Here is a 137129-nt window from a genome sequence, read left to right on the forward strand (position 1 = left end):
CCAAAGGACAGTGTCAGAAAACAAAGATGGTGGGAACACTCCAACAAGGCCCATCTGGCTCAGTCCTGGGCTCTGCCTCTTGGTTGGGCTCCTGTGTCCAGGCTCAACACGCAGGTCCTGAGCTGGGAAACCCCCCCAGCACCCCTCGAGCTGCCCTGGTTGGTGCAGCACTCCAGGGGCTGCTGGGACACTCCACGAAGATCCTCCATCCTCCACTCCAACCATTTGTGGCCCAGCTCTGAGGGGAGCTGCCATTCCAGCCCCTCAGAGGTGCAGTGGGACCTTGACCCGAGTGTTTCTGAAGTGCCCAGAGGGTCAAGCAGGGGGAGCAGCAGCAGCAGCCCCTCCTCAGGCCCTGCCCTGCTCTCCTGGGCAGGTGAGGCCAGCCCAGCTGAGGGCTCAGCCCCTGCAACACACACACGGATCACACCAGCTTTCTTTGCGCTTTTATCCAAACTACAAGGACATCACAGAGACCTGTGCCCACCCTGGAGCCTTCTTTACACATGGCTAAAAAAAGACCAGGCAGGCAGAGGGGAGAGGGGACAAGTCCTTCCAGTGGAGTTCATGCTGACAGGTCACTGTTATCAAACCTCTCCTGGTCATACACCTCTGCCACCACCTTCCTGCCTGCGAACCAGCGCCCATTCAGGGCCTGGATGGCTTTGTGAGTCTCTGAGGCCATGGAGAACTCCACAAAGATCTTGACAATGATCTCAGCATCCTCCTCCTCTCCCTGCTTCTCCTGGTAGATGATGACCCTGTTGACAGCCCCAAATTTGCCACATTCTTCTGTCACTTCTCCCTCCAAGTCGTCATCAATGTCCTTTGGGTCCACCATGTTGCGAAGCACCATCACAGTGGACTGCAGGGAGAAGGGAAAGGCAGTTAACACCCCTGAGAGACACTGACATCAGATGTGCACCTGAGCACCACCAGACACTCCAGGGCTCTGCTGCTACAAGCATATTCATCCCATCCCAGACTGGTTGGGTTGGAAGGACCTCAAAGCCCACCCAGTGCCACCCCTGCATGGGCAGGGACACCTCCCAGCAGCCCAGGCTGCTCCAAGCCCCATCCAACCTGCCCTTCAACACTGCCAGGGATGGGGCAGCCACAGCTTCCCTGGGCAACCTGGGCCAGGCTCTCCCCACCCTCACAGCCCAGAATTTCTCCCTCCCATCTCAGCTCCAGCTCCCTCTGCCAGCTGGAAACCCTTCCCCCTGCTCCCAGCCCTCCCTGCCCTTGTCCCAAGCCCCTCCCCAGCTTTCCTGGAGCCCCTTCAGGCACTGGAAGGTGCTCTCAGGTCTCCTTGGAGCCTTCTCTTCTCCAGGCTGTCCAAATGACTTGTGAATGTCTCTAAGGAGGGAGACTCCACCACCCCTCTGGGCAGCCTCTGTGCATCACACCCAGCTCCTCCTCCCAGCTCTGGCCCTGCTGAGCACCACGGGCCCTGGAGGCTCAGGATCATCTTTACACTTGTTCCAGGTTCTCACTCCCCTCTCTGGTAACTGTCCCCGAGGGCTACTGGGGGAACAGCAGAAGCAGAAGGGTGCCTGGGGATGAGGATGCTGAGCAGCTTCCAGAATGATGCAGTTTAAGACTCTTGTTTGACACTGCTGAGCTTTTCTCAAGCAACTCTGCCACACTCTTTGGGAAAGGTACTTGTGGCAGAGGAAAAGTGGCTGCCAGGCCAGCAGCTCAAAGATGTATTTTGAACTCTGTGCCCTTGGAGAGGAGAGGACACTCACTAGCTAACTCCTCTGTGTCACCCTGATGAAGTGCATGTCAGCATCATCCCTGTTCAGCAAAGAGATGATTCAGTGTCCATCGAGTGCCAAGGCCCAGGAGATCCCAGCCATGCCCAGGAGCAGACCTCTGGCCATGTCCACACAAGAGCCTGATGAGATCATCAATACCCTTCCAAGACCCTCCTTAACTGTGAATCTATTGTTCTCTTTCATGTTCTGACTGTTCCCAGCAGTCATTCTTGTCCTCTTTCTCATATCATAAACACCTCAGAGTTTCACCCTGCAGTGAAAAGGCTGTGGGGAAAAGGTGGACTCCACAGCTGGGAAGAGATTTGCCCTGATCAGGAGCCAGTCTCAATTCTTGGATTATAAGCCCAAAGGCCATTATGGTTTGCTTTAATGATGCCAAGCAAACACAGCTCACCCAGAGACACCTCTTGGTCAAGCCTCCCCTGGCCTAGTGATGGCCTGAACCCTCAGAGAAGCTCCAAGATGATCCTGAAGGCAGGAGAACATCCCAGGCAGCACACAGCAGGCAGCTGCTGTGGTCCCACCAGAGTTTGGGGGTAGCCCTGGGGTGTGCTGCAGGAAGCCCACCCCACACACACCCAGCCCAGCAGGCCCTGGGGCAGCCCCCCCAGGCTCACCTCCTGCTTCCTCAGCAGCTTCTGCATCACCATGTGCCGGGCACTGCTCCCAGAGATGCTCATGTGCTCCTGCTCACTCAGCATCTCCGGCCGCTCCGACTCCTGGAAAACCTCCTCCTCCTCCTTCTCCTTCTTGACCTCCACCAGGCCCAGCGCTGGGGGACTGGCCAGGATGGGATTCACAACTCCCACTTGTGGAATAGTGACAGGAATGGGAGGCCGGGCAGGGGTCACACCTGTAAGAGGACAGACTCTGTAGCAGAAAGAGAAGGGATGTTCTGCAGCACCTGGGCTCAGACCAGCCAGGCAGGAGGAGGTCACAGAATCCAGGTGGGTTCACTTGCTCTGCACCAGCAATGACCAGGGAGACTGAAGCAGCAACTTGGTCACCATAATGGAACCCCAGACTGGTTTGGGTTGGAAGGGACCTTAAAGCCCATCCACTCACACCCTGCATGGGCAGGGACACCTCCCAGCAGCCCAGGCTGATCCAAGCCCCATCCAACCTGCCCTTCAACACTGCCAAGGATGGGGCAGCCACAGCTTCCCTGGGCAACCTGGGCCAGGCTCTCCCCACCCTCACAGCCCAGAATTTCTCCCTCCCATCTCAGCTCCAGCTCCCTCTGCCAGCTGGAAACCCTTCCCCCTGCTCCCATCCCTCCCTGCCCTTGTCCCAAGCCCCTCCCCAGCTTTCCTGGAGCCCCTTCAGGCACTGGAAGGTGCTCTCAGGTCTCCCTGGAGCCTTCTCTTCTCCAGGCTGAACACCCCAGCTCTCCCAGCCTGGCTCCAGAGCAGAGCTGCTCCAGCCCTCCCAGCATCTCCGGGGCCTCCTCTGGCCTCTCCAACAGCTCCGTGTCCTTCCTGTGCTGGGGACCCCAGCCTGGCCCCAGCCCTGCAGGGGGGGCTCAGCAGAGCAGGGGGAGCAGTCAGGACACCAATGCTCAGTCCAGCCATCACACACTTGCCCAGGAAGGAGAGGAAGGGCAGGATCTTGCACAGAGCAACAATTACCCAGATTCTCACTCCCCGTGCCCTGCCCAGCCTGTTGCGAAGTTCATCTCCCTGTCCTCTCAATTTTACTCCAAAGTAAATTCCTGCTGTGCTGCAGGAATAAAAACATGAAAAGCTCTTGATGAAGCAGAGGAGGCAGGGTTTCAGCATCAAGTTCTCTTCAGCTATGTCCCCAGCTACAGAGAGCAGTGCCCTGCAGGGGTCCCCAGAGAAGCAGGAAATGTACCTGTGATGACTCCTGGTGCTTGTGCTGCCATCACAGCCTGTGGCAACGCCCCCAGGGGCTGGGCCAGGGTCAGTGCTGGGGACACCAGCCCAGGGGTTGCCAGAGTACCAAGGACTGCAGCTCCTGCCACTGCTTCCTGCAAGAGAGAAGGAAAAAAGAACAGAACCCCCCCCCAGGTGTTAATGCTGCACCACCAGTTCACAGTGTGGGTGTGCTCAGCTGAGGCTCAGCTCTGTCACACCTAAAAATACCAGATCTATGGATTCTGGGGATGGCAGCTCTCCAGGGCTACTGCTCAAGGGAATGCCAGCCAGCCCACCAGAGAGACACAGAAGCTAGGAGACACCAAGCTTGGGAAGAAACACGTTCTCTGGCAACCCAAATTTCACCCACCCTCTCTCCAGCTGCTGGGTCAGTTACTGCAGGAAAGACACCAGGGGATTCAGTGCATGGTCTGAAAGATGCAGGCAATCCCAGAGCCACAGGAATCTCTACCTCCTTCCACCTTCTACACAAATAAAGCTTTTCACAGCTGCTAAGGAATGTGATCCACTTAGAAGGAGAGATGGGGGCTTGCATCCCACCCCTCTGGTGGCAGCACCAGGGCTCTGGGGCCCTGCCACAAACCACTGGGGGGACTCTTAGAGCTCCAGTTGTTCCTAAGTCATCTGGCAGAAGGTTAATTCCTGGCTGATGCAGGGAACACTGGAGTCAAAACCACCACTGCAAGGACAAGGGACAGGGCAAGGAGGAGCACAACACCTCTGTGTTCAAAAGCTGCACAATTTTAGATCAGTTGAAACCAAAAATCATCGAATCCCAGACTGGTTTGGGTGGGAAAGGACCTCAAAGCCCACCCAGTGCCACCCTGCATGGGCAGGGACACCTCCCAGCAGCCCAGGCTGCTCCAAGCCCCATCCAACCTGCCCTTCAACACTGCCAGGGATGGGGCAGCCACAGCTTCCCTGGGCAACCTGGGCCAGGCTCTCCCCACCCTCACAGCCCAGAATTTCTCCCTCACATCTCAGCTCCAGCTCCCTCTGCCAGCTGGAAACCCTTCCCCCTGCTCCCATCCCTCCCTGCCCTTGTCCCAAGCCCCTCCCCAGCTTTCCTGGAGCCCCTTCAGGCACTGGAAGCTGCTCTCAGGTCTCCCTGGAGCCTTCTCTTCTCCAAGCTCAACACCCCAGCTCTCCCAGCCTGTGTTCAATCTAATCTCTCTTGTCTTCACCACCCAGCTCTGAAATTGGCCTCCACCATCTCAGCAACTGCAAACAACTCTCGCCTCAGTAAACGTCCCAGTGAGACAATCCCATCACCAACTTTTGACCCTGTTTTCAGTGGTAAGGCCCTACTGAACTTCACCACTTTTGATGACCAGAAACTGTCTCCAAACCTCCAGCCTTGAGAAGTGAACACCTGATCACCACTCCCTTCGTCCCTGCTGCCTGCACCTCCTCTCCCCTCCCACTGCCTACTTTTCCCCACACAGTCTGAACTTCAGCTAAAACCTGATGCCCCTTCCAGCATTTTTCTCAATTACACCAAACCAAGCTTCTCCAGCTCCCTCCTGCACAGCAGGTTTTCCAGTTTTCCCAGTAATTGCAGCACTTCCCTACAATCCAAATAAACATCCTGACTCCAGATGACCAGAATGCAAACAACACTTGCAATGAACACCTTGTTAAATGATAAAACATTTCCATAAACCTCCTGAAAATAACCTAAAACACACCCCAGGATCCCAGTTTTGCTGTTGCTGCTTTCCAGACTAAGATGGGCTGGGTGAGGGTGTCCAGGAGAGAGGGAAGGTTCAGATTGGATAGTAGGAGCAATTTCTTTACTGAAAGGGTTGTCAGGCCCTGGCCCAGGCTGCCCAGGGAGGTGGTAGAGTCCCCATCCCTGGAGGGGTTCAGAAAACCTGTGGACATGGCCCTTCAGGACATGTTTTAGGGGCCATGGGGGTTTGGGTTGATGGTTGGACTTGAAATTCGAGGTCTTTTCCCAGATGTAATGATTCTGTGACTCAGTTACCCAGATCCTTCTCCTCCTTGTTTCCATGGGGCTCCTATAAGCCTAACACCATGGAGCTAAAAATTCTCAGGTCTTGTTCCTTCAGTGCAGCCTCTTGTACTTCATGAAAAGCTGCTCACATTTCTTACAACCTGTGCTGTTCCCTTTCTCCTCTACACTCACAACGCCTCTGGTGTCTGTGCTGCCAACTAATCCCACCAGGTCTCTTCTCCTGCAGCATAGAACACCAGGATTTTGGTTGGAGTTGAAGCAGGATCCATCTGTAAGTAATTCAGGAGCAGAGGGAAGAGTCCAGGATTCCAGCCCAGCTCATTCCATCCCTTTCTCTCCCTTCCTCACATATCTCAGAATTCCTTGTGACTGTCTCAGCCTTGTCCAACAGCTCCTCATGGGATCTCCTCCAGCTCCTTTTAATTGCTTGTCCTAATGAAGTACAACACTGCTCTTATCCAAGAAGGGTGGGTTCATCTAGCAGGGGGTATTGCCCTGAAACACCCCAACATTTTGCTTCTCTCGTTCTTTTGAAAATTTTGTCTTTCCACCACAGCGTGAGGACAAACCCTGCAGCTCCCACTTTTCCACACTGCCTTAAATGCAAGTGTCACCTTTGCAGTTCTCTTCAGCCCTGAGATGACAGATTATTACAAAAAAAGCCCCAAACTATGAAACCTGCATCTGCACATGACAAACTCTGAGCTCTGCACTATCCAAGATGCAGGGACCCCACGTGCATCATTAGCCTGATGCTGCTAAAGGGGAGAATGAAGCAGCCAGTGCTGGAATAAAACCTGCCACATTTTTGACGACACTGCTCTTTAGCTGCCCAACTTTTTACTGACATGGCTAAAACTTTTCCCAAGATGTTTAATTCCTGAACTTCTTTTCCCAGACTGACTTTTTTTACTGTCACTGTCAAGACATTAACTAGCTTTGCTACTCAATCCCTCCTCATAGTTTCATCTCAGGGCAGAAAAACCTCCTTCCCTGGCTGCCATTCCAGACTGAAGATGCAGCTCCAGCTGCAGATCCAAGTTTCTGCCTCTCTCTTCAGTCCCTCCTGTCCATGATTTCTTTAGTTCTGCGGAGCTTATCAATGAGCTTGTGTTTAAAAAAGCTGTGAAGTTAAAGCCCTTGCAGACCATGACACCCATGTTCTTTCTTAAAATAAACGGTTCCATACAAAAATATGCTAGGAATATAAATAAGAGAGAACTCCTTCAGTAGCTGATCTTACTCTTATCCCTACAACCATCCACATGGAAAATCAGAGGTTACCTACACCTGCCCCATGGCTGAGTGAAGGCACCAAGACTGCTGACATCTCTGAGGGCCTTCAGAGAAACCCAGACTGGTTTGGGTTGGGAGGGACCTCAAAGCCCACCCAGTGCCACCCCTGCATGGGCAGGGACACCTCCCAGCAGCACAGGCTGCTTCAAGCCCCATCCAACCTGCCCTTCAACACTGCCAGGGATGGGGCAGCCACAGCTTCCCTGGGCAACCTGGGCCAGGCTCTCCCCACCCTCACAGCCCAGAATTTCTCCCTCCCATCTCAGCTCCAGCTCCCTCTGCCAGCTGGAAACCCTTCCCCCTGCTCCCAGCCCTCCCTGGCCTTGTCCCAAGCCCCTCCCCAGCTTTCCTGGAGCCCCTTCAGGCACGGGAAGGTGCTCTCAGGTCTCCCTGGAGCCTTCTCTTCTCCAGGCTGAACACCCCAGCTCTCCCAGCCTGGCTCCAGAGCAGAGCTGCTCCAGCCCTCCCAGCATCTCCAGGGCCTCCTCTGGCCTCTCCAACAGCTCCGTGTCCTTCCTGTGCTGGGGACCCCAGCCTGGCCCCAGCCCTGCAGGGGGGTCTCAGCAGAGGGGACAATCCCCTCCTAGCCCTGCTGGTCACACTGCTGGGGACAGGTCAGGATATCTATCTTCCATTTCCCCCCCTACTGCACAGGCAGTTTTCAACTACAGCTGCTCCTCAGATGACTATTCCTGCCCTCATTAGTCTGCCCCTTTCACCTGCTCTCATTAATTCTTTCAGCCCCCCATGATCATTTCCCCAGGCTTTGCTTTGCCTGTCCAGACAAGGAATCCCCTCTCATCTCCTCCCACCATTTAAAAAAATTCTTTTCTGACCTCTGTGCCAGGCTCCATCCCAAGCTGCTGGTGTGTCAGAACCTCCCAGGGTCAGGGCAAGCTCGTGCAGGTGAAGTCCTGGGGATGGAACATGTTCCAGGCCAAGGACTTTCACTGAAAGCAGTGAGCAGGGCTGGGTGGACAGTCTGAAGGCTCCTTGCTAGCAGGTCACAACCACACTCCCCCCCCCCCCCAGCTGTGTGGTACATCCCACACCTCACCTGAGCTGTGATCTTGGCTGTGGCAGCAGCAGCAGCCACTGCAGCAGCTGGGGGGAGCCCTCCTGGCGTGGCTGGGGTCAGGAGGGGCATTGGGGGTGTCACAGCCTTCCCCACCCGCAGGTACTGACCCCCCAGGTCAAAGAGGTTCATGGAGGAAACAGCATCCTGGGAAGACTGTGCCTTCTCATACTCTGCAGTGAAAAAGGGGAATGGTTACACATAATTGAATGAGTTGGGTTGGAGGGACCTTAAAGCCCACCCAGTGCCACCCCTGCATGGGCAGGGACACCTCCCAGCAGCCCAAGCTGCTCCAAGCCCCATCCAACCTGCCCTTCAACACTGCCAGGGATGGGGCAGCCACAGCTTCCCTGGGCAACCTGGGCCAGGCTCTCCCCACCCTCACAGCCCAGAATTTCTCCCTCACATCTCAGCTCCAGCTCTCTCTGCCAGCTGGAAACCCTTCCCCCTGCTCCCATCCCTCCCTGCCCTTTTTCAAGGTCCCTCCCCACCTTTCCTGCAGCCTCTTCAGAGACTTTTCACTCCCAAACTCAGCCACTTTCATCACTCAATTGTGATCTGTATTTGTAAAACACTCCAGTGCTGGAAGCTCTGGAGAGGACACCCTCAAGCTCAGCTCACTCATCCCACCCCTCTGACCACACAAGCACTGCTGAGGACCATCAGCAGAGCAAGGTCTCTCAACCCACATATCAGTGAGGAAGACCACATGGGTATGCATCATATTTCTGAGTTCAGGCACAGATCTGCTCCAAATTTCTATCCCACTGCTTAACGTAATTCTTCCACCAGGTCACAAAACCAGAGGGGGATGCTCCCCAGGGCTTTCCCTTCCCCCAAGACACCAGGCAGCCACTTTACCAATGAAGCCATAGCCTTTGTGTTTCCCTGTGGTGGGATCCCTGGCCAGTGTGCAGGATTTGATCTTCCCAAAGGCCTCGAAGACGCTCTTGATGTCATCATCTGACAGGTCCTGGTGCACAGAGGCCACATAGATGCGGTTGAAGGCCCGGGCCTCTTCTGCCAGCTGGTCTATGATGGGCTGGGCCTGCCCGATGTTGCTGGGCCTGCCCACCTGCAGGGAGCACAGGAGAGACCATCAGCAGCCTGGGGAGCTCCAGCCTGACCCTCCCCCAGAGCTGCAGCAGAGCAGCACTCAGCCTTCCTAGATCAGGTAACCTCTCCAGGCCATAAGGAGCAAAGGCAACAGCTGACTGAGCTCTGGGGCACAACCTGCACCAGGAGGGACCCCCGAGGCACAGAGAGCCTGGGCAGACTCTGCTCTGTCCCCTCCCAACATTATTTCCCCTGTCAATGTTCCCTGACCTGCCAGAGACCAACCTGCAGGAATTGCAAACAGTCCTGAGAGCTAAACACAGTACTTCCCTGTCCTTCTTTTGGAGGTTCCTAAAAACCCCTCAGAAACCAGACACTGCAGATATGCAGAGTCTATCAGACAGAAATTCAAAAACCTGGCAGAAAACCCCAGTTTCCCCCCCCCTGCCCCACCCAGTTTCAAACCCATAAGTTTCACCTTTGCAATATCACTCTTTCTGCCAGAAAAGACACCTGGCTACACTCCTTTATTCCCTCTGCTGGTGCCAAATGCCTCCTTTTCATATGGCATGAGATGACCTCTACTTGAAGCCCCTCATGCTGCTGACAGGCACAACAGAAGCCTGACACACCCTATCTACCATCCACAGGGGAACAGTATAAGAAGGCAGCATTAAAATATCAAGCATCTCTTTGTTTTGTTCTCAAGAGACTTCCATCCAATGTGTGGGCTGAAAAACCTGAGCCAGCAGAATGAGTTTCTAGGTTTTATTAAGCATGCTGAGGGTTTCTCCTCAGAGAGAAGGGGACCCAGAACCTCTGATTCTAAACAGGTTGGACATCAATGTCCATCAGAGAACAGTCCTGAGGTTATTCTCCACATGACAGTGCTGGGGAAACATTTCTGGGCATAAAACTCACAGTAATGAGAACTGAGAATTTTCAGAGCATGCCTGCTACTCACCTTTATATTTCTTCCCCCCAGCATGACAGAATTCATCTGCTCCAAGGCCAGCTGAGCAGCTTCAGGTACCTCATATTCCACAAAAGCAAAACCCTAAGACAGAAGCATACAGGTTGAATAACACCAGCTGCCTCCTTGCCTCAAATCCAGTGCCAAGCTAAAGGCAGCCAACACTTCCCACCTACCAGATCCCAACTATTGCAGCCTGAAATGTTGTTTCCTTAAAGCTTGTTATTAAAGCAGAAAATTCCATGTAGGAGCCATGATACGTGGGCTACCTGCTTGCAGAGCCTCTCCCACTTAGAGGCCTGATGGCAAAAGGCCACTGCACGCTGGACTGCTGCTTGGCAGCTTCCATGCCCCCCCCAGCACCTCCATGCACAGCTGGCTCCCACTGCAGAAGCCTGCAGAGCTCAGAGGAGCAGGCAGCTCCCAAAGAGCAGCCTGGTCTCTACCAGGACAAAGGCTCCTCCTTCTCCTGGACGCCTCCAGGAAGGCCTAGAAAGAGCAAAAGGCACTGGAGGGCTGTTGACCCACCTTGTGTTTCATGGTAACAGAGTCCCAGGACATATCAATGCTTTTGATGGGTCCGAAGGGGGCAAAGGCCTGGCGGATGGTGTCCTCTCCCAGCTCGTAGTAGATGGAGCCCACATAGACTCGGCACATGATGGCCAGGGCGCGCTGCCGCTGAGCTGCCATCTGTAGCGGAAAGAAGGACTGCCTGGTTAGACCAGGGGGTGGCCGTGGATCTCAGGACCTCTTTTCCCTTCCTCCTTCCCTCCCCGGAGCAGATAGCTCCTCACTGGGCTGCAGCACAGCCTGGCACACGTGGCAATAAAGAAGTCTTTTCCTGCTCGATGCACAGACTGCTGGAGCGGACAAGCAGTACGGCTCGCTCCCGGGGCAGTCACACCTTGGAAGGGCTCTGCCACCTCAGGAGCCTGAACTCCACTGGTAAGGTCCAGCCCTCCCCAGCCTGATCACATCTCCAGCAACACTTGCAGGAGGAGGAAATAACTTCATTCTAGGGCAGCTTCCCCCTCCAGGCAGCAAAGGTCTCCATCCTAGGCACTATCCACAATCCCTCCCGCTCCCTCCCACAAGGGACAGCCAGAGACCCAATGTGGGCACCACCTGGCCAACTCCCTCCCCCCCACCCCATCCTCCCAGGCAGCAAAGGATCTGGAATTGGGAACCTCCTCCCCACTCCCTCAGGCATCACACACCACCTCCCCCCGCCCCGGCAGTAGGAGATCCAGTACTAGGCACCACTTCCACCGCACAGATCAAAAGCAAAGCAAAACAAAAACATAAAGAAATTAAATGGTCAAATGAAGGTTCTTAGCTGAGTGTGTGGTGCTAGTACTTATCACTGCCTGTGGTTACTGGCTCAGATAGTGGTGCAGCCCCCTGTGACTCCGCCCTTATCAGTTTCGGTGCAGAGAAGGTCTCTGTGCTATTGTCTCCTAAGTATGCCTGAAAACCTGTTTGCAAGACAAATCCAGACATTTCTTACATCAGGTATCCAAAAAAAAAAATAGCAGTATATCCTTCAATTGTTTTTTTGTCACCCTTCTTGCAATTCTGGAATGGCTACTGCTAAGGATGGTTGCTCTAGGAAGACTCTGTCTGTGAAAACTCCCAGGCTGGGCCAGCACATCCTGGCAGCACCTCTGGGCACCAGAGCACAACTGGGGTGTCAGTTGAGGCAGGTCCCTGTGATCAGCAGGACTGAGTCAGGGAGCATTGGAGACAGGGCTCCACTCCTGTTCTGGCTGGAGCAGAGGGAATGATGTCAAGCAGGAAGGGAAGAGCTTGCTGCAGGGCAGCTGGTGCCTCTCCCACTCCAGCTCCAGAGCTGGGCAGTGGAGCAGGGAGCTCTGCACAACCACCTGGTCCCCCTCTCCTTCAGCCAAGGCCTTTCCCAGAGGCCACTTTCCCAAGGAGCACCGTGAGCTCGGACGTGTCCAGGGATGCTGCAGCTCAAGTTCTACACACTGAAGGGACAGCATTTTATTTCCCTGTGCTTGTCACAGAAGTGTGGACACAAACTGTACCTGGTGACATCCTGCTCCCCCACAGCACCCGCATGCGAGTGACACTGCCCAAGGGAGGACACAGCCTGTCAAGGTTCAACTCCTATTATTCCATCCAGCAGGGATACTAGAAACAGGAATTGTTCTCACCCCATCCTGCTGCTCCTGAAGTGACATTAAGCTTGCCTCTTGACTGGGTTTAAGTATTTCACACAGTTACAAACAAGCTGCTTTTCAATTTACTCTGCCATGCTGTGACTAGGAGGACTATGGCATGGGCACATGCAGGACAGCTGACGTGTTGTCTCCCAGGTTCTCCAACACGTTCCCAGCTTTGGTGCAGGAAAGCCAGTGACCAGGAGGCCCTCAGTCTGTGCAGTGTGTCCATTTATGGGTTCAGAGCCATCACCATCCTACCCCCAAGTGTCTCAGCTGCAGTGCCTCACCCAGGATGCCACAGAAGGTGACAAAAACCTAGTGCTTTACTAGGAGTGCTTCTGGACCAGACCCTGCAGCCTGGCACCAGGCAGAGGGAGCTGCCACCTCCTGAAGGGTCTTTACACACCAAGAGGACACTCCATTTCAGTGAGCAATGCAACAGATGAAAAGAAAATGGCATTTGTCCTCTTCCATGGCAGCAAGGAGGAAATCCACATCTTACCCTCCTGCAGAGATCCTAACAAAAGAGGTGGGTGGAGCTGGGAGGACTCTGCTGCCCCAGCAACATCTCAGCAGTGTGGGGACTAAGGGCACCTGGGGGTCACTAACAGGGCTCTGAGGCAGCAGCCTGAGGGGAAGGTTGCAGTGGGCACCTGTGGGCTGAGCACATGAAGTGTCAGACACTCACCACTAGAAACATCACTGTTCTCACCAGCTACACTAGGTGGGTTTTACTGGGGACTGACTCTTTCTCCACCTATAAAATGGGAGTCTGAAGTATCTGCTCCTTCATAAAGGCAGCAGCCAACAGTTGTATCTACTTAATGTTCCCTTCAGTGCTTATGAAGGTTGTTTTAAGGACAAGCCAACACAGCATCTTGGAGTGTTCCCTTGAGCCAAGGAGGTGATGCAAAAACATCAGTTTTAAGACAGCAGGTCAGGAAATAGGGCTCATCTTGCTGAGCTGACATGGAAATTTTGAGCTGTGATACTTGGGGGATTAAGTGGACAGGAAGCTCTAATCTCAGGCACTGAGAAAGGGCAACAGGAAGCTCAGGCTGCACTTCCTTTGTGTAGGAATCCATCAGCCTTGTCAATGGGAAAAGGTGTTGGACAGAGGATCTGCCTGCACTTGCTACATTTCTGATGGGATCTGGGATACAGCACTTGCTGAGGACAGGGTATCCCAACTGCACAGAGCTGTGCCACAGCACAGTGGCTCAGAGCAGACTCTGCCTGGAGGCTCTGTCCCCCCAGCAGCAGCCCCTGGCTCCCCAGAGTGGGAGGAACATCCTAGGAGAAGGACTCTGCCCTTGAGAAATTAATTAATGAGAGATTAAACATTTCCTGTTACATTATCAGAACACACTTTCATCTGTTGCCCAACTGCAAATAATTAGCCAAAAAAATTCAAGCATAAAGGATGGAGTTATGCTATCATCTACACTGATAAAGGTTCTTTGGGTGTGAGGGCTCAGGAACCAGCTGTGCCCAACTCCAATGGAAGTGTGTGCTTCTGTTCCATTCCAAAGTTACAGACCCCCTTAAAATTCCTTTTGGCTCCCCTGCTGACACCCTGCCTGCTGTGGCAGTGTTAAAGGAGGGAAAATAGGTCATTTTAGCTCTCGTGCACCTTTTGGTTTAGAGTATGAGGCTCCAGCTGCATTTTACTCCAAGCAGAAATACTCTGTTCCAGCAAGATGGAAAAATCTTTACAAATGAATTTACAAATGAACCTTTGGATGCAGAGTGGAGCTTACAGGACACTTTCTGCAGTGGCCATTGTCCAACACATCTAGGGGAATGGAGGGGATGGCTAATCCCAGGTCATTAAGCTCTTTGTGGCATCTAATTAGAAACTCCAGCACTAAAGGACTGCACAGGTTCTCTGAATAGTCCTGCACTTCTGTGACTTCCATCCTGGTTTTTTTTCTTTACTGGAAACATGCCATATTCACCTAGTCTGGAAACATGCACAGGTAAGAGCAGTCTTACATCTGGGCTACGTCATGTTCTGCAAACCTAGAGTGCCCCAGTGCTCCCAGCACCTCAGCTGCCAGCTCTTCAGTGCTGGGAGTATGCTCCATAACAAGTTGCCCATGTGTGAGTTACCTTGGCAGTTAGTTTTGGGTCAGGACCTCAGAACTGTAGCATCCCTAGAAATGCAGCTCCCACAATTTCACAGGTGTGTTCAGAACTGTCCGAAATCTAAAGCTTTCTTTGCCAACTGACTCCAGGACCCCGACTGCCAGTGTCACAGCAGACTGCACCCAGCCTAGGGTCTTCCTCTGGGGAGTTTACACTTTGCCTCTGCTTGTTGTGCTTGTCCATAACAGGTGGGGATGTGGGAGGGTTGTGCTGGGTTGAGTTAAGAGCATTGTATCACCACTAGGTACTTCCCCACTCTAGGCCCTGACTAAGTGCCCCAGAAGAAGTGAACATGTCTATTGACCGATTGTAAAGGTGAGAGAGGATCTCCAAAGCCCATTGTCACTGCTGCCATCTGAAAGACAGTAAAGACAGAGTTCAGTCTGTTGGAGCTGAGCATACTACGGCTGTTTGTACAAACTCAAGCAGAGCGGCGGCACAGGGAACTGCCAGAGGGGCCTCTCCTTCCTGCCCCTCCTGCCTGGTCCCAAGGACTGTCCAGCGCTGGGACCCCGCAGATTCCAGTCCCACCAGGCCAGGGTGGAAGTTGTGCTGCTGCCACTGCCTCAGGAAGCAGGGTCTTCTCCCAGGGGGGGACTCAAGGCAATAGTAACCTCTGCAACCACTGTCGTTGATTCTCCCCCAGCATTTAAAAAAGAGCCCCTCAGCTAGGTCAGGCACTCAGAAACAGGCACAGCCCTGATGGCCACAGCTGCCCCAGGCAGCCAGCACATCCACAGGGATTGGCATCAAAAACAACCAGCATCCCAAAGGCATTGTTCTGGGCTTCCCAAATTTGAGCTGAAGGCAGTGAGATGTGTTCCAGACACCTCTGGAGTGAGGGAGATTTAAATGCCAGTGAATCATGGAATGATTTGGGTTGGAAGGGACTTTACAGATCATCTAGATCCAACCCCCTGATGGGCAGGAACACCTCCCACCAAACCAGGGTGCTGAAGGGCTCTCCCAGAACACAGGCATTCCAGCTTTAGCAGGAACAGCCCACAGAGCTTCTCTGGAATTGAGGAAGCACCTGGGGGAAGGGGAGGGAAATGGAGCAGCAGGGCAGTAACACAGCAGAGAGGTGCCCTCCCTTTAAGAGCTGGTGGGAAGACACTGCTCCCAGTCATCCTGGACCACCACCAGAATGGAAGGGGAACATGAAACCCACATCAAATTATTTGGCTCTGGCATTTCAAGAAGCATTTGCCTGGCCAAAAGGAGAGAACTCTTCAAAATTTACTCTTTTGAGTGAGTTGAATTTGGGGACAATTTGTGCAAGTAAGTAAAGGGGGTTTCTTTAGGGGGCTGAAGACAGTTTACTTTTCACTTCACTGTGGCAGCACAACCACATGTGCCTGGCTCCAGGCAGGCCTCAGGGCTGTGCTCTGGTTCTAAGTGCAAAAAGAACTCCACCTTGTTGGGGAGAGTAAGAGACAGAAGGAGCACCTCAGAGGGCCTCTCACCTGAAGGTTGGTGAGCTGCTGTTGCTGGTGGGCGATGGTTTGCTTCACCAGCACACTCTTGATGCTCTGCTCCATCGCATACTTCTTTGCCTGGAAAGAAACACAGGCTGTAGTCACAGGACACCACCACAGAGCAGGGAACGGGGTGTGGCTTTACACCCCAGCTCCCCAGAGCCACACACTTGGCTGCCAGTGGAACTCCTCAGCACTCCAGCCCTGAGCACTAAGGCACTCTGTCCATCAGCCCAGCAGCTCCCTAGCACCTTGATCTGCATCTCAGAGTCCTGAGCCCTGGAACAGCAGGATCTGCCTCCAGGGGAGGCCTGGGTGGGCTCGGTGTCAGGGAAGCAGCATGCACTACACACTGGGCATCTCCCCTCTTCCGCCCCTCAGAGCCCACCAGAGCACCTTACCTGCTGGGACGAGGGCAGGACAGAGCCTCCTTCAAGTCCTTTCCACTCAGAGAACATCTGGACAAAGAGGTTCTACAAACGGGAAGGGGGCTCCAAATCCCCACGTTCAGTCTCTTAACCAGGCACTCCTTGTCTAATCACATCTGGCCTACCCTGGTCTAGAGAACCCTCTGCTTTTCCTCACTAAACTGCTCCAGCTCTCCTTCTCTGGCTCCTAGCCTGCAGACACAGACTGACTGGTCTTTTTCTTTCAGTCTTCTACAAATCTGACAAAGCGTTTTGCACCCAGTGGTGTTGACACGGAGGCTCTTTGCCAAGAGAAACCTGACACCCACAGCTGCGCCTATTCCCAGGGGATGGTACCAGCACATTCAGCCAAACCCTCAGGCACCTGCTTTCCATGGCTGTTTGGGAGGTGCCAGGGAACGACAGGCTCTAAACCGTGGATTTGAGACGTGTGCTTCGGAAACCTGGAAACGGACAAGGGGATTTACAGCTGTCAGCTCCGGAGAAGCCAGAGGAAAGAGGCCGTTCCACACTGAGCCACACACACACACGCTGCGACGCGGGAACACTCACACGCAGCCTGCCTGGAGCAAGGCTGCAGCTGCCTCCCCAGAGCACACCTAGCCCACAGCTCCCACCTTCCCTGCAGTGGGTTCCTTCCCCTCTTTTCCCAACTCTGCTCTCCTCTCAGGAAGCCAGGCACTTCTTGCTCCCATTGGGAACGGAAAGCCAGAAGTGACCCCCCCACTCCACCAGCTGTGTGAGACAGGACCAAGAACCAGAGCTGGACTGGAATGTCACCTAGAGCAACAGGTTGGCTCCAAGGGGTTGGAAACCCTTGCTGCGTGCTGCTGGGTCTCCTGACAACAAGATGGGAAGGAGCATAAGGGAACAATTGAGATATTTTGTGATGTGCTCTTGCGTAGATGGAACAAAAGACCAGCTGGAGCATGAGAGACCTTTTCCTCGTGGAGTACAGACTGCCCTTGACGTTGGGGCAGCCCCATATTATCTTGCAATTACAATGTGACCTTAAGATGGTATTTACTTATGATTGTAGGTTTGCTTTTTATTTAAAAACACTCTCCCCACCCCAACAGCAAATTCCACATCATGCTCCCCGAAAAGCATCTATATACTCTAAACCTAAACAAATAATTCTTGGGCACAAACTGGAAGGTGTGAATGCACAGGCAGCACAGCCATGACCCCAGATGTGTTCACGATGAATGAGCTCCCTTTTATAACATCAGAATCAGATGTTCATTTAAAAAAAAAAAAAAAAATCAAACAAAACAATCAACAACCCTCCCCCCAAACAAATAACCAAGAGGGCCAAGAAGCAAATTCACATGAGGTTTACTCACTTTCTGGAGAGCTTCCTGCTGTTCTGGTGTGAGGGGAGGAAGCCCCAGCTTAGCTGCTGTGCTTTGTCCATTTTCCATCTTAATGGACTCTGTACCCTGAAAAAAAACAGAAAATATTAATGGAAAACCTGTTTTCACCAAAGCGACTGATTCTTCACTCCCAGAAACCCAAAGCACTCGATGTCAGAATGTCAGAGTTGGCTAAAAGGTCTTCACAAACTCATTAGCAGCTCATGAAAACCTGTCAACACTCCAGCCACTCCCTCTGGGAGAGCTCTCCCATCAGCTGAACACATGGATGAACACACTGGATTCCCCAACCACCAGGTTTTCAGTCACAAGAAAATGAAGGGATCCTCAGTCTTCACTCATCACCTGATGATCTTTAAGGTCCCTTCCAACCGTGACCGGTCTATGATTCTATGAACAGACCCACTGCGATGGCAAAACAAAACAAGCTCTCCTGCCCCAGGAGCAGAGCTGACACTTTGAAATGATACAATCTAACATCAAAGCAACTGGCACTTCAGCAGAGGGACCAGAGAGTATTCTCAGGGATTTGGTTCCCATTCATTCCCAATACTCACTTGCTCAAGGCATCTGTGGTACTGGCTAACAAAGGCTAACAAACAGCTAAGCTGTCTCCTGTGGGCACAAAGGTTTCTGAAAGACCGATCTCCTCCTCCAGGAAAAAATAATCTCACAGGTACACCAAGACCTTACAAATATAATACGAAAACAGGGAACAGCAAAAAGTTTGGTTTGGGTTGGAGGGACCTCAAAGCCCATCCAGTGCCACCCCTGCATGGGCAGGGACACCTCCCAGCAGCCCAGGCTGCTCCAAGCCCCATCCAACCTGCCCTTCAACACTGCCAGGGATGGGGCAGCCACAGCTTCCCTGGGCAACCTGGGCCAGGCTCTCCCCACCCTCACAGCCCAGAATTTCTCCCTCCCATCTCAGCTCCAGCTCCCTCTGCCAGCTGGAAACCCTTCCCCCTGCTCCCATCCCTCCCTGCCCTTGTCCCAAGTCCCTCCCCAGCTTTCCTGCAGCTCCTTTTCATTGCCTTCTCTTTATCATACCACAGGCCAAGGGGAACACACACGGATGAAGAGACCAACTGCAGGGACAAAGAGAGAACTCTCAACAAGACACAGCAGAAGTGCACATGCCCCTGGTGACAGCAGACCCAGGTGGAAGCACACAGGCATTGCCCCCATCCTCCATGTCTGGCTGCTCAGGAGAACCCCAGCCCAGCTCCTGCTGCAGCAACACCCAGTACAAGTCATCCAGTTCCTCTAGAATCCCAGCCTCCCTGACAGCCCAGTTTTTCACTCCTGGTGCTTTCATATTTCTTTCCATATATTGATCTGTAGAATGTTCTGTTTGTGACAGGGAGGAAAAGTGCAAAACAGTTAAGATGCTTCCATGACATGAAACTATAGATTCCACCTAAATATAAATGAAGCTGAAGCACATTCACATGGTATTCCCAATTTAGGGCAACAATTTAGAGTTTTAAAGTCACTATGGAAGCAATTGCCAAGTTCAAGGGGTAGACAGCAGCTGAGAGAGGAGAAAAGCAGCAGCTTCTCACATATCCTCAGAAGGCGTCGTGGCACCAGCACAGGCCAAGGTGACAACCCCCAAGTCCTCTCCCCCAGGAGAGGAGTGGGGCACAGAGCACAGGAGCCCCAAACCTAAAGGCTCTGCTTCATCTTCAGGAATCCCATGAGGCTCCAGTGCAAAGGCCCTTTACCATCAGGACCCCCAAGCACCTTCCCTGGAGGCTGTAGCCCCAGGGTGGACCTGCTGGCCCATGTGCTCTCCTTGCCTGGGCACAGGACTAAGACATGACAGAGCTCCTCAGCTGACACCCAAGCTGACCCAGAGGGCCATGGCACCCCCTTCCCTCCAGGCAGGGCTGCCACCAACCCTTCCCCCCAACTAACCAGGGGGGATTGATGCTAAAAGCTGCTCAGTCAGCTCATTAACCACATTTATATTTCCCTCACTGGGTACAAAGCACAGGCACGTTCCTTTTAAGCAGATAAACCCCAATTAGTGCATGCAGGAAAACAAGGCTCCTTCATAACCTGTCACAATGCACACACAATCAGATTATTTTCCAAGCCGTACACACAGCACTTTAGATATTCTATTAAGTGCAACCTTTGCCATCACATCGCTCAGCCACTCGTTACCTCAAGATCCTCTGGCAATTAATTCAACCTGAGGGATGGTGACTTGGAATAGAAACTTCTCCTGAGGCAAATTGTGTTCATTTTCCCAACAGAACCTTGCCCTTTCCTCCAGAGCAGGACTGCTCTGATTGACCCACACACTGCACAGGGGGGAAACTCTATTTTCCTACCAAAACAATGCAACAGAGGGAGAAGTGGGAGTGTGATCACAGCACGATGGAGTCATCCTCTTCACCACCTCATCACCTTCTTGACCTGAAGCAGCAGGGTCTGGACCTGCCTTTGTTGTTCACCTTAAGTTCTGCCTCTATCAAAAGCAAACCTCATCTCTTAATGTTTTCTGTCAACCAGTTCAAACATCAAGATGGAAAACGCCCTGATCTGTTCAGCAGCACACACGGGTGAAGCTGAACAGACGTTTCTGCCAACACTCCTGCTCTCAGGGTAAAAGTGATCACAGGAAGCCCCTAAGTTAACAGCAGAAAACCAGGGGGTTTAAGCACTTCCTGTACCTGATGCAGTTCATCCCATATCAGCCCACTCGTCTCAGTCTCCTGGTGACTGCTCCTCCCACCAGGCTACAAGGCCTCCTTGGTCCTCAGTCACACCTTAGAGGCTGAGGAGCAGGAGCTCACCTACCTTGGAAGCAGAGAGAGCTGCAGGAGTTCACTAATGGTCAGAAACGTGTCCTAGATTGTTCTTACACTTTTACAGCAACAGCTGAGAAGTCTGCGTTTGTGCATTGTCTCAATTCCCCCAAAGGGCTTTGTGAGCACTTTCTGGGATCAATGAACACGGAGCAGATGCAAAACAAACCCTCTTGACATAAGAACACACTCTGCAACATGCTAGAGTTGCAGCTACTCCACTGGTCCCTCTGAGGGAAGTTCACAGCTACACTGAGCAACACACAGGGACCCAAGGGGAATAAAGTGCAACAAAAGGAAGCTGACATAGGAGTAAGAACAAAGACAGCTGGAGCCACTTAATGGCTGCAAACTGGGACGCCCAAGTGCACCTCACTGATCACAGGTTACTGCTGCACTGTCCACATGCAAACTGAGCAGAGGAGTCAGCAAAGAGGTGTAGGTAATGGTGACCTCTTTGGCACAGGAAGGATGCATCATCTCCAAGATTCATTTTGATTGTGGAACATTCAAAAAATAATTGTAAAAAAAATTATTAACAAAAAATAAATTCATTTGCCCCCTCCCTGGAGGTGTTCAAGGCCAGGTTGGATGAGACTTGTGCAGCCTGGTCTGGTGGAAGGTGTCCCTGCCCATGGCAGGGGGGCTGGAACCTGATGATCTTTAAGATCCCTTCCAACCTCAACCGTTCTATGACTCTATGATTCTTGTTCTTAGCCAACTGTCTGAAATGTTTTTCACCCAGCTGTCCTGCCTCCCCTTCCCATTTGTTTATGTATCTGCTATTGTACCATCAACTCCACAGACTTCCTTAGCTTTCTGCTGACAATTTTCAAAGCCCACTGTGGCATAATTGCTGGAGGTGACTTAGAAATTAAATGCATATTCCCATTTTAACCACTGAAGCAGGGTGGAATGCAGTGAGGTTGTCCCACAGGCATTCCCTAGGCAACCCCAGATGATGGAAACACCAGGGGAACTTGGGGGTGCTGACTCCAAGAGAAACTGCAGGGAGGGTGGAGCGGAGCCACCATGGCCATGCTGTGATAACACCAGGATCTACAGGTACACAATATACTTCATAGAATTGATAAGATGCACATTTGATGCCCTGAGCCAACTTTTGATGAGATGCTGTACTCCGAGTGAACTCTGCTCATTATCATGTCATTATAATACCAAAACACACCTCTGCCCCACAAGCTATCTGCCTCCCAAGGTGCGACTACCCCTCACTGAGTCTGTGCACTGAATTTTCTCTAGTCTGTACCTTTAAACCCAAAGTGAGAGAGTTTTGCACCAACCATGATAAAGGTCTGTATGACCAGAGCCACTCCAGCTCCACCTGTAAAGTAAAACATTATAAAATAGCCTGGGAGGGGACGGATGTCAGGGAAGATCCCATTGCAGGGATGACACCATTCCCCAGACTTTGGGACCAGTCAAGGGGCTGAGTCTCTTCCCCCCACAGGGTCACCTCTGGCTAAGATTCCAACACTGGGTTGTCCTGAGTGCATCCTGGGAAACTCAGGAATCTCCATAGAGTTGTTTTGGTTCCACATGTGTGTAACCCAGCTGCAAGGATCAATCTGCACGTGCTTTGCAGTCAGTGAATTTACCACTCGCTATCCAGAAGAACTGGTGCATCTGTTACTTCAACAAATGACACTGTTCATCTGCCTGGCCAGGAGAGTTCTTGGACATGACCAAACTCCCGAGTGTGGCCATCAGAGTTCCCGGGACAGACAGGGCAGTGTTGGTACCTCCAGAATCCTGAAAGTCCAACAGAGGTCTTGGGTCTGACCAGACCATTAACGCCCAACTGGGAATCACTCAGTCCCAGCCCAGCAGCCCCAACCCCTCTCACATGTGAAGCTGGAACACACAGGGGTTTATTTTCTGCCAAATTACCTTAATCCTTAAGGCAGCACCCTCACCTCTTCCTATTGCTGTTTTCATTTTGTCTCAGCTTTTTAAGATCAAATTACTGCAATTCAGGAGTTATGAGACTCAGGAGAAGAAAACCATACTGGAAGGAATATCAAATGCAACCATCCACAGTAAAAAAAGTGACTCCATTGAATATAATTTGTTGTGATTCATTACAAATAAAGATTATTATGTATCTACATCTAAAGTAATTTAGACATTTGAACTCATTAATCATATAATCATAGAATGGTTTGGGTTGGAAGGGATCTTAAAGATCAAATTAAGTAGTACAGCTTCCAAAAACTGGTAGATAACATCCAATCTTCAGCATGGAGAGTAAAATCAAAAGCGAGGGTGATGAAGTGATCTGGAAGTGACCAAGAGTATCCAAGAAGGCAGATCCTGGCACTGCTGGTTCCAAGCTCTTTGCCACCACACATCCCTCTGGACAGAAGCCTCTGCTGAACACTGCTACAGCTGGAACCATCTTGCACCCTTTAACACAAGAGCTTCTTCAAGAAGACCACCAGCTTCTGCTACTCTGCCTATATGAAGAGCTCCAGACTATGTGAAAGAAACCCAATCTTGAGCTATCACCACTCACAGAACAGAGAGATTACTGCTCCTCTCTTTCCTGACCCAAGGGTAACACCACTGCCAAGAAAAGGCTCAGCGTAATTAACTGAGTCTGCTGAAAAGCAGTCAGGGCTTCACACCAAGCTTGGCCACCTTGAGAACTGCTTGATTTAAACACCTTGTAACCTTGGGAGAGAACAAGAAAAATGGGAGAGAAGGTGACAAGAGAAGCAGGAGAACAGGAGCTTCTTTTAAAGAGAAATAAACGGAAAGTGGATACCTGTTGCTATGAGCATTGCTTCTGAGCGCTGCTGGGCCCTTTAGGGTGGTTTGAACTCCAAGAGTTCAGGAACACTCGTTGGAAATTTATTACATGGCTGAGAATTGCTCTGAAGTATAAACACACACAAGAGAAAGAAAAACACAGAATCTTGTTTATTTCAGGAACCATAACAAGCAAACAACACCAAGATTAAGTAAAGCAGAGGTGGGAAAAGGACTGATGAAGTACCTGGCCAGTACCCTCAGTTTAATCCTTGTTCTACCACCTGCATCCCTGCTTGTGAACCGGGATTCATCCCAATATTTTCATGCTACAACACTCCATGTTATTTCCACCATCCTACCAGATCTGTCCCCCAGACAATGGGCAGGGATGAAAACCTTTCAAAACGTGTCATTTTTCCAGCATCTCATGACAGAACTCCTGACATGGCTGTGTATTTGACCAGTAACATCTACTAACATGAACAAATTTCACTGGTGGCATCCAGCACCGTAAGGTACTTCTTTCAGAGACCGAATTTTATGAAACCCAACACCTGAACATATGAGATGTCTGAAACAGAGGCACATAAGTGATCTATGCCTCCATGAAACAATTCCTTGGGATGCACTTCCACAGCATTTGACAGAGCTCCCCTCTGCTGGATCAGCAGTGAGAAATGTGCCAGGGGAGGTTGAGGTTGGATCTGGGGAACAATTCCTTCCTGGCAAGGGTTGTCAGGGCCTGGCCCAGGCTGCCCAGGGCAGGGGGGGAGTCCCCATCCCTGGAGGGGTTTCCAAGCCCTGGAGATGGTGCTGAGGGACATGGGGCAGGGGTGGCCTTGGCAGGGCTGGGGGAATGGGTGGATTGGAGGATCTTAAAGCTCTTTTCCAAGCAAACGGATTCTGTGATTCTATGAAATACAAGCCTTCCAGGTGTCACCTCTACACGCAGCATGCTCTGCTTTATCACCCGCCACAGAACCCAGACATCACATGCACCTTGATTTTCAACTCTCAAAGGAAGGAAATTGCTGTTCCTAATGAGCTGTAGTACAGTCCAGTCACACAGTCTTCTCTCTTGATTACAAACTGAAAAGAGGGACACCAGGAAACATATTTGTCCCTCTTTCCCCCACCATCTCCTCACTGAGAAATCCTTCAGCCAACACCTCTCCATGTAAAGCAGCTGCAGACACCACCCCAAGTGCAGCAGGAGAGGTCTCTGTAACTCCAGTGTCCATGCTGGGTTCCTCTAAACCACCAGGTCTCTCCACCCCCTGCTCTCATCTCAGTAGCAGACAGTTCCCTCGCTCTTACTTGACTGTCCAGCTCCAAAATCATGTTTGCCAATGTGAAACATGACTGAGATTCCCAACATGCTGATGACACAGGAAAAATAACTTTCCTGCCAAGAAAAGGCTTATGATAAGCAAGAACCTCCTCAGGCAGCCTGACTTGGGCTGCTCCTGGCTCCCAGGGAAAGCTGGAGCACTGCCAGCACCTGCAGACACTTCACTGCTTCCCTCCCAAAATGAGTCCTCAGCTCTGTGTAAAAATTAACAGTGATTTCACCTCAGCCTGATTAGAACACAGACACACTCAGCAGACAGATCTCCCTGAAGGAGTGAAGGGAATCCTGTGGTGACATCAGTGTCCCAGAGCTGCACAAACAGCCTCCTGACCTCAATTCTGGGTGAGAAAACTCGTCACTGAAGTGACCAACAGAGAACACACGTTCCTCCTGCAGGAGATGACAAACCACCTAAGCTGTGATTTCAGGAAACGCAGTCAAGTCATCAGACATGGGTGTGTTAAGTGATGGCCAAAAGGGCTAATAATAATATTCCTGAGTGCACAGAAATAACACAGGAGTGTTTTTTTTTCCTTGGAAAAGGAACTGATGAGACAAACAGAGACATCCTGTGTCCAGCCCTGGTGTATGTATGCTTTTTAAAGGATGCCAAGAGTCTGGAAAGAGTGTAAGAAAAACACTGAATTGATGCAAAGAAGTTCACAAGACCAAGAAATCTGTTCTCACATCCCTGCTTATTGTAGGGGGGTTGGACTAGATGACCTTTGGAGGTGCCTTCCAACCCAAGACATTCTGTAATTCTATGAAATCAGGTAGATATCAAAAGAAGAAGCACTGCATATGGTTCTGCAGCACCACCGAGGCCACCACACAACAAAGGAGGGTTTATGGTGGAGGTTTATCGAGGCCCAGGGACATACTCAGCTGTGACAACAGCACTGATACCAATAGCAGTGGTACCAAATGCCTCAGACCCTTTAATTAGTTTTTAAAAATACAAGTTTCTTCAGCAAGACATTAATGATTCAATCAGTTGTAAGAGAAGATTACATTTCTACCACTAAAAGGTACCAATCAAGTTACTGAGAAATTTCACTGGATCTACATTAATTATTAAACTCCACATTAATTATTAAACTCCTCTTTTATAAATAAGAGTTTCATATTGTTGCCCACTCTGTCACCACAAGCAGCCAACAGAAACAGACCACCGCATGTGCAGACAGATCTTGCTCCTGGCAGCAGCACAGGAACTACATGAGCTATTTCAAACGTGCCAAAGAGACCGTTTCTCAAGAGCTCCTTCCGGTGAACAGAAGAGCAGAAACAGGAGAGACTCCAGGCAACTGCACTGGGCCTCACGCTCCACAGGGAGCTTCATTACATGTTTCAGGCAAAGAAAATGAATCCCAACAGTACAATATTGGAATTTGAGACCTGAAACGGAGATTCAGCTGAAATGGAGATACGACTGCCTCCTGTACCACATGACTTTACAGTCAAAACTAGCAACAGTTAAACTCTTAGTTACAAGTATTTGAGGAGGACCTATGGCTGCCAACATCTCTGCTGGCAACTCCCTTCCTGCTGAAGGATGAAACTGGTGATCGTCACAAAACCATCCAGATTCACATGTGATTAGTAAACTGCAAATTGGTTAATCTGCAAAACGTCCAGTACTGGAAACACCTGTGCAGGACTGCCCAGGTGGCTGGTGGCTCTCAGCACCACTGCAGAAAACAACCCTGCAGGTGTCTCCATAAACTGCTTGTGTGTTGACTGCAGGGTGCAGGGTGCATGGTCCTTATCCCAAAGCAATCCAACAGTGCCAGGAAGAGGGGATTTCAGGAATGTCAGGGGAAGGAAAAAGCTGAAGCTGATCTCTACCTGGTTTGGTTTTAACCCAGAAGGATCAGAGATTTGTAGGCAGAGAGGAAAACAATTTAATAATGGAAATAGCAATAATGGATGCAGCAATAAATGAAATACTAATTTAATAATTATACAACCAAACCAAGTGATGCTCAGTGCAACTGCTCACCCCCCGCTGACCAAAGCCCAGCCTGTTCCTGACTGGAGATCCCAGAGGAGAGAAGATCCCCAAACTGCAACCCAGACAGACAGCAACTTTTCCAGCCAGCTCCATCTATCCAGAGCCTGACATTCCACACTCTGGAATATCCCATGGGCCAGGCCAGACCCATCGCCCCAGCCGTGCTCACCCCTCAACACCAAAGCCTAGGAAGTGGAAAATTCGGTGTTATCAGCAACAACTGAACCCATCAGTGCGTGATCAGCATTCCTCCCATGCCACACCCCATAATAAAAGCAAACCATGGTGCTGCCCTGCTACTAAGAGGAAAATCAGCTCTATCCCAGGCTAAGCTGGGACACTGCCCAGTCAGATCCTCTCCCAGACAGTCTCCATCTTCTCTTAAAGCTCCCTCAGTCCCTAAATTAAACTCCAAGGTCTGTCCCAGAAGAACATCCCCACGGAACTGATTCCCAGGGCTGCTGCTGACAGTCAGGTAAAACACTTCTTTGTTGGGAAGAGAAACCTCACACCACGAACAGCATATGGCAGTCCTCTCTGGAACAGGGCCAGGGGAGGTTAATTCCTTTGCCTTGGGACTTAACCCACAAGTCCCCACCAACAGCTGGGCAGCCCTGAGTGAATTAAAACCAAAACATCCCAGGAAACAGAACAAAACACAGACTCCAGGAATTACTGCATCTGTCTGGGTCTCCAAAAGGTAAACTTTACCATCATCATCCCAGTTTCAGGCCTGTGCTGGGAAAAAAGAGGATGAGGAGATGCCACTGCAGGTTCCTGGCCTGACACCTTCCACACACATGTGGCTGGTGATTGTTTAGGTCTGGGGGCAGGAGACACCCTCAGGAATCAGCACTGTCCCACAGAGCTTTCCATGAGCAGCAGCTGCACGTCCAGTCTGGAGCTGTTGTCAGGGACAACAGAGCCAGAATCAGGAACTGGCTCAGCAACTTGATCCTCTTCCTCCACACCTTCTTTTGAGTAAATCCACCACAAACACTACATCAGAGAGGTGGGGTTGGTAGGGAGTTCTGGAGATCACCCATCCAAGCCCCCAGAGCAGGGTCACCCCCAGCAGGGCCCACAGGAACCTCCAGAGGGGCTGGGGTGTCTCCAGAGAAGGAGCCTCCTCAGCCTCTCTGGGCAGCCTGGCCCAGGGCTCTGCCACCCTCACAGGCAACAAGTTCCTCCTCATGGGGAGCTTGACCCTCCTGTGCTCCAGCTTGTGCCCGTGGCCCCTTGTCCTGTCCCTGGGCAGCCCTGAGCAGAGTCTGGTCCCCCCTGCTGACCCCCTGCAGATACTGCTCAGCCTTGAGGAGACCCCCCCTCAGGCTCCTCCTCTCCAGCTGAACAGCCCCAGCTCCCTCAGCCTTTCCTCCCAGGCCAGCCAGGCAGGGTGCCCCAACACTGACAGCCTGGGTACCAAACACAGTGGCACAGACCTGTTATTGTCACCAACAGCTTTTGGCAAAAAAATACAGCTGCAAAAGTACTTCAATATAAAGTCAAATTCTACCTAAAATTCCAACGAGGAGTAGGGATGCTTCTCAACAGCAGCAGGAGGACTAGAACAGGACACACTAGGTACACAACTGATGATTCCCATCTTGTATCCTACCCAAGCTGCAGGGCTTTCAGGAGCTGCATTCCACAAAAGTTTACTGGTGGGCTCAAGGTACAGCAGATCCACCACATCTGATCCGCACACCCTACAGGTGAGAAGTATCCAACATTGTGAAACTTTGAGTTATAATTCATAAGACCCAATTCAGTCCCCTTAAGAGATGCACAAACAACCCCCAACCTTTCTGCTTTACCTGTTTTTCCCACCACACTGTTTCCAGCATAACAGCAGAGCCTGAGCTGCAGTTCTGCTTGCTGAGAGCCAAGTCTGGGCCTACCAACTTCCTCTTCATTGAGGTTAGTTTGTCCTTAATTCTCAAGCATCTCCAGCCAGCCTTCATTATTTGACTTGTTGCAGAACAAAGGAAACGTTGCAGCTGTTCTGGAAAGGCTGCAGAAGCACCAGACCTTCTTCAGGTCAATTTCCTGGTCACTTCAGAGAGCAGCCCACTTACTTTCCAGTATTGAAAGGAGATTTAAAACAGAGTCACCATCCATGTTAAACTTGGAAAGAAAGAAGCCACAGATCATGTAAAAGGTGCTTGTGGGGACACTGGAAGTGGGACTTCATTTTAAGGACCATTAACAGCACACACAACAAGGTAAGAGGCAAAAATACTGGTGAATGAACACCTGACACTGGATGGTCAGTCACCTTATTCCCAGCAAGATGAGAACCAATCTCACATGAAGGACACCCCGTTTATGAAAGATCCTACTTGAAAAGAGATGTTTGAACTCGCTGTGTGAAGCTGGCAAGAACGAGTGCTCTATTCAAGATGTTTAACAGTCCTGAAGTTCTACATAAATCTCCTCCAGTCACACTACAAAAGCACACAGTGAGTATCAGCAGACAATGCTCGGCCAGGCTGTTCCTGGAAGGCTGTCACTCACACTGGGGCATTCTTTACTCAGCTGAGGCAACAGCCAGACTGGGAGCAAGGGAAAGAACACCACCAAAACACACTTCCTTCCATCTCAAGGCTCATATTCTAGCACAACTGTTCATCTAATTAATCATTTTAATTTTCTTTGCTCCTGGTACCTACTGTCTCCTGTGAAAACACGACATGAGACACTCAGGCCCAGGCAACACGGATATTAGGAAAAATTTCTTCTCAAAGAGAGTGACAAGGCCTTGGAACAGGCTGCCCAGGGAGCGGGTGGAGGCACCATCCCAGGACATGTTAAAAAACAGGGGTAGATGTGGTGTTTCAGGAGATGGTTTAGTGGTTGGGGGTTGTAGGGCGAGTGGTTAGACTTGATGATCTTAAAGGTCTTTTGCAACCTTGATAATTCTATTCTTCTATGAACCAACAGAGCCACAGCTTACACACAACCATGGACTGGTTTGGGTTGGAGGGACCTCGAAGCTCATCTAGATCCAACCCCCTGCATGGGCAGGGACAATTCCCAGTAGCCCAGGCTGCTCCAAGCCCCATCCAACCTGCCCTTCAACACTGCCAGGGATGGGGCAGCCACAGCTTCCCTGGGCAACCTGGGCCAGGCTCTCCCCACCCTCACACTGATGACTCTCTGCTCAGCTCCTCCTACTCAATCCAAACTCCAGACTTGCAGGAAAGTAACACAATAGCTTCTTTCAAAGGTTTGATTAGATTTGTTGCCAAGAGCTGATGGGTCCAGGTCAACAGAAACTCTGAAGCAAGGTCTTTCATCCTCTGCTCATGTGAGAAGCCCCTGGCTGGAGCAGCACCCTGTGACACCCAGGCCAGGCACCACCTCAGCCTTGAGGAACAGCAGAGTCTGATCTCCTCCCACGTCCTAAGGAACGGAACATTCCCTGGGTTTCCAACACCTTTGGAATGACACTTAACCTCACACGCTCAAGACTCCAACACTCGTTCCCAGCATTAACCTGGCAAACCTCCAAACCTAATGAAGTCCTAATTAAGCACAGATGAGATGGGAAACTCAGCAAGAGCTCTTTGTGTTGCTCCCAATCATTAGCACCAGTATTTGTGAATCCAAAAAAGGGATACCATGAAAGACAAGTCCTTCAGGGAGCACAGGCAGACCCTTACAGCACCCCAGAGCAGCTCTAAAATTAAGTTTATTCTTGAGAGAAACCCAGTATTTTCTATTAAAATAATGAGAGAAAAAAAGAAAAGCAGAAACCGAACTCAATGTCCTGCTGTGTCCCACCAACAGTCTGTCCAACCTGGGACTCCATCAGCACCTGATGGCACCAGGAGGGTGCAGAAGAACCTGCCTACCCTCCTGACACCTCCCCAGCATCCATAATTATACAAGAGGCTACATCCCCTGTGGCTTGGTAACTAAGAGAGTTCATATTTCCATTTTACACAGTTCCATAGTTGGCCAAAAATATAAAGGACTGGTCCAAAGAAGGCTGAATAGAGTCCCAGTAAAGTACCTCGAGTTCTTTCAGGGCTAACTCAGAGAACATCAACAAGCCTCTGAAATGAGTGCTCTGCCTTCTCAAAACAGCAGCAGTCCATCCAGGAAAGCTCCAAAGAATGTTCCCGAGAACAGAAAAAAACCCTCTTACAAACATCAATACTGCTGGGATCCTTTCCTGAATGCATAAGAGCAGAAATAGGAAATATAAAAGCCACCATCACCCGCTGGGCACCAAGCCTGTTTTGTCAGGAATGGTGACCAGCAGCTCGCAGACTAACGTCAGGCCACAAGGCGTTGGGAGGGAAACCCCTCGGCTAAATACTTGTTTTAAAAAGCCCCAGGACTGAGAGAGAGGTCTTTTTCTGTGTGTTTGCAACCTAACAAACAACCCGAAGGAAGTGAGGTGCGCGGATCCCGGCAGACGGAAACGCGTTCCCTACGGACACAGAGGTGGGATAAATCCCCCGCCAGACACCGGCGGCACCGGGAAGACCCCGCACCCCCCACCCCGGGGACCCCGACAAGCTGCGACCGGGGGAAGGAACGACTGAGGCGGAGCAAAACCTCGGCTGCCGAGGACGGAAAACAGAGACACCCCCCTTCGCTCACGGGCCCCGGGAACAGCCGGCACAGGCAGGACGGCCTCCCGGGGCGGGCGGAGACCCCGCAGCCCCCTGAGCCCCCCGCCCGCTCGCAGGCCCGAGCGGCGGCCGCGCTGCTCACCAGGGAGATGGTGGTTGTCGCCGCCATCTTGTCCACCCCGCCGGAGGGGTCGGGGCTCTCGCGAGACTTCCCCGTTCCGCCCCGCCTGGGCGGAACGGGGAAGTCTCGCGAGAGCCCCGACCGCTGCGGCGGGAAGAAGGTCTCGCGAGAACTGAGCCGTCCTGGGGGGCTGAGGCGGCTTGATGGGGACGGGGCGAGATGGGGCTGGGGGGGACCTGGGATCCCCCAGGGCAGGAGCACCCCCAGCAGGGCCCACAGGAACCTCCAGAGGGGCTGGGGTGTCTCCAGAGAAGGAGCCTCCTCAGCCTCTCTGGGCAGCCTGGCCCAGGGCTCTGCCACCCTCACAGGCAACAAGTTCCTCCTCATGGGGAGCTTGACCCTCCTGTGCTCCAGCTTGTGCCCGTGGCCCCTTGTCCTGTCCCTGGGCAGCCCTGAGCAGAGTCTGGTCCCCCCTGCTGACCCCCTGCAGATACTGCTCAGCCTTGAGGAGACCCCCCCTCAGGCTCCTCCTCTCCAGCTGAACAGCCCCAGCTCCCTCAGCCTTTCCTCCCAGGCAGATGCTCCAGCCCCTCAGCATCTTGGGGGCCCTGCCCTGGACTCTCCCAAGAGTGGGGGGACACTCCTGGCAGGGGAGAAGCTGTTGCTGCTGCCAGACTGACCAATCCTGCGGGGAAGGGCTGTGCTGGAACGTGCCAGGGGGGCTAAAAGTGAGGCTCTCAGGGGGGTCCTTGGTCCTTACATGGGCACCCAGAGCTGAGACCTTCCATCACCTGCTGTGCAAACCTGGAGAGGCAAATCCCGGACACGTCAGCTGAGACCTGCTGATGTGGAACCTCTTCCCAGGTCTGAATTTGTCCCTAGTCTGTCCCTTTGACACTTCATTCTTTTCCAAGGTGTCCAAACTCTTCAGTCCAAATGTAAATGCAAAGGGAGGGTCCAACAGCCCAGCAGGGCTAAGCTCTGCCATGGGGGTGGGGAGACCACTGAGAGAAGGCCCCAAAAAGGCAGCACTTCCCAGGGGGTGGTTCTGCTAGGGAGGAAATGCCTTTGGAATCATGGAATCCCAGATGGTTTGGGTTGGAGGGACCTCAAAGCCCACCCAGTGCCACCCCTGCATGGGCAGGGACACCTCCCAGCAGCCCAGGCTGCTCCAAGCCCCATCCAACCTGCCCTTCAACACTGCCAGGGATGGGGCAGCCACAGCTTCCCTGGGCAACCTGGGCCAGGCTCTCCCCACCCTCACAGCCCAGAATTTCTCCCTCCCATCTCAGCTCCAGCTCCCTCTTCCAGCTGGAAACCCTTCCCCCCACTCCCAGCCCTCCCTGCCCTTGTCCCAAGCCCCTCCCCAGCTTTTCTGGAGCCCCTTCAGGCACTGGAAGGTGCTCTCAGGTCTCCCTGGAGCCTTCTCTTCTCCAGGCTGAACACCCCAGCTCTCCCAGCCTGGCTCCAGCCATGATGATTCTGTGCTCCTGGGATTCTGCCTCGTACTTCGACTGGAAGAGGGACCAAGAAACTCGCAAGCGCTTCGCTCAGCGGAGCCCCCCAGGAGCCGGGAGCTGCTCTCAGGGGCTTTATTGATTTGTCACTCGCACGGTTGGCACAGCAGAGCACGGCCGGGCAGGGCACAGGCTGACGGCTCAGCACGGCCCGCCCGGCACCACGCAAGCACCACAGAGCACAGGCAGCAGAACCGGGCAGCAGCGCGGGGAGAGCCCGGGACAGGGCGGGACTGAGCAGAGCACACGCAGCTGGTTCCACACGGCACAACTGAAGAGCCCGCAGCAGCACGGCACAGAGTTCAGCACACACGTCATTCCTGTTTGCACCTTTCCCCAACTGAACCCAACTCGGATGAGTCGACCCTTTCTCCAGGCTGATGAGTGAAGTTCCAGCCGTCCCAGGAGAAAGAGGGAAGGAAGAGCCACCAGGGTCTTTCCCCTGAACGGTGCAGTTGGTTTTGGAAGGCTGTAGGACAGGCTGGGGGAGAAGAAGGCTTCTTGTTCAGCACCAGTCAGGGTTCTGCTGATCCACACGTTGGGATCCAGCTGGTGAGTTTGGAGTTCTGGGATTTCTTCTCACAAAGTCCCCTCCTCAGCTTGCACCAAGAGGTGCAGTTCCAGTTTCAAGGCATCCCCCTGCTCCAGCTCTGCTGGGGACACCTTCACAAACCAGGAGAAGCTGGGTGTGAAGTCTGGGATGTGGCAGGTGGGAAACTGCACCAGAGCTTCCCAAGCCTGCTCCTCTCCTCCCCTCTGCCAGGATCACCAGCTGGCAAAGAGGGAAAAAACAGCTCTGGGATCTGCAGGGGAAAAAAAAGCTTCTCATTCCCAGAGGGAACCTGTATCAGTCTGGGGGATTCCTGCAGCAGCTTCACACCTTCCCAGACTCAGGAATGGGGTGGAGGGGGCACAGCCCACCCCTCCCAGCTCCTCCAGGAGCAGGACACGATTCCCGCTGGGAGCACGTGGCATCTCTCCTGGCTGCTGGTGACCCCCCTAGCTCTGGACACCACAGACACCTCTCCAGGGCTGCAGAGGTTCTGCTGGTCCTGCTGGAGCCCGGTGGCTCCGGAGCTGCTCAGCTCCTCCCAGTCCATCCCCATCCCTGCGGAGCCGCGGGTCCTCCTGCTGCCAGGGGACTCACACGGGAGGGGAGCGGTGCTTGTGGAAGGCATTCTCCAGGAAGTTGGCCAGCTTCTCACAGTCGTCCTACAAGAAAGAACACCAGGGGATCACTCGGGATTGGCGGCCTCGGGCACGTCCTTCCTCAGATGACTTCGCCCCGAGCCACCGGTTTCACCTCTGGGGTTTTGATAGGATAAGAGAGCACGAGCACCCCCACAACGTGCCAATAATGATCATGTTTGCTGAGTAACACCAGGTGGCCCTTCAGGAACTGAGCCTTGTTTCACAGAACCATGGTGATGGGTTGGGTGGGAGGGACCTTAAAGCCCATCCAGTCCCACCCCTGCATGGGCAGGGACACCCCCCACCATTCCAGGCTGCTCCAAGCCCCATCCAACCTGGGTATGTTTTGTCTCAGATGCAATAGAAAGACAAAAGAGCAGGCAGCTCAATCTGAAGGAACACAACAGGTCTGGCTTCACATCTAATTAACTTAATTAACTGAGCACTGGAGCTAAGGTTATTTTCCACAGCCATCAGTTTTCTAACACCCTCCCTGCTAACAGAGACAAAAACCATCCATCTTGGCTTGGCAGTTACTTGGCACCTAAATCTCTTTCCTGACACATTCAGGTGTAGGTGGTTTCAAATATAATTGGGATGTTTTACTTCTTAAAGTGGGATATTACTGAAATAGCCAATGATTTGTAAAGGATGCAAAACAAACACCCCCACCTTGTATCATGGGGGAGTTCTGGGATTGCTGGAAACAAACTCAAAATTCTCACTCAAATGGAAAATGTACAATTAGCTCTTGCTGCTCAGAGCTGCCCCAGTGTCACCACTGCTGCTAAATGGCAGCTTCTCAGGGAAAAAAAATGTAGATTTTGAAGGCTTTGTCAGGCAGAGGTGGTATCTTTTGTTAGGTATTTTTAGACAAATATTCCAACAACAGCTGGAAAACCAGATGGGAACACAAGTGCTGCAGGTCAGAGATGAGCAGGGACCCTCCCAGCTGAATCCAGGCCAAGGATGTGTGAGAACACGTGTGAAAAGGAGGTTTTCTCCCAGGAGCAGGGAAGGGAAAAGGGGAAAGGGAAAGCACAGCCCCTGGAACACAGGCCTGTGGGAGGTGAGCCCTGCAGCCCAAGGCTGCCCCAATTCCAGGGGTTTTCCAGAGCACAGCAGAACCCCCCCCCCAGGGTGTGAGTGTCCAGCTGCTCATCATCACACAGATGAAAACAGGAGAAAAGCTCAATGTGCTTTTTCCCAGGAGAACCCAGATCAATGTGTCACCCAGTGAAGCTGACCCCTTCCTTGTCTAATGTCAGCATCCAGGATGAGGAATTCTCCAACATTCCTGGAGCCTGCAGCCTCAGAATTCCTAACTTGTGCAAAAGAAAAGGAAATATATTTTTAATTCTCTCTGTGCTGCCTTTGCTGGAGCTTTGGCTGCTGAGCAGTCTGAGTGACTGGGCTGCTCCAGATTCCTTCTTGGGAATGTCTGCAAACACCTCAGGAGAGCCTGGCAGCTCCATGTGGGAGGAGGCAGAAATCATGGAATCATGGACTGGTTTGGGTTGGAGGGACCTTAAAGCCCACCCAGTGCCACCCCTGCATGGGCAGGGACACCTCCCAGCAGCCCAGGCTGCTCCAAGCCCCATCCAACCTGCCCTTCAACACTGCCAGGGATGGGGCAGCCACAGCTTCCCTGGGCAACCTGGGCCAGGCTCTCCCCACCCTCACAGCCCAGAATTTCTCCCTCCCATCTCAGCTCCAGCTCCCTCTGCCAGCTGGAAACCCTTCCCCCTGCTCCCATCCCTCCCTGCCCTTGTCCCAAGCCCCTCCCCAGCTTTCCTGGAGCCCCTTCAGGCACTGGAAGGTGCTCTCAGGTCTCCCTGGAGCCTTCTCTTCTCCAGGCTGAACACCCCAGCTCTCCCAGCCTGGCTCCAGAGCAGAGCTGCTCCAGCCCTCCCAGCATCTCCGGGGCCTCCTCTGGCCTCTCCAGCAGCTCCTCTGCGAGGTGGGAGGTGGCCTCAACCTCCTGCCCTTAGCACTCTGGGCTCTCACCTTCAGAATCACAACCAGGATGGTGTCATTAGTTCTGTCAGCACAACAATGATTTTCCCCTGAGAAAAGCCACCTGGAGTCAGGCATGGAGTTACCTGCTCCATCCCTGGAAGTGCTCCAGGCCAGGTTGGATGGGGCTTGGAGCAGCCTGGGCTGCTGGGAGGTGTCCCTGCCCATGCAGGGGTGGGACTGGGTGGGCTTTGAGGTCCCTCCAACCCATTCCATTCCATGATTCCATGATCCTGTGAGTGAAATGTGGAGGGAGGACAAGCCACCACAAAGGCTGGGTGGTCCCTCACTGCAGAGCCTCTGTGCCTGCCCGCCGGCTTCAGGGGGGATGGAGGAGCCCCCTCTGCTCCATGAGGAGTTCCAGGGGTTTGGGTGCACACAGGACTGAAAGGAGGGGTGGCAGCAGGATTACCTCATGGATGAAGCCATAGTGCACCAGCTCTGTGGCCAAGTCCTTGGAGTTATCAGCTGCAGAGACAAAGTGGGGAGATGAAAGATCACATATCTCTGGTTGCTCCTCCAGCAAAGCACCTTCCCCCCATCACACCCATGGTTAGTGGAATTGCTAATTAACCCTGGGGCAAACAGGACCCAGAGGGGGCAGGAGGGGCAGGTGAGGGAGGCAGGAGGGGCAGGTGAGGGAGGCAGGGGGCAGGGATGAGCCCCAGGCCCATGGTACAGAGCACACAGTCCTGACCAAGGGTCACACTGAGACCTTTTGCTTGTTTTGGCCCAGCATGGAAACCTGGAGGCAGAAAACCACAGGAGCTGGTGGAGCAGCAACCCCCAAGCTCGGGTTTCCAAGCTTTTTGGGTGTCAGGCAGGGGGGGGCTCCAGCTGCACAGCCTCCAGAAGGGAGGGAAGAACCCACTGGTGTTCCCCCAGGAATTGCACATGCCCCAGGGTGGACTGCCTGATCCTGAGGGCCACCCTCTGGGCTCCCAACGCTCCTTTCAGAGGGCAGGTCACTGCCACGGGCAGGAGCCCTGGGTGCTGCTGAGGGGCTGGGTGGGCAAGAAAGGGCACCAGGCAGACACGGGGGAGTTTCTTCTGCTCTCCCAGGAGGAGCAGGAAAGAGGAGCTGGCTGCAAACACAGCCAGTCCCACACAAGCTGAGCCTGCCCCCCGGCACAACCGCTGCCTTCTCACACACACGGGACCTGCGGGTGAACCTACTGGGCAGCAGGTCGTAGCTGAGCTGTCGGTGCAGTTTGTCCTCCAGGATCAGCAGCAGAGTGAGCTGCAGAGAGAAGAGAGGGCTCTGTACCAGCACCAGGGGCTCGGGGAGAGAAGCTGCTGACAGCTCCAGCAGCTGCTGGCAGCTCTGAGCAGGAGGGATCAATAGTCTCCTGGGGTGCATCAGGTCCAGGGAGGTTTCTGCTCCCCCTCTGCTCTGCCCTGGTGAGACCACATCTGGAGTGTTGTGTCCAGTTCTGGGGTCCCCAGTTCCAGAGGGACAGGGAGATGATGGGAAGAGTCCAAGGGAGGCTACAAGGATGATGAAGGGACTGGAACATCTGTCATAGGGGGAAAGGCTGAGAGACCTGGGGCTGTTGAGTGTGGAGAAGAGAAGGCTGAGAGGGGACCTGATCAATGTCTCTCAATATCTGCAGGGTGGGTGTCAGGAATGGGCCAGTCTCTGCTCAGTGGTGCCTGTGACAGGACAAGGGGAAATGGCACCAAGTGACAACACAGGAGGTTCCACCTCAACAGGAGGAGAAACTTCTGCACTGTGAGGGTGGCAGAGCCCTGGGCCAGGCTGCCCAGAGAGGCTGAGGAGGCTCCTTCTCTGGAGACACCCCAGCCCCTCTGGAGGTTCCTGTGGGACCTGCCCTGGGTGCTCCTGCTGCAGCAGGGGGGTTGGACCCAAGGACCTTCAGAGGTCCCTTCCAACCCCTGTGGTTCTATGATTCTGTGAACTGCTGGAGGTCTCTGGTGGATAGAGTCTTAGAGGAGTGTCCTCCCAGCAGCTGCAGCTAACCTGCAATGGGTACACTAGAAAGCAGTCAAGAGGAGTCCTGATAAAGATGTCAGGGTCCTCCTGTCCTGCAGCCATAGGGGGCTGATGACTTTGCTCTTCCCCGGGCTTCTTTTATTGCCAAGGGACAAGGCAAGGCAGCTGGGATCAGACTCCTCAAGGTGGGCACTGGGAGAGGTCTTGGCCCAGCACCTTGTGTGGGACAGGAGCTCAATACTCACGTGCCACTGGGTCTTGTCCTCGTTCAGCTCCATGTTACACTGCATCTGCACCACCTGGAGGAGCCCAAATGCACCATCAGGATGGACACAGCCCCCAGGCTCCCCCAAGCCTGCTTTACTTCTGCTCTCCAAGCATCACCCTCAAATTCCTACTGAAGACCCCTGCATTCCAACGCCAGCCTGACCTTCCCCGCCACCCACGCTCCTGGGAACTGTCCCTGTGGAGCAGCTGAGGGTTCATTTTGTCCAGGATCCAGCTCCAAGCCGTGGCCATCCTCAGCTGGCTGAGAGGTGGGTAGGGGAGCACTGCACAAGGTGCAGCCCTGGGAAAATCTTCCAACCAGGATGAATCCTTCAGCTCCATTTGCCAGGGGTGGGATCCCCCAAAAACTCTCAGTTACATCTCAATATTGTTCATGTACTTGTGGGATGAAGGATCCTTAAATCAAAGAGCCAGACTGAAATCTTGGATACCTCTTTTGGGAGCCCTCCATTGCACCACAGAACATTCCATGGTGTTGGGGAAACAGGGCATCTTATTCACATGTCAGCTTCAAGTTCCACTGAAGGAACCAGCTCAGCTTCAAGGTCCCATGAAAATGGTTCACACCAGAATCGTGTTGTATGGGCAGAGGAGAGCCAGGGGCAGCGTGGACCTGGCCAGCCCAAGGAGGGGGAGCCCTAGGGAGATGAAGCCCAAGGGAAAGAGAGCCCAAGGGAGAGGAAGCCCAAGGGAGAAGGAGCCCAAGGGAGAGGGAGCCTAAGAGAGAGGGAGCCCAAGGGAGAGGGAGCCCAAGGAGAAGGAGCCCAAGGGAGAGGGAGCCCAAGGGAGAAGGAGCCCAAGGCCCAGTGAGGAGCCCTCAGCCCTGCTCCACCAAGGGTTTAACAGGATTCCATAAATTTTCCTCCATTCTATGCTCATCCTCAGAGGTGGGTTCTATGCATGGTCCTTCCTCTGACCCCATGTCCCTCTACCACAGCTCCTCCCTGTGACAAACATCCCTGGGTGTTCTGCTCAGTCAGGAAACTCGTTGTCCTCTGACCTCTGTCCTCTCCAGGCCACCCACTTCTCCAAGAAGAGCTGGGCAGCGTGGCTGCCTGCCTCAGGTGGGTGCTCCCTCCTTTCCCCTGATTCACACTGAGCTGCACCTTGCAGAGGTCACCAGAGAGAAGCCTGATGACACGAGACCATCACTACCCCCAGCCCCCCACCCTCTCTACCCCATGCCCATGATGGAAGAACCATTTAGGTGTGAAGGGACATCAGAAGGTCTCTAGTCCAAGCCCCTGCCCAAAACAAGACCAACACTGAGATCAGATCAGGCTGTTTGCAACTCTGCCCATTGGGTTTTGAAAACCTCCAAGGAGCTCCCATAACCTCTCCTGGCCCCTGGTCCATGCAAACCATCCTCAGCATGAAAAATAATTCCTTGGATCCATCCAGCATCCACGTGCTGGTGCCTCCCAGAACAAAGAGCCTGCATTGCAGCTACTCTCATCTGGGACTTGCAGGCTTGTCCAGCTACAGGTTTCCAAGAAACCTGCAGAAACTCGAGGCTTTGGGGATGTCCTTTGTCAAACTGGGTGGCAAAGAGTATTGGGCACGTTGGGCAGACAGACCAGGCACTTTCCTTGGGGCAATGGGTGGAAAAGCAGCACAGAACCAACCCAGAGGAGACATTTGTCCAAGGGGAGTGACTGCTCAGCACAGCAGTGGCACAGAAAGCAAGCTCTGAGCAGCAGGAACCCAGCAGAAGTGAAGTGCCCTGACAGCTGATGCTCAGCCAGAGCCTCAGCAAACACCACGGGTGTGATTCTGCAGGGAGGCATCCCATGGGATCTTGCAGGAATCACGGGGGGGGGGTTAACATTAACTCATGCAAGTAGGAAACTGCACTTGTCTGACCTGTGGTGACACACCATGGGTGACCCAGGGTGTCACTGCAGGGAACACCCACACAAGGAAAGAGCAGGAACAGGATGAGATTTGAAGAGGGAGGAGCCCAGAGCACTGGGAGCTCCCCTGGCTGCTCTGCAGGGGACAGGGTGATGAGAGAACTGCCTGAGCTGTGCCCTGCTGCTGGTGGCCAACCCCAGCTCCCACCCTGGGAAGGAAAAATCCCTGGCAAGGACAGAGCCTGGGACAGCCTGGCTGGAAGGATTTGGGTGTCATGGTGGGCAGCAGGCAGGTCCTGAGCTGCAAAGAATCATGGAATGGTTTGGGTTGGAGAGAACTTAAAAGATCATCCAGTTCCAACCCCTGCCATGGGCAGGGACACCTCCCAAGCAGTGGTGGGTGCTCTGGAGCCCCCCAGCACAAGAAGGACACGGAGCTGCTGGAGGCCAGAGGAGGCCCCGGAGATGCTGGGAGGGCTGGAGCAGCTCTGCTCTGGAGCCAGGCTGGGAGAGCTGGGGTGTTCAGCCTGGAGAAGAGAAGGCTCCAGGGAGACCTGAAAGCACCTTCCAGTGCCTGAAGGGGCTCCAGGAAAGCTGGGGAGGGGCTTGGGACAAGGGCAGGGAGGGATGGGAGCAGGGGGAAGGGTTTCCAGCTGGCAGAGGGAGCTGGAGCTGAGATGGGAGGGAGAAATTCTGGGCTGTGAGGGTGGGGAGAGCCTGGCCCAGGTTGCCCAGGGAAGCTGTGGCTGCCCCATCCCTGGCAGTGTTGAAGGGCAGGTTGGATGGGGCTTGGAGCAGCCTGGGCTGCTGGGAGGTGTCCCTGCCCATGCAGGGCTGGCACTGGGTGGGCTTTGAGGTCCCTCCAACCCAAACCTGTCTGGGACTGGATGACTTCAAGCCTCCAGCCCAGCACCAAGCTCAGGTCAGGCCGTGCTCCAGAGCTGCCTGTGGACGTGTGGAGAGGGAAGGCAGAGCCAAAGGATGGGAAGCAAGGTGGCTGCTCCAGAAGGTCTCAGGTTAAATGGACCTCACTGGCTCCAGCCAAGGGAACTGCTGCAGTCCTGGAGCAACCAGAAAGCCAGGAGAACAGCTCCCACCTGCCTGGGATTCAGTGCCTGGCTGCAGAGAAGGCATTCCTGCCCCTGGCAGTGGAGAACCTGTCCCCACCTGGTTCTGCCCTTACCTTCCTGGTCTCCACATCAAAGGGCTCTGGGGTGGGAGTCTTGGCTTTCTGAGGGTCCTCTGGGGGCTGGGAGAGGGCACGTGGGAGGGCGTGAGGTCTGGAAACGGCGAAGTTCATCAGGGGATAAATCCCATTCCTGGCACAGACACAGAGGGAGGACAAATAGCTGAGCCCTGTCCCACCACTGCCCCAGCAGGGTCAGCTGGGGAGGCCACAGCTCCCCAGGGATCTGCACCCCGGGATCTGCACCCCGGGAGTGGCAGCACCAACAGGCAGCAATCCCAGGGGAACTGCAGAAGGGGTGACCCGTCCCCAGGGACATCTGGGTGAGGGGACACTGGCCACAGGCTGCAGCACAGGGAGAGGCTGGGGACAGGAGCTGGGCAGAGCCTGGTCAACCTGCACCTCACCCACCTGACATCTTCTAAGAACTTGTCGAGTTCAAGGAAGGAAACCTCTGAGTACCTGGGAGAAAAACGGGACAGGAAGGTTATTGGGAGAGAACCATGGAATCACAGGATTGTTCTGGCTGGAAAAGCCCTTTAGGATCCCCCAGTCCCACCCGTTCCCCCAGCCCTGCCAAGGCCACCACTGCCCCATGTCCCTCAGCACCATCTCCAGGGCTTGGAAACCCCTCCAGGGATGGGGACTCCCCCCTGCCCTGGGCAGCCTGGGCCAGGCCCTGACAACCCTTGCCAGGAAGGAATTGTTCCCCAGATCCAACCTCAGCCTCCCCTGGCACAACTTGAGGCTGTTCCCTCTTGTCCCAGGGCTTGTTCCTGGGGAGCAGAGCCCGACCCCCCTGGCTCCAACCTCCTCTCAGGCAGCTGCAGAGCCAGCAGGTCTCCCCTCAGCCTCCTTTGCTCCAGGCTCAACACCCCCAGCTCCCTCAGCTGCCCCTCACAAGTTCTTCAGACCCTTCTCCTTCTGCTCCAGCCCCTTCCCCAGCTCCGGGGCCCTTCCCTGGACACACTCCAGCCCCTCCATGTCCCTTTCCTCACCCAAACCTGACCCCAGGATTTGAGGAGTCCCCAGTGCCCAGCACAGGGGGACAATCCCTGCCCTGCTCCTGCTGGCCACCCCAGTGCTGACACGAGCCAGGATGCTGGTGGCCAAGCTGGGCACACACTGGCTCCTCTCCAGACCCTGTTGACCACCACCCCCAGGTCCTTCTCCCTCAGGCACTTCCCAGCTGCTCTTCCCCAAGCCTGGAGTGCTGGAGGGGGATTGGTGTGACCCAGGGGCAGGACCCAGCAGGACAGAAGAGCAGTTTGAAGGACAACAGTGTCCCAGCACCAGGATCACCAGGCTGGAGGCCAGTCCTGGTGTCACAGCTGATCCCTCACACTGCTCCTCACCTCCACTGTGCTCCAGGCTGGCCCCCTCTCCGTATCTCTGCCATCACCATGTTCAGGTCCAGCTCCTTTATCTTCTCTTCCACCACATTCTCTGGCATCAGATCTAAGGGAAGGGCAGGAGGGGCTGTCAGGGCTCCTGTGACACACCCTGCAGCCCCGAGCCCGGGGAGGTCTGTGAGGACTTTCTCCCCAGGCTCTTCCCCACAGCCCGGGGCCTCACACTGGTGGTTGATGAAGCAGTGTGCTGCCAGCAGCTTGAGGGAGTGGACCTCAAACAGCACCCGGTGGAAGAGCAGGTTGTTGGCCGTGGGTCGCTTGTCCGGGTTGAGGGTCAAGCAGGACAGGATGAACTCCTGAGGGCCAAAGGGGAGGCACAAGCTGCAGGCAAGGCAGGACCTGCAATCCCCTGCTCCATCCACCGCTGCCTCCCTCTCCTGCTCCCCAGGTCTCAGGGGCTGCTGCCACCAGCGGGCAGAGCACCCGAGGTCCAGCCCTGCTGGGCACCCACCAGCAGCCCCCCCAAGTTCCTCTGCTCCCAGCCTGCCCTCATCCAGGGAGGAGGACACCACGTGTGCCCAGCAAGGGCAGGACCACGGGCAGGGGGGTATCCTGGCAGGTAGGACCAGCTCTGGGAGCAGCAGCCCAGCAGGAAAGGTGGTGGTAGGACTGGAACAGGGCAGGCTGAGCCAGGGATTCCCGAGGGAGGCAGGATGGGAGGGATGGACCTGCCCCTTCCTGCTCACTGGGGGCTACAGGCAGGTTCCTCTGCAGCTCCTGCAGGCTCTGGGATGTTCTCCCAACTGCTGGGAGCAATTTCTGGACAGGAGACTGCCTGGGGTGTCCAGAGGAGACAAAAAAAATTTCTCAGAGGGAAGATGATGGGGGGGGGGGGAGGGCAGCACAGAACCCGACCCCTCCAACCAGCACCAGGTGCTGGGGGCCCAGCAGAAAGCCCCTCTGGGACACCAAAGAAGGGAACAACTCTGCATCCAAGGGGGGAGGACTTAGCAGGGGATGCCTGAGGGGGAATTCTGAGATCAAACAAGGGAATTTGGGGGGTGGGGGTGGGGATGTATTATGGGATGTTTTGGGGACTGGCCAAGAAGAAGGGAGGGGATGAGGTGGGTCAGGGGAGGAAGAAGGAGAGGGATTCAGGGGTGAGGAGCAGCCTCTCCCCTGGAGCAGCCCAGGATGAGGGGATCCCCAGGTCCTGCAGCTGCTCCCGAGGCTGGGCCGGCCGCTCTCACCCGCATGTTGGGATCATCCAGGGAATGTCGTGCCCTCATGATCGCCTCCTCCGAGACCCGCGTGTCCCCGTTGGTCTGGATCTCCAGCACGGCCATCTGGGGAGGGATGCATGGAGAAGGATCTGCAGGGCACCCGGGCCAGGCACAGGGACACCCCCCAGAGGTGGCAGCTGTTGGGGCTCAGGATCCAGACTCTGGACCTCCTGGGCTCCCCAGGGATCCCCAGTCGCTGCCCCCCCTGCACTTGGGGTTGTTTCTTGCCTGCTGCAGCACCCCAGAGTGCTCACAGGGTCCCAGGAGTGCAGGCATGGGAACCACGGAATGGTTTGTGATGGAGGGACGTCAAAGCCCACCCAGTGCCCCCCCTGCACGGGCAGGGACACCTCCCAGCAGCCCAGGCTGCTCCAAGCCCCATCCAACCTGCCCTTCAACACTGCCAGGGATGGGGCAGCCACAGCTTCCCTGGGCAACCCGTTCAGCCTAGGGAAGCTCCTGGGGAAGCTCCCCAAGGGCCACCAGGACCCCGGGCAGGCTCAGCCAGGCCCTGTGAGCAGGGCTCTCTGCAGGTACCCAGGGGCTGCAGAAATCCTGCTCCCTACCTCCAGCGCACACATCCCGAAGGAGAAGATGTCCACAGCTGTCCCGTCAGCCCGCTCTGCCAAACACAGCCAGGAGCACCTCAGCCCAGGGGCTCAGCACCCCCTGCCCTGGGAACAGCTCCTGCACCCTCATCCCACCAGACCCCTCTGCCCACACCCCCCTGACCTCCCTCTGCCCACTCCCCTGCCCGGCCCGCTGCCCACAGCTCCCTGCACAAGTGCTTCCCATTTACTCCCCTCAAATTCACCCCCAAAGCACCAAGATGGGGATCACATCGTCAGTTTTCATGCTGCACAAAGATTCTTTACTCCTTTTTCCCCAAATTGCTGTAACATTTTACAATTTGAGTGTTCCTGAGGAACAAGCTGAGCTTCCCAAGGCAGTTTGTGGTCATGCTGAGATCTCATCCCTAACCAGTAACTAGAAGCCCAGAATTCCAGATTGGTTTGGGTTGGGGGGACTTCAAAGCCCACCCAGTGCCACCCCTGCACGGGCAGGGACACCTCCCAGCAGCCCAGGCTGCTCCAAGCCCCATCCAACCTGCCCTTCAACACTGCCAGGGATGGGGCAGCCACAGCTTCCCTGGGCAACCTGGGCCAGGCTCTCCCCACCCTCACAGCCCAGAATTTCTCCCTCCCATCTCAGCTCCAGCTCCCTCTGCCAGCTGGAAACCCTTCCCCCTGCTCCCAGCCCTCCCTGCCCTTGTCCCAAGCCCCTCCCCAGCTTTCCTGGAGCCCCTTCAGGCACTGGAAGGTGCTCTCAGGTCTCCCTGGAGCCTTCTCTTCTCCAGGCTGAACACCCCAACTCCCAGCCTGGCTCCAGAGCTGCTCCAGGCTCTGAATTCAGCCCAAGCTGCTCCTGCCTGGTACCTTCCCAGATGTTCCCAGCTGCTCTCCCCCGTGCTCATCTCTCCACCTCTACCTCATCCCTCCCAGTTTGTCCCAGTCTCTCCTTATCACAAGTTCTCCAGCAGCTCCACTTGAACGAACTTCACAGATCGATTCTGTGTTGCTGCAAACACACCGTGCATCCCTCCTAACCCCCCCGGGGCTCCTTCTTGGGGTCCCCCCCCAGCCTCCCCAGGGTCTCCCCCAGCTCCCCAGCCCCCAGCCCCCCCCCAGCCCCCCACTCACGGCCATACTCCGGGGGGAAGAAGTGCAGGTTGCGCTGCTCCTCCCTCTCGATCCTGATGGGGCTGCGCAGGTCGTCGGGCAGGGCTGGGGGGGGAACCTTCAGCACCGCGGCCCCCCCGGCACAGGGGGGCACCCCAAGGTTGGGGGGGGGGATTCGGGGTGTGCTCCTGCCCAACAGACCCCCCGTGGGGCACCCGCTGCCCCCGAGACCCCCCTGCTCCCACCTCTGGGGCAGCAATTCCATGAGGGACACTGATGTGGGGAGGGGTGGCAGAGGGACATGGATGGGGTGGCAGGGGGACATTAATGGGGTGGCAGAGGGACATGGATGGGGTGGCAGGGGGACACTGATGGGGTGGCAGGGGGACATTAATGGGGTGGCAGGGGGACACTCACCATTTGCAAACACCCTGTGCCAAACTGGGGGTCAGCGCCGATCCAGAAGGGGCCGAGGAAGAGCCCATGGAGCAGGGGACACAGAGAGGAGAGCAGGGGACACAGAGAGGAGAGCAGGTGACTCCAGCCTTGCCCAGGTGACCCCCGGGGGCCCTGCAGCCACCCTGCCCAGCTGGGTCCCCCGGGGTCCCCAGCCCTGGTCCCCCAGCTCTACCTGAGCCGATCTTGATGAGCCCGTTGTGCTGGATGAAGATGGTGTCACTGGTGAGGTTGCCGTGGATGATGGGGGGCTGGCAGGAGTGCAGGAAGCTGGGGGGGCAGGGGCTGCCCTCAGCACCCCCCGGAGCAGCGGGGGGCTGGGGCAGGGGGTGCTGAGCTTACCTGAGAGCAGAGAGGATCTGGGTACACCAGCGTTTCCAGGCCTGGGGGGCAGAAGAAGAGCTCAGGCTCAGATGGGGCGAGCAGGACCTTCCCACCTGCTGCCCCAGGGCTGGGGACACCTGCCCTCTGCCACCTGCAGAGAGGGGACATGGGCTGTCCCAGCAACAGCCTCCTGCCCAGCCCCTGCTGAACCACCAGCACAGCTGAGAACCATGGAATGAGTTGGGTTGGAGGGACCTCAAAGCCCACCCAGTGCCACCCTGCATGGGCAGGGACACCTCCCAGCAGCCCAGGCTGCTCCAAGCCCCATCCAACCTGCCCTTCAACACTGCCAGGGATGGGGCAGCCACAGCTTCCCTGGGCAACCTGGGCCAGGCTCTCCCCACCCTCACAGCCCAGAATTTCTCCCTCCCATCTCAGCTCCAGCTCCCTCTGCCAGCTGGAAACCCTTCCCCCTGCTCCCATCCCTCCCTGCCCTTGTCCCAAGCCCCTCCCCAGCTTTCCTGGAGCCCCTTCAGGCACTGGAAGCTGCTCTCAGGTCTCCCTGGAGCCTTCTCTTCTCCAGGCTGAACACCCCAGCTCTCCCAGCCTGGCTCCAGAGCAGATGTACTTGCTGTCCCTCACAAGCTGCTGTCAGAGGGCCTCCCACTCCACCTGGGACACCCTGTGCCTGCTCCCTGGAACCTACCCTTGCATTCATGGCCTTGTGGTTTTTCTTTGTTTTCTTCAGGAACTGCTTCAGGCTCCCTGAGGACACGTACTCTGTGATGAAGATGACCTGGGGGGCAGGAGGGGCGTCAGCTCCCGGCCAGCGCCGGGACGGAGGGGGCAGCAGTGTCCCCGGGAAGGAAGGGGAGTCTCGTGGAGAAGGGTGGGGAGCAGAGCTGGAACCCCCCCAAAAACCCCTGAACCCCCCCTCAGCTCCCCCTGCCATCCCCTGCCTGGGGACCCCTCCCCAGACTCCCCTGAGTCCTCCCTACCCGTGCCTTCATGTCCTTCACATCCAGCCAGTACTTGTGGAGCTTGACGATGTTGGGGTGATCCACCAGCACCAGCTGCTCAAACATGGTCTTGATCTTCTCCTGTGGGCAGAGGGAGGACAGGTGAGGTGGCAGGTCCTGGGACCTCTGGGCAGGACACCTCTGGGAGCAAGGAAACCTGGGGCTGGGCAGCAGGCTGTACCTGGTTTGGGGTACAGAGGACACATGGAACTGGCTCTGGGACAGCAACCAAGGGAAGGTGCAGAGCCACCAGGACAGAAGCACAGGGGGACAGGCTGGCCAAGCTGTGCTGCCACCCAGGGAGGTCAGGGGGTGGTCTCGGGGGGTCCCTGCCAAGAGGGGCTGGCTCACCTCATGTGCTTTGAAGGCCTTCTTGTCGGTGAAGAGCAGCTCGTTCCACACCACCTCCACGCCCTCCTCCGTGTCCATGGCCAGGAAGGTGCTCTGGATGCCTGGCATGTTCCCCTGGTTCACCTGGGGGGCACGGGAGGTGTCACCCAGCCCCCTGCCCTGGCCCCTCTGCCAACACTCCAACCTCATCCCAACTCCATCTCCCCTATCCCTGCATGAACCATTTCCTCCCATCCCCCTGCAAATCACTCCGGTCCAACATCTGAACCTTTCTTTGGAGCAGTTCCCATCCCAGCTTCTCCTGACCCCCACATGGACCCCTCACCCTGCAGCCACGGGGGAGCAGCCCAGGCCCAGGGTGATGGTCACACAGGGCAAATTGGAAGGTCCAGACAAACCAAAGCCACAACACCACCTCTCTTAACATCCCGAGGGGACTCGGGGCAACCCCCAATGCCCCAGGGTCTGTCTGATGAGTTCCCATCCCTGAGGTCACGGAGCTGCATCCCAGGACCTGGTGGAGAGGGGACAGCACCTGGACATCCCCTCTGCAGGCCACGTCCACCATGGAACCAGTGGCTGCAGCCCTGTCCCTGTGCTGGGTCTGTGCCCACCCCGGGCAGCATCGGATTGTCCATCCCAGGCTGCCGGGTCCCGGCTCCAGCCCAGGCAGAGCCTGCTCACAAGGAACCCTGTTCCGAGAGGGGCTCAACAGCCCAGAGACCCCCAAGCCCCCAGGAGCTGGAGGTTCCTGCCTGCTGGGATTGGTGCCTCCTGCATCCCGTTCTGCCACAGAACCGTGGAATGGTTTTGGATGGAAAAGCCCTTTGAGATCCCCCAGTCCCACCCGTTCCCCCAGCCCTGCCAAGGCCACCCCTGCCCCATGTCCCTCAGCACCATCTCCAGGGCTTGGAAACCCCTCCAGGGATGGGGACTCCCCCCTGCCCTGGGCAGCCTGGGCCAGGCCCTGACAACCCTTGCCAGGAAGGAATTGTTCCCCAGATCCCACCTCAGCCTCCCCTGGCACAACTTGGGGCCGTTCCCTCTCACCCTGTCCCACCAGCACACCAGAGCAGCTCTGCAGCCCCAACCTGCCCCTTCCCTCCCCCCACAGGCCCGGGGGGCAGCCATGGGGGGCCAGGGCCGTGTCCCCCCCTCAGCCCTGGATGCCTGGGCAGGGGCAGCTGCTCCTTGTCCTCTCCAGGGCTGGGACTGTCTGGCTGTTGGAGGGATGAGACGTGTCACAGAATCACAGAATCACCAAGGCTGGAAAAGACCTTTAAGGTCATCAAGTCCGTCTATGACCTGACACCACCACATCCCCAGACCTTGGCACCAAGTGCCACCTCCAGCCTTTCCTGGAGCACCTGCAGGGATGGTGCCTCCACCACTTCCCTGGGCAGCCCATCCCAATGTCTGATCACCCTCTCCGTGAGGAGGTGCTTCCTGATATCCAACCTAAACCTCCTCTGGAGCAGCTTCAGGCTGTGTCCTCTTGTCTTGTTGCCTGGAAAAAGAGCCCAGTCCAGGGCAGTGTCCCCCGCAGTGGTGGCACCAGGGCTGGCAGGGGGACAGCTGGATGAGCTGGGCCCGGTTCCTGGACAGGACACAAAGCTCCTCTGTTCCCATCCTCTCCACCCACAGGCTCCTCCTGCTGCTCCAGCTGCCGGTGGGGAATGGCCAAGCCACAGGAGCTGCTGCTTGGGAAGGGGCTTTGGGACCACCCAGTCCCACCCAGCACTGCCCACCACTGACCCCGTGTCCCTCAGGGCATTCTTCTCCATCAGGGTGGGGAGAGCCTGGCCCAGGTTGCCCAGGGAAGCTGTGGCTGCCCCATCCCTGGCAGTGTTGAAGGGCAGGTTGGATGGGGCTTGGAGCAGCCTGGGCTGCTGGGAGGTGTCCCTGCCCATGCAGGGGGGGCACTGGGTGGGCTTTGAGGTCCCTCCAACCCAACCCGGTCTGTGAGTCAAATGGAGAGGACAGACCCAAACAGCCCCCTGTTTGCCACAAGGACACGTGGGAGCCCTGCAGGGAGGTGACTGATGCTCTAAGGCACAGCTGGGTCTGAAAACCTCAGGTGTCACCTCATCATCATCATCACATCAGAGCCACAACGTTCCTGCAGGCAGGCACTGGGCCTGCAGCAGGACCCACCTCACAGGACCATCACAGCCCATGCCTCCCGTCCCCACACCTGGATGAAACGGGTCCCTGAAGGTCTCCCCTGTCCCTGGGCAGGCAAAGCCACCTCCTGCTGCTCAGAGCTTGAGGCAACGAGAGCCAGGCTGGGCTGGACCATCCACCTGTCTGAGAGAGACCCAGCACAGGGGGTCTGGGGTTGTCCCTCCACCACAGCCTCCCAGCTCTGAGCAACCTGCTCACTAAGCCCAGACTGGAATCCTGGTGCTGAAGGCTCTGGATACTGGACCTGTTGGTATCTGGGAGGCTCTGGGCCCCGGTGAGGAGCATCAGACAGGCCCAGAGGGGAGGAGACGTTTCCTGTTCCGTGCAGACGTGCTCAGACTTGAGCTGAATGACAATAAGTGACACGGAGCAGCTGCCACCAGATCCAGGCTGCACAAACAAATAAATGCTGCTGCATGAGCAGAGGTCATGGAATCACAGAACAGTTTGTGTTGGGAGGGACCTTCCAAGCCCATCTCACCCAACCCCCTCCATGGGCAGGGACAACTTCAACCAGACCAGGTTGCTCCAAGTTCCGTCCAACCCAATCCTGAACGTCTCCAGGGATGAGGCATCTCTCTCCTCTCTGGCCAATCTGGGCCAGGGTCTCACCACCCCCAGTGTCAAAAATGTCTTCCTTCTCTCTAAATCTCCCTTCCTTGACCTTAAAACCATCCCCCCTGGTTCTGCCACAACGGGCCCCCAGCTGACTGGGGACCAAAGGAACCGGACACAGGTCACCTTGACTGTCTGACCACCTTGATTATCACACCACCTTGATTATCACACCACCCTGCCTGTCTCACACCTCCTTGCCTGTCTCAGCCCAGGCCCTTCAGGGGGTGCTGCTGGTGCTGGACACCACCTGGAACAGAGAAACTTCCAGAGCAGGACTGGACAAGCTCCCTGCTCAAGCTGCTTCCAGCAAGTCCTTGGCAGGAGCTGAGGCCAGGCTGGAGAGACCACTGGGGACAAGTAAGTGCAGCTTCACAGAAGATCAGGCTGCATCTTACCAGAAGTCGCTCCCTTCTGGGCTTTTCAGGTCGAGAAGGTCTGAAACAGCCCAAGGAACCAGGTGAGTGATGGGATGGGGGGCTGTGGGGGTGAGTCGGGGGGCTCGGGGCTGGAGAGCCAGGGACGGGCACTGCTGCTGCCCCTGGCAATCCCACCCCTTTGGAGAAGGGCACAAGGACAAGGTGGGTCCTCTGGGAGGGTGGGGAGGAGGCAGGGCTGGGGAGGACAGCGCGCGACCAGCCCCTGCTGCCCCCATCCCTGCAGAGGGACCCCCCGCTGCCCTCCTGTGCACCCAGAGCACCCCCCCGATGCCATCAGGACCACCGAGGCCCAGCCACCCATGGGCACTGAGCACAGAGCAGTCCCAGAGCCCACCTCTGCTGGTGGCCCCACTCCCAGGACCTGGGCACGGGAGCAGCAGGTCCAGGGGTGGCCGGGGGACAGTGGTCCTGACCCCCAGGAGAAGGAACTTCTTCCCCCAGCCCTGCCAAGGCCACCCCTGCCCCATGTCCCTCAGCACCATCTCCAGGGCTTGGAAACCCCTCCAGGGATGGGGACTCCCCCCTGCCCTGGGCAGCCTGGGCCAGGCCCTGACAACCCTTGCCAGGAGGGAATTGTTCCCCAGATCCAACCTCAACCTCCCCTGGCACAACTTCAGGCCGTTCCCTCGTCCCAGGGCTTGTTCCTGGGGAGCAGAGCCCGACCCCCCTGGCTCCAACCTCCTCTCAGGCAGCTGCAGATCAAGGAACCCAAGGTCCATGAAGGTGACCAAGGCAGCTGCCAGGACCCTGCACACTGATCCTGTCCTTCCTGGAGCAGGGACAGGTCCCATCTGGGATGGAACCTCCTCCCCACCCCCTGCCCCTCCAGAGCCCCTGGCTGGTGGTGACCAGGACACCAGGATTGTGATGCTCTCCATGTGCACAGGGCACCCGAGTCCTCATGACACGGGGACACATTATCCCTCCTGGCAGGATTTGCTGGGGCCACGAGGCCGAGCAGGGAACACGATGCGCCCAGGAGGGCACTGGGACAGAGCAAAACCCAACCTGACCCTGCGCTCCCGTATCTCATCAGCCTGGGGACAGTAAGGGCTGTGTCTGAGCTCCTCAAGGGACTTCTGCTCAGGTTGCAGTTGGCAAGGAGGTGGGGACACACCTTGGGCAGCAGAGACTGTCCCCTCAGAGCCAGGTGTGACCAGCGGGGGAGCAGGACGTTCCTGTGCTGGGACTCCCTTTCCAGCCCACAGCATGAAGATGGGATCCTCCTGTCCCCCAGCTCTGGGGTACCCAGCACAGGAAGGACATGGAGATGCTGGAAAGATTCCAGAGGAGGCCCCGGAGATGCTGGGAGGGCTGGAGCAGCTCTGCTCTGGAGCCAGGCTGGGAGAGCTGGGGTGTTCAGCCTGGAGAAGAGAAGGCTCCAGGGAGACCTGAGAGCACCTTCCAGGGCCTGAAGGGGCTCCAGGAAAGCTGGGGAGGGGCTTGGGACAAGGGCAGGGAGAGATGGGAGCAGGGGGAAGGGTTTCCAGCTGGCAGAGGGAGCTGGAGCTGAGATGGGAGGGAGAAATTCTGGGCTGTGAGGGTGGGGAGAGCCTGGCCCAGGTTGCCCAGGGAAGCTGTGGCTGCCCCATCCCTGGCAGTGTTGAAGGGCAGGTTGGATGGGGCTTGGAGCAGCCTGGGCTGCTGGGAGGTGTCCCTGCCCATGCAGGGGTGGGAGTGGATGGGCTCTGAGGTCCCTCCAACCCAACCCATTCCATGATTCCATGATTCTCCAGACCTCTGTTCCCTGGCCCGGGCAGAGGTTGCCCCCCTCTCTCCACTTCCCTGTTCAACATCCAGGGCAGAAGTTGCTGCTGCTGCTGCTACACAGAAATAATTTCTTAAACATATAAAAGGAAACACGTGTCCTGTGGCCGTGCAGGGGCAGGAGCAGAATGAGGGTGCCAGAGAAACCTGTTCTCTCTGGTGATCCTGTTACACAACGAGCAGGTGAAGGGACAGGTGAGACGGAAAATATTTTCATGCCAGTGAAGCATTTGATCCTCCCGCTCCCAAAAACATGTTGTCAGCTCTGAGAGGATGCAGGGATGGAGAGACCTGGCCCAGCTGGGAGGGTGGATGAGATGGGAGGGTGGCTCAGCATGGGTCAGGGCAAGTTCTGCTGCAGTTTGAGGCCAGTGCAGCCATGGAGAGCAGGGAGGCTGGTAGAGGAGAAATTCATTGGTCCTGCATGGGGAGCCTCGAGGGGAGAGAGGAGCAGAGCTGGGCCAGGAAGCAGAGGGGGCACATGGAGCAGGAGGAGCCCCAGGTCCCACTGCAGGAGGGTGAGCAGGGCCTGGCCAAGGCAGCAGGATGTGCAGCACAGAGCTCTCCCAGCCCAGGACATGAGGGGCACCTGCTCCATCCTGCCCTTCCCATAAACTCTCCCCATCCATCCACGGGAGATCCACTGCCAGCAGCAGCAGGGGGTGACTCTTCCTACCTAGAGGCAGGGATGGGAAGGCTCTCCCAGCACCTGGAGGCAGGGATGGGAAGGCTCTCCCAGCACCTGGAGGCAGGGATGGGAAGGCTCTCCCAGCCTGGCCCCTCAGCCCAGCAGGGAGGGTTGGGAGCCTTTCCCCTGGCTCCACACCCACGGCTGCCCTTCCCTTCTGCCCAGCAGCAAACACTGGGATCCCTGTTCTCCTTCCACTGCTGAGAGAAAAGGGACAGAAGAGTAATTTTCCACTGCCCAGATAAGAGCCAGAAGGGTCCTGGGGCTGCAGGCAATGAAACTGTTGTTATTTCCTGGAGAGAAGCTGCACCAGGGCCCATCTGCAGAGGGGCCGGGCAGGAAGCTGCAGCACAGGGACCTGTTTGTTTGTTTGTTTTACCCCCAGGGCATCAGACACCCCCGGGAAGAGGGAACCAGGCTGACCCAAGCCCTGCTCTGCTCCCTGGGGAAGTCACGGGCAGCCTCACTGAGCCCAGGCCCACGGAGCAGCCCACGGGGCTGCAGAGGCTGCTCCTGAAAGGGGCATTTCTGGAGGAGAAGGATCTGCAGCATCCAGCAGGGAAGGGGCAGGATCCCCATCACCAGCCTGCACCAGCCAGGGGAGTAGAGCACAGAGGGGCTGGGGTGAGAGCAGGAGATCAGAGAATCATGGAATGAGTTGAGTTGGAGTGACCTCAAAGCCCACCCAGGGCCACCCCTGCATGGGCAGGGACACCTCCCAGCAGCCCAGGCTGCTCCAAGCCCCATCCAACCTGCCCTTCAACACTGCCGGGGATGGGGCAGCCACAGCTTCCCTGGGCAACCTGGGCCAGGCTCTCCCCACCCTCACAGCCCAGAATTTCTCCCTCCCATCTCAGCTCCAGCTCCCTCTGCCAGCTGGAAACCCTTCCCCCTGCTCCCATCCCTCCCTGCCCTTGTCCCAAGCCCCTCCCCAGCTTTCCTGGAGCCCCCCTGAGGGGGCAAAGGCCCTTTGGTTTTCCCCAACATGGAACACTTCTCAGGTTCAGCTGGACATGGTGCTGGGCCATCTTATCCAGACGGTGCTTTTGCCAAGGTTGGACCAGATGACACTTGAGGTCCCTTCCAACCTGTATCCTGTGACTGCAACCAGCTGGGTCTGCAGTACCCACCCCACTGCAGCCCCCAGTGCCCACCAGTCTGCACTGGGAACAGATGCCCAGGGCTTTGCAGTGCTCCCCCGTGAAGCAAAGGTCCAGGCTTGCTGGTCATGCTGGAGAGCACCAAGCAGAAGCCCTTCCCAAGCCAGGCAGGAGAGCAGCAGGAATGAGCCCAGTGACCAGTGGTTTGGTGCCACCTCCCCCAGGGGCTTTTCCCTCCTGCTGCCTCGGCACAGGGTGACCTCATGAGAGGTGACAAAACACCCTTCAGTCCCTGGTTGCCACGGGGGAACGTTGAACACCCTCACATTCTCCTTGTCAGATGGAGGAGCCAACCAACCAACCAGCAGCTGATTGTCTTCTCATCCATTTTGTAACACAACCCGGGACACCTCCCCTGTCCCGGAGGTGAAAGACAAAAGCAAAAGCCTCCTGTGCTTGTTCTCTGGTTACATCAGAGGAGAAGGAGACTGCAGACCAGGGACACAGGAGGTGCACACGCCTGCAGGGCTCATGGACAACCTCTGGCCACCACCACCAAAAACACCCGTGTGGGAAAACCAAGGGAAGGGCGAACAAAGCTTGGTGAAATCCAGGAATGAAAGGTGGGGAATGCTGCTCCTGGCGACCCTGCTCCTGGGTGGCTGGTTTGGAGGGGGCCCAGAGGAGCTGTGTGTCCTGGGGACAGGGTGGAGGAGCTGGAGCCTCAGGAGCTCCCCGAGGAGCACCAGCTGCCAGCAGAGAGGTGTCTTCTGGAGAGCTTGGGCGGGACTCAAGGAGCGTGTCAGGGCACAAAAAAGGACACGTTTCTGCACCAACTTCCCCGGGCAGGTGACGTCTCCCCCCTCCCTGCCCAGCAGAGAGAACAAGGCCCAGGACTGTCACCCCCCGGGGGGATCAGGCAGGATTAAAGGCTCCTGGACACGGGAGGAGAAGCAGGGAGCAAAGGGCAGAGAGGTCCTCACACACCACCCAGGCAGCTGGGAGGGGAAGGACACTCAGCCCAGCACACAGAGTCCTGTTTGCTGCCAGACCCACAGAACACAAGCTGAGAAGAAGACTTGTCTGTTTGCTTCCAGCCACGTTTACCCACTGGCATGTGATGCCACCTTGGCTCAAACAATTCCATCCTGCTTCCACAAACCAGTCTGGGATTCTATGAAACACCCTCCCTTAAGCCCCCTGGGCTGCTCCACCTCCTGCCTGGGGCCCAGAGCAAAGCCCGACCACACCGACCTCGCTGCTCAGCTGAGGTCAGCAGGTTCACCAGCAAACCCCCCCTGGAAAGTGAGGCAGCAGCAAATAAAAGCCATGAAACCAGTAAGGGGGAAGAGAAATAAATAGATGGCATGAAAGGAACGAGCTAAGTCCTTCAGCTGATCCCCTCTGCTCTGGAAAAGCTCCTGACAACAAAACACACTTGACGTCCCCGTCTCCCGGGAGGGCTGGCAACAAAGCTGCTTTTAAAAATAACTCTGGTGGCAAATATTAAATAGTTGGGTGCTTTCCAAGTAATCTGCCACTAGGACTGGTTATCCTCGCTGCAGACTGCAAACCTAATTAGCACCTGGGAAAAGGGAACCCTCTTGCACCTCAGTGTGGGCAAATCCTTGGGTCATTTCCCCCTGTCTTGGCTCCGTTTCCCGGGCTGTGGGGCAGGCAGAGACGCCCCAGACTCTCCTGCAGACACCTCAGCCTCGCCTCTGTCTTCTCTAAATTCTGCTCCAGCATTTCTTCCCTGTCTTGCTGTTACCATTTCCCTTTTCCCTTCCTTCCATCCTGCCGGATTTCAAAGTGAAAAGCTCATAGTCCAAGGGCCCTGTATGACCACACGTCCAGTCATTAACCCTTTCATTGCACCAGCGACCAGAAGAGGAGCGACGGGCTGTGCCAAGTGAGCAGGGGCCCAGCCCTGTCCCCGCCACCAGCACTGAGAAGCAGAACATCTGCCAGAGTGACAGGGGGAGAAGCAACCCTAAAATCTGGTCCTACGGCTGGGAGAGATGCTGGAGAGGTTGAAATCATACAGTGATTCAGGTTGGAAGGGATCTTAAAGACCATCAGGTTCCAACCTCCCTGCTACAAGCAGGGACATCTCTCACCAGACCAGGCTGCACAAGCCTCATCCAACCTGGCCCTGAACACCTCCAGGGATATATAATAATATAAATAATGGCCTGAACCCCATCCATGTTGCAGATGGACACAGTGGTACCAGTGCCCATGAACAGCAGAGTCAATAAATATCTACTGGTCCTAACAGACCCTTGCCAAATGGAAAAAGGGTTTGGAAAAGCAAAACCACATGGAAAAAAAAAAAAACAGTTTGAGCGTCATAACAAGGTGCTTGAGTCCAGTCAGGAAACTATACTTAGGCAAGACAAGTTGCAAAACTTTTAACAAAGCAGTAAACCAAGTTTCCTCTTCCTTTGCTGCTCCTACAGCACAGGGTGGGTGGAAAAAGTAAATGAAGTCATCGAGCCAAGGCTGAAAAAAGCCCTGTGATCCTAAATGGAAAAGTCTCCAGCAGCAGCAGCAGCAGCAGCAGCAGGAGCATCGCTCTGCTGTGCTTTCACACAGGGAAGGGGCAGAGCAGGGGCTGGGCTGGCAGCAGAGCCATCACAGGGAGCACGGGGCTGCTCCTCCAGATACGTTGTGGAGACACAGTGAGAGCTTCTGTGTCCTGAACTCTGGGCATGGAGCTGCTGGAGAGGCCAGAGGAGGCCCCGGAGATGCTGGGAGGGCTGGAGCAGCTCTGCTCTGGAGCCAGGCTGGGAGAGCTGGGGTGTTCAGCCTGGAGAAGAGAAGGCTCCAGGGAGACCTGAGAGCACCTTCCAGGGCCTGAAGGGGCTCCAGGAAAGCTGGGGAGGGGCTTGGGACAAGGGCAGGGAGGGATGGGAGCAGGGGGAAGGGTTTCCAGCTGGCAGAGGGAGCTGGAGCTGAGATGGGAGGGAGAAATTCTGGGCTGTGAGGGTGGGGAGAGCCTGGCCCAGGGTGCCCAGGGAAGCTGTGGCTGCCCCATCCCTGGCAGTGTTGAAGGGCAGGTTGGATGGGGCTTGGAGCAGCCTGGGCTGCTGGGAGGTGTCCCTGCCCATGCAGGGGTGGCACTGGGTGGGCTCTGAGGTCCCTCCAACCCAAGACAGTCTGGGATTCCATTATGGTGACTAAGTTGCTGCTTAAGTCTTCCTGATGGTTGCTGGTGCAGAGCAAGTGAACCCAGCCCAACCCATTCCATGGTTCCATGAGCACTAACACACCACAGGGTGCCTGTCTCTGCCCACTGCAGCTCTCCAGGCTCCAGACCTGCTCCAGGCCAGCACCTGGGCTGTCTCCCACCTCACTGGACCTGCTCTCCAGACCCCAGAGCACACACAGAGCTGTGGGTGCCATGCAGGACTCCACTGTTCTCCTAAAAACAACTTGAGGAGCACAAGTAATTATAATGAATCATCAGGCTCGTGAGGGAAAATCCCTATTGGTAGAAATACGTGAAGTGCTCCTGGCAAAGGAAAGGGGTGTTGAGCAGAAGGGCTGTTCATCAAGGTCAGGAGATACCAGACTGACAGCTTCCAGACAGCAAATGGTGGCTTTTCTTCCTGGTACGTGACTGAGCCTCTGTGGATTTGCAGCCAACCAGTCCCTTGCACAGAACTTCCTTCCCTCCTGTTGGCAGCTCAGGCAGGGCTGACACTGCCTGTCCCAGTTCAGCCCATCAGATCCTGGGCCCTGACACCTGGACGTGCTGGACAGGCCAACTCACAGCCCAGCCTGGCAGGGCCACCAGCCTGGAGAGCAGCCCATGGGCTCTGGTGGTGCCAGCGATGGGACTGCAGGACCACAACTCATCGTCAGCATCAAGCCCCAGACCCACCAACCTCCAGACACTGCTGCCTGGCCTGCAACACCATGGAAAGGCCAACCCACCCTGGCAATGATGGATTGCGTTGGAAGGACCTCAAAGCCCACCCAGGGCCACCCCTGCATGGGCAGGGACACCTCCCAGCAGCCCAGGCTGCTCCAAGCCCCATCCAACCTGCCCTTCAACACTGCCAGGGATGGGGCAGCCACAGCTTCCCTGGGCAACCTGGGCCAGGCTCTCCCCACCCTCACAGCCCAGAATCTCTCCCTCACATCCCATCTCCAGCTCCCTCTGCCAGGTGGAAACCCTTCCTCCTCACTCCAAGCCCTTCCCACCTCTCCAGCAATGAAGCTCCCAGCATGGGACAGGGATGTGTAGCACGGAAATAGCACGGACAGGGCTGAACTCCACGCTCCTTCCCACTTCTCCCATGTGCTGTTTGAGGGGACAAACCTCCAGGGGCCTGTCCACGAGCATTCCAGAGAGCTCCCTCGTTGAAACGAAACGTTTAAACCCACATCATTAAATGTCACCGTTAGGTCAAAACCGACGGGGATTGTTCAAATGAGAAATTACAGCCAAGTGGTTTCTCTGCCAAGGACATCGAGGGGCTCCGGGCTGGCAGGTGGGTCCCAGACTGACACACACCCCCCGGGAACAGGGGGAACAAACACGCTGCAGCTCCAGATCCGCTGGGATTAACCTGCAGGGCCTCATCCAGCACCTGCAGCAGCAGCTGGAGCTGGGTCCGGCGCAGGGCGCGGGCAGAGGGATGTTCAACCAGGGGCCAGAAAAGATACATCAACCACCACAAGATGGGGGCACAGCAGGCTCTGACACCTCAGATGTGCCACACGGTGGGATGTGACACTCCGGGAGCGCCAAGGACAAGCAAGGGGAAGGAGCCATGGGATTTGGGTTGTGGTGCCAGCTCCTGGCACGTGCCCCGTGGGACAAGGCTCAGGCACCAGCCACGTGCCATGTCCAGCCTGATGGGAGGCCCAGGGGCAGGGAAGGTGTGGGCAGAGGGGGTGAGGCAGCAGGAACAGAGCTCCAAGGGTGACCTGTGGGTGTGGAGGCACCAGAAAGGGCAGAGGGACACAAGAGGGACACAAGAGGGACACAAGAGGGACACAAGAGGGACACAAGAGGGACACAAGAGGGACACAAGAGGGACACAAGAGGGACACAGCCTGTGCTGCTGGCCCCACCAGGAGCAGATTATGGAGAGCTCAGCAAAGCCCAGACTGGGAGAAGGGCCCCAGGGATGGGCAGCCCACAGCCAGCCCAGAGCGCAGGGACTGAGGGCGTTAAGAGTCATGGAATGGTTTAGGCTGGAAAAGGCCTTTTGAGAACATCAAGTCCAACCGTTCCCCCAGCACGGCCAAGTCCCCGCTGAGCCGTGTCCCGCAGCGGTGCTGGCGGGAGGGGAAGAGCAGGGCTGGCCTTTGGTGAGCCCTGCACCCCTCGGGAGCTGGCAGCGCCCGGCACGGCCAGCACTGCCCCCTGCTCCCTGCTGCTGGGCACCCCAAGGAGGCAGGGGGACCCTTGGGGCGGTGGTGGCTCCGGCCCGGGGGCAGCTCCGGAGCGGGGCCAGGGGTGAGGCGGGAGCGCTGCCCGCACCGGGGGCCGCGCCCAGCCCTGCCCGGGGAAGATGAGCCGAGACGGTCCGAGCCAGCCCGGTCCTCGCTGCGGGCTGCCCGGCCCCCCGGGGCACGGCCCGCATCCCCGCACCGGGACAGGGCTCCCCGCACCGGCACAGCCCACACTACAGCACGGCCCGGCTCCCCGCACCAGCAAACGCCGCACCGGGGCACGGCAAACCCGGCTCCCCGTACTGGGGCACAGCCCGGCTGCCCGCACCGGAGCTCCCCGCACCGGGGCTCCCCGCACCCGGCCACAGCTCAGCTCCCCGCACCGGGCACAGCTCAGCTCCCCGCACCGGGGCTTCCCGCACCGGGGCTTCCCGCACCGGGGCTCCCCGCACCGGGCACAGCCCGACTACCCGCACCGGGGCTCCCCGCACGGGGCTCCCCGCACTCCCCGCCGCTCAGCACCCTCCGCACCGGCCCCGGTACCGGCCCCGTCCGGCGCCGCCGCCCCCCCCACGGGGCACAGCCCGGAGCCCCCGCAGGGCCCGGCGGCGGCATCTCCCGCAACCCCGCACCCACCTGCTCGCGGCGCTTCTGCCAGCGCCCGCAGGGGCTCTCCTCCAGGATCTCGCTCTCCTCCTCGCTCTCCTCCTCCTTCTCCTGCGCCAGCCGCGCGTCCGGCTCCGGCACCGCCATCTCCGCTCCGAGCCGAACCGAGCCGAGCCGAGCCGAGCCGAACCGCTCCGAGCCACGCAGAGCCGAGCCGAACCGCTCCGAGCCCGGCCGAACCCAACCGAACCTCTCGGAGCCGAGCGGAGCTCAGTCCAGCCGAACCGGTCCGAGCCGAACCGCTCCGAGCCGAACCGGTCCGAGCGCAGCCGAGCCGAGCCGAGCCGAGCCGCGCCGCGGGCTGACAGCGCGGGGGGGGCCGTCCGGGGCTCAGCCCGCCCCGCTCCCGTCGTGCGGCCGCGCACGGCCCGCCCCGCAACGCCCCGCTCCGCCCCGCAGCGCCCGGGGGCCCCGCGCAGCCCCGGCCCCGGGATGAGCCTCCCGGACACCCACCCTGCCCGGGGGGGCCCCCCCGCCTCGACCAGCCCCCGGTCCCAGCCCGATGGTGGGTCCCCTCGGTGCCGCATCGTCCGCCCGAGCGCTACAAGGAGGACGCGGAGGGGCTGGAGCGTGTCCAGGGAAGGGTCCCGGAGCTGGGGAAGGGGCTGGAGCAGAAGGAGAAGGGGCTGGAGAACTTGTGAGGAGCAGCTGAGGGAGCTGGGGGTGCTGAGCCTGGAGCAAAGGAGGCTGAGGGGAGACCTGCTGGCTCTGCAGCTGCCTGAGAGGAGGTTGGAGCCAGGGGGGTCGGGCTCTGCTCCCCAGGAACAAGCCCTGGGACAAGAGGGAACGGCCTCAAGTTGTGCCAGGGGAGGCTGAGGTTGGATCTGGGGAACAATTCCTTCCTGGCAAGGGTTGTCAGGGCCTGGCCCAGGCTGCCCAGGGCAGGGGGGAGTCCCCATCCCTGGAGGGGTTCCCAAGCCCTGGAGATGGTGCTGAGGGACATGGGGCAGGGGTGGCCTTGGCAGGGCTGGGCGAATGGGTGGGCTGGAGGATCCTAAAGCTTTTCCAACCTAAACCATTCCATGATGCTCCCTGCCTCCCTTCCAGTCCTTTCCTGGCAGGGCCTCCCTCCTTCCCAGCAGCCTTCCCTGTTCTCCCACAGTCTGGTCCAACTCCCCCTCCTCCCCATGCAGCCCCTGCTCTGTGCTGGGTGCCGGGGGCTGTGCCCAGGGTGGGAGCAGCCAGCTGGGCTCCCGTGCCCCCCAGACATGCTGCTCCCACAAACCGCCTCACCAGCCCCCAGCAAGAAGCCCCACAGATGTTTTCATTCCTCTGGGATGTTTCTGGCTGCCTCGCTGTTTTCCTTCCCTTTCTGGCCGTCTCCGGTTTCTTTTACTGCCCTGGTTGTTTGTTCCTCCCCTCTGCTGAACAAGCCCCAGTGCCTTCCTGCTCTTCGGGGGGACGTTCTGTCCCTCCAGCCCGTTGCTGCTTTTGGCTGGTGCGGGTAGCCCTGAGGGGCCGTGGTGAGGGTGGCTGTGGCACCAGGAGGTGCACACCAGGTGTTTATTGCTCACAGAATCCCTGGAACACGGTATGGAAAGCCCAGGAGATGTTCCCTTGCATGGGCCACCACCAGGTTCTGCCTGGCTGCTCTGCCCAGTCACTCTGGTGCCACCAGTAGCAGCCCAGTGGCCGTGGGACACTGGTGGGGCTGGAGTGGGTGTCAGCCCCCCTCTGAGCCCACCTGGGAAAACCATAGAATCACAGAGTGCCAGGTTGGGAGGGACTTCAGGGATCATCTGGCCCAACCTTTCTAGGCAATAATAGAGTTTAAACGAGGTGGCCCAGCACCCTGTCAAGCTGGGTCTTAAAACTGTCTGATGTAGAATCACAGGATCATAGAATTATAGAATGGTTTGGGTTGGAAGGGGCCTTAAAGATCCTCAGGTTCCAATCCCCCTGCATGGGCAGGGACACCTCCCAGCAGCCCAGGCTGCTCCAAGCCCCATCCAACCTGCCCTTCAACACTGCCAGGGATGGGGCAGCCACAGCTTCCCTGGGCAACCTGGGCCAGTGCATTCCTATCCTCATGGTGAAGAATTTCTGTCTGATGTCTGACCTGAATCTCCCCTCTTTCAGTTTAAAAACATTAACCCTTGTCCTGTCACTGCCCTCTCTGGTGAAAGATGTAGGGGAATCCATCACTTCCCTTGGGAGATCATTCCAGTGTCTGACAGTGTTCCTCTGGAGCCAGATCCCTGCTGGAAGGCTGCTGGCTGCCAGCCTGAGCCCCGTGCCAGCCCTGCAGACCCTGTCAGCACCTCCCGGGCCACCACCACCCTAGGGACACAGCGGGACACCTCCCTGCTGCCAGGTTGTCACAGGTGCCACGAGTTCCCACAGTGACCTTGTCCTGTGCCTTCCAGACAGGGCTGGGAGGAAAGTAAACCCCTGGTTCTTATCAAAGTGGAAGGCAAAAGTTCAGCTGGGGGTGAGTGCAAGGACAGGGGCAGCAAAGATGAAACACACCTCCCCCCCAGCCCAGGGGTCTTTGCCTGTGTCTCCAGGAGCCCCGTGGCACTCCTGGGCCTCCCATCTCCTCCCAGTTGCCATTGCTGTGCCCAGTGGGGGCACAGCCTGTGCTGGGGCTGACCTGCCAGTTCCAACAGAATTCCTCAGCATGCAGAAGCTCTGACCAAGCAAGGCAGACAGGTCAGAAGGACCCCAAAAGGGATTTCAACAAATGCCTGGCCAAAATGTAGAAGGGCAGGAACCTGAGCAGAAAATCCATAGAGCCCAAGGATGATTGGAGAATCATGGAATGGTTTGGGTTGGAAGGGAACTTAAAGATCACCCAGATCCAACCCCCTGCATGGGCAGGGTCACCTCCCACCAGCCCAGACTGCTCCATGTCCCATCCAACCTGCCCTTGGTTGATGAGGGTCTAAATGTGTCGCTGGAGGGACAGCAAAAAAAGCCAAGTTTGTCCCTTGCTGCAGCATTTGCTGTGTGCAGGAAGCCCTTCTTTCCAGGACAGACTTAGGAATTGTCTCAGAATGAGGTGACAAAGAACAGACTATGTAACGAGTGACTAATGCGAGTGGTGATAAACTGCCAGGCTGAGATATTTGCCCGAGAGGTTTGGAGGGAAGCAAATGTCCAGCAGCCAGAGAATGTCCTGTGGCACCTCAGGCAGGCTCAGCACTGGGCCCTGCCTGTCAGCACGTCCACAAACAGCCCCCAAGGGGTGAACAAAGAGCTGGCACTTTGCTGATGACACCAAACCATTCAGGACAGGCAGCTCTGAAGCTGGCTGGGAAGAGCTGTGGGGACTCCTGGGACACAGGAGGGGGTACCAAAAGCTGGACAAGTTTTCACATGGAAGTAACTTGGAAAGCAGGAGCAGCTGAGCTAGACAGATACAGAGCAAGAGCTTCCTGGGTGGCACAGACAGAGCCCATGGGGAGGAACAGTGCTTCTCCACTTCATGGAATGGGTTGGAAGGTCCTTAAAGCCCACCCAGTGCCACCCCTGCATGGGCAGGGACACCTCCCAGCAGCCCAGGCTGCTCCAAGCCCCATCCAACCTGCCCTTCAACACTGCCAGGGATGGGGCAGCCACAGCTTCCCTGGGCAACCTGGGCCAGGCTCTCCCCACCCTCACAGCCCAGAATTTCTCCCTCCCATCTCAGCTCCAGCTCCCTCTGCCAGCTGGAAACCCTTCCCCCTGCTCCCATCCCTCCCTGCCCTTGTCCCAAGCCCCTCCCCAGCTTTCCTGGAGCCCCTTCAGGCCCTGGAAGGTGCTCTCAGGTCTCCCTGGAGCCTTCTCTTCTCCAGGCTGAACACCCCAGCTCTCCCAGCCTGGCTCCAGAGCAGAGCTGCTCCAGCCCTCCCAGCATCTCCGGGGCCTCCTCTGGCCTTGCTCCAGCAGCTCCATGCCCAGAAGAGTTCAGGAAATAAAGCCCTCACCAGGCAGGGGCTGGGATGCCTGATGGAAAGGGCAGGCACAGGCTGCAAATCACAGGAATGGCAGGGATATCTTAGAGAGCATTTCAGGGGGTAAGAAGCTGGTGGGTAACACGCTGGAATTCACTGCCACGGGTTGTTGGCAGCGGCCGAAGCAGCAGAGGATTTTAAAAGCCATTAGGCAAATTAGTGGGAGAAAAATTGATTGAGGGCTGTTACAGGCAGAGAGGCAGACGATGCCTCTGGCTGCAGAGAGCCCGGAGCTAGGTTTGCCAGAGCTGTGAGGCGGCAGCAGGTGAAGTATTGCTGGGTCCCTGGTGCCTCTGCTCTCCCTCTTGGGATGTGCTGTTGGCAACTTGCAAAGGCAGCACTCGGGGACCTGCAGGGCTGAGATCTGAGCCAGCAGAGCTGCTCTCTCCACCTGCTGCTCCCTGCTTTCTGGGGAGGAAACACTCCTGCTCCTCCCGTGTTCTCTGTGGACCTTCTGCTGTTTGCATGTCACACCAGGTGGATGTGTCCAGAGATGGATGTTGCTGTGTCCCTGGCCTGGCCAGGCTGTGCACAGGCAGCTCAGACACGGATCTGTGGGCTCCTCTGAGGTCTGTCCATCACATCCAGCAGCAGGAACTGGCTGGCAACTGGATCCTTTTGTTCCAACTCAGTCCTGTGGGGTGCAGCACTCACAGCCTGGGATTCCCCTGACTCCTCTGGAGGCATCATGGGAATGACAGGAGGGGACACAGTGTCAGTGGAAGTTCCCACTGCAGTGACTGTGTCAGCACTGCCCCCTCAGCCCCATCCCAGCAAAGCCCTTGTGTCCCACTGCCTCCTTCCTCACCCTCTCATCCTCAGTGCCTCATCAGCCTGGCCCAGGCTGCCCAGGGCAGGGGGGAGTCCCCATCCCTGGAAGGGTTTCCAAGCCCTGGAGATGGTGCTGAGGGACACGGGGCAGGGGTGGCCTTGGCAGGGCTGGGGGAACGGGTGGGACTGGGGGATCTTAAAGGGCTTTTCCAACCAAAACCATTCCATGGTTCTAGAATGTCCAAGTCCTTCTCGTTGGAGCTCTGCCTGTGTTCCCTCTGGCAGCTCCCAGCAGTGCAGGAATCCCATCTCCAGCCCTTCCCTCGTGGGAGCACAGCAGAGCTGTTAGTGGCTGTGTCCCCATGTGTGGGTGGGTGTTGGGATGGGGACATCTGCTCTGACCCATCACAGCTCAGCCCTGAAACCGGGATGCTTGGAGGCTGCTTGGGAAGGGTTACTATCTTGGGAGCAGCTGGCTCAGGGTAGATCATATTGCCACATCCCAGTGTGAAAGGGTGGCTACGGAGAAGATGGAGACTCCCTTTCTACAAGGAGTCACATGGGAAAGACGAGGGGTGGTGGGTGCAAGGGACTCCTGGGGGGTCCTGGTCAGACATCAGAAAAAACGTTTCCATTCCAAGCACAGTGGGACATTGGAATAATCTCCCCAGGGAAGTGGATTCCCCAATCCTGGGCACTTTCAGGCCTCAGCTTGGCAGGGTGCAGGGCTGTCTCCTCCAAACCATGTTCCCACCTAAGAAGGTGGGGCCAGGTGACCCTTGAGGTCCCTCCAACCTGGCGTTCTGTGGCTCCGTGATTCCAGGACCCGTCGGTGAGGGAGCAGGGGGATGCAGGGGCTGTGGGAGCCTCTGGAGGCGTGGGAGCACAGCCAGGGGCTGCAGGACAGGCTCTGGGCAATGGAGGGGCTGGCCCAGGGGCAGAGACAGGGGGACAAGGCTGGGAAAGGGGCTCCATCCCTGCCTGAGCCCAGGGGTGCAGGGAGGGAGCCCAGAGCTCTGGCACAGAGAGGTGGTGAGGGGAGCAGGGGAGCAGGGTCAGGCCAGGGGGACAGAGGGAGATGGAGTCAGAGTCCTGGGGGTCACTGCTTGGCCTCCGGGTGAGTGAGGAGCTGCTCCCATGGTTGCTCCCACCAGAAAGGGCTGATTCTAAGTCACTCTTTGCCTGTACAAAGGGCAGCTGGTTTCTGTCAGACCTCGCTGCCTTGGCAGGCTCCTGGAGGCAGCTGGACGGGCTCCCAGCTGCTCCCCAGCTCTGGCAGGGGACAGGGTTGGATGTTCCTGACTCTCAGCCTCTGTTCCAGAGGAAGCTTGGCTGCAGGTAGTGCCTGGGGGAGCACAGCATGTCCTGTGGCTGTGTGAGCCTGGGGTGGCTCCCAGCCGGAACGTCCACCTCCCACCTCCTGTGCTGGGCTGCCAGGGTATTTCCTGCTCCTCAGGACTTGGTTTCCTTTCAGAAATCTCAGCCAGTACCTGCAGGTCCCTTCCCCTGGCGGCCCTGCTGCTCTCCAGTAGGAGAAGAGGGAAGTGGGCCTGAAGTTGCTCAGGGGAGGTTGAGGTTGGATCTGGGGAACAATTCCTTCCTGGCAAGGGTTGTCAGGGCCTGGCCCAGGCTGCCCAGGGCAGGGGGGGAGTCCCCATCCCTGGAGGGGTTTCCAAGCCCTGGAGATGGTGCTGAGGGACACGGGGCAGGGGTGGCCTTGGCAGGGCTGGGGGAATGGCTGGATTCTGTTATTTTAAAGGTCTTTTCCAACCCAGACCATTCCATGACATGTGGCCTCCCCAGAACCCCCCTGTCCCTGGGTTGAGCTGCCCCAATCCAGGTGCTTCTCCTGCCCTCAGGTGCTGGCCCTGGCAGACACCAAGGGACTCAGGGATGCCCAGGCTATGGGGGAAATAACCCCATATAATCCCAGAATCCCAGACTGGTTTGGGTTGGAGGGACCTTAAAGACTATCCAGTCCCACCCCTACAAGATTCTCTAGTTCCACCTCCAAGGGACCTTAAATACCCTCTAGTTCCAACCCATCCCACTTGCATTAGGAAAAGCTAACAGGCTTTCAGAGGAGCATGAAGATGATGGTGGCTGCTGCATCCTTGGGGTTTGGGGAAAATAAGTTAGTGGGGACACCCTGGAGCTTGGTGACTCAAGGCCCCTGGTTGAGCTCTTAAGGCAGAACCACGACAGTTGGACACCACAGCAGGTCACAACAGCAGCAAAAAAAAAGCAACTCCTGGCTCCTGCAGCATCACAGATGGAGGCACCTGCCATGTCCTCTCTGCCACAGGAGATTGGATCGTGCTGAAAAGGGAGAATATGGGGTCTGGCGGCCAGATTCATTGGATATGTTCATCAGTGACTTTGTCAGAGCAAGCCAGGCCAGGGAGCTGCACTAACAGGTGAGAAGGAGCAGAGGGCTGGGACAGCGTCCAGGGGCACCAGGTGACATTGAAGGCTGAATTAATAGTCATGGGAGGAAATGGAAAGGTAAAAAATGCAAAGTCATGCCCTGGAGTCACCGAACAAACATTTGTGCCATAAATTAGGCCCCCAATTTGGCAGGTATTAAAGAGGAAAGGCCTGTGTGTCTGCAGCAGCCGGGGATGTGTGCAGGCTGCCGTGAGCGCAGCCACCAGGCGTGGAGCATCCTTAGCTCCATGGGGATGCAATTCCAGCAGAGCCATGCAGGGCAGGAGTCACAGCCCATGCACCGTGCTGCCAGCCCTACTAAAACCCACACATTTGTTGTGGAAATGGGGCAGGGAAGAGAGGCTGAGGTGACTGAGGGAATGCAGAGAGGAGATGAGAGCAGCCCAGCTTGCCCAGCCAGCTGTTGAGGGGAGATAAGATTGCTGGGGTGGGTTTATCAGCAACAAACAGGGGAGCAGGAGCAGATCTGCTCCAGCTGATGGACAGGAGCTGGCTGAACACCAGCAGGAGGTTTCCAGCTGCTGGAGGAGGTGGGCTGGGACAGACCCCTGAGGCAGAGGTGCAGGGAACCTGCCCGTTTGGCAGGGAAGCTGCTGCCCAGCCCAGCAGGTGTGTTGTCCCAGCCCCCTGGGAGGGTGGGTGTGCTCCAGGTGGGTGACAAGCCTGGCTGGCTCCTGTCCCACGCCCAAGGCACTGTCCCAAGGGGGGGGAGCACCACTGTGTGCACTCACAGCCCGGAGGGCCAACCCATCCTGGGCTGCAGCAAGAGAAGCAGGGCCAGGGAGGGGATTCTGCCCCTCTACTCTGCTCTGGTCAGACCCCACCTGGAGTCCTGTGTCCAGCTCTGGTGCCCTCAGCACAAGAAGGATATGGACCTGTTGGAGAGGGTCCAGAGAAGGGCCACCAAGATGATCAAAGGGCTGGAGCAGCTCTGCTCTGGAGCCAGGCTGGGAGAGCTGGGGTGTTGAGCCTGGAGAAGAGAAGGCACCAGGGAGACCTGAGAGCAGCTTCCAGTGCCTGAAGGGGCTCCAGGAAAGCTGGGGAGGGGCTTTTCATCAGAGAAGATAGGGATAGGACAAAGGGTGATGGTTTTAAACTGAGAGAGGGGAGATTTAGATGAGATATTAGGAAGAAATTCTTCACTCTAAGGGTGGTGAGGAACTGGAATGGGTTGCCCAGGGAGGTTGTTGAGGCCCTAGAGGTTTTTAAGGCCAGGTTGGACGGGGTTGGAGCCCCCACCAGGGTTCCCTGCTCATGGCAGGGGGGGTTGGAACTAGATGGTCTTCAAGTTCCCTTCCAACCTTGATGATTCTATGATCCTTCAGCAGGGAGGGATGCCTCCCCAGCAACTTCCCCGCTCCTGGCTGTGCTGGCTCCAGTTCCCGGCGCTCCCGGAGCAGTTCCCGGAGCAGTTCCCGGAGCAGTTCCCGGAGCAGTTCCCGGAGCAGTTCCCGGCGCTCCCGCTGCGCCGCGGTGTTGGAGCAGGGAGCGGGCAGGGGCTCCGGGGCTGCCTGAGCCTTCCCCGCTGCCCCCCGCGCCCTCCCAGCCCATTCAGAGGCTGCTCCGCTGCCGTCGGTTGCGCAACCAGCTGCTCACCATGCAAATGTATTCAGCCTTGCCCTGACACAATGTCCCCGTTTTCTTTCAGCGTCTCTTTGGGAAACCCAGCGCTTCCCGTGGGAGTGAGAGCTGGGAGCCATCTGGAACCCTCCCAGCCTCCGATCCCCAGGCAGGCTGGACCTGGCACCAGCTCCTTCCAGCAGCCTCTCCTGCCCTTGTCCTCCTCTTGCCTGCACAACCCAGGCCCTTGCTCCACCCCAGAGCTGGTGGCACAAGCTGGGGTCACTCCCCTGCAAGAAGGAAGATGGAGGGGGCTGCATCTGCCCAGCTCCATGGGCTGGCACCAGGCAGCAGCAGCAGGAGGGCACGGCAGGTTTACCCAGCCCTGCTCTGCTGGGTCCCCACGGGCCCTGGGGGCTCTGCCTCTGGAGCTGCTCAAACAACTGTCTCCGTTCCTGTGTAGCAACCCTTGGGGGGTTCTCCTTCATGGCTTACTCCAAATGCTCGTTGGATCCACAGACCCTTTTCTCACCCAGGACATCCTGCAGCAGGGAGCTCCTCAGCTCAGCTGCCCAGCACGGGCAGAATCACTTCCTTGCACCTGGGCTGGCCTCGTGCTGGATGCTGCAGGAACCTCAACCCTGGAGCTGGACAAGATGGTGAACTCACCTCCCCACTGCCAGCTGGAAGGGCTGTTCAACACTGGCACGGGCTGCCCGAGGACGTGGCTGACTCACCATCCCTGGAGGTGCTTAAAAGCCACGTAGATGTGGTGCTGAGGGACATGGTTTAGCATTGGAGTAAGTAGAGTTTGTTTAATGCTTGGACTTGATGATCTTAAAGGTCTTTTCTCAAACAAAACAAAACTGCTCTGCCATCCACCAGGTCATCTCTCCATCTGTGGAGTCTACTCAGTCCTTCCCTTGTCCTTCCCCGTGTTTCATCATTCTTATTCTTTGAGTGGTCACAAGATGGGATGATGGAGATGGGACAGCAAACAACTCAGGAGATGCTCTTCTGTTCTCTGCTCCCTTCCTAGTCATCTCCAGCAACTCCATTCCCTCTGTGGAGTGGATAAGTCTGAGAAGTCCCTGTGCTGCTGCATGCCCATATGAGCCACAGGTCAGTCTCTTCATTAAGAAAGCTTGGAGTAATTTGGTCTTGGGGCTCCAAGAACCTAGACTAGTGGGAGGTGTCCCTGCCCATTCAGGGGGTTGGAACTAGATGATTTTTAAGGTCCCTCCCACACAAAACATTCCATGATTCTGTGATCCTCATGTGCCACCTACAGCATGGGAATGATGCCCAGCAGGAGGGCTGGACCTGCCTGCAGATCTGGGTCAGGCTGCAGCCCTCGCAGGTTTCAGGTGCCAGAAACCAGCCACCATCCCCTCCCTGCAGCAGTGGGACTTGGTCGGGATCTCATTCCTGGGAAGTCTGTCCCTGGTAAAGGACTGTCGTGCATCCTCCCTGTCCCTTTGTGAGTGGAGATCTGGCAAAGCAGAGGGCATGGCGTGGTGGAATTACAGAATCGTTGGATCATTTTGGTTGGAAGAGCTCTTTAGGATCCTCCCACCCACCCATTCCCCAGCCCTGCCCAGGCCACCCCTGCCCCATGTCCCTCAGCACCATCTCCAGGGCTTGGAAACCCCTCCAGGGATGGGGACTCCCCCCTGCCCTGGGCAGCCTGGGCCAGGCCCTGACAACCCTTGCCAGGAAGGAATTGTTCCCAAGATCCAGTCTCAACCTCCCCTCATGGTCAGATGGAACTTCCTGTGTCCCATCTGGTGCCCATTGCACCTTGTCCTGTTGCTGGGCTGCACAGAAAAGAGTCTGGCCCCATCCTCTTGACACCCAACCTTTGGATATTTGTGAGCACTGGTAAGGTCCCCTCTCAGTCTTCACTTCTCCAGGCTAAACAGACCCAGCTCTCGCAGCCTTTCATGGAATCCCAGAATCCCAGCCTGGTTTGGGTTGGAGGGACCTCAAAGCCCACCCAGTGCCATCCCTGCACAGGCAGGGACACCTCCCAGCAGCCCAGGCTGCTCCAAGCCCCATCCAACCTGCCCTTCAACACTGCCAGGGATGGGGCAGCCACAGCTTCCCTGGGCAACCTGGGCCAGGCTCTCCCCACCCTCACAGCCCAGAATTTCTCCCTCCCATCTCAGCTCCAGCTCCCTCTGCCAGCTGGAAACCCTTCCCCCTGCTCCCAGCCCTCCCTGGGAATCTGGGATAGGAGGGAGGGATGGGAATGCGGGTGGGGCTGAGGCTCATGGTGCCTGCAGGTGGCAGCAGGTGTGTCACACGCTGTCACAGCCGGGGCTGGTGTTGCACAGGTGGACACAGACACCCGGACACCCGGACAGACACCCTCACCGTGGGTGTGCCCTGCCTGTGTCCCCACGTGCCCCCCCCCGGCAGTTCTGCCCACACGTGTGTGCACGGCTGTGACACATGGCTCTGTGACACACTCACAGCTGTGTGACACTCACAGCTCTGTGACACACTCACACCTCTATCACACACTCACAGCTCTGTGACACACATGCAGACTTGTGACACACTCACAGCTGTGTGACACTCACAGCTGTGTGACACACTCAGCTCTGTGACACACACCTCTGTCACACACTCATAGCTCTGTGACACACTCACAGCTCTGTGACAGACACACCTTTGTGTCACACTCACAGCCCAGTGACAGACACACCTCTGTGATACACACACACCTCTGTCACACACGCAGCTCTGTGACACACTCACAGCCCAGTGACACAGCTCTGTGACACACTCACAGCCCTGTGACACACTCACAGCTCTGTGACACACTCACAGCCCAGTGACACAGCTCTGTGACACACAGCCCTGTGAGACACACGCAGACCTGTGACACACTCACAGCTCTGTGACACACACAGACCTGTGACACACTCACAGCTCTGTGACACGCTCACAGCTCTGTGACAGACACACCTTTGTGTCACACTCACAGCCCAGTGACAGACACACCTCTGTGACACACACACACACCTCTGTCACACACGCAGCTCTGTGACACACTCCCAGCCCAGTGACACAGCTCTGTGACACACTCACAGCTCTGTGACACAGCTCTGTGATACACTCACAGCTCTGTGACACACTCACAGCCCAGTGACACACTCACAGCTCTGTGACACACAGCCCAGTGACACACGCAGACCTGTGACACACTCACAGCTCTGTGACACACGCAGACCTGTGACACACTCACAGCTCTGTGACACACTCACAGCTCTGTGACAGACACACATTTGTGTCACACTCACAGCCCAGTGACAGACACACCTCTGTGACACACACACACCTCTGTCACACACGCAGCTCTGTGACACACTCCCAGCCCAGTGACACAGCTCTGTGACACACTCACAGCTCTGTGACACACTCACAGCCCAGTGACACAGCTCTGTGACACACTCACAGCTCTGTGACACACACACACACCTCTGTCACACGCAGCCCTGTGACACACACGTGTCACGGGGCCGTGCCCCCAGCTCTCCTGCTCTCCATGCCCCGGGCAGGTTCCCACCGTCTCCCTGCTCCCTCTCAGTGCCACCTGCCCTGGGACCAGCCCCTCCTGGAGCCCCCCCAGCACCCCCGGCCCGGGGGGCTCGGCCGGGCAAGGAAACGTCGGCACAGCAGCAGTTGAGCAGCAAGTGGTTTATCCGTGGTTTATCTAGATTGTCCCCCTTGTTCCTCCAGGATTGGCGCTGGCTCCGGCGCCACCTCGAGGGGCTCTGCCCCTAGAGACCCCGGTGGGGGCTCTGCGGGCCGGTGGTGACGGTGGTGGTGATGGTGATCCTGTTGACCCTCAGCCCCCCCGCGCCGTAGGAGTCGAGCTGCGCCTCCCGCTTGTACTCGGAGACCTGCTCGGTGGAGAGGAGCTCCCAGACCGAGACCTGCCGCTCCTGGAAGGGCCCGAAGGTGATGTAGGAGCCCTCGGAACGCAGCAGATCCACCGTCTGGGGCAGGGCTGCCCGCTGCCCGCCCGGGCGGGCTCTCGCCGTGCTGCCGGTGGTGCTGGCCAGCTCCGGGGTGCTTAGTGCCCCTGCACCGTGCAGCTCCAGGAGCTCCTGCCTCTTCTCCTCAGGGATGGAGCTGGAGAACAGCAGGTCCCACACAGAGACCTGTCTCCCCTGGAACTCACCAGCTGACATCTCAACAGTGGTGGACCTCAGGGTCTCCTCCCAGCTCCTGTCCTGCGGGTGGGTGTGCTCAGCTTTGGGAACTGTCACCTCGGCTCCTGGGCTTTCATCTGCCAACTGCTTGTCCTTTGCTGCTTCTGCCTTGGTGACAATGGTGCTGACCACGGTCTTCACCTGCTCCAGGGTCAGCTCTCCTGCCTGGTACAGCTCCAGCAGCTCCTTTCTGGTCTCCTTGGGGATGTACTTGGAGTGGAGCAGGTCCCAGACAGAGACCTTGTGGCCCCGGAACTTTCCAACATCCATCTCAACAGCTGTGTTTTTCAGGGCTGTTTCCCAAGTTTCTTCTCTGGAGGAGTCATCATCCTTCTCTCCTGCTGCTGACACTGTGTCCCTGTTGGAAGCTTTGACTGTAATTAGGAGATTTCTGCCTGTAGATTCCTTTTTCTTAACAAGAGTGGTGACAACAGTTACTAACTGCTCCAAGGCCACTGCCCCTGCACGGTACAGCCCCAGGAGCTCCTGCCTCTTCTCCTCAGGGATGGAGCTGGAGAACAGCAGGTCCCACACAGAGACCTGTCTCCCCTGGAACTCACCCACAGGCATCTCAACAGTGGTGGACCTCAGGGTCTCCTCCCAGCTCCTGTCCTGCGGGTGGGTGTGCTCAGCTTTGGGAACTGTCACCTCGGCTCTTGGGCTTTCATCTGCCAACTGCTTGTCCTTTGCTGCTTCTGCCTTGGTGACAATGGTGCTGACCACGGTCTTCACCTGCTCCAGGGTCAGCTCTCCTGCCTGGTACAGCTCCAGCAGCTCCTTTCTGGTCTCCTTGGGGATGTACTTGGAGTGGAGCAGGTCCCAGACAGAGACCTTGTGGCCCCGGAACTTTCCAACATCCATCTCAATGGTTGTGTTTTTCAGGGCTGTTTCCCAAGTTTCTTCTCTGGAGGAGTCATCATCCTTCTCTCCTGCTGCTGACACTGTGTCCTTGTTGGAAGCCTTGACTGTAATTAGGAGTTTCCTGCCTGTAGATTCCTTTTTCTTAACGAGAGTGGTGACAACTGTTGTCATCTGCTCCAGAGTTAATAACCTTTCATGGAACATGTCCAGGAGCTCCTGTCTTTTCTCCTCAGGGATGTAGCTGGAGAAGAGCAGGTCCCACACAGAGACCTGTCTCCCCTGGAACTCACCAGCTGGCACCTCCGTGGTGGTGGATTTCAAGATGTTATCTAGTTGTGCATCTTGTGTTGAAAATTCATCTTCAGCTTCCTCTGCCCCTGTCACCACCTTGTGCGGACCTCTGGCATTGGCCGTGAGGGTGGCACTTGCCACGCCTGCTCTGTTGATGACGGTGGTGACCACAGCAGCCACCTCTTCTGTGGTCAGTATCCCTGCTCTGTACAGCTCCAGCAGCTCCTGCCGCCTCCCCTGAGGGATGTGCCTGGAGAAGAGCAGATCCAACAAGGAAATGTTTTGCCCTTGGAACTCGCCAGCGGTGACATGGATGGTTGCAGACTTTAAGGACTTCCTCAACTGTTGCTCCTGGGCGTGCATAACCTGAACAGCTTGAGGTGCTTCCACCTCACTGTTGGGTGTAGCTGTGGGTGAGCCCGGGTCCCCGTGCTCCATCTCTGCCCCAGTGATGATGGTGGTGAGGATGGTGATCATCTCTGGTATGGCCACCGTCCCCGCCTTGTACCTCCGCAGCAGCTCCTCTCTCTGGTGGTGGGGGACGTAGCGGGAGAAGAGGAGCTCCCAGATGGTGACGCTCTGGCCCTGGAAGAGCCCCACGCTGAGGGTGGTGCGGGCGGCCTGCAGGGCTTTGCGGGCCTCCTTGTTGAGCTGGTGAAGCACCGAGCCCTGGTCCAGCACGTGCAGCATGAGCAGCCCCGTGTCCGGGTCGGGCACGCAGCGGCGCAGCAGCTGCAGGTAGGTGAGGTTCTCGTGGGTGTTGGGGTCGAAGCAGCTTCTCGTTTGGTTCTTGGGGTTAGAAAGAAACTGGCACATCTCCTGGTCGAAGTAGCCCCTCTGGCAGGCCACCTCCACGGGCAGGCGGTGGCTGTGCACGGGGTCGATGATGCCGCCCGTGGCGATCTGCGCCTCCAGCAGGCGGATGGCATGTTCCTTCACAATGAACTCCTTCTTCATGGCCTGGAAGAGGGAGATCTTGTGCCCGGTGTAGGGCTCAGTGTAGCCCCTCACGGCTCCTTCTGCCGACAGCAGCTTGTCATAAAAATCTCTTCCGATGAGTCCCGCAGCCAGTGCCTCTGTCACCGACAGCTTCTGGTTCCTCGCGGGGTCGGTGAGGAACCCGGAGGCAGCCTGGGCCTCCAGCAGCACCAGGGCTGTACCTGGTGTCAGCAGCCCCCTCATCATGGCATCATAGATGCTCATCTTCTTGTTCATGGCCTGGATGAAGACTCCAGCTATGAAGTTACTCCCACCCATCTCCTTGTGTCCACCTGCACTCAGGTTGCTTCCTGTGTTGCTTGACTTGTTCTGAGGGGGTCCACTCATCTCCATGGTCTCTGGGGAACAGTCCTGCTGCTGTGGGGCACCGTGTTCTTCTGAGGAGACAGAAATAAAAGACCTGGTAAGACAGGGGTTCTTGTGCAGTTCTCAAGGTTTGTGTGAATCCACATGGAACCATCAGATCATTTTAGTTGGAAGAGACCTTTGAGATCCTCCAGTCCCACCCGTTCCCCCAGCCCTGCCCAGGCCACCCCTGCCCCATGTCCCTCAGCACCATCTCCAGGGCTTGGAAACCCCTCCAGGGATGGGGACTCCCCCCTGCCCTGGGCAGCCTGGGCCAGGCCCTGACAACCCTTGCCAGGAAGGAATTGTTCCCCAGATCCAACCTCAGCCTCCCCTGGCACAACTTGAGGCCGTTCCCTCTTGTCCCAGGGCTTGTTCCTGGGGAGCAGAGCCCGACCCCCCTGGCTCCAACCTCCTCTCAGGCAGCTGCAGAGCCAGCAGGTCTCCCCTCAGCCTCCTTTGCTCCAGGCTCAACACCCCCAGCTCCCTCAGCTGCTCCTCACAAGTTCTCCAGACCCTTCCCCTTCTGCTCCAGCCCCTTCCCCAGCTCCAGGGCCCTTCTCTGGACACAGCCCCTCCGTGTCTCTTTTCTGACCCAAAACTGACCCCAGGATTTCAGGTGCACCATATATGACTGTCCCAATGACTACCCAGCTGAAAGTCACCTCCTGCTCCTCTCTGCTTGGACCATCACACTGCCTGGCTTCGTGGTGGCCACAGGAAGGCTGTGAGTGTGGTGGGACAACCCCAGCACCGGGCAGGGTGGCAGGCACAGCCTGGCTCCTGCCTGTCCAGGGACATCTTTCTCCTTGCTGTGACACCCCACACCACCCCAGCGTGGCCCAGGACACGGGAAGGGTCTCAGCAGCACACGAGTGGCCAGTGAGATCCTCGTGGGGTGGTGGGGCCCAGGTGGGCAGGACTTTCTCTGGGGCTGAAACTGAGGTGTGCCAGCTTGGGTCAGCAGAGCCCTCATCCTGCTGCACTCCCCTGCCCCCCACAGCTGCAGACCCCCATGGAGCTCAGTGGGGCTGGGTCTGCTGCCAACCTGCACAGCCCCCCTGGCGCCAGGGCAGGTGACCCAACACCCATCACAGGCAGGTGCTTTCACCAGGAGCTCCCAGCCCCCGTGCCACGGGGGTCAGGAATGATCAATCTTTGTTCTTGGCTCATCGCTCCTCAGGAGGAGGGCAGAGGCAGGGCAGGGATCTGTGTAGCCCAGAGTCCTGTTTCCATCTTGAGCCAGGAGTGGACAACAGGGGAGGGACGAGGAGTGGGGCAGGGTGTGTGATGTCTCCCAGGTTTCCGTGTCAACAACCTCTGACCATGTCCAGCCCAGTGGATTTTTGTGAGCTTTATGCAGGTTGGGTCTGTGTTGTTACCCGGGAGGGACGTCTCCCGTCCTGTCACCTGGTCCCTTCTGGAAGCCCTGCCAGGTTTCAGCATCCACAGCACGGAGTGGTGATGAGGCCACATCCTCGTAAACGCAGGAGAGATGAAACCCCAGCCCTGCCTGTGGGAACACCCATCTCCCACAACCCCCATGACTGACACTAATGACACCTTTGACTCGCTATCAGGGCCAGAGCTTAACTCTCCCACTGTTTACCCAACTGGTCTGGAAGTCTCTGAGTCATTGCTTTTGATCCGTTTCAGTGTGGGACAGATGCTGCTGCAGATGGATCAGGGCAGAGGTGCAACCCGGCGGTTGCAGAGCAGCCCCTGCCTCTCTGGAGACCCTGCCCATGGCTCTCCAGGCTCCTCTGGTGGCTCTGGTCTCCCTGGTGGCTCCAGCCCTGGAGAGCAGCTTCTCTGCTTTCTCCTCCCCGACGGAGCTAAGACCTCCTGGGAGGTGACAGGGCTGGTTGTGCCACTTGCTGGGGTGGCACTGGATCCAGAACCAAGCGGAGTCCTGTGTCACACCCTGGAGCAGGTGACACTTATGTAGGACACGGCTGCCGTGCAAGCAGCCTGTGCTGGGGTGACCTTGCCCAGCTGCAAGCTGTCATTAGCTGCTCTCCAGTCAGGGCTCCTGCGGCCGGGCTGGGCTGCACATGCAGCTCCCGGGGCAGCACCTGGTTGTCCTTCCAGGCCGTGGCAGCAGGAGGCCCCAGTGGAAGTGGTTTTCCACCCGGAGCGGCCAGGGGTGGCCTGGTGGTGCCCTGGTCCCCAGGGAAATCCTGCCCCAGCCCCCTGCCAGGGAGGTCCCAGCCGGGACCCTCCTGCCTCCCCAGCCTCCCAGCTGCCTGCAGGCTCAGGCAGGTCCCTCATCTCTGCTGCCTCCCCCCTGGGCCTCAGTGTCCCCATTAGCTCATCAGAAGGATCCAGGACACCAAGTGTAAGGTGTGGAGCAGCAGCTCCATCCAGCTCTCTGGCTTTGTCCCTCCTTGGAAAGGACTGAGTCCTGCCTGGGGACCTCCTGCCCACCCCAGTCACCAGTCCCCACCAGTGCCAACACCAGGTTTTGGGGCAGAGGGAAGGTCCCCACATCCCTTGCAGGCCCCTGGTGCCTGCAGGGAGGGTGCCATGCCAAGTGCTGGCCCCTCAGGTGGGCTCTGTCCTACCTGCTGGACACGTCTCCAGCACAGCTGGCTCCCCGCAGCCTCTGGTCCTCCTCCTCTTCTCCTTCCTCCTCCTGCTGCCTCCCAGCTGGGATGAGCAGCCCAAACAAGCACCCCATTTAAATTCTCCCTTTCCCCGCCCCTGGAGATGACACAGTGGCCCAGCCCCTGCTGAGCTGCTGGAGCACCCAGGGAACCCAGACCTCCAGCCTCCGCAGCAGGGTCAGGGCAGCCCAGGTGGGGTGACAGGCTGGGACACGGTGACCATCCCCAAGGTGTGGGGCACTGGGGCCAGCGACGGCTGCCGAGGGTCCAGAGGCACCGTCTGGCTTCTCTGCCACCACCTCCTGCTCCTGGGCTGCCTTGTCCCTGGTCCCAGCTGCCATGCAGGACTTGGGCTTGTCCCACCAGGCTTTGCTCTGCTGAGCACCTTGGCTGGGCAGCTGTGGCCACCATCCCACAGGCTGTGGTGGCTGCTGGTGGCCCTGGCTCTGCATGGAGCAGGGGGTCAGTGCTCCTGGCTGGTGCAGCCCCAGGATGGAAACCCCTGCTGCTCCTGGTGGGTGTCTTGCCACGGAGCTGTGCCATGGCCAGTGTCCACCCAGGACCTCGTTGCACCCAAGGCACCACTGGTGCCTTAGTGCTGCACCAGGGCTGCAGCTCAGTCTTGTCTTTGTGTCCATCTCTGTGCTGATGTAGGATGGGACACATCGTGTGTGAATGTGTGTGACTGTGTGTGTGACTGTGTGTGTGCTGCCACCACCTGCACCTGGGGCTGTGCCCCAATTTGTGACTGTATTACAGCATCATGGAGTGATTTGGGTTGGAGGGACCTGAAAGCCCACCCAGTGCCACCCCTGCATGGGCAGGGACACCTCCCAGCAGCCCAGGCTGCTCCAAGCCCCATCCAACCTGCCCTTCAACACTGCCAGGGATGGGGCAGCCACAGCTTCCCTGGGCAACCTGGGCCAGGCTCTCCCCACCCTCACAGCCCAGAATTTCTCCCTCCCATCTCAGCTCCAGCTCCCTCTGCCAGCTGGAAACCCTTCCCCCTGCTCCCAGCCCTCCCTGCCCTTGTCCCAAGCCCCTCCCCAGCTTTCCTGGAGCCCCTTCAGGCCCTGGAAGGTGCTCTCAGGTCTCCCTGGAGCCTTCTCTTCTCCAGGCTGAACACCCCAGCTCTCCCAGCCTGGCTCCAGAGCAGAGCTGCTCCAGCCCTCCCAGCATCTCCGGGGCCTCCTCTGGCCTCTCCAACAGCTCCATGTCCTCCCTGTGCTGGGGACCCCAGCCTGGCCCCAGCCCTGCAGGGGGGTCTCAGCAGAGGGGACAATCCCCCCCTGGCCCTGCTGGTCACCTGCTGGGGATGCAGCCCAGGACCTGACTCCGTGCAGGTGCCTCCACGTGTGTGCACGTGTCCCTGTGTGTGTGTGCGCAAGGGAGAGGCCGGGTCTGTGCCTGCAGCTGCACATGTGTGTGTCTGTGTCAGTGTGTGTCTCTGTGTCTGTGTGTGCTGGTGAGGGGCCAGCCCTGCGTGGGTGTGTGACTCGGTGCCACGCGGGGGAGGTCCTGCCCGTCCTTCCCGGGCTGCCATTCCTGCTTGGGATGCACATTCCCGGGGCTGGGTGCGGCGGGACCAGCTGAGCAGCGCACGGAGCTGTTTCTCTCTGACCCAGCAGGTCGGTTTGGCTCTGGGGAGCACACCTGGGCAGGAGGTCCCTCTGTTCCCAGCAGACAGGACCTCTCCTCCCTGCTCCCTCCACAACAGCTCTTCCCTGCCTGACCTCTCTTTCCAGCCTTCCTTACGCTGGGCAGTTAATGACACCACCAAGTCACTAATTGCACCTCACTGTGGGTTCAGTAATTCCGGTCGGGCTTTGTTCTGGGCTGCATCCTTGGGAGTGGAGTCCAAGGGTCCCCGGGCCAGGCAGGAGGATCCTGTCTGTTGTCCCAGGGCCACTGGGCCACTGCCTGGAGCTGGCCTGGCTGGTCTGACACCTCTGAAGTGCTGGCAGTCGGTGGCTTCCCTTGAAGGTGCATAATTTCTCCCAGCAGAGGCTGTGGTTTCTCTCCCCACGGTGGATGCCTCCAGCCCAGGTCCCATTACAGCCATGGAGAGACCATCAGGACACACCTGGATCCCACAGCATGACTCCTCTGACCACCTGCACCTGTCTCTCCCAGGCTGTGTCCACAAAGCCACCACCATCCTCATGGACCTGCTCTCCCTTGGCTGGCTGGGGCAGCTGGGGGGCCCTGCTCCACACACAAACATCACCTGCAGGGAACCAGCCCTGGAGGTCACCTCCTGCACCTCCCAGCAGACCCAGCAGACCCTGGGTGGCTTCAACAGTTGAACCCCATGGAAAGGCTGGTGCTTCACCTCAGCCCCGTGCCCAGATTGTCCCCTGGCAGACAGCAGGGCTCCTTCTCCCCAGCTGAGTGTTTAATCCTGCTGTTCCCTCCCCACGACAAATTTTTTTCTTTTGTTCTTATGAGACCCCCCTGCAGGGCTGGGGCCAGGCTGGGGTCCCCAGCACAGGAAGGACACGGAGCTGTTGGAGAGGCCAGAGGAGGCCCCGGAGATGCTGGGAGGGCTGGAGCAGCTCTGCTCTGGAGCCAGGCTGGGAGAGCTGGGGGGTTCAGCCTGGAGAAGAGAAGGCTCCAGGGAGACCTGAGAGCACCTTCCAGGGCCTGAAGGGGCTCCAGGAAAGCTGGGGAGGGGCTTGGGACAAGGGCAGGGAGGGATGGGAGCAGGGGGAAGGGTTTCCAGCTGGCAGAGGGAGCTGGAGCTGAGATGGGAGGGAGAAATTCTGGGCTGTGAGGGTGGGGAGAGCCTGGCCCAGGTTGCCCAGGGAAGCTGTGGCTGCCCCATCCCTGGCAGTGTTGAAGGGCAGGTTGGATGGGGCTTGGAGCAGCCTGGGCTGCTGGGAGGTGTCCCTGCCCATGCGGGGGGGGCACTGGGTGGGCTTTGAGGTCCCTCCAACCCAAACCACCTGGGATTCAATGATTCCCTAAGGCACTGTCAAAGGCTTTGGGGATGGATTGGTGAGCTGAGCTCTGCTGTACTGTGTCCAAGGGGTGTCTCCCCAGGGGAACAGGGTGATCCTGCAGGACACCCCTGGGCCTGCCAGCTCACGGAGCCCCCAGGTGTTCTGAGGGTCTTTTCCCTCCACAGTCCTGGGGCAGAAGAACAGTGTAAAGAAGATGATTCTGTCAGTCATTTGTCCCTTGGGGAAGCTGTTCCATACACCTGCTCCCAGTCTGCTCCAAGTCCTGGAGACATCAGGAAGAACTTTCAGGCCACCCTCAGCCTGGGCACTGCGGGTCCCTTGGCAAGAGGATGCCATAGACCCTCCTGGTGGGCTGCAGCGCCGGGGGATCCTGAGGGACCCTGGAAACCCGTGTCCCTGCTCAGCGGGGCCCACGGATCCACCTCTTTCATCTTCCTGCTCTGGGACACGGAGGCACAGACTCAGCTGGTGAGCTGCAGGCTGACCCTGCACCTCGTGTGGTCTGCAGATGACCCAGGGGCTGGTGAGCAGGGCTGTCCCCATCTTGGTTTACAAGCCAAAAGAAAATGACTTCACATGTTGCTTTTCCTCGGAGTGCCAGGAGCTGGGTATTCGTGGCACACCAGGATGCAGCCTCATGGGATGCTCCTGTCCTTCTCTGCTGTGCTCAGTGACTCCCCAGCTGGTCCTGCAGCTTCCTGGGAAGCCTGGCATGGAGACACCTGGGCTCAGGTATCTGCAGCCCCGTGGCTTGGCCTCACCTGCCGGAAAGTGTAGGTGGCCTTGGCTGAAGCAGCCATGAACCACATCAGAGAGCTGGGAGATGGCTTTCTCATGGCTGCTTCAGCACTGGCCTGTTTGGGGAGTGTTGTTTTCCTGCTCTGATCAGTTTGGGAAACCGTCTGTGCCAGAGCTGGGCTGCTGACACGACTCCCTTCCAGCTGGTCCCTGCAGCCACCGGCTGAGCCTGGGAAGTAGGGGTGATGGGAATGAGGTTGGGGGTGGCTCCAGAGGGGATGCACAGGGAGTCACCAAGTCACGTGTGGTTTGGGTTGGAGGCACTTCGGAGACCACCCAGTCCCACCCCTCCTGCCATGGGCAGGGACACCTCCCACCAGCCCAGGCTGCTCCAAGCCCCATCCAACCTAGACTTGATGGTCAGGAATGGAGCTGGGAAAGGGACTGGAGAACAAGCCTGACCAGCAGCAACTGAGGGAGCTGGGGGTGTCCAGCCTGCAGCAAAGGAGGCTGAGGGGAGACCTGCTGGCTCTGCAGCTGCCTGAGAGGAGGTTGGAGCCAGGGGGGTCGGGCTCTGCTCCCCAGGAACAAGCCCTGGGACAAGAGGGAACGGCCTCAAGTTGTGCCAGGGGAGGTTGAGGTTGGAGATTAGAAGAAACTTCTTCACTGAAAAGGTCATTAAACCCTGGCTCAGGCTGCCCAAGGAGGTGATTGAATCTCCATCTCTGGGGGTATTTCAAAGCCCTGGAGATGTGGTGTGGAGGGACAAGGGTTAGCACTGGACTTGGTAGAGTTGGATTAATGGTTGGTAGAGTTGGGTTATGGTTGGACTCGATGATCTTAAAGGTCTTTTCCAAGCAGAAGAAGTCTGTGATTCCATGACTTGTTAGGCAGCAGCCTCACCCCTGAGGTGCAGAGGGCAGCCCCTGTGCTGGGGGATCCCTCCTGGGACATCCCCGGGACAACAGGGAACAGCAGCAGCCGCCGGTGCCCCTCGGCACCCCGCGGTGTGGAGCTGGTGCACCAGCTTTCCCAGGGCAGAGGTGTCCCGAGGTGCCCTGTGGGTGCTCCTGGCAGGCATGGAGCTGGGCTGGGACCTGCTGGTGGGTGGGACCCGATGGGAACGTCACCTTGGCCGTGGCACCTCCTGCCACACGCCTGGCCCTGCCTGCTCTTGCTCAGCTGAGCAATGCTCCCTGGGCTGGAAAAGAATAACAAAAATGTCCTTTTCAAAAGCCACAAAGATGCAGCCAAGCCCAGCACTCAGGGGATGGGCACAGGCAGGTAACCAGGGACAAACAGAAAAGACAAAAATCCCATTTATTCCGGCTGGCAGATGCGTGGTTGCACAACCCAGCCCCTGTGGGAAAGCAGCTCTCAAGTGTCCTTTGCCCTGACACGCGATTCCTGAGAAACAGGGATCGGTGGGACTGACGCTGGTGCCTGGCCCAGGAATGGGGCAGGGAGGGAGATAAGCCCTGGGTGCTGGGCTGGTGCCAGGGCTGAACCACAGCACTGACTGCTTCCTGCTGCCCTTCCCAGGCAGCTGGGTGATCATTTGGCTTTCCAGTGCCTGAAGGGGCTCCAGGAAAGCTGGGGAGGGGCTTGGGACAAGGGCAGGGAGGGATGGGAGCAGGGGGAAGGGTTTCCAGCTGGCAGAGGGAGCTGGAGCTGAGATGGGAGGGAGAAATTCTGGGCTGTGAGGGTGGGGAGAGCCTGGCCCAGGTTGCCCAGGGAAGCTGTGGCTGCCCCATCCCTGGCAGTGTTGAAGGGCAGGTTGGATGGGGCTTGGAGCAGCCTGGGCTGCTGGGAGGTGTCCCTGCCCATGCAGGGCTGGCACTGGGTGGGCTTTGAGGTCCCTCCAATCCAAACCATTCTATGATTCTATGGTTCTATGACACTGCTCCTGCCAACCCATCAGATGTTACACCCAGGAACGTGGCTGAGTCCTGAGGACCCAACACCAGCTATTCCTGTTTGCCATCATGGAAGAGGAAGTTTTCAGGAAGAGTAAAACAGGCCAAAACAGAGGGAGAAGCTTTGAACAGGCAGCTGAGGGAAGCTGCCTCCCAAGAAAAGCCACCCAGCTCCCGTTCATGGTCCCAAGCAAATGTTTTAGGCCCCTCCAGCCTGCAGTGGGATGTGGCAGGAAGGTGGGTGTGATCTTTGCAGCTTTGGTATCTAATTACCCACAATAAGGGTTAATTACTGCCTGGGCATGACCCTGGAAGGAGTGCCTTTTGCAAGGTCCCTTCCAACCCAAACCATTCCATGATTCCATGAGTCCATGCCCTGCTGGCAATGTTTTGCCTCAGGCAGCCCAGGAGGGCTCTGGGCTCCTCAGCTGCAGGAGCAGGTTACTGGCTCACCTTCAGGCTCTTGTCCCCCAAGATGGCCGAGGCTGTTTCTGCAAAACTGCCCTCCAGCAGGCCAGCCTGGGGCTGTCCCTCCCCAGGGGCAGGACTTGGGGTTTCTGTTCTGGTTTGGTGAGGTTTTTGGTAGCAGGGGAAGGGCCCCAGGGGTGGCTCCGGTGAGAAGCTGAGAAGCTGCCCCTGCTTCCAAAACCAGACAAGGAGCCATCAGAGGGACAGCAGATGAACCTCTGCCATAAACATACGAAAGAACGGCTACAAACCTGAGCAGAGCTAGGAGAGGGTGAGAAGGGCTGAGCTGGAGAGGAGAGCAGTGCTGGTGGTTGGTGAGGAAGAAGGGGAAGAAGGTGCCCAAGCAGCAGTTTCCCTGCAGCCCACGGCGAGATGGTAGCTGTGCCCCTGCATCCATGAAGGAACGTGGTGGGACATTCCCTGAAGGTGCCAGGAGGGGTGAGCTTGGCCAGTGGGCTTGGATTTTGTGGCCATTGGATTTGCTGCCCATGGTCTGGGATAGTGCAGCTGTGGAAGCCCCCGGGCCAGGGGAGGTGCCTGTTCCCAAAGCCCCCATGACCCTGCGGGCAGCGCTGGAGCAGCTCCGGGGCTGGTGGGAAGGGCTGATGGAGCAGAGGTTGGTGGAGGACTCTGCCATGGGAGGGACCTGTGGGGAAGCAGGGCAGGACTGTCAGGAATCCTTCTCCCTGAGGAGGAAGGAGCAGCAGGAACCACCAGCCTGTGCAGTGGCTCTAAACCCCATCCCCATCCGCTGTGCCGCTGGGGGGAAGGAGGGAGAGAAACCAGGAACAAAGAGATTTGGGCCCGGGAAGAAGGGAGGGGTGGAGTAACCTGTGTGAGCCCTGCTCTGGGTGTGTCTGTGTCCTCTGTGTGTGTGATTAGTGTGCAATTAGTATTTTTTCCTCAAGTTGAGTCTGTTTTGCCCGGGACCTTAATCAGTGAGGATCCCTCCTTGTCCTTTTTTCTCGACCTAAGAGATTTGTGCTCCTCATCCCAGAGTGTGTGTGGGGGGCTGAGGGAACGGCCGTGGGGCTGTTCTTTTGTTGTTGTGTTGGGCCCAAACCATGACAGTTTCTCTTGGGATTTCAACTGCATGAGGCTCCTTTGCTGCAGGGCAGCAGAGGGAAGTGCCAGGTACTTGCTCCCAGAGCTCTGCAGCCACTGTCCACATCCTCCAGGTCCCTCCTGGCAGGGTCAGTGGTGCCCACATCAAAGGGAAGCCAGAGCTACTAGTCTGAGGGCTGGTCAGATCTTGTTGGTCTCTCTGCAGCATCCCAGGCCTGGGCCCCAGGTCTCTGGGAAGACCCTGCAGATCTCCTGGTTTTCCCTGAAGGTGCGCAGCCTGCTCAGAGACTCTCAGCAGTCTCTGGACCCATCCTCAGGACCTTCCTTGCCACCTACATGCTCCAGCTGGTCCCTCTCTATAGCTTTTTTCTGGGGACATGATCTGTGGGACCAGATCCAGAGAGCTGAGACCTTCAGGGTCACATCCACAGCAGCTGCTATCCCTGGTGCGCCTGCATTTTCCTGATAGCCTGTCAATTAGTGCCAGGTTTGTTTCTGGTAATTGTCTTCATTAACACTAATAGGTCAGGTTTGATGTCTCTGTGTTTGCCTGCCTTGATTTCTTTGTGATCTCACCAGGAATCACCACCAACCTCCCTCCTTACACCCTGACTGACTGGTGTGACTGGCCAGGTTTGTTCCCATCACCACCTCACCCACCACTTGTGGGTCAAGTTTGCCCCTCTGTGTTGTTGTTGATGGCTCCTCTGCCCAGATACCCTCAGAGGAGCAGCTCCTCTCCTTCCACACCACCTTGCACCACCCAAGCCCCCCTGACCACCAAAGCTGGGTCACTGCTGGGATCCTGGTTGCAGCCCCACCAAGGAGCCCAGTCTCCTCTTGGGGTGTTATGGATGGACACAGCTGGTGTGTGTTATCCTGGCATGGGCACGTTCCCTCACGTCTGATTTATGCTGATTGCTGCTGAGCAGACATGAAATAACCCATTAGGATTCTTGCTGGTGGGCAGTAGCAGCTCAGAGCTGGGGATGTGGACACCAAGGTCCTTTCCCCCTGCCTGTGCCTTTGTCCCTGCCTTGAGCATCATCTGCTGCTTCTACCCCGGTCACTCGGTGTTGCTGGCTCCTCCTGCAGCTTTGGCAGCAGGGACTTTTCTCTCCTAAGCTGAATAATTTAACACCATCTGCTCCTTCCCTGTTCACAGCATCTCTAGCTTGTGCCTGCTGGTGGGGAACAGCCCAGCTCCCAGCGGGGTCCCTCAGGCCCCACCAGTGACCCCCTCACTGAGATGAGTCCCCCCTTAGTCTTGCCTTTTCTTTCCTCTGAGCATTTGGGGAACAATTCCTTCCTGGCAAGGGTTGTCAGGGCCTGGCCCAGGCTGCCCAGGGCAGGGGGGAGTCCCCATCCCTGGAGGGGTTTCCAAGCCCTGGAGATGGTGCTGAGGGACATGGGGCAGGGGTGGCCTTGGCAGGGCTGGGGGAATGGGTGGGCTGGAGGATCCTAAAGGGCTTTTCCAGTGCAAACAATTCCATGGTTCCATGATTCTATGCCTGGGAGCAGGTGCTCCACTGCTGGCTCCCCTGAACATGGATGGATGGACTAGACTCCTGGCAGGACAAGGTGCACCACAGGCTCCCAGCTCGTGTGGATCCCTCACCATTGCTCTCTGTGAAGATTCCATGGAGAGCTGGAGAACTGGAGGGTGGAAAGCAGAGCCTGGGAGAGACTGGTGGGAACAGAGCAGTGAGAGCCCAAACCAGCCTGAGCTGATGGTGTTTGTGCTCCAGACTCCTCGGGAAAACTAGACAGGCTGAGGCTTGGAGAGGAAACACGGATGATGTGTCCCCATCCAGTGACACCAAACACGACGCTGACCCTGTACCAACAGTGAAATGTGCTCTCCATGGAAAATCCAGGTATAAAAACCTGCCACTCCAAAATTGTCCTGCAAATCTGCAAGAAAACAATGTCTTTCTTGCATGAGAAAAAAGACTAGAAGAGGAAGAAGAATCCCGTTCTCACTACACCCCATGCACATCAGAAGACAAAATTCCATTTCAACCTGGATAAGGAAAATGAAGACAAGGTATTTCACTAAAATGACCTGAAATAACCCAGGCTGGAGTCTGTGATCCTGAAAGCTACAGAAAACAAAAGATCCACAGCAAAACCACAAGATTCAGAGAAATCACTTAAGGCCCTTCTTGATGTGGGCAGGTTCTGGAAACAGGAACACAACAACAAGGAAAGACTCTGAGATGAACGAGAATTTTAAAATACAGGAAATAAAAATAGTAAAAAATTAAAATAACACCAGCAGAAGAAATATTCACAGTGACTAAAATGCTCACCAAAGGAGAAAGATAAACAATGCAACAGGATTCAAAATAATTTCAATCAACTTTGAGGAAGTAAAGTCCCGTGTCCGGGTCGGGCACGCAGCGGCGCAGGAGCTGCATGTAGGTGAGGTTCTCGTGGGTGTTGGGGTCGAAGAAGCCCTTGGTGTCGTCGCTGGGGTCGGACAGGACGCGGCTCATCTCCTGGTCGAAGTAGCCCCTCTGGTAGGCCACCTCCACGGGCAGGCGGTGGCTGTGCACGGGGTCGATGATGCCGCCCGTGGCGATCTGGGCCTCCAGCAGGCGGATGCCGTGCTCCTTGACAATCAGCTCCTTCTTCATGGCCTGGAAGAGGGAGATCTGCTGGCCCGTGTAGGGGTCAGTGTAGCCCGTCACGGCCCGCTCGGCCGACAGCAGCTTCTCCTGCAGCTCGCTGCCCACCAGCCCGCTGGAGACGGCCTGGTCCACCGACAGCTTCTGGTTGGTGAGCGGGTCGACCAGGAAGCCGGTGGCCGCCTGCGCCTCCAGCAGCACCAGCCCCGTGCCCTGCCTCAGCACGCCCTTCCACATGGCCTGGTAGATGCTCATCTTCTCCAGCTTGGCGGGGTCGCCCTTGGAGGGCACCAGCACGCCGGCGATGCAGCCCGTGCCGTCCAGGTAGCGCTTGACGGAGGCCATTTGCGTCACCTCCTGCACCGTCTTGGAGCCCTGCACCAGCTGGGCTAGCGTCTCCTTGTCGATGATGCCCGAGTCGGCCAGGTCCGAGGCGGTCACCTGCCTCCTGAGGCCCGTGAACTTCACCTTGCTGCTCCGCTCCACCGCCTCCTGCACCAGGAGGCGCAGGAGCCCGGCCAGCTCCTCCAGCGCCAGGCTGCCGGCCCGCACCTGCCCCAGCAGCTCCTGCCTCTTCTGCTCGCAGACGTACGTGGAGAAGAGGAGCTCCCACAGGGAGACCTCTCGGCCGGGGAAGCTGCCCGCCGGGACCTCGACAGTGCGGGACTTGAGGGCCTGCTCCAGCTCCAGCTCCCGCTCCCGCTCCCGCTCCCGCCGGGAGCCCGCGGCCTCGCCGTTCTGGGCCGGCGCCGGGGCCTCGCGCTGCCGCGGCTGGTGGCCCTCATCCCCGGTGACGATGGCGGTGAGGAGGCTGCTCATCTGGGAGACGCTGAGCGTCCCCGCCTTGTACTGGCGCAGGAGCTCCTGGCGCCGCTGGTCGGGGACGTAGCGGGAGAAGAGGAGCTCCCAGAGGGTGACGCTCTGGCCCTGGAAGAGCCCCACGCTGAGGGTGGTGCGGGCGGCCTGCAGGGCTTTGCGGGCCTCCTCGGGCAGCTGGTAGATGGCGGAGCCCTTGTCCATCAGCTGGAGCATGAGCAGCCCCGTGTCCGGGTCGGGCACGCAGCGGCGCAGGAGCTGCATGTAGGTGAGGTTCTCGTGGGTGTTGGGGTCGAAGAAGCCCTTGGTGTCGTCGCTGGGGTCGGACAGGACGCGGCTCATCTCCTGGTCGAAGTAGCCCCTCTGGTAGGCCACCTCCACGGGCAGGCGGTGGCTGTGCACGGGGTCGATGATGCCGCCCGTGGCGATCTGGGCCTCCAGCAGGCGGATGCCGTGCTCCTTGACAATCAGCTCCTTCTTCATGGCCTGGAAGAGGGAGATCTGCTGGCCCGTGTAGGGGTCAGTGTAGCCCGTCACGGCCCGCTCGGCCGACAGCAGCTTCTCCTGCAGCTCGCTGCCCACCAGCCCGCTGGAGACGGCCTGGTCCACCGACAGCTTCTGGTTGGTGAGCGGGTCGACCAGGAAGCCGGTGGCCGCCTGCGCCTCCAGCAGCACCAGCCCCGTGCCCTGCCTCAGCACGCCCTTCCACATGGCCTGGTAGATGCTCATCTTCTCCAGCTTGGCGGGGTCGCCCTTGGAGGGCACCAGCACGCCGGCGATGCAGCCCGTGCCGTCCAGGTAGCGCTTGACGGAGGCCATTTGCGTCACCTCCTGCACCGTCTTGGAGCCCTGCACCAGCTGGGCCAGCGTCTCCTTGTCGATGATGCCCGAGTTGGCCAGGTCCGAGGCGGTCACCTGCCTCCTGAGGCCCGTGAACTTCACCTTGCTGCTCCGCTCCACCGCCTCCTGCACCAGGAGGCGCAGGAGCCCGGCCAGCTCCTCCAGCGCCAGGCTGCCGGCCCGCACCTGCCCCAGCAGCTCCTGCCTCTTCTGCTCGCAGACGTACGTGGAGAAGAGGAGCTCCCACAGGGAGACCTCTCGGCCGGGGAAGCTGCCCGCCGGGACCTCGACAGTGCGGGACTTGAGGGCCTGCTCCCGCTCCCGCTCCCGCTCCCGCTCCCGCTCCCGCTCCCGCTCCCGCCGGGAGCCCGCGGCCTCGCCGTTCTGGGCCGGCGCCGGGGCCTCGCGCTGCCGCGGCTGGTGGCCCTCATCCCCGGTGACGATGGCGGTGAGGAGGCTGCTCATCTGGGAGACGCTGAGCGTCCCCGCCTTGTACTGGCGCAGGAGCTCCTGGCGCCGCTGGTCGGGGACGTAGCGGGAGAAGAGGAGCTCCCAGAGGGTGACGCTCTGGCCCTGGAAGAGCCCCACGCTGAGGGTGGTGCGGGCGGCCTGCAGGGCTTTGCGGGCCTCCTCGGGCAGCTGGTAGATGGCGGAGCCCTTGTCCATCAGCTGGAGCATGAGCAGCCCCGTGTCCGGGTCGGGCACGCAGCGGCGCAGGAGCTGCATGTAGGTGAGGTTCTCGTGGGTGTTGGGGTCGAAGAAGCCCTTGGTGTCGTCGCTGGGGTCGGACAGGACGCGGCTCATCTCCTGGTCGAAGTAGCCCCTCTGGTAGGCCACCTCCACGGGCAGGCGGTGGCTGTGCACGGGGTCGATGATGCCGCCCGTGGCGATCTGGGCCTCCAGCAGGCGGATGCCGTGCTCCTTGACAATCAGCTCCTTCTTCATGGCCTGGAAGAGGGAGATCTGCTGGCCCGTGTAGGGGTCAGTGTAGCCCGTCACGGCCCGCTCGGCCGACAGCAGCTTCTCCTGCAGCTCGCTGCCCACCAGCCCGCTGGAGACGGCCTGGTCCACCGACAGCTTCTGGTTGGTGAGCGGGTCGACCAGGAAGCCGGTGGCCGCCTGCGCCTCCAGCAGCACCAGCCCCGTGCCCTGCCTCAGCACGCCCTTCCACATGGCCTGGTAGATGCTCATCTTCTCCAGCTTGGCGGGGTCGCCCTTGGAGGGCACCAGCACGCCGGCGATGCAGCCCGTGCCGTCCAGGTAGCGCTTGACGGAGGCCATTTGCGTCACCTCCTGCACCGTCTTGGAGCCCTGCACCAGCTGGGCCAGCGTCTCCTTGTCGATGATGCCCGAGTCGGCCAGGTCCGAGGCGGTCACCTGCCTCCTGAGGCCCGTGAACTTCACCTTGCTGCTCCGCTCCACCGCCTCCTGCACCAGGAGGCGCAGGAGCCCGGCCAGCTCCTCCAGCGCCAGGCTGCCGGCCCGCACCTGCCCCAGCAGCTCCTGCCTCTTCTGCTCGCAGACGTACGTGGAGAAGAGGAGCTCCCACAGGGAGACCTCTCGGCCGGGGAAGCTGCCCGCCGGGACCTCGACAGTGCGGGACTTGAGGGCCTGCTCCAGCTCCCGCTCCCGCTCCCGCTCCCGCCCCCGCTCCCGCCGGGAGCCCGCGGCCTCGCCGTTCTGGGCCGGCGCCGGGGCCTCGCGCTGCCGCGGCTGGTGGCCCTCATCCCCGGTGACGATGGCGGTGAGGAGGCTGCTCATCTGGGAGATGCTGAGCGTCCCCGCCTTGTACTGGCGCAGGAGCTCCTGGCGCCGCTGGTCGGGGACGTAGCGGGAGAAGAGGAGCTCCCAGAGGGTGACGCTCTGGCCCTGGAAGAGCCCCACGCTGAGGGTGGTGCGGGCGGCCTGCAGGGCTTTGCGGGCCTCCTCGGGCAGCTGGTAGATGGCGGAGCCCTTGTCCATCAGCTGGAGCATGAGCAGCCCCGTGTCCGGGTCGGGCACGCAGCGGCGCAGGAGCTGCATGTAGGTGAGGTTCTCGTGGGTGTTGGGGTCGAAGAAGCCCTTGGTGTCGTCGCTGGGGTCGGACAGGACGCGGCTCATCTCCTGGTCGAAGTAGCCCCTCTGGTAGGCCACCTCCACGGGCAGGCGGTGGCTGTGCACGGGGTCGATGATGCCGCCCGTGGCGATCTGCGCCTCCAGCAGGCGGATGCCGTGCTCCTTGACAATCAGCTCCTTCTTCATGGCCTGGAAGAGGGAGATCTGCTGGCCCGTGTAGGGGTCAGTGTAGCCCGTCACGGCCCGCTCGGCCGACAGCAGCTTCTCCTGCAGCTCGCTGCCCCACCAGCCCGCTGGAGACGGCCTGGTCCACCGACAGCTTCTGGTTGGTGAGCGGGTCGACCAGGAAGCCGGTGGCCGCCTGCGCCTCCAGCAGCACCAGCCCCGTGCCCTGCCTCAGCACGCCCTTCCACATGGCCTGGTAGATGCTCATCTTCTCCAGCTTGGCGGGGTCGCCCTTGGAGGGCACCAGCACGCCGGCGATGCAGCCCGTGCCGTCCAGGTAGCGCTTGACGGAGGCCATTTGCGTCACCTCCTGCACCGTCTTGGAGCCCTGCACCAGCTGGGCCAGCGTCTCCTTGTCGATGATGCCCGAGTCGGCCAGGTCCGAGGCGGTCACCTGCCTCCTGAGGCCCGTGAACTTCACCTTGCTGCTCCGCTCCACCGCCTCCTGCACCAGGAGGCGCAGGAGCCCGGCCAGCTCCTCCAGCGCCAGGCTGCCGGCCCGCACCTGCCCCAGCAGCTCCTGCCTCTTCTGCTCGCAGACGTACGTGGAGAAGAGGAGCTCCCACAGGGAGACCTCTCGGCCGGGGAAGCTGCCCGCCGGGACCTCGACAGTGCGGGACTTGAGGGCCTGCTCCAGCTCCAGCTCCCGCTCCCGCTCCCGCCGGGAGCCCGCGGCCTCGCCGTTCTGGGCCGGCGCCGGGGCCTCGCGCTGCCGCGGCTGGTGGCCCTCATCCCCGGTGACGATGGCGGTGAGGAGGCTGCTCATCTGGGAGACGCTGAGCGTCCCCGCCTTGTACTGGCGCAGGAGCTCCTGGCGCCGCTGGTCGGGGACGTAGCGGGAGAAGAGGAGCTCCCAGAGGGTGACGCTCTGGCCCTGGAAGAGCCCCACGCTGAGGGTGGTGCGGGCGGCCTGCAGGGCTTTGCGGGCCTCCTCGGGCAGCTGGTAGATGGCGGAGCCCTTGTCCATCAGCTGGAGCATGAGCAGCCCCGTGTCCGGGTCGGGCACGCAGCGGCGCAGGAGCTGCATGTAGGTGAGGTTCTCGTGGGTGTTGGGGTCGAAGAAGCCCTTGGTGTCGTCGCTGGGGTCGGACAGGACGCGGCTCATCTCCTGGTCGAAGTAGCCCCTCTGGTAGGCCACCTCCACGGGCAGGCGGTGGCTGTGCACGGGGTCGATGATGCCGCCCGTGGCGATCTGGGCCTCCAGCAGGCGGATGCCGTGCTCCTTGACAATCAGCTCCTTCTTCATGGCCTGGAAGAGGGAGATCTGCTGGCCCGTGTAGGGGTCAGTGTAGCCCGTCACGGCCCGCTCGGCCGACAGCAGCTTCTCCTGCAGCTCGCTGCCCACCAGCCCGCTGGAGACGGCCTGGTCCACCGACAGCTTCTGGTTGGTGAGCGGGTCGACCAGGAAGCCGGTGGCCGCCTGCGCCTCCAGCAGCACCAGCCCCGTGCCCTGCCTCAGCACGCCCTTCCACATGGCCTGGTAGATGCTCATCTTCTCCAGCTTGGCGGGGTCGCCCTTGGAGGGCACCAGCACGCCGGCGATGCAGCCCGTGCCGTCCAGGTAGCGCTTGACGGAGGCCATTTGCGTCACCTCCTGCACCGTCTTGGAGCCCTGCACCAGCTGGGCCAGCGTCTCCTTGTCGATGATGCCCGAGTCGGCCAGGTCCGAGGCGGTCACCTGCCTCCTGAGGCCCGTGAACTTCACCTTGCTGCTCCGCTCCACCGCCTCCTGCACCAGGAGGCGCAGGAGCCCGGCCAGCTCCTCCAGCGCCAGGCTGCCGGCCCGCACCTGCCCCAGCAGCTCCTGCCTCTTCTGCTCGCAGACGTACGTGGAGAAGAGGAGCTCCCACAGGGAGACCTCTCGGCCGGGGAAGCTGCCCGCCGGGACCTCGACAGTGCGGGACTTGAGGGCCTGCTCCAGCTCCCGCTCCCGCTCCCGCTCCCGCCGGGAGCCCGCGGCCTCGCCGTTCTGGGCCGGCGCCGGGGCCTCGCGCTGCCGCGGCTGGTGGCCCTCATCCCCGGTGACGATGGCGGTGAGGAGGCTGCTCATCTGGGAGATGCTGAGCGTCCCCGCCTTGTACTGGCGCAGGAGCTCCTGGCGCCGCTGGTCGGGGACGTAGCGGGAGAAGAGGAGCTCCCAGAGGGTGACGCTCTGGCCCTGGAAGAGCCCCACGCTGAGGGTGGTGCGGGCGGCCTGCAGGGCTTTGCGGGCCTCCTCGGGCAGCTGGTAGATGGCGGAGCCCTTGTCCATCAGCTGGAGCATGAGCAGCCCCGTGTCCGGGTCGGGCACGCAGCGGCGCAGGAGCTGCATGTAGGTGAGGTTCTCGTGGGTGTTGGGGTCGAAGAAGCCCTTGGTGTCGTCGCTGGGGTCGGACAGGACGCGGCTCATCTCCTGGTCGAAGTAGCCCCTCTGGTAGGCCACCTCCACGGGCAGGCGGTGGCTGTGCACGGGGTCGATGATGCCGCCCGTGGCGATCTGGGCCTCCAGCAGGCGGATGCCGTGCTCCTTGACAATCAGCTCCTTCTTCATGGCCTGGAAGAGGGACATCTTTTGTCCCGTGCAGGGGTGGTTATATCCTGTCACCGCCCTCTCTGCAGAAAGAAGTTTTTTATGGAGCTCACTGCCCACCAGCCCTGATGCAACAGCCTCATCCACCGACAGCTTCTGGTTGGTGAGCGGGTCGACCAGGAAGCCGGTGGCCGCCTGCGCCTCCAGCAGCACCAGGGCTGTCCCTGGTCTCAGCACGCCCTTCCACATGGCCTGGTAGATGCTCATCTTCTCCAGCTTGGCGGGGTTGGCCTTGGAGGGCACCAGCACGCCAGCTATGCAGCCAGTTCCTTCCAGGTACCTTCTCACACTCTCCAGCTGAGCGATATCTTGCGCCGTCTCTGTCCCTTCATGGAGTTTTTCCATTGTTTCTTCTGTAATGATCTGTGCACTCAGAAGTTCTGATGCTGTAATTTGTTGTCTGAGTCCTCGGAACCAGACATCACTTCTGTCCTCCTCCTTTTCTTTGATGATATTTAGTATTGTCTCACTGATTCCTTGTATAATGTGGTGAGATTTGTTTTTATATTTTTTCACCAGTTCTTTTCTTTTCTCTTCTGTGATGTACTCTGAACACAGGAGTTCCCAAAGTGATAACACCTGTCCCTTGTATTTCCCAACAGGCACTTGGACCTTTGTACATAAAAGGGTATTTTTGGTTTGCTCATCGATGTAGAAATAGTCCTTGTCTTTTTCCATGACCTGCAGCAGGTACAGTCCCGTGTCTCTGTCCTTGGAGCATCTCTCCAGGAGCTGACTGTAACTGATTTTCTCATGAGTGTTTGGATCTATAAAGCCTTTGCTGCCATGGTCTGGGTCAGAAAGCAGGAGAAACATGTCATCATCCAAGTAGCCCCTCTTGTAGGCCACCTCCACAGGCAGGCGGTGGCTGTGCACGGGGTCGATGATGCCACCCGTGGCGAGCTGAGCCTCCAGCAGGCAGATCCCGTGCTCCCTGACTGTTATCTTCTGCTTTATGGCCTGGAAGAGGGATATTTTATTTCCAGTCTGAGGATCTGTGTATCCTGTCACAGCTTTCTCTGCCCACAGGAGCTTCTGGTGCAAGTGGCTTCCCACCAGCCCGGTGGAGATGGCCTCATCAACAGAGAGCTTCTCATTCTTCAGGGGGTCAATGATGAAGCCAGTGGCAGCCTGTGCCTCCAGCAGCCCCAGTGCACACTGCTCGGTGAGGAGGCCCCTCTCCAGGGCCTGGGAGATGCTCATCTTCTCTTTCCTTGATGGAAGCAGGACCCCAGCAATGCATCCAGTGCCATCCAGGTAGCTTCTGATGGTGTCCCTCGTTGTGAGGCTGGCCAGGGTGAGTCTCCCATCCTGCAGCTGGTCCAGGGTTTTCTTGTCGATGATCTCAGAGTTGAACAACTCTGACACTGACACCTCCCCCCGCAGCCCTTTAACCTTGAGGGTTGCTGCTCTTTGCTCCGTGTCCTCAATTATTTTCAGGATGAGGGCTATGAGGTCTTCCATTGGGAGGGTTTTGCATTTGTACTGGATCACTAGTTCTTTCCGTTTCTGCTGGGAGATGTAATGGGAGCAGAGAATGTCCCAGATGGAAACTGTTTGGCCCTTAAACTTTCCAACTTGCACTTCAAGGAGCTTCGCCCTCAAAGCCTGTTTTGTAAGCTCGTCAATGTAGAAATATTTTCCTCCTTCCTGCACAACTTGTAGCATGTACAACCCAGTCTCTGGATCTTGGACACACCTCTCCAGGAGCTGCATGTAGGTGAGGTTCTCATGGGTGTTGGGGTCAAAGAAGCCCTTGGTGTCGTCGCTGGGGTCGGACAGGATCTGGTTCATCTCCTGGTCAAAGTAGCCCCTCTGGTAGGCCACCTCCACGGGGACACGGTGGCTGTGCACGGGGTCGATGATGCCGCCCGTGGCGATCTGGGCCTCCAGCAGGCGGATGCCGTGGCTCCTCACAATCAGCCCTTGGTTCATAGCTTCAAACAGGGACATGGGGGCCTTGGTGTAGGGGTCGGTGTAGCCCGTCACGGCTTTCTCTGCACAGAGAAGCTTTTCAAAGATCTCCCCTCCAATTAGACCCACAGCTAATGCTTCCTCCACTGAAAACTTCTTGTTCTTCTCCGGGTCAATGATGTAGCCAGTGGCAGCCTGTGCCTCCAGCAGCACCAGGGCTGTCCCTGGCCTCAGGATACCCTTCCACATGGCCTGGTAGATGCTCATCTTCTCGTTGCTGGGCTGTATAAGGACCCCTGCTATGAAATTGGTGCCCTCTAGGTACCTGCGGACAGAGTCCATTTCTGTGACCTCTTTGACAGTTTTCTTCCCCTGGCTGAGCTCATCGAGGGTCTTTTTGTCTATCAGCTGAGACTGGAAGAGGTCGCTGGCAGAGACTCTTTTCCGCAGGCCCTTGAACGCAAACTTCTTGCCTCGCGTCTCGGTCTCTTTGATGATCGTGGTGACAATTGTTATGATTTCTTGTAGCACTTTGGCCTTCTCCTCTTTGTACTTCTGCACTAGCTCTCTTCTCTTGCTGTCTGAGAGGTATTCAGAGTTGAGAAGGTCCCAGACCGATACTGTCTGGCCTTTGAACCGCCCTATGTTGACACAAACGGTCACAGATCTCAGCACCTCCATGGTCTGCTCATCCACACAGAACATGGCGTCTTCTGACAGGGGAAGGAGCCAGAGCCCTGTCTCGGCCTCATGAACACACCTGTCCTTCAGCTGCTGGTAGGTCATGTTCTCCTTCGTGTTTGGGTCAAAAAAGGCCTTGGTGCTGTCATTTAGCTGCGAGAGGGTTTGGTTCAGGCCCTCATCGTAGAAGCCGTATCTGTAGGCAGCCTGGAGTGGGAGGTAGTGGTGGTGGATGGGATCAATAATCCCTCCTGTGGCCAGCTGGGCCTCTAGCAAGGGAAGAGCATCTCCCAAGGGAATCAGCTCTTTCCGGAGGGCCTGGCATAGTGAGATGGAGCTCCCTGTGTAGGGGTCTGTGTAGCCAGTCACTGCCCTCTCAGCCAGAAGGAGTTTCTCAGTGAGCTCTTCACCAACAACACCAGCTTTCACAGCATCCCTCACACTGAGCCTCTGGTTGGTGGTGGGGTCAGTCAGGTATCCCGTGGCTGCCTGAGCTTCCAGCAGCCTCAGGGCAGCCCCGGGCAGGAGGAGATTGTTTTTCATGGCATCGTAAAAGCTCATCTTCTCTTTGGATGCCTCTATGAACACGCCAGCAATGCTCCCCGTGCCCTGCAGGTACCTCCTCACGCTCTCCATCCCAGCCACTTCCTCGGGAGTTCTTACACCCTGAGCCAGTTCCTCAAACGTCTCCTCAGAAATTATGCCAGTGTCCAGCAGCCAGACAGCAGGGACGCTGCCCCGCAGGCCCTGCAGGGTGATGTGGGTCCGAGCCTTCAGCTCCATCTCCCCCACCAGCCGCAGCACCAGGGTCACCAGCTGCTGCAGCGACATCTCCTCAGAGCGGAACCTCTCCATGAAGTCGTTCCTCTGCTCCTCGGTGAAGTACCCGGAGTGGATCAGTTCCCAGAGGGATACCCCTTTTTCCTTCACCACAGTTTCCTTAAAAATCCGTTGGATTTCCTCATCAGTGTAGGCAGCAGCAGCTGCCTGTGGCAGAGGCAGTAAGTGGAAACCGGAGACCTCGTCCTTCTGGCAGCGCTGGATTAGCTCAGCATAGGTCATGGTCTCCTTGCTGTCTGGGACGCTGAAGGCCCTGGTGCTGTCACTGGGTTCAGAGAGAGCCTTGCTGGTGTCCTCATCCAGGCACCCACGCTTCTGAGCAGATTCTATGGGGATATAGTGGCCACACGTTGGGTCGATGATGCCTCCTGTAGCCATCTGCACCTCCATCAGCTGCATGGCCTGTTTGTCAGCAATCAAGCCCTTCTTCATGGCCTGGAAGAGGGGGATCTTCTTGCCTGTGAAAGGGTCTTTGTAGCCTGTTGCAGCCCCTTCTGCATGCTGCAGCTTCTCATGGACTTCTGGCCCAATGACTCCCTCCTTGATGGCATCATCCACACAGAGCTTCTGGTTGTTCACAGGGTCGATGATGAAGCCTGTGGCAGCCTGGGCCTCCAGCAGTGGGAGGGCTACCCCCGGTACCATGATGTTTTTCTTCATGGCCTCGTAAATGCTTATCCTCTGGTTTGAGGGCTGCAGCACAACCCCTCCAATGCTGCCGGAGCCATAGAGGTATTTCCTGACAGAGTCCATGTGCAGGACCTCCTCTGGTGTGACGGATCCCTCCAACACCTTCTCGAACAGGGCCTTGTCAATGACCCCTGTCTCCATCAGGTGGTAAGCACTGACGCTGCCTCTCATGGCCAGGAACTTGATGGGCGCCCATTTTTTCATTTCCTCCTCTAACATGACCCGGATTTGCTCCAGGGTGAGCTTCTTCAGCTGGTAGTGGTTGAAGATCTCCCGGCGCCTGCCCTCGCTGAAGTACTCAGAGTTCAGCAGGTCCCACACAGAGACCTTCTCTCCCCGGAACCTCCCGAACCTGACAGGCATCCAGGAGCTGCTGAAGACCCGTCTGGTGGTGTCATCGATGAACTGGCGCTTCCTGCTGTTCAGAGGAAGCAGGCAGAGCCCAGTGGTTGGCTCTGTGATGCACTTCTCCTTCAGCTGCAGGTAGGTGAGGTTCTCATGGGTGTTGGGGTCGAAGAAGCCCTTGGTGTCGTCGCTGGGGTCAGAAAGGATCAAGTTCATCTTCTTGTCGAAGTAGCCCCTCTTGTAGGCCACCTCCACAGGGATGCGGTGGCTGTGCACGGGGTCGATGATGCCGCCCGTGGCGATCTGGGCCTCCAGCAGGCGGATGCCGTGCTCCTTGACAATCAGCTCCCTCTTCATGGCCTGGAAGAGGGAGATCTTGTCTCCTGAGTAGGGGTCCCTGTAGCCGGTGACCGATTTCTCCGCTGCCAGCAGCTTGTCGTACACATCTGGGCCGATGACGTTGGCTCTCAGAGCCTCATCCACGGAATACCTTTTGTTGGCAGTGGGGTCAATGACAAACCCGGTCGCAGCCTGTGCCTCCAGGAGAATCAGGGATGTCCCTGGCCTCAAAAGTCCTTTCCGCTTTGCCTGGTAGATGCTGATCTTCTCCTGGGAGTCAGGAAGCAGGAGCCCACCAATGCTACCTGTCCCTTGCAGGTACTTCTTGACCGTGTCCATACTGACAACTTCCTTGGCTGATGTTTCTCCCTCCTTCAGTTTCTTAAACAAATCTTTGTTGATGATTTCAGAGCTCAGGAGCTGGTTGGCTGTCACGCGGTCCCTCAGTCCTTCAAAGGTGAGGTTAGCAGTGGAAGCCATCTCCTCAACGGTGGCCCTGACTGCTTCACCCAGTTCCTGCATAGAGAGGGTTCCTGAAAGGTACTGCTGGGCCAGAGCAGCTCTCTGCTCACCCTGGATGTAGTCTGAGAAGAGGAGCTTCCAGAGAGACACCGACTTCCCCTTGAATTTCCCCACAGAGATGGGCACCTCTGTGTTTTCCAGAGCTGTTTGGGTCCTGTGGTCAAAGAAGAGGGATCCTTCTCTGCTGCCTCCACCAAGTGGCAGCAGGAGGAGCCCTGTGATGGGGTCAGTGACACAGCACTTGAGCAGGTCTGCGTAGATCAGCTTCTCCTTGGAGGTGGGGTCCAAGAACCCTTTCATGTCTTCAGTAGGACTGGAGAGAAGCTGTTTTGTGGCCTCATCCAGGTACCCCCACTTGCAAGCTGTCTCTGTGGGGACACGGAGGTGCCTGCCAGGAGCAATGATCCCCCCCGTGGCCATCTGTGCCTCCAGAAGGCAAATGCCATGATCCCTGGGGATGAAGCCTTTCCTGATGGCTTGGAACAGAGAGAGCATTTCTCCAGTGCAGGGGTCCCGGTAGCCAGTGATGGTCCTCTCAGCTGAAGACAACTTCTCATGAAGCTCTGGGCCAATGAGACCAACCCTGACAGCCTCATCAACTGAGTAGCTTTTGTTCTTTATGGGGTCAGTCAGGCTGCCGGTGGAGGCCTGGACCTGCAGGAGCATCAGAGCAGCACCAGGCATGAGGAGATGCTCTCTCAGGGCCTGGTAAAGGCTCTTCCTCTCACTGGGAGGCAGGACAACACCAGCCACACTCCTCGTCCCACGCAGGAACTGCTGAATGGAGTCATTCTCTGCCACCTCCTGGGCAGAAACTCTTCCCTCCTCGAGACCTCTGAACAGGTCAGGGCTGATGATGCCAGAGTCCAGCAGGTCCCTGCTGCTCACCCTCCCCCCCAGCCCTGCAAAGGTGACTTGCAGGGGCAGGAGGAGAAAGCCTGAGGCCGGATCAACAACACACTTCTTCATCAGCTCCATGTACGTGACCTTACCCATCGTACTGGGGTCGAGGAACCCTTTGCTGTCCTCATTGCTGGGGTCGGAGAGGAGCTGCCTCATCTCCTCGCCCAGGTACCCCCTCTGGCAGGCGGTGTCTGCCGGCAGCCGGCCGCCCGTGGCCGGGTCCAGGACACCTCCGGTTGCCAGCTGCGCCTCCAGCAGCCGGGCCCCCTGCTCCCTCCCCACCAGCTCCTTCTGGATAGCCTGGAAGAGGGGGATTTTCTCCTCTGTGTAGGGGTCCAGGAAGCCAGTAGCAGCTTTCTCTGCAGAGAGGAGCCTCTCCCTCAGCTCCAGCCCCACCAGCCCCCGCTGCACAGCCTCTGCCACCGATTCGTGGCTCCTCCTCAGCGGGTCAGCAATGCCACCCGTGGCTGCCTGGGCCTCCAGGAGCCACAGAGCACAATCCAAACTCAGGAGATGCTCTCTGGTGGCATCATAAAAGCTCATGACCTTCTTGGAAGCCTCTACGTAGACTCCAGCAATGCTGCCAGCTGCCTCCGAAGGCTCACGGGAAGTGTCCATCACTGTCCTGTCCCTGTCAGCTGCTCTCCTCTGTTTTCCAGGCCCCACGTCCTGGCACCAGAGGGTTGCTCCTGGCACGTTGTCCTGGCAAGCGAGGGGGCCAGCTTGGCCATTCACTGCTGGCTTGCTCTCCATCCTCCCGCTCCACTCCTTCCACGGCTGTCAAGATGGTCTGGAGAGAGGGGAGAGAATAGGAAAGCTTGGTAAGAATTCAACTTTTCTGATTATTTGCATGCAGGGAAAAGACCAGGAAGTATCTCACAGGCAGAAGGAAGTAACAGCCAAAGGCTGAGCTGACGACACTAAAGTGTGTGGTGTGGTTGACAAGCTGGAGGGAAGGGAGGCCATGCAGAGGGACACCGACAGGCTGGAGAGGTGGGTCCATGCCAACCTCATGGAGTTCAACAAAGCCAAGTGCAAGGTCCTGCCCCTGGCTTGGGGCAACCAAAAGCACAAATCCAGGCTGGGGGGAGAATGGATGGAGAGCAGCCCTGAGGAGAAGGACCTGGGGGTGCTGGTCGATGTAAAGCTCTACGTGATCTGGCAATTTGCACTCGCAGCCCCGAAAACCCAGTGGTGTCCTGGGCTCCATCAAAAGAAGTGTGACCAGCTAGTCAAGGGAGGTGGTTCTGCCTCTCTGCTCCTCACTCGTGAGACCCCACCTGGAGTGATGTGTCCAGCTCTGGAGCCCTCAGCACAGGAAGGACATGGAGCTATTGGAGCCTAGTCCAGAGGAGGCCCCGGAGATGCTGGGAGGGCTGGAGCAGCTCTGCTCTGGAGCCAGGCTGGGAGAGTTGGGGTGTTCAGCCTGGAGAAGAGAAGGCTCCAGGGAGACCTGAGAGCACCTTCCAGTGCCTGAAGGGGCTCCAGGAAAGCTGGGGAGGGACTTTTTACCAGAGAGGGCAGTGATAGAATGAGGGGTAATGGTTTTAAAGTGGAACATAGGAGATTTAGGTTGGATAACAGGAAGAAATTCTTCACTGTGAGGGTGGTGAGACCCTGGCCCAGGCTGCCCGGAAAGGTTGTGGATGCCCCCTCCCTGGAAATGTTCCAGAGCAGGCTGGATGGGGCTTGGAGCAACCTGGTCTGGTGGGAGGTGTCCCTGCTCATGGCCCAGGGTGGGATTGGATGGGCTTTAAGGTCCCTCCTTCTTCAGACCAGTCTGGAATTCCCCGGCCCAGCCGCAGCAGGGCTGTCTCTGCAGCAGCCCCGGGGGAGCTGACACCAGGACAACCCACCAGGTGGGGATGGAGCAGACCAGACAAACCCGGGGCACGGGACCTGCCCGGGAGCTTGGGGCGACCCACGTCCTGCCCAGCGCAAACACCCCAGGGAGCGCTGAGCAGCGCGGCGCCGGTGCTGTGCCCAGAGCCCCGCTCACCACGGAACCAGCCCCTCCAACGAGGCTCTGACCCCTTTCCATCCCGTGCTGCCCACTCCAGCTCATCCCACTCCCCAGCACCTTGTCCTCTCCAGGGTCCCGGGTCCCCGCCGTGCTCCCACCTCACTGCCGGTGCGGCGTGAAGGTCCCAGCGGGCGGGGCGGTGTTTGCGGCGCTGCCCGGGCGGTGCTGGTTGTGTTGGCAGGTCCAGGAGCGCTCCCGGCTCTGCCGCCAAGAGGTGGGGACGGGCGGGGGGCCCGCATGGGGCACCGCTCTGCCGAGGGGAGGGGCTGGGCTGGAGCCACCACGGGAGAGGGGAGGGGGCGCCGGGAGCGGGGGTCTCTGCCTGGGATCAATGGGGCGAGCAAGGGGCTGAGAGCGGGGGTGTCCATCTAGTTCCAACCCCCCTGCCATGGGCAGGGACACCTCCCAGCAGCCCAGGCTGCTCCAAGCCCCATCCAACCTGCCCTTCAACACTGCCAGGGATGGGGCAGCCACAGCTTCTCTGGGCAGCTTGGGCAAGCTCCTGATGCCAGCTCGGATGTGCTGGGATCAGCCTGGCCATGCCATGGGCACAGGGGTGGCTGCAGTATCCAGGGGGCTCCTGGCAGATCCCTGCACATCCCAGACCCCAGCACCAGAGTGCAGAGGGAATTTGGGGGCTGCCCCCCATAACGCAGCTGGAACCTCAGTTCCCAGCAGGGCTGGGAGGGCAGGGCAGGACCACTTGAGGTTGAGGTGTGGAGGAGGCAGCTAGTGTGGGGCAGGGCTGGGACTCTGCTCCTGCTGTTGGAAGACGTCAGCTTCATGGAAACTTTTAGTAACCGGCTGTGCCGGGAGACGCTGGCGCAGGTTCCGCCGCTGGCACCCGCCGTCCCCCCCGGGCCACCGTCTCTCCCGACGCTGCAGATCTCCCTGGCAGCAGCAATCCCAGCGCTACTGCTTTGGCTCCTGGCAGCGTCAGGGAAAGCGCTGGTTGAGCCCTGGCTCTGGAGCCGTCACTCGCCCTGCCCCTTGGCACCCCCGGGGCTGAGTCACCACCGGCTCCCGGGCTCTTCCGCCCCGCGCAGGGGTGAGCAGGACAGGTACCCCTGTCCCATGGGGACACCCCCAGCTCTGCACCCCCGGGAGCACCCGTATGTGGAGGGAGAGACTGCGGGGGGCGTGGAGGGGGGGAACTGGGAGGGACTGGGACAGGGTTTACTGGTGCAGCGGGAGCATGGTTTCAGGGTGGTGATTATGGAATCAGAGAGTGCCAGACGTGTTTGTGTTGGAGGGACCTTAAAGATCATCCAGTCCCACCCTGGGCCATGGGCAGGGACACCTCCCACCAGACCAGGTTGCTCCAAGCCCCATCCAACCTGCTGTGGAACATTTCCAGGGAGGGGGCATCCACAACCTTTCCAGGCAGCCTGGGCCAGGGTCTCACCACCCTCACAGTGAAGAATTTCTTCCTGTTATCCAACCTAAATCTCCTTTCTTCCACTTTAAAACCATTACCCCTCATCCTATCACTACCCTCTCTGGTAAAAGTCCCTCCCCAGCTTTCCTGGAGCCCCTTCAGGCACTGGAAGGTGCCCTAAGGTCTCCCTGGAGCCTTCTCTTCTCCAGGCAGACCAACTCTCCCAGCCTGTCTCCAGAGCAGAGCTGTTTCCAGCTCTCGGATCCTCTTCTCCCCAAGAGTTGTCTGCTGGGGATGGGTCGTGTTGTTCTGTAGGGTGGGGGTCTGGCAGGCCCAGGGCAGGCTGCAGGGTGGTCTCTGTGGGGACAGGCTGAAGCTGGGGGGGATCAGTAGGGGATTGGCCTGGGCAGTGACAGAGGGGACAGGGACGCGCTGGGTAGCTGGAGCACTTTGGGGTGGTCCTGCTCTGCACGGGGCTGGGGACAGCCCAGCACTTGGTCCCAGCAGTGCCACAGCCCAAGGGACACGGCGCCCGGTCCCACCACTGGCTGGTGGCAGATGGGCTCCTGCCTGATGATAGGGGACAATCCCACCCCACCGTGTCTCCTCCTCACCAGGAATGGTGCTGCTGGTCCCTGCCTTGGCACCCCATGGAACTCCCCGTGCTTCTCAGAGCCCCGGGCCAGCACGGGCTTTTCCCTGGAGCCGCTGTCCCCACACGGTCATTGTGCCCTGTCCCCACTGCTGGGACACGCCGGGCCCTGAGCCAGCACCGGCTCTTCCCTGGGCTCTGTCCTGCCCTCGCTGTCATTGTCCCGTGTCCCCATCCCTGGGACATCCCAAGCCGCAGAGCAGCGCTGGCTTTTCCCCAGGCTCCGTCCTTCCTGGGCAGTTGTCACCTCCCGTCCCGCTCCCGGGACATTCTGGGCTCAGGGACCAGCCCCCTCCCGCGGTGCTGGCCCACGGGGGCTGACGATGGCCCCCATGGTTGCCCTGGGCCCGCTGTCCCACCCCGGCGCCAGCGGCCGGGCGCGGGCGATGCCGCATTCTTGGCATTCCCGGGACCTGCCCCAGCACCTCCCGCCCCCCCGGGGCGGCCCCACGACGCCCACCGGGCCCCTCTCGCCCGGCTCCCTCCTACCTGCCCGCGGTGCCGGCGGCTTTGGGGGCTGGAGGCTCCTGGTGGCGGCTCTCGGGGGTCGCGCCCGCTGGTGGCAGGTGTCCCGGTCCCGCTGCTCCGCCGCCGCTCGCCGCCCGACGCGGGAGCGGGTTTAAACCCCTGCCCTTCCCCGCCCCGGGGCTGTCACACCGGCCCAGCCCCGCCACGGGCACGGCCGGGCCCTCCCCGCCCTCCAGGGGGGTTGGGGGGCCGCGTTGGGGGGATCCGGCTGCTCCCGGCCCCCCTGGATCATCGCTGCCCTCTGGGGCAGGGCAGGGAGCTGGGGGGGGGGGGCAAGGGGGTGGGGGGTTGGGGTTGTAGAGGGATGCAGGGGGGCAGAGGGACAAGGGGAAGGAGCAGGGGGTGAGGGGAGGTGAGGGGGAAGGGGAGTGCAGAGGGCTGCAGGGGGACAGATGGATGGGGGGGCAGGGAAAGGGGGGAAGGGGGCAAGGGAGTAGGGGGCAAAGAGGCAGTGAGCAGGAGGGCAGAGGGGAAGGGGGCAGAGGGGCAGAGGGGCAGGCGAGCAGGTGGGAAGGGGGGCAGGAGGGCAGGTGGGAAGGGGAGTAGGAGGGCAGGTGGGAAGGGGGCACGGGGTAGGAGCCAGCACTGATCCTGTCCCCAGCAGCCTCTCACCCTTCTCCCCGTCACCCCATAACCACCCCCAGCAGCCCCCCAGCACCTCATCCTCCCCCCAGCCCCAGCAGCCCTCCCCACCATTCCCCCTTGGATCAGCCGGGTCCCTTTGATGAGGACCCCAGACCTCCAGCTGTGGGGCTGTCCCTGTCCCCACGGCAGCCGGACCCTTCCCCACACCCCTGAAGGTGCAGGCAGAGCCAGAATTACCCCAAAACTTTCCCAAGCCACCCCCTTGCCACCTGAGTCACCCTGACACCCCCTGCCCTGTCACGATGGCCAGACACACGTCCTCGCCCTGGGCCCCCAAACTCAGCCCCACAACCAGCTCCCCTCTGCATCCATGGAACTCCATCCCCTCTCCCCAGCACCATGCATGGGGCAGGGGCTGCCAGAAGGTCTCTCTGTGGGGGTCCCTTTGTGGGGTCCCTCCATGGGTCCAGCCGTGGGTCCTGCTGCGGGGTCCTTCCGTGGGTCCCACCATGAGTTCTCTCCATGGGGCCCCACTGTGGGGTTCCTCCATGGGTCCCACCACGGGTTCCCTCCGTGGGTCCCACTGCAGCCCCTCCCGGCGCCAGCCCAGCCCAGGGATGCTCCTCTTGGGCAAGATGTTGATGGTGTGTGGGAGTCTGTTGTCTGGAGCTGTGCCGGTATCCAGGTGCGGGGCTGGCACGGCACGTGGCCCAGCTGCTGACAGCCCAGCGGTGGCCCTGCACCCTGTGCCGAGGGGCATTCCCCCTGGGAATGGCACAGCCAACACCCAGGAACAAGCACCCCTTGGCCTGCTGCTTGGGCAGTGCCACAACAGTGGTCCTGGCCAGGCAGAGGGACCCTCAGGAGGACGGAAGGACCCTCAGGAGGGTAGTGGTACCCTTAAGAGGTTTGAGGGACCATCAGGATGGCAAAGAAACCCTTGGGAGGGCAGACGAACCTTTGAGAGGGCAGTGCAACCTTCAGGATGGCAGAGGGACACTTGGGAGAGCTGGGGGACCCTTGGGGTGCCCCCCCCGAGCAGCCAGAGCTGCCAGGCCAAGAGACAGGCTGGATGGGACGATGCCCCAGGCCACGGGGTGATGTCCAAAGAGGGACAGTGTCACCAGGGCCAGCGAGGGGGGCAGGGCTGCATCCCCCCCAGCAGCTGCTGCTGTAGCTGTACCCCGTCCCGTGGCACATGGAGGGGAGGTGGTGTCCCAGGAACCAGCGTGGGCTCCTGAGGGCTGCACAAGCCTCACCAGCAGCTGTCACCGAGGCGTTGCTCTCGGGAGGAGCTGAGGAGCCTCGGCCCAAGGACAAACAGGGACAAGTGTTGGCGGCTGCCGCAGAGGGCTCAGCCCCGGCATGTGGGAGCGGAGCCGGCACCGCGGAGCGTCCCGCTGGCCTGGCTCCAAGCCTGCGGAGTCATGGGATGACAGATGGTTTGTGTTGGAGGGACCTCAAAGACCATCCCGTCCCACCCCCTACCATGGGCAGGGACACCTGGGCTGTATCACCAGAAGTGCAGCCAGCAGATGGAGAGAGGTGATTCTGCCCCTCTGCTCTGCCCTGATCAGACCTCACCTAGAACACTGTGTCCAGCTCTGGTGCCCCCAGCACGAGAGAGATGTGGAGCTGTTGGAACGTGTCCAGAGAAGGGCCATGAAAATGATCCTTGGGCTGGAGCAGCTCTGTGATGAGGACAGGCTGAGGGAGTTGGGGCTGTTCAGCCTGAAGAAGAGAAGGCTCTGGGGGGACGTCATAGTGGCCTTCCAGTACCTGAAGGGGCTACAGGAAAGCTGGGGGGGGTGTCTTTTTGCAGGGGCTTGCAGTGAGAGGACTAGGGAGAATGGTTGTAAACTGAAAGAAGAGAGATTTAGTTTAGAGATCAGGTGGAAATTCTTCAGTGTAAGAGCGGTGAGACACTGGAACAGGCTGCCCAGAGATGTTGTGGGGGCTCCATCCCTGGAGGTGTTGAAGGGCAGGTTGGATGGGACTTGGAGCAGCCTGGGCTGGTGGAGGAGTCCCTGCCCATGCAGGGGAGTTGGAACTCAATGATCTTTAAGGTCCCTTCCAACTCCAAACATTCTGTGATTCTGTGAACTTCCACAGCACCCGGTGCCTGCACCTCCCTCCTCACCCTTCCTGCTGCAAGTGGCTCCATTGCCCCATGGGATCAGCCCCTGGGCCCACCAGGAGCCCCCAGGGCTGCCAGGAGCCACCAGCAGCCCCAGCCAGGGCCACCCACGGGCAGGGAGAGGTGCCCAGGCTGGTTGCTCCCAGGCCCTGTGGGTGGCTGAGATGTTTTGGTGAAGCCACACAGGGTTAGCTGGGATGTGCCGGCGGGAATTGCAGTTGCACGTTCCTGGGAAGTACCAGAACCAGACCTGTGTTTCTACCCCTGGGCACCAGGCCCAAGAAAGCACAAACAGGTTGGGTGGAGAAGGGATGGAGAGCAGCCCTGAGGAGAAGGAGCTGGGGCTGTTGGGTGAGGAGAAGCTCAACATGAGCCCAGAAACCCCACATCTCTTGGGCTGCATCCCCAGCAGGTGACCAGCAGGGCCAGGAGGGGATTGTCCCCTCTGCTGAGACCCCCTGCAGGGCTGGGGCCAGGCTGGGGTCCCCAGCACAGGAAGGACACGGAGCTGCTGGAGAGGCCAGAGGAGGCCCCGGAGATGCTGGGAGGGCTGGAGCAGCTCTGCTCTGGAGCCAGGCTGGGAGAGCTGGGGTGTTCAGCCTGGAGAAGAGAAGGCTCCAGGGAGACCCGAGAGCACCTTCCAGTGCCTGAAGGGGCTCCAGGAAAGCTGGGGAGGGGCTTGGGACAAGGGCAGGGAGGGCTGGGAGCAGGGGGAAGGGTTTCCAGCTGGCAGAGGGAGCTGGAGCTGAGATGTGAGGGAGAAATTCTGGGCTGTGAGGGTGGGGAGAGCCTGGCCCAGGTTGCCCAGGGAAGCTGTGGCTGCCCCATCCCTGGCAGTGTTGAAGGGCAGGTTGGATGGGGCTTGGAGCAGCCTGGGCTGCTGGGAGGTGTCCCTGCCCATGGCAGGGGTGGCACTGGGTGGGCTTTGAGGTCCCTCCAACTCAAACCAACCTGGGATTCGATGACAGATGACCTCCTAGCCTGCAGCTCTCTCAGGTATGTGTTGTCTCTCTCCATGATGTTCCATCTAATCAGGGACATTCCATATGCCCTCCAAAGGGAGCTTTGCTCTTTATAGCTGTTAAAAGCATTTCCAGAGACTGTGTGAGCTGAATTTTCTCCCAATGACCTCGTCAGTGCCTCCATCTCTGAATAATGATCCCAGTTGCCTCTGCCCTCCAGGTGCATCCTATCAGCTCCATCAACCCAACACCAGCCATCAGGTCAGTGACTCACCCTCACCATGACCAGAATCCTGTTTTATATTCCGTAACTCTTCCACAGACAGGGCTTAAACAATTATTTCAGGTCCCACTCACTGTCCTGGGTTGTTCCTGCCTCGGGACAACTCTTTCTGGCCAGGTTTTCCTTTCCTCCTGTGGCTGAGTTCTCACCCCTCACTGGGCAGGCTGACTTTTCTTAGTGGTTTCTGCTGGTTGTCAGGGGGCTTCAAGGGCTGGGTGGGATGGGGAAGGGGCTGTTCTGCTGGGTGCCAAAGCTCCCACCAGTGCCAGGCCAGACCCAGGTCATGGTTTCCCGGCAGCAGCAACGTGAGGGGCTCTGGGGGCTCTTCCATGGGTAGTTTTCCAGTTTGGAATCACATCCATCAGGCCTGGGCAATTCGTGCTCCCGCCTTGAGCTTGCTGTGTTATCAAGGTGGTCCAGGTGGCACCCGTGGCACTGGGTGTGGATGAGACACCCCCCCCCCTTGGACCCTCCAGCCCAGTCAGGGTGCCCAGAGGAGCTGGGACTTCGTTCCAATCATCTCAGAAGCAGTTTTCCCACACAAATTTGTAACCAGGAGCCACCCCTGGAGCACGTTCAGGCTCGGCAAGAGTGAAATCCAATCCTAACAGCCATTCCAGGGCCTTGTTCTGGTTTGGTAGGTTTTTGGTAGCAGGGGAAGGGCCCCAGGGGTGGCTCCGGGGAGAAGCTGAGAAGCTCCCCCTGCTCCAAACCAGCCGAGGAGCCATTAGAGGGACAATAGATGAAGCTCTGCCTTTAACATACAAAAGAACTGAGATAAGAGCTACGCAGAGGGGCACTTAAAGGAGAAGAGCTGGGCTGGAGTGGCAGAGGGTGCTGGTGGTTGATTAGGAAGAAGGGGAAGAAGGTGCCCGAGCAGCAGTTTCCCTGCAACCCATAGTGAGATGGTAGCTGTGCCCCTGCATCCATGGAGGAACGTGGTGGGACATTCCCTGAAGGTGCCAGGAGGGGTGAACTTGGCCAGTGGACTTGGATTTTGTGGACTCTGATTGTGCTGCTGTGGAAGCCCCTGGGCCAGGGGAGTTTGTTCCCGACCAGCCCGTGACTCTGCGGGCAGCGCTGGAGCAGCTCTGGGCCTGGTGGGAAGGACTCATGGAGGAGAGGTTGGTGGAGGACTCTGCCAGGGCAGGGACCTCGTGGGGAAGCAGGGCAGGACTGTCAGGAATCCTTCTCCCTGAGGAGGAAGGAGCAGCAGGAACCACCAGCCTGTGCAGTGGCTCTAAACCCCATCCCCATCCCCTGTGCCGCTGGGGGGAAGGAGGGAGAGAAACCAGGAACAAAGAGATTTGGGCCCAGGAAGAAGGGAGAGGTGGAGTAACCTGTGTGAGCCCTGCTCTGGGTGTGTCTGTGTCCTCTGTGTGTGTGATTAGTGTGCAATTATTATTTTTTCCCCAAGTTGAGTCTGTTTTACCCGGGACCTTAATCGGTGAAGAACCCTCCTTGTCCTTTGTCTCGACCCACAAACTTCTGGTTGGGTTTGTCCTCCTCATCCCACAGTGTGTGTGGGGGGGGAGTCGAGTGAGTGGCCACGGGGCTGTTCCTTTGTTGTCGTGTTGGGCCCAAACCCCAACAGACCTCCAGACCAACCCTCCTCCAAACGAGGTGAACTCGCCAGAGAAGGGAGCGGAATCATTTCCCCCGATGCCCGGATCCATAAAGCAGCCCCCAAACTGCCCCAGAGAAGCCTCAACCCCACTGATCCCAGCAGAAACCAGTGCCCGAAACAGTGAAGTGAAACAGGTGGGGGCTGGGACAGCACCCCAAGAATTAGCTTCAAGGTGGAGTCCAAAAAGCCAGGAAGTAACGGGGCCTTCAGAAACACCGTTATTGGGATGATTTGTCTCAATTTTCAACCTCCCAAACTTTGAATGAAAACTTTAATTTGAGCCCCACGTCGGGTGCCAAATACTATGTCCTGGTTTAGTGGTCAGGCAAGCCATGAAACAGAGGGCAGAAATGCTCTCTGTTCCCCCCTCCCTCCACCCTCCCAAGAGAAGGTAAAAGGGGAATAAGAAAGAAAGACTTAAAGGTTGGAAATTAAAACTGGAACAGGGAAAGGGCAGTAATAAGGATGAGGAACAATATATACAAATCTAGACAAAACCCCATCTGGATGATGGCAGAGATCAGTGTCTGAGGGTCCCCTGTGGCAGGGACAACCCAGAAGAGGGTCCACAGCTCTTCCCAGCACCTGATGGATTCGGATCCTGCAGAGCACGTGGCTGATGGAAAAGCAGGATCCTCTCTCCGAGACCTCCAAGTGCATGAGCAGCAAGGAAGATGGGAGGAGGAAGGGGGTAGACTTTGTCCTCATGGCAGGAGAGGGGAAGGAATTCCAACCCCTCTCTGTTCCACCCTTCCCGGATCCCTCAGGGTCCTCAAGACCCTCCCTCCAGGTCTTCTTATCAGTACCATAAAATCAGCCTGTGCCCCCTCCAGCCTTAACACAACCCAAACCATTCCATGATTAATGATTCTAAGGACCTACCTGGGCACTGGCAGGGGCTCCAGGTGGGCTGCAGGTGCAGGAGAACCCCCAGCCCCCCAGTGGGAGCCAGAGCAGCCTAGTGACACCTCAGTGATGGGAGCAGGAGAGCCAGAAGCAGCACAGGGGGAACTGGGGCTGGAGCAGTTGCCCCAGCATGGGGGGGGCGGCTCAGCAGGCTCAGACCCCTGCTGGGGAGCTCCTCTGCCAGCCCCAGAACAGGGCACCCCCTTCTGCACCAACCTGAGGATGCTGCAGTCCCACCCAGACCCTGTGCCCCAAACCTGGACCCCACCCTGGGTCCATGCCACCCATGCCAGCAGCACCACGGGGACCCTCCCAACACACCTGGTGCTGGCTCGGTGGGGTGCAGAGCCTGGGGAGCTCCTGGGGGGCTCAGCAGCAAGGGCTCCCTGGCCCACACAGAGGGTTTGTTCAGACTCAGAGTGAGGGTGGGGACAGGTTTTGGGGACATCAGCACCAAGGGACCAGCCTGAGAGCTGGGAGGCAGGCTGAGCCCTGGGCCTCGGGGGGCGATCAGCAGAGGACGGAGGTCTTGGACCTCCCCAAGGTGCCAGGCAGTGGTGACACCAGGGGACAGTCCCCATCTCCTGGTGTGGGGACATGGCCAGTCCCTCCAGCCACCCTGTCCCACAGCTGTGCCCTAACCCGTGTCCCCTGGGATGCAGGGATGGAGGGACCATGCTGCTGGGGACTGAAGGGACACTGCCAGGGACCCTGGGAACACTGCTGGTGGCCAGAGGACAGTGGGACACAGGGATGGGAACACGGCACCTCACGGTGCCAGAGCACACACCCGTGGCAGAGGCGCTGGAATCCCAGCCCTGCTTTCCCAGGAAAGGAGGGAACACGGTGCCTGCTGGCACCAGCAGCTCTGCTGGGAGCACCAGCCCAGGGCACACCCAGCCCTGCCACCACATGCCACCACACCAGCTTTGTCAATGCCACAGCCCCCCTCAGTGCCACCACACCAGCTTTGTCAATGCCACATCCCCCCCCCAGTGTCACCACACCAGCTTTGGCACTGCCACAGCCCCCCTCGTGCTGCCCCCTGGCAGCCCCCCCCTCCAGCAGCACGGTGAGGGGACGGACGGACAGAGGGACGGACAGAGGCTCAGCTGGATGGTGGCACATCCCGGGTGCCCCCAGAGAAGGGACCCCCCGTTTATTGTGCTGGGGGGGCCGCACTGCCGTGCTCGGCTCACCCTGCTCTCCTGTCAGGGGGTCAGCGTGCAGCAGCAGCAGGGCCGGGGTCCCACTGTGTGTGGGGGGCTCAGGTGGGAGGTGGGCGCCGGGGACCCCCCACCCACAGCAGCCCCAGCCCTGATGGGGGGTAGCAGGGGCAGCCGGGCCCCCCCTGCACACACTGAGGGGTGAGGAGGGGGTTAGCACCAACACAGGGCTCAGCACCAGCCAGGGGCTCTGGGGCACTGGCCACCTCCCCTGGGGCAGGACAGGGGTGTCCCCCACCCGGGGGCACCTGCAGACCCCCTGAGGGTGTGGGAGCTGGGAGAGAGGGGCAGGGGCCGCCCTGAGGGGGTCCAGGTGGCCCCCGCTGACCCCAAGGATGCTCCAAGTGCTCAGAGCAGGGCAGGGGGCTCAACTCCAGAGGGATGGGGGCTGCACTGGGGTCCCGGGAGGGTTTGGGGGGATCAGGGGTTGTTTGCACACATGCCAGGCCAAGCCCTGCAGGGTCGATGACCGACAGGTGGCTCGGGGGTCTGCAGCCCCGGGGACCCACGGGGGGCACGGCCACAGCTTCACCATCCTCCATCCTGGGTCCTGAGTGCGGCCAGTGGGTGTGGGGGGGTCAGCGGCAGGGGCTGCGGCGCTCAGGGGGGGACCCTTCCGGGGGCTCTGCAAGGACACGGAGGGGCTGGAGCAGTGGGTTCCCCTGCACCCCCAAAGCAAGGAGGCAGCCCCACAGCCCTGCCCCACTCCGTCCCACCGGCTCTGCACCCCCTGCGCCCCGTGGTGGGGGCGAGGGGTGGGCAGGGGACCCCCGCAGAGGCAGGGCCCTCACCTTGGGGGGCCGGGGTCTCCTCAGGCGGGGGGAGCCGCAGCTCCGCCCCATCGGGCAGGGGGGAGCCGCGGGGCCGGGGGCACCGGTCACCGGATCGTGTCCTCCGGAGCACCGACTGGGGGGGAAGAGGGTCAGTACCCGCGGTACAGGGGGGTCTGGGGGCTCGAGGGGGTCCCCAGCCCTCACCTTCTTGGCCAGGGGGCTGCTGGGGGCTGAGGCGCTGCTGTAGAGGCTGAGGCTGGAGCTGGAGCGGCTCGGGGACAGCGCCTTGGAGGAGGGGGCACTTGGCGACCCCCCGCACTTGGTGGCCCCGAGGGCGTCCGGGGACAGGTACTTCTCGTTGATCTTCAGGTTGGTTCTTCCCTTCACTGGGAGGGGGGCACGGAGGGGCTGGGGCCGGGGGTCCCGTGGGCAGGGGGAGGCTTTCCCGGCCCCATCCCGCTGCGGACCCTCCCCCCGGCGCGGCGGGACGCGGGACCCACCTCTGCAGGGATCGTTCTTCACCAGGAACTCGTCCAGCGCGATCCAGCCCCCGCCCACCCGCACCATCAGGGTGCTGCGCAGGATCCGCACCATCCGCAGCTGCTGGGACTCCCCGAACTGTGTCGGGGGTGGGGGGGGGGGGCACAGGGGAGGCCAGGAGGTTCGGTGGGGCTGGGAACAGGACCCTGTGCCCCCCACCTGCACCCTGTACCCCCCCACAGACCCTGTGCTGGGAACACCATCCCCATCTGCCCAGCACTGGCCGTCAGTTCTCCTCCAGCCTTCCCTGCCAACCGCAGCACCCGGGACTGCAGCTCCCAAGGGACACGGGGACATTCCCCGCCTCCATCCCTGAGGCTGCAGGGGGGCTGGAGCAGGGGCTGGGGCAGGGCTTGGTGGGCCAGAATGGGTGGGGGGTCTGTGGGACCCCCCCCCCCAGGGTGGGCGGCGTGTGACGGCACTCACCCGGTACCTGTTGGCGCTGATCTGCTCCACCTGGAAGCGCTTGGCACAGTTGCACTGGGCCACCTGCCTGTTCACCTGGGGACAGGGCACGCGTGGCTCAGACCCCCGGCAGGACCCCCACCCCCTGCCCACCCCCAGCCCCCCCAGCCCCCCGGCACCTCGTCCTGGATGCGGTCGGCGTCGGCGGCGCGGCGCAGCGGGTCCCGGTGCGGGTGCAGGGCGCTGATGAACTCGTAGTAGTCAATGAAGCCGTCGCCATTCACGTCAAAGATGCCGGCCACGGCGTTCATCTCCAGGACGTTGGTGGGGAACTCTGAGGGGGGACAGGCACCCCGTTATTTCATAGAATGGGTTGGGTTGGAGGGACCTCAAAGCCCACCCAGTGCCAGCCCTGCACGGGCAGGGACACCTCCCAGCAGCCCAGGCTGCTCCAAGCCCCATCCAACCTGCCCTTCAACACTGCCAGGGATGGGGCAGCCACAGCTTCCCTGGGCAACCTGGGCCAGGCTCTCCCCACCCTCACAGCCCAGAATTTCTCCCTCCCATCTCAGCTCCAGCTCCCTCTGCCAGCTGGAAACCCTTCCCCCTGCTCCCATCCCTCCATGTCCTTGTCCCAAGCCCCTCCCCAGCTTTCCTGGAGCCCCTTCAGGCACTGGAAGGTGCTCTCAGGTCTCCCTGGAGCCTTCTCTTCACACTCTTTACAAAATATTTTTTTAAGGCAATTAATATTTTCAGTATCAAAAGCAATCCTTCCATCAGCTTGTGTAAATTTCATAACCTGTATTTTCTGTCATTAACACAACATTATTTAGAGCTCTCTGCAAACTCTCAAGGCTGGACCAGACCATCCTTGAGGTCCCTTCCAACCTGGCATTCTATGACTCAAACACAGAAATCAATGTTTTTAAAAACCTGAGGCTGAAAAACACATGTAACCTGCACTTCCCAGCTTGTGTACTGCACAGGTGGTTCTTTTCTTGCCTGCTCTTTCACAACATTGATAAAACATCTCTGCAAAGTGCAGCCCTGCAGCCTGTGGAAATGTTGCACTGTCTTTCCTGACACCTCAGTGTTTGTTGCTCATTTACCTCTTACTCTAGTTACTGAAAGGATAGTTGTCCTGCCACTAATTACTGGCAGGCCAATGATACTATAACTGTCCGTTTTTTACTCTAGTTTTGGGTTCTACTTGATAGGGAAAGACCCTATAAGTGTCCCACAGCAGGGGACACTCCCTGCCTTCTGCAGCTCAGCTCCGTTTGAGATTTAAATATGAGAAGAGGAACAAGAAGTGGTTGTGGGAGCTGAAAAGCCGTGGAAAGAGGTGACAAGGGCTGGCAGCCTTCAGCAAGCTGCTCCGCACCAGACCCCAAGGGAATGGGGCAGCTGCCCAGCTCCGAGCACCAAATACAGCCAGCTGGGCACCAGCCACAGGAAAAGGCTGTTTCATGGTTTCTAGCTTGTGGTTTTAATTAGTTTCAAAATAGCCTTTCTTCAGGAGAAATTTCCAACCTCTTCCCACCTCTCCTACAGGCAGGTGGCCTCACCTTCTCTCTGACCCTCCAGGGGCTGTTACCAGGGTCGGAGGCACTGAACGCGTCCTGAGGCTCCAAGCAAAGGGTGAGGAGGGAAGGACCCTCAGCCCCAAGCCCCCCAGCCCAGCCTGGGGCACTCACTGGAGGAGAGGACGCCCTCGATGAATTCCCGCTGGCTGATCCGCCCGTCCTGGTCCCGGTCGATGCCTCGGAAAACGTCCAGGACGCGGGATTTCATCTGCCCGATCCACTGCACGTAGCGCCGCCGCCACACCCCGAAGTCGAAGTGGGCGAATTCCTCCAGCTCCCGGAGGCACGGGTGGGAATTCCGGTGGGAATTCAGCAGGGAAAACCACCCACCCCTCCTCCCGGCCACCCCTACAGCCCCCCTGCACGGTGACCAGGCTCTGCAGTGCAGCCCCCAGCCCGGCCCCGCTGGCAAAGGGGTTTCTGCCCAGGACCCCTGGGGACGTGCCAGGACTCCCGGGATGTGGTCTGGGAAGGCTCCCAGGTGCTGCCCACCCTTCCCCCCCCCCCAGGGCTGTCCCTACCTCCCGCAGGCTCTGCAGGGCTGAATCCAGCCGGTACTGCCGGTCCAGGGCCAGGAGCCAGAGCTGCTGCCAGCGGTGCAGGACCTGGCCCATGAGGGGGGTCTGGGGCTCCAGCCCCCCCGGGGGCATAGCCGGCACCCCCTGCGCCTTCGCACCGCTGCGGCGACCTGCAGCCGCGGAGAGGGGCAGTGAGGGCACAGCCGGGGGTCCCAGGGGCGGGGGGCAATGGGGTCCTTACGTGTGGCCAGGCGGCGGGCAGCCGGAGGGCCCAGCTCTGTGCTCAGCTTCTGCTTGCTGGTCTTGGTGACCTTCTCCACATCGGGCTGCTTGCGGTTCAGCTCCTCCATGAAGACCTGAGACACAGCACCAGCGCTCAGCACCCACCCGCTGGGCCAGGGTGGAGCCCAGCGCAGAGATGTGGAATCATGGAATGGTTGGGTTGGAACAGACCTTGGAAATCATGGAGTCCAACCGCTCATCCCAGCCCTGCCAAGGCCAGCCCTGCCCCATGTCCCTCAGCACCATCTCCAGGGCTTGGAAACCCCTGCGGGGATGGGGACTCCCCCCCTGCCCTGGGCAGCCTGGGCCAGGCCCTGACAACCCTTGCCAGGAAGGAATTGTTCCCCAGATCCAACCTCAACCTCCCCTGGCACAACTTGAGGCCGTTCCCTCTTGTCCCAGGGCTTGTTCCTGGGGAGCAGAGCCCGACCCCCCTGGCTCCAACCTCCTCTCAGGCAGCTGCAGAGCCAGCAGGTCTCCCCTCAGCCTCCTTTGCTCCAGGCTGGACACCCCCAGCTCCCTCAGCTGCTCCTCACAAGTTCTCCAGCCCCTTCTCCTTCTGCTCCAGCCCCTTCCCCAGCTCCATGGTCCATCTCTGGACACGCTCCTGCCCCTCCATGTCCCTTTTCTCACCCAAAACTGACCCCAGAGGGTGGTGAGGCAGGTTGCCCAGGGAAGCTGTGGCTGCCCCATCCCTGGCAGTGTTGAAGGGCAGGTTGGATGGGGCTTGGAGCAGCCTGGGCTGCTGGGAGGTGTCCCTGGATGGCATTTAGGTTCCCTCCAAGCCAAACCATCCCACCACCCCTTGCGCCTGGCTCAGCCCCTCACCGCGTGCTGGGCGCTGAGCTCCTGCAGCGGCTGCAGCTCCTGGGGCAGCGGCTCCCGGTCCCGCAGGCCCAGGGCCTCCTCGGCCGCCCCCATCCACTCCAGCAGCCGCGACGTCTCCTCCCGCTCGGCCGCCAGCGCCGCCGCCTGCACCCGCAGCCGCTCGCCCGTCTGCTGCGCCCAGCCCCGCACCTGGGCAAGGGGGCAGGGGGCTTGGGGCCACGGCACCCCTGCCCTGGGGCAGGCAGGGACCCCCGGCCAGCAGCTGGGGTGGCTATGGGGCCGGGATGTGGGGCCCCAACATGGGACAGGGATGTGGGGGCTCCACGGTCCACCCGTGACCACAGGGAAGGCACAGACTCCCAGCCAGCAGCTGGGAGGGCTATGGGGCAGGGATGTGGGGCAGGGATCTGGGGGCTCCATGGATGTGAACCCTCAGATGCTGTGGGAGCAGGGTCAGGGGAGTGAATCCCAGGATGGGGATCTCAGGATGGTGCAGGAGCAGGTCAGGGATGGGGATCCCGGGATGCTGTGGGAGCAGGGCTGGGAACAGGGATCCTGGGACGCTGTGGGAGCAGGGCTGGGAATAGGGATCCCGGGATGCTGTGGGAGCAGATCTGCTCTGAGGACGAACCCTGACTCACCTCCTGGAAGCGGCTCTTGACAACAGTGACCCAGGACTTGATGGTGACCACGGAGTCGGGGTGGCAAGTGGCCAGGATCTCCTCCCCCAGCGAGGTGATGCACTCCAGCTCCAGCTGCTGGCACTGCAGGGACTGCAGCAGCTCCTGGGCAGCACGGGGACCGTGGGGGACAAGTCACAGCACCCCAAAACCCCCCACACCCGCAGGGACTCTACAGGGACCAGCCTCCACCAATGAGGAGGGACACTGGGGGTGCAGGCACGGCCACCAAGCATGAGGTACTTGGGACCCCAAACCCATGTCTGGGTGTGGTGGCACCCGTCACTTCTCCCCAGTGACAACTGAAGTGACAAGAGGCAACAGCCTCAAGTTGCCCAGGGGAGGTTGAGGTTGGATCTGGGGAACAATTCCTTCCTGGCAAGGGTTGTCAGGGCCTGGCCCAGGCTGCCCAGGGCAGGGGGGAGTCCCCATCCCTGGAGGGGTTTCCAAGCCCTGGAGATGGTGCTGAGGGACATGGGGCAGTGGGGGCCTTGACAGGGCTGGGGGAATGGGTGGGACTGGAGGATCCTAAAGGGCTTTTCCAACCCAAATGATTCCATGATTTGATGATCTTGGTGTGGCTGACCACAACAACAGGATGATGTCCCAGGGTAAGGACAGGGCCACCAGGGAGGCCGGGGCTGCCCAGGGCTGTCACGGACCTGCAGCTGCTCCTGGCACTCCTGCACTGCTGGCTCCTCCTCAGGGAACACCCCGAACTTGAGGGTTTTCTCAGACTCGGAGAGACGCCCCAGGAAGGTGTGTACAAGGGTGTGAAACTCCTCTGCCTGCCAGGGACAGGGGCCTGCTCAGCTCCCGCCCCCTGGACCCCAGGCCCCCCAGACCCTGAGCCCTCCAGCTGCCAGACCCCACCAGACCCCAGGGGTGAGCTGCTGCCACCAACCCCACACAGGGACAGAGGGTGCTCCTCACCCAGCCTGGGGACACCCACCCCCCAGGCCACCCTGGGTACCCTCCCACTGAGCAGGGCACCCCACAGAGCACCCCACACCATGGACCCATCCCACCCTGGGCACCCTGCACACGGGAACACCTATAGCAGGAGCCTGCAGCACCCAGCCTGGCACCCGGCCACTGCACCTGGTGACACGGCCACCCACCACAGTCACCCCACGGAGCACCCCACGGAGCACCCCACAGCATGGCCACCCATGGAGCACCCTACAGCATGGCCACCCACTGTCTGGGCACCCCATGGAGCACCCCATGGAGCACCGCACTGCACAGCTACCCCACAGAACACCCCACAGAGCACACCCCCAGCACATTCCCCCCTCCCCACCCACCCCCCTCCTCATCCCACCTGGCGCAGCGCAGCCTCCAGCCGGGCCTGCTTCCCAAGGGAGAGCCGGCAGACCAGTTCCCAGCGCGCTCCCAGCTCCTCCAGCTGCTGCTGCAGCCAGCGCGACTCCAGGGCACCCCGCGCCGGGTCCCGCGCCCAGCGCTGCAGCGCCCGCACGCAGCCCGCACGCTGCCCCAGCTCCTTCTGGAACACCTGGGGGGCGCGGGGCTGGGGAGCCGGGGGGCAGCACCACCGGGACCCCCCCCCGACCTGCACCCTGGGGGACACGGGGCAAAGCCCCGTCCTTTGCCGTGGGGTGGAGGGTGGGTGGGGGGAGGGAAAGAGGTGGGGATGGATGGATCTGCTCTATGAAGTTACATGTGATGGGACAAGAGGGAACGGCCTCAAGTTGTGCCAGGGGAGGCTGAGGTTGGATCTGGGGAACAATTCCTTCCTGGCAAGGGTTGTCAGGGCCTGGCCCAGGCTGCCCAGGGCAGAGGGGGATCCCCATCCCTGGAGGGGTTTCCAAGCCCTGGAGATGGTGCTGAGGGACACGGGGCAGTGGTGGCCTGAGCAGGGCTGGGGGGAACGGGTGGACTCCATGATCCTAAAAGTCTTTTCCAACCCAAACCATTTGATGGTTGGATAATTCTATGATTCTGTGACCCCCTTTTCAGCACAGGCTGAGAGAGTTGGGGTGTTCAGCCTGGAGAGGGCTCAAGGGAGACCTAGAAACACCTTCCAGTCATATAGACAGAGCACTGAGGTTTAGTTAAGGACTTGTCAGTGCTGGGTTCAGATGCCCCTGAAGGTCTTTTCCAACCAAGGTACTTATTCTGTGATTCCGTGGAGGGGTCCCTGGGGGCACCCACCTTATGCTTGTCCATCAGGTCACCCACCAGGTCACGGTCCCCGCCGAGGGGGGCGTCGGGGCTGAGCTGGGGCTCGGCGCGGTACAGCCAGTCCATGAGGGCCTGCAGCGCCTCCGAGAACTTCCCCGAGAACAGCAGGTTCTGCTCCAGCTTCTGCTGCCTGCAGGAACAACACGGGGCTCAGCCCCCCAGCACGGACCACCCCACCCCCCACCCACCCCCCCCCGGGCAGCCAGCAGCGCAGTGGGAAGTGCCGGGGATCAGCAATGGCTGGGGAGGGATCCTGGATGCACCCTGGGGGGAACAGGGGGTCCCGAAGTAGGGAGTGGGGTATGGAGGGAGGAAGGGAAAAGCCTGGGAGCTGCATGGCAAGGAGGAGAGAGGCATCCCATCCCCATCCTAATCCTGGCCCATCCCATGCCTATCTAATCCATACTTATTCCAATCCTGTCCCCATCCCAATTCTGTCCCTATCCCTATCCCATTCATCTGCATCCCAATCTTGTCCCATTCCCATCCCAGTCCTCTCCCCAGCCCAGTCCTCTCCCCATCCCATCCCCATCCCAGTCCTGCCCCATCCCCATCCAAATCCTGTCCCCATCCCATTCCACTCCACCTCATCCCATCCCCACCCCCATCCCAATCCTGTCCCATCCCCATCCCACCCCACCGCATCCCCATCCCACCCCCATACATCCCCAACTCATTCCATCCCCCACCCATCCCCATCCCATTCCCATCCCCCAACCCATCCCATCCCACCCCATCCCACACCCCCACCTCTCCGCCGCCCGGCTCCACAGCCCGTCCCAGCGCTCCTTCAGCTCCCCCAGCAGCTCCTCCAGCGGGGGCCGGTCCCGGGGGCTCCGCGCCCCCTCCCGCAGCGCCCGCCCGCTCCGCACCGTGGCCTCGTACACCGGGCGCTTGGCCCGCAGCAGCCGCTGGAACGCCTGTGAGGGGGGACACCCGGACCTCCCGTGGTGGGTGATGGCCCAGGGTGGGATCGGGACACAGCCTGGAGACCCCCGGCCAGGGGATCCCCCCGCTCCGGGCTCCCTGCTCTGCAGAGACGGCCCCGGAAAGCACCCAGCCCCAGCGGCACCGGGCACTGCCGGGAACTGGGAACACCCCCCCGGCCGCCCCACAGCCCCCCGCGCTGCTCCCCCCTCCGGGACCCCCCGGGCAGCCCCCACCTTGTGCTCCACCAGCTGCCCCTTGATCTCCTCCTGGCTGCCGGCAGCGTCCCCCGGCACCTCCAGGCTCGGCTCCACCTCGTCCATCCAGTCCAGGAGCAGACGCCGGGACTCCATGAACTGGAACGGAGAGTGGGGGTCTGGGGGGGTCCCCGTGGGCATCGCGGGGGCCAGGGCCACCAAGAGATGGGGACAGCCACCATGCATGGCCCTGGCACTGTCACAGCTCCCCGCAGGGCCCGTGTCCCTGGACATGTTCCGTGTGCCAGAGCCATGTGGCCCCCACACTGTCACAGCTCCCCGCAGGAGCTGTGTCCCCCAGCATGGTCCCTGTGCTGGAGCTGCAGGACCCGTGCCCCCTGGCACTGTCCCCGTGCCACAGCTGTGTGTCCCCTGCAGTGTCACACAGCTCCCCACAGGATCCATGTCCCCTGCCCTGGTCCCTGCACCAGAGCCACGGTGGCCCCTGGCACAGCTCCCCACCAGATCCATGTCTCCCGGCACTGTCCCCATGCAGGAGCCACAGGACTCATAATCCCTGGCATGGTCCCTATGCTGGAGCTGCAGGTCCCGTGTCCCCTGGCAGAGCCCTGTGTCCCTGGCGTTGTCCCTGTGCCAGAGCCATGTCCCTGGCTCCGCTCCCCACCTGATCTGTGTCCCTGGCATTGTCCCTGTGCCAGACCCGTGTCCCCCAGACCATCCCCGTGCCGGAGCCGCGTGTCCCTGGCGCTGTCCCCGTGCCAGAGCCCTGTCCCGGGCTCCGCTCCTCCCGCCGCAGCTCCCCGGGCACGGTCCCCACGGGGGGCCGGCAGGTACCTCCTTGCTGCGCTTCCGCGCCTCCTCCAGCGCCGCGCCCCGCTCCGCCGCCCGCTGCAGCACCTTCCCCAGCCGCTCCCGGGCCGCCAGCACCAGGCTCCGGGTGACGGCCCCGTCCTGCTTCCTGCTGGAGTCCCTCAGACGGGTGGCCATGGCCTCCAGGCTGCTGAGCTGCTCCCCACGGCTGATGGCCTCCTGCTCCAGGGCCTGCAGGCAGTAGGGGCAGCTGGGGAGGGGGCAGGGATGCAGCCCAGCCCCTTCCAATGTCCCAGAGCTGCCTCATGGAATGATGAAATTGTTGGGTTGGAAAAGCCATTTAGGATCCTCCAATCTACCCATTCCCCCAGCCCTGCCAAGGCCACCCCTGCCCCATGTCCCTCAGCACCATCTCCAGGGCTTGGAAACCCCTCCAGGGATGGGGACTCCAAGCCCTGGGCAGCCTGGGCCAGGCCCTGACAACCCTTGCCAGGAAGGAATTGTTCCCCAGATCCAACCTCAGCCTCCCCTGGCACAACTTGAGGCCGTTCCCTCTTGTCCCAGGGCTTGTTCCTGGGGAGCAGAGCCCGACCCCCCTGGCTCCAACCTCCTCTCAGGCAGCTGCAGAGCCAGCAGGTCTCCCCTCAGCCTCCTTTGCTCCAGGCTGGACACCCCCAGCTCCCTCAGCTGCTCCTCACAAGTTCTCCAGACCCTTCTCCTGCTCCAGCCCCTTCCCCAGCTCCACTGCCCATCTCCAGACACTCCACGGCTGCAGGGACAGATGTCCCGCCAGAGCCACCCAGGACCCTTCCAGGCAGCCCCCAACCCCACAGAGGAGAGGTCCCACTTGGGGGGGTGGTCCAGGTGGCATTCCACCACATTTACCTTGTGCTCCCGGATCTGGGCAGTGACAGTATCAAGGACAACACTGGGAGGCTCGGGGCTCCCCAGCAGCTCCTCAGCCTGGGCCAGCCAGCGCAGGAGCTCCTGTGCTGTGCCCTGGAACTCAGTGCTGAGCCGCAGCCCCTCGGCCAGCTGCTCCTGTGGAAGACACCAAAACACAGGGTGGTGGGGCTGGCAGGGAGCTCTGGAGATCATCCATCCAAGCCCCCAGAGCAGGGTCACCCCCAGCAGGGCCCACAGGAACCTCCAGAGGGGCTGGGGTGTCTCCAGAGAAGGAGCCTCCTCAGCCTCTCTGGGCAGCCTGGCCCAGGGCTCTGCCACCCTCACAGGCAACAAGTTCCTCCTCATGGGGAGCTTGACCCTCCTGTGCTCCAGCTTGTGCCCGTGGCCCCTTGTCCTGTCCCTGGGCAGCCCTGAGCAGAGTCTGGTCCCCCCTGCTGACCCCCTGCAGATACTGCTCAGCCTTGAGGAGACCCCCCCTCAGGCTCCTCCTCTCCAGCTGAACAGCCCCAGCTCCCTCAGCCTTTCCTCCCAGGCAGATGCTCCAGCCCCTCAGCATCCTGGGGGCCCTGGACTCTCTCCAGCAGTTCTCTGTCTCCCTTGAACTGGGCCCAGTTCTTTAGACACTGGTCCCATCCTCCCGACACCCCTTTTAGATGTTTCTCAAGGACAGTGCTGGGGGTCTAGGACAACTCTCCCAGGATATCTCTGCACCGAGACAACTCTCCATGGATCAGCAGATGACACAGGGTTGTGTGGGGGTCCCAGGGCAGAGATGTCCTGGTGCAGAGATGTCCTGGTGCGGAAATGTCCCTTCCTGCAGTGCTGGACACCACAGCCTCCTGGGCATCTGGGAACCCCCTGGCAGACCCCCCAGAGTGTACAGGGTGCCCCCCAGCCCACGCACCTTCCTGTCCTGGGCCTCAGCCTGGACGCTGGCCCACTTCTGCTCCAGCAGGCGCAGGCTGTGCTCGGTGCTGCAGGGCCCGGCGCGCCCTGGCACCAGTAGGCGCTGCAGCCGCCCCCGCAGCCCCACGTAGGCCTCCTGCCGCGACTCCAGTGCCCGGCACAGCTCCTGGGGGACATGGGGGGACCGGTCAGTGACCCTGGGGGGATGGGGAGGGGGGGCAGGCATGGGGATGGGGATAGGGGTAGGGTAGAGGACAAGGACATGGGGACGGGGATGTGGGGACAGGGACACCTGGACAGGGATAGGGGCATGGGGATGGGGACATAAGGGTGGGGACAGGGACACAGGGATGGGGACAAGGGACATGGATGGGGAGAGGGACAATGGATGGGGACAGGGATGGGGACAAGGAATGGGAATGGGGATAGGGACATAGGGGTGGGGACAGGGACATAGGGATGGGGACAAGGGATGAGGGTGGGGATGGAGATAAGGGGTAGGGAGAGGGACACAGGGACAGGGATGGGGACAAGGAATGGGGAGAAGAACAGAGGTGGGAACAGGGACATAGGGATAGGGACAGGGACACAAGAACAGGGAGGGGAACAAGGGATGGGGAATGGGGGAGGGACATAGGGGTGGGGACAGGGACATGGGGAGAGGGATGAGCACAAGAGATAAAGGTGGGGATGGGAACAAGGGGTGGGGATGGGGGCAGGGAGAGGGATGGGGACAGGAACACAGATGGGGACAGGGATGGGGCTTGGGAACGGGGACAAGGATGGGGATAGGGATGGGGACAGGGAGGGCATCTTCTCTGTCCTGGGGGAGCTGGAGGGGGCAGGAGGGCTCTGCCCAGTTGGGGTGGGGAGAAGGCAGAGAAGGGTCCTGGCCCCTCAGTGCTGAGAAGGGCAGATTTGAGACACATGGATTCACTGAGGGGGAAAACACCTCTGAGATCACCGAGTCCACCCATTCCCCCAGCCCTGCCAAGGCCACCACTGCCCCATGTCCCTCAGCACCACATCTACAGGGCTTGGAAACCCTGTAGGGAGTCCCCAGGGGTGGGGACTCCACCCCTGCCCCGGGCACGTCTCTCCCCAAGAGACACTCGGGTGGGGATCTCGGGACACCAGCAGGGTCCCAGCACTCACCACGTGAGCTGCCAGCTCCTCTCTGGTGGTCTCTGGGTGTCCCCAGGCTGGCTTGGAGAAACAGAGCTGCAGCTCCACCTGCTCCAGCCACTGCAGCAGCTCGGTGATCTCCAGGGTGATGTCCTGGACCTGGGGGACATGGGGGGGCTCAGGGCTGGGGGGGCAGTGCCAGGGGGCAGCACCAGACCCCCCATACCTGGCTGAGGTTGTTCTCCAGCTCCAGCTGCCGGCTCTCGGTCTGGGTCTGCACCAGGTCCCAGCACTGGTGGAGCTGCTGCAGGCCCTGCTGGAGCCCCTCCACGCTGTCCCCAAGGCTGGCCACCAGCAGCCCCTGCCCGGCCTCGCTCACCGACTGCACCGTGCGGGCGTGGGACATCACGTCGTTCCTCAGCACCTGGGGACAGCCCCCTGGGTGACAGGCAGGGCCACAGCCCCGGCTGGTGACACCCCCCAAAGCCCCTCGGCCACCCCAGGCCACCACCACACCAGGGCCGGGGACCAGCAGTGCCACATGGGGGGACGTGGCACCCGGGGGACATGGCTCTTGTTGGGGTGTGAGGTGACAGATTTGGCATGCTGGGGCAGGGGGCGGCAGGGGGGTGGCAGGGGGGCGGCAGGGGGGCGGCAGGGGGGCGGCAGGGGGTGGCAGGGAGGGGTCTGGGCTGGGCCACAGCTCCAGCCTGCGTCAGCCCCGTCCAGCATGCCTGGGCACAGGGCAGCGGTGCCAGCTCATTCCTTCCCTGCTGTCACTGGGAGGGGATGTAGCCTCATGTCACAGCCTGCCCAGCCCAGAGCTCCAGGGCAGTGATGGGCAGCACTCTGCACCATGGTGGGGACACTGCATGACCATGTTGAGGACACCCTGCACCATGGCAGGGACACTGTGGGACCCTGCTCTGTCCCCCTGGGGAATCTCCCCATGAGGATGCCCAGCTGCAAGACCTTGGCAGGGACACTGCAGGACCATTGCAGGGACAGCCTGCGCCACAGCAGGGACATGGTGGGACCATGCTCAGTGCCCAACCACAGGACCATGATGGGGACACCACAGGACAGCACCGTGTCCCCTCAGGGACGTCCTCCTGAGGCTGTGCTGGCCATGCTGTCTCCAGACTCACCTTGTGCTTGGCCAGCTCAACCTCGCAGTGCTGCAGGTCGGGGATGGTGGCCACGGGGCCCTGCAGCTGCTCGCCCACCCGGGCCAGCCAGGCCAGCAGCTCCTCCAGCTGGTGCCGGAACTGGCCCAGCCCCAGCAGCGCCGCCTCCAGCTGGTGCTGCCGAGGGACACAGAGGTGTTGGAACCCGGTGGGAGGAGGGAACAGCCACAGGGACCCCCAGGGACCCACATGGCACCCCATGGACCCCCCATGGGACCACATGGTACCTGATGGACCAGCATGGACCCTGATGGAGCCCCCAATGCTCCACAGATCCACATGGCACCCAATGGCACCTCATGGATCCACATGATGCTCCGTGGACCCAAATGGCACCTGATGGACCCAAATGGCACCTGATGGACCAGCATGGAGCCACATGATGCTCCACAGAGCCACACAGCACCCCATGGATCCACAGAGACCCACCCAACCCTCCAGCACCCACGGACCCTCACACTCTCACGCACCCACCCAGCACCAGCTGCCCAGGACAGCAGCCCCCAGGCCGGGGTGCCGGTGCCGCCCCCTCCCCACCTGCCGGCACCGCCCCCTCCCCACCTGCCGGCTGACGATCTCCTCCTCCAGCCGGTCCCAGCGGCGCTGCAGGTCGCGGGGCGGGCCGGGGGAGCCCCCCTGCCCGCAGCCCCCCCGGTGCCGCAGGCTCTCCACCTCCACCCGGCACTGGTACAGCTCCCGCTTGAACTCCTAGGGGAGAGGGACCCTGCACCCCTGAACCCACACCCCCAGCCCGGGACTGACTGCCAGATACGGGGGCTGCTGGGCCACGGGCACGGCACGGCACAGCACGGCACAGCACGGCACGGCACAGCACGGCACAACTGGCTCTGATTTGGCACAGATGGCACAGGATGGCAGAGCTGGCCTGGCACACGCTGCATGGATCGGCACAGCCCAGCACTGGCAGCCGTGCCCAGAACTCCTCCTCCTGGGAACAGGCACCAGGCTCGCTCGGGGCACCTGGGGAGCAGGATTTGGCCACCCCAGCAGGACTTGGGCCACCACCAGCAGGACTTGGGCCACCACCAGCAGGACCTGGGCCACCACCAGCAGGTACCGTGGGGACACCAGCACCGCCCCGCCCCCTCCCCCCGTCTACCCCCCAAGTCCTCGCCTCGGCCCGTCCGGTGGCACCTTCAGCTCCGCCAGCTGCTGCTGCACCAGCTCCGGGTCCCCGCTGAGCAGGAACGTCCCCTCCCCGGCCACGCGCAGCTCGGCCGCGTCCAGCCAGGCTGACAGGCGCTGCGGACCAGGGGGCCGTGGGGAGGGGGCCAGGGGGGCTGTGGGGAGGGGCCCAGCCCCCCATGGCCCTGACCCAATCCCATCCCCACCCTGCCGCCATCCCTGTCCTCATCTCTGTCCCCATCCCTGTCATTACCCCTGTCCCCCCACCATCCCATCCCTGGCCCACAGGCACCGCAGCCCCACCGCCAGGAGTGGGACCAGGACCCACCGCGACCCCCAGGGAGGGTGAGAGCAAGAGGCAGGGGCTGCCCCCACCCAGGGGCACCTCGAGGTGGGGACGTCATGCTGGGGCAGGACACGGGCACGACCAGACCCACAGACCCCACTGCCCAGCCAGCCCCCCAGCATGGGGCCATAGCCCAGCCAGCCCCACACCCACACAGCCCGGCCCCACTGCAGGTCCCACTGCTGCCCCACAGGCAGCCCCACTGCTGCCCCCACTGCCGCTTCACAGCCCCACCCCCACTGCCAACCCCACTGCCGCCCCCGCCCCCCCGCTGCCCCCACTGCTGGTCACACAGGCCCGGCCCTCAGCTGTGCCCAGGGCAGCCCCCCGCCCCCCGGCAGCCCCCCGCCCCCCACCTGCACGGCCTCCTGGGAGCGCAGCGATCCCTGGAGCTGCTCCTCCAGCCGGGAGAAGCGCTCGCCCCACACCCTGTTCAGGCTGTGCCAGGAGGAGTAGAGCTGGGGGGCAGGGGTTGGGGGTCAGTGAGGGTGGGAGGGGGGTGAGTGGAACCACAGGGGGTCCCATGGATCAGTAGTACTGGGGGGGGGGGGGTGTCCCAAGGCTCAGTGGAATTAAAGGGGTTCCCAGTGTTGGGGTCACCACAGGGGGTCAGCGGTCTCCAGTGCAGGGTGTGGGGCTGGGCAGACGTACGGTTCCCTGTGCCAGGACACCAGCCCAGGACGCGGGAGACCCCCAGCCCTGCTTTGGGGTCCGGCTGTGGCTCAGGGATGAGGAGACCCCTCCCCACATTCCCGGGACTCCAAGACCGACAACCCCTTCCCACATCCCTGCAGCCCCAGGACCCCGTCCCTGGAGGACCCCGACCCGCCGGCACTCACCTCATCCAGGCTCCTGGTGACATCGGGGCGGTCGGGGTCCCCGCAGTGGGACATCAGCTCCACACCCAGGCTGCCCAGCGCGTCCAGCTCCCCCTGCAGTGAATCCACCTCCTCCCGCAGCGCCTGCGGGACCGGGGGGGCTGCACTGCGGGGGCTGCAGCGCTGGAGGGGGCTGCAGTGCTGGGGGGAAGCTGTGGTAGGGGGCTGCAGCGCTGGAGGGGGCTGCAGTGCTGGGGGGAAGCTGTGGTAGGGGGCTGCAGCGCTGGAGGGGGGGAGTTTCAGTGCTGGGAGGGGGCCTGCAGTGATGAGGGGGGCTGCAGTGGTAGGGGGCTGTGGTAGGGGGCTGCTGTGCTGGGGGGATGCCCGTGCAGGGGGTGGGGTGCCTGTGCTATGGGGCTGTCCATGCTGTGAGGGGGTCCCCCAAGCCCTCCCCCCTCCCGTACCTGCATGGTGTGCAGCTGAGCACGGATGGCCTCGGGCTCTGGGCCGGGCTCCTCCAGCCCCAGCACCAGCTGCTGAGTGTCCCCCAGCGCCAGCGCCAGCTCGGCCAGGCTGGGCCAGAACCGCTCAGCCTGGGCCAGCAGGTCCCGCAGCCACTGCTCCTGCTCCTGGCAACTGCCCCGCAGGGACCCCCAGAGGGACCCCAGCTCCGCCACCCGCTCCTGGAGCCCTGCGGGCAGGGGAAGGACGGGGTGAGGGACCTGGACCCCAAGATGGCCCTGACCAGGGACACGGCCCTGAGTGGAAACCTGGCACTGAACAAGGACCTGGCACTCCAAGATGGCCCTGAGCGGAGGCACAGCATCCCAAGATGTCCCCAAGTGGGGACATCACACACTGGCACAGCTCCAAGCAGGGACCCAGCCCTGAGCAGGGACCCCACACCCCATGAGCAGGGACCCCACACCCCATGATGTCCCCAAGTGGGGACACGACCCCGAGCAGGGACCCCGCACCCCATGATGTCCCCAAGTGGGGACACGACCCCGAGCAGGGACCCAGCCCTGCCGGGACAGGCAGGGACCGGGGGCGGTACCGGTACCTCCGGCGTTGCTGTCGAAGCTGGCCGCCCGCATGCTGGCCAGCAGGTCACTGCCCTGGGCCTGCACCGTCTCCAGGGCCACCCCCAGCTTCTCCAGCTCGCCCAGGGCCAGGCTGTTCTCCCGCAGCCGCTCCCGCAGCTGCGCCGCGTCCCCCCGCACCGAGGGCCGGCTCTGCAGGCGGCTCCGCACCCGCTCCAAGCATTCCAGCAGCAGGGACATGCGCTCCGACAGCTGGGGACACACGGGGACCGGCCGTGTCACTCGGGGGGACAGCACAGGGACCAGCCCTGTCACTCGGGGGACACACGGGGACCGGCCGTGTCACTCAGGGGACAACACAGGATCAGCCACTTCACCTGGTGGAGCCCTGGGAGACCAGCTCTGTCTCTCAAGGGGACACCCTGGGGGGACCAGCCCCATCCCCTGGGGAGGAACCCTGGGGGACCAGACCCAGCAGCTGGGTGAACACCCCGGGGGCACCAGCCCTGTCACTTAGGGGGAGCCCCAGGGGAGCAGCCCTGTCAGGCAGGGGAAGCCCTGTGGGGACCAGCCACATTGCTCAGGGGGAACCCTCGGAGGGACCATCCCCACCTCTTGGGGAACACCCCGGGGGGACCATCCCCGCCACCAAGGGGTACCCCCGGGGCAGTACCTGGCTGTACCGCGGCAGCGCGTCCTCCAGCAGGGCGCTGGCCTGGCGCAGGCGCTGCCGCAGCGCCCCGTACCGCTCCTCCGCCCGCTGCCCGCGCTGCAGGAACCGCGCTCCCTGCGCCGGGCTCAGCTCCGACAGCTCCGCCGCCGCGCGCTGCAGCTGCCCCAGCACCGGCCGGTGCTCGGCCAGGGCCTCCCGCAGGCACTGGGACACAGTGGGGGACAGGATGGGGTGTGGGGACAGGACAGGGCATGTGGGGACAGGACAGGGTCATGCAGGGACAGAAAGGGGGCATGAGGGGAGAGGAAAGGTCATGCGGGGACAGGATGGAGTGTGGGGAAAGAACAGGGCAAGGGGGGACAGGATGGGGTCATGCAGGGACAGGACAGGGGCATGTGGGGAGAGGAAGGGTCATGCGGGGACAAGAAGGGTCATGCGGGAACAGGATGGGGTGTGGGGAAAGGACAGGGTACAGGGGGACAGGACAGGGTCATGTGGGGACAGGAAGGGTCATATGGGGACAGGAAGGGGCTCACTGGGTGCCCCAGCACAGGGGTCCCAGCAGTGGTGTCCCCACCCCCTCCATCCTGGTGCACCACAGCCTCTCCACTCCCAACCCCTTGGAGTGATAGAGCAAAGAGCCATGGAATGGTTTGGGTTGGAAAAACGCTCCTGTCCTACTGCTTGTTCCCTGGGAGAAGGGACTGACCCCCCCTTCACTGCAACCTCCTCCCAGGCAGTTGCAGAGACTGAGAAGGTCTCCTTTGCTCCAGGCTGGACACATCCAGGCATGTCCCTGCCTGCCCCTGCTGAGCAGCAGGACAAAAGGAAATGGCCTCAAGTTGTACCAGGGGAGGTTGAGATTGGATCTTGGGAACAATTCCTTCCTGGAAAGGGTTGTCAGGGCCTGGCCCAGGCTGCCCAGGGCAGGGGGGAGTCCCCATCCCTGGAGGGGTTTCCAAGCCCTGGAGATGGTGCTGAGGGACATGGGGCAGGGGTGGCCTTGGCAGGGCTGAGTGGACTGGATGATCTCAAAGGGCTTTTCCAACAAAACCCCTTGTATGGTTCAATGATTGCGGTTGGGGAGGAGAGGAGAAGGCTCCAGGGAGACCTGAGAGCAGCTTCCAGTGCCTGAAGGGGCTCCAGGAAAGCTGGGGAGGGGCTTGGGACAAGGGCATGGAGGGATGGGAGCAGGGGGAAGGGTTTCCAGCTGGCAGAGGGAGCTGGAGCTGAGATGTGAGGGAGAAATTCTGGGCTGTGAGGGTGGGGAGAGCCTGGCCCAGGTTGCCCCGGGAAGCTGTGGCTGCCCCATCCCTGGCAGTGTTGAAGGGCAGGTTGGATGGGGCTTGGAGCAGCCTGGGCTGCTGGGAGGTGTCCCTGCCCATGCAGGGGTGGCACTTTCAGGTCTCCCAACACAAACCATTCCATGCTTCCACCATTCTGTGACCCCCTCTCCCCATTCCATTGTCCCCCTGTCCCATCCCTCACCTGCAGCAGTGCCTGCTGCTCCTTGAAGCCCTCACAGCTGATGGCCTCCGGGACGAGCTGCCCCCCCAGCTCCTGCGCCTCCTCCAGCCACGGCTCCAGCTCCTGCTGGGCCTGGGCAAACTGGTCCAGCAGAGCCTGGGCTCGTTCCAGCCGCGCCGCGCTGGCCCCGCAGCGCCCCCAGAGCTGCTCCGTGCGCTCCCGCAGCGCCTGCACTGCCGGCTGGGCCGGGGGACACGGGGCAGGGGGTCAAGGAGAAGAACAGTGGGTGAGGGGGGACAGCACAGGGGGTGAGGGGGGACGAGGGGATCGGGAGGAGAACAGGCGGTCAGTGTGGTCAGGGGGGTGAACAGGGGGTAGGGGCGAACAGGGGGCCAAGGGGTGGGAGAAGAGGGGATATGGGGGGAACAGGTGTCAGGGGTGAATAGGGGGTTGGGGGGTCAATGAGGAGGGGACAGGAGCACCCTGCCCTGCACCATAGGCTGGGGACAGAGAGGGTCAGCATGGGGGACAGGGGCAGGGAGCTGGGTGGCATTACACCCCCTGCACCATGTGCTGGGGATGAGGGGTCACCGGGGGGGGCAGGGGGTCAGTGAGATGTCCTGTGGCAGGGGGCACAGCAGCTCCCCAGCTCACCTGCAGCTGCAGTCGCAGGGGCTCCAGCAGCAGCTCCCACAGCCGCAGCAGCCGCTCTACCAGCCCCCGCTGCAGCAGCACCTCGGCCGAGAGCAGCTGCAAGAGACACGGGGGTCAGGGCAGAGCAGGGACACGGGGCCAGTGTCCCCGGGGGCTGCAGGGGGGGCAGGACCCACCTTCTGCTGGGAGAGCTGGGAGCAGAGAGCCTGGGTGTCCAGCTGGACCTGGCCAATCTCCTCCAGACGCTGGTCCAGCCCGGCCAAGCGGGAGAGCTGGAGCTCCAGGATCTGCTGGAACTGCAGCCAAGAACGGAGCTGTCAGCAGCAACACCCCCCCTGTGCCCCCCTGCACCCCCTTGGGTCCACAGAACACCAGGTTGGAGGGGCTTCAAGGGTCACCTGGCCCATCCTTCCTAGGTGGGAACACAGTTTAGATGAGCTGGCCCAGCCCCCTGCCAAGCTGAGGCCTTGAAAGTGTCCAGGGTTGGGGAATTCACCACTTCCCTGGGCAGACTGGGCGGGGGGGCTGGAACCCCCATGCAGGGGAGTTGGAACAAGATGGTCCTCAAGGTCCCTTCCAACTAGAACCATTCATGGAATCATAGAATGGTTTGGGTTGGAAGGGACCTTAAAGATCATCTAGTTCTAACCCCCTACATGGGCAGGGACACTTCCCACCAGACCAGGCTGCTCCAAGCCCTCTCAATGATTGGACTTCAACAATCAGAATTTAACAATTAGATTTTATGACCTTCAATCTCTTCTCCAACCAGAACAACTCTATGACACCGCCTCCTGGGACCTCCTGGCACCTCCCACCCCGCAGCCCCCAGCCCGTCCCACACCTTCTCCCTGTCGCTGTCGCTGAGGGATAGCTCCTGGCCGCCGGTGTGACTGTCCCCAGAGGCCAGCTCCTGCTCCAGGCGGCTCAGCCACAACGCCAGGTCCTCCTGGGCAGTGCCCAGGCGGGACGAAGCCTCCAGGGTCTGTCCCAGGCGGTGCCGAGCGTCGGCGCTGCCCTGGCCCAGCAGCAGGTACCGCACCCGCAGCGCCTCCAGCTTCTCCTGCGCCAGCCGCGCCTCCTCCCCTGCGGCACCAACCGGCGTCAGGGGACGGGGACAGGGACCTGGCACACACACACCCCCTCCCCGCTGTCCCTCGTGTCCCTCCGGGGACGGAATTCCCGATCCCAACCCGCTGCATTGTCCCGCCGTGCCCCTCACCCCCATCCCAGGGGATGCTGCATCCCCCTGTGTGTGACACCGATGGGGACAGAGCCCCCCCGAGGACACCGGTAGGGATGGAGACCCCCAAGGACACTTGGGGTCCCCCGGGGTGCTGGCACAGCTGTGGGTAGCACCCCGTGCTCATTCACCCTCCTGGTCCCCCTGTCCCCACACCACAGTCACTGGTGCCAGTGGCAGGCAGTGCCCCCTGCCTCTTCCGCTCCCCAGGTCCCAGTGCCACCAGTGCCAGCCGACCCCACTCGCCTGTCACCATCTCCAGGACCCGCTGTCCCCTCTCCAGGGCCATGTCCAGCTCTCCCAAGTGGCCGCGGATCTCCTCACACAGGGCCTGGGCCACAGGTTCCCATGGCACCCACTGACAACGACAATGCCCCCCATGGCCACCCCCAGCCCTCCCCATGGCCCCCCTACATCCATGGGTGTCCACCTGTCCCCCCTGGCCTCCCTCTGTCCCTCCTATACCCACAGGTGTGTCCCCAGCCCTCCCCATGGCTCCCTGCACCCACAGATGGCCCCCTGGCCCCCCTGCACCCATGGGTGTGCCCACAGCCCCCTGTCCCCCACAGCCCTCCTGCACCCACGAGTGTCCCCGTGTTCCACCCCAGACCTCCCCACGGCCCCCCTGCACGCACAAGCATCTCCCTGACCCCACTGGGCATCACCTCAGCCCCCCCCTGCACTCACAGATGTCCCCACAGCCCTCCCCACAGCCCCCCTTGCTCCCACAGGCATCCCCCTGCCCAAGGCCCCCTGGTGCCTGACCTGGCTGTGCTGGTGGGCATCCCGCAGGCGGCTGAGGCAGCCATTGTGGTGCCAGAGCTGGGCCACCTGCCTCTCAGTGGCTCCCAGCCACTCCTGGAAGGAATCCGTGGTCTCCTGGAAGGCCTGAGCTGCCGGCAGGATCCGCTCCAGGTGCTGGTACCTGCATCAGGACAGGGATGCTGAGCTAGTCATGGTGATGGACCCCAGCCCTAGGGGTCCCACAGGTGCCAGACCCCACTCCAGGCTGGAAAAGCCATCAGGGTGGGTGGCCAGTGCCCAAGCGGAATCCCCTGCCCTGCACCCCCCACCCCAAGGGCAGGTGTAGGTGCCCAGGGTGAGGGCTGGGGACACAGGACAAGGGGACACAGGCAAGGGAGCCCTGTCAGGCTGTGCCACCCCGAGCCCTGCTCCCCAACCCATGGAGGAGGGTCCCCCCACCTGTGCAGATACACAGGGATGGTGGTGGGGGGTTCAGGGCACCGTGGCTGGCAGAGCCTGTGCTGGCACGGACAGATCTGCCACCCACAGACTGGGGTCTCAGCTCTGACCCACCTGGACTCAGCCTCCTGCACCAGTTTCTCCCACCGTGGCCCCAGCCCAGAAAGGCTGCTGCTCCCCTGGGGCACCGGTGTGATGGAGCTGTGAGCGGTGCCGGAGCCCTGGGCTGTACTGGAGCTGTGTTCCATGTTGGAGCCGTGTTCCACGCTGGAGCCATGAGCTGCAACAGAGCCATGAGCTGCACCAGAGCCATGTTCCGTGTCAGAGCCATGTTCCATGCCAGAGTCCTGTGTCATGCTGGAGCTGTGTTCCATGTTGGAGCCATGATCTGCACTGGAGTCATGTGCAGTGTTGGAGCTGTGTTCCGTGCCAGAGCCATGTTCTGTGCTGGAGCCGTGTTCCGTGCCAGAGCCATGTTCCGTGGAGCCACAAGCCAGCACAGCTCTGTCCTGCAGGACCAGCTCCACCCGCGGCCTCCGCTCCTCCAGCAGCCGCTTCAGGAGCTGCAAGGCAGGGGAGGTGGATGCTGTGCAGGGGACTCCCCACTCTCTGGCACCACCCTGGCACCCCCCAGCCCTCTGGTCCATCCGGTGGGGTGGGACGCAACAGCCACCTCTGCTCACCTTCTGCTCCTCCAGCTGGGCCTTGGCCACCTTCACCTCTGCTGAGGGGGGCTTCTGGTTGCCCACCAGCTCCTCCATGTCAGCCACCCAAACCAGCAGGCTTTCCAGTGTGTCCTGGCCCCGCTCCACGCCCACCGCCTCCTCCGGCATGGGGACAGCCCCCAGGGACACCTGGGGACAGAGGGGGCTGAGCCAGCTGTGGGGCAGCCACGGGGCAGCTGTGGGGCTGGGCTGCCCCTTTCCCCACCACAGCAATGCTGGAGATGGAGGGACCTGCCCAGGTCCTCCCCAGTGTGCCCTGCTTGCCCCTTCGGCCCAGCCATGTTGGGATGGGCTCCCCACAAACCAAGGCTCCTCCTTGGGGGTCTCTGATGCCAGGGCTGCACCGTGTGAACCCTCCTGGCTGCTGCAA

The 137129-nt window shown here is 59.6% G+C and overlaps 5 protein-coding genes across 10 annotated transcripts in view; all 5 read right to left on the minus strand.

Annotated features, from left to right (window-relative positions):
* Positions 1-434: 434 nt before the first annotated feature.
* Positions 435-31419, minus strand: PUF60 (poly(U) binding splicing factor 60). Of its 6 annotated transcripts, XM_051611405.1 has the most exons (13): positions 31361-31381; positions 23281-23389; positions 17644-17739; positions 16662-16740; positions 15858-15947; positions 14696-14746; positions 10586-10747; positions 10049-10141; positions 8890-9103; positions 8011-8201; positions 3636-3771; positions 2399-2634; positions 435-865 (listed from the first exon to the last, which is right to left on the minus strand). In XM_051611405.1, the coding sequence occupies exons 3-13, from the start codon at positions 17712-17714 to the stop codon at positions 566-568; spliced, it is 1623 nt and encodes a 540-aa protein (XP_051467365.1). In that variant the 5' UTR covers positions 17715-17739; positions 23281-23389; positions 31361-31381; the 3' UTR covers positions 435-565. The 6 variants fall into 6 exon arrangements, with proteins under 6 accessions (XP_051467365.1, XP_051467367.1, XP_051467368.1 ...); XM_051611407.1 differs by lacking the exon at positions 14696-14746; XM_051611408.1 differs by lacking the exon at positions 16662-16740 and having other exon boundaries at positions 31361-31378.
* A 1732-nt stretch (positions 31420-33151) lies between these two features.
* On the minus strand, positions 33152-60962 carry NRBP2 (nuclear receptor binding protein 2). The gene is made up of 19 exons (XM_051611416.1): positions 60651-60962; positions 47809-47931; positions 47437-47538; positions 47145-47234; positions 46457-46497; positions 46290-46384; positions 46076-46099; positions 45680-45763; positions 44546-44601; positions 43947-44042; positions 42920-43052; positions 42700-42802; positions 41756-41806; positions 41342-41477; positions 38263-38316; positions 37240-37303; positions 36476-36531; positions 34004-34068; positions 33152-33628 (listed from the first exon to the last, which is right to left on the minus strand). Exons 1-19 carry the CDS (start codon positions 60765-60767, stop codon positions 33622-33624), a joined length of 1497 nt encoding a protein of 498 aa, XP_051467376.1. The 5' UTR covers positions 60768-60962; the 3' UTR covers positions 33152-33621.
* Positions 60963-73182: 12220 nt separating this feature from the next.
* EPPK1 (epiplakin 1) lies at positions 73183-101991 on the minus strand. Its single transcript, XM_051610315.1, is given in 6 exon segments — positions 73183-73950; positions 74035-76145; positions 78678-78762; positions 88233-90487; positions 90536-92492; positions 92494-101991. Coding segments are annotated over 6 exon segments (16674 nt in total).
* An 11453-nt stretch (positions 101992-113444) lies between these two features.
* On the minus strand, positions 113445-118609 carry LOC127381274 (microtubule-actin cross-linking factor 1, isoforms 6/7-like). The gene is made up of 10 exons (XM_051611417.1): positions 118478-118609; positions 117609-117723; positions 117371-117537; positions 116961-117123; positions 115443-115597; positions 115285-115359; positions 114819-114936; positions 114523-114704; positions 114337-114451; positions 113445-114170 (listed from the first exon to the last, which is right to left on the minus strand). The coding sequence occupies exons 1-10, from the start codon at positions 118568-118570 to the stop codon at positions 114124-114126; spliced, it is 1230 nt and encodes a 409-aa protein (XP_051467377.1). The 5' UTR covers positions 118571-118609; the 3' UTR covers positions 113445-114123.
* Positions 118610-119439: 830 nt separating this feature from the next.
* LOC127380834 (dystonin-like) overlaps positions 119440-137129 on the minus strand; it is an 18395-nt gene continuing 705 nt past the window's right edge. Inside the window, exons 2-28 of the mRNA XM_051610316.1 lie at positions 136718-136888; positions 136149-136597; positions 135597-135756; positions 135078-135162; positions 134433-134674; positions 133765-133884; positions 133589-133684; positions 132956-133174; positions 131468-131671; positions 130815-131046; positions 130216-130442; positions 129773-129895; positions 129290-129391; positions 128597-128704; positions 128003-128149; positions 127403-127558; positions 126481-126678; positions 126285-126413; positions 125128-125295; positions 124203-124358; positions 123342-123548; positions 122526-122645; positions 122113-122282; positions 121333-121492; positions 120482-120673; positions 119744-119945; positions 119440-119459 (exon numbers count right to left, since the gene is read on the minus strand). Coding sequence (XP_051466276.1) covers positions 119440-119459; positions 119744-119945; positions 120482-120673; positions 121333-121492; positions 122113-122282; positions 122526-122645; positions 123342-123548; positions 124203-124358; positions 125128-125295; positions 126285-126413; positions 126481-126678; positions 127403-127558; positions 128003-128149; positions 128597-128704; positions 129290-129391; positions 129773-129895; positions 130216-130442; positions 130815-131046; positions 131468-131671; positions 132956-133174; positions 133589-133684; positions 133765-133884; positions 134433-134674; positions 135078-135162; positions 135597-135756; positions 136149-136597; positions 136718-136888 — 4563 coding nt within the window. The remainder of the gene's footprint in view (positions 119460-119743; positions 119946-120481; positions 120674-121332; positions 121493-122112; positions 122283-122525; positions 122646-123341; positions 123549-124202; positions 124359-125127; positions 125296-126284; positions 126414-126480; positions 126679-127402; positions 127559-128002; positions 128150-128596; positions 128705-129289; positions 129392-129772; positions 129896-130215; positions 130443-130814; positions 131047-131467; positions 131672-132955; positions 133175-133588; positions 133685-133764; positions 133885-134432; positions 134675-135077; positions 135163-135596; positions 135757-136148; positions 136598-136717; positions 136889-137129) is intronic.

The sequence above is a fragment of the Apus apus genome, chromosome 2, assembly GCF_020740795.1.
Source record: "Apus apus isolate bApuApu2 chromosome 2, bApuApu2.pri.cur, whole genome shotgun sequence".
Taxonomy (NCBI): Eukaryota; Metazoa; Chordata; class Aves; order Apodiformes; family Apodidae; genus Apus; species Apus apus.

Bases quoted from the DNA above. Each gene is read 5' to 3' on its own strand.
- PUF60 (XM_051611405.1), bottom strand. From the start codon at position 17,714: ATGGACAAAGCACAGCAGCTAAGCTGGGGCTTCCTCCCCTCACACCAG. The intron at 10,748-14,695 runs GTCAATAGACAT...TTTCCGCTACAG, and splicing joins CTCTCTCACCTTTACAATCG to ATGGCAGCTCAGCGGCAGCG. The intron at 8,202-8,889 runs GTAAAGTGGCTG...TTTTCACTGCAG, and splicing joins CAAAGGCTATGGCTTCATTG to AGTATGAGAAGGCACAGTCT.
- LOC127381274 (XM_051611417.1), bottom strand. From the start codon at position 118,570: ATGGGGGCGGCCGAGGAGGCCCTGGGCCTGCGGGACCGGGAGCCGCTG. The intron at 114,705-114,818 runs GTGGGTCCCGCG...CCCCCCTCCCAG, and splicing joins GAAGAACGATCCCTGCAGAG to TGAAGGGAAGAACCAACCTG. The intron at 114,452-114,522 runs GTGAGGGCTGGG...CTTCCCCCCCAG, and splicing joins GCAGCCCCCTGGCCAAGAAG to TCGGTGCTCCGGAGGACACG.
- NRBP2 (XM_051611416.1), bottom strand. From the start codon at position 60,767: ATGGCGGTGCCGGAGCCGGACGCGCGGCTGGCGCAGGAGAAGGAGGAG. The intron at 47,539-47,808 runs GTGAGCCAGCCC...CTCTGCCCACAG, and splicing joins AGGCCTTCAAAGCACATGAG to GAGAAGATCAAGACCATGTT. The intron at 42,803-42,919 runs GTGAGGCCCCGG...CCCTTCCCTTAG, and splicing joins CTGCTTCATCAACCACCAGT to ATCTGATGCCAGAGAATGTG.